Source organism: Elephas maximus, chromosome 4, assembly GCF_024166365.1.
Source record: "Elephas maximus indicus isolate mEleMax1 chromosome 4, mEleMax1 primary haplotype, whole genome shotgun sequence".
In the NCBI taxonomy this organism is placed as follows: domain Eukaryota; kingdom Metazoa; phylum Chordata; class Mammalia; order Proboscidea; family Elephantidae; genus Elephas; species Elephas maximus.
Window position 1 is genome coordinate 81,194,935 of NC_064822.1, and position 144,179 is coordinate 81,339,113.

At 37.8% G+C, this 144,179-nt stretch overlaps 1 protein-coding gene, 1 long non-coding RNA gene and 1 other non-coding gene across 3 annotated transcripts; all 3 read left to right on the plus strand.

Moving 5' to 3' along the window:
• Nucleotides 1–2,526: 2,526 nt before the first annotated feature.
• ETNK1 (ethanolamine kinase 1) lies at nt 2,527–61,306 on the plus strand. Its single transcript, XM_049882628.1, has 8 exons — nt 2,527–2,949; nt 17,524–17,783; nt 30,420–30,560; nt 34,347–34,489; nt 44,319–44,402; nt 45,903–46,063; nt 55,043–55,116; nt 55,425–61,306. The coding sequence occupies exons 1-8, from the start codon at nt 2,794–2,796 to the stop codon at nt 55,495–55,497; spliced, it is 1,092 nt and encodes a 363-aa protein (XP_049738585.1). The 5' UTR covers nt 2,527–2,793; the 3' UTR covers nt 55,498–61,306.
• A 6,365-nt stretch (nt 61,307–67,671) lies between these two features.
• Nucleotides 67,672–87,106, plus strand: LOC126074697 (uncharacterized). The gene is made up of 3 exons (XR_007517019.1): nt 67,672–68,062; nt 83,830–83,867; nt 86,886–87,106. It is a non-coding gene; the product is annotated as an uncharacterized LOC126074697 (long non-coding RNA).
• A 49,438-nt stretch (nt 87,107–136,544) lies between these two features.
• On the plus strand, nt 136,545–136,651 carry LOC126076616 (U6 spliceosomal RNA). The gene has a single exon (XR_007517544.1). It is a non-coding gene; the product is annotated as a U6 spliceosomal RNA (small nuclear RNA).
• Nucleotides 136,652–144,179: the final 7,528 nt, after the last annotated feature.

Below are 144,179 nucleotides of genomic sequence, written 5' to 3' on the forward strand. Positions count from 1 at the left end.
AATATATTGCTGCAGCCGTTTTTGAATGATCTTCAGCAAAATTTTGCTTACAGGTGATATTAATGATATTTTTCTCTAATTTCCACATTTGGTTGGATCACCTTTCTTGGGAAAAGGCATAAATATGGATCTCTTCCAGTCAGTTGGCCAGGACGCTGTCTTCCATATTTCTTGGCACAGATGAGTGAGCACCTCCAGCACTGCATCTGATTGTTGAAGCATCTCAGTTGATATTCCATCAATTCCTGGAGCCTTATTTTTCGCCAATGCGTTCAGAGCAGCTTGGACTCCCTCCTTCAGTACCATCGGTTCCTGATCATATGCCACCTCTTGAAATGGTTGAACATCGGCTAATTCTTTTTGGTATAATAACTCTGTGTATTCCTTCCATCTTCTTTCGATGCTTCCTGCGTTGTTTAATATTTTTCCCATAGAATCCTTCATTATTGCAACTCAAGGCTTGAATTTTTTCTTCAGTTCTTTCAGCTTGAGAAACGCTGAGCGTGTTCTTCCCTTTTGGTTTTCCATCTCCAGCTTTATTAAATATTCATCTTTATTGAATATTGCAAAATTATTATCCAAAATTGTCATTATTTTTTTCTTTACTTTTCCAGTAGTAATGAACACTTGGCTTTATCAGATCTCAAAGTCTTTGCCAATCTGTTTTTGCCGTAGTGACCCTATGTACAACAGAATGAAACATTGCCTGGTCCTGTGCCATCCTCGCAATTGCTGCTATGTTTGAGCCCACTGTTGCAGCCACTCTGTCGAGGGTCTTCCTCTTGTTCGCTGACCTTCTACTTCACTAAGCATGATATCCTTCTCCAGGGACTGGTCCCTCCTGATCACACATCCAAAGTATATGAGGTGAAGTCTCGCCATCCTCACTTCTACGGAGCTTTCTGGGTATACTTCTTCTAAGACAAATTTGTTTGTTCTTCTGGCAGTCCATGGTATATTCAATATTCAATATTCTTCGCCAACACCATAATTCAAAGGCATCATTCTTTAGTCTTCCTTATTCATTAACCAGCTTTCACATGCATATGAGGCAAATGAAAATACCATGGCTTGGGTCAGGTGCACCTTGGTCCTCAATGTGACATCTTTGCTTTTTAACACTTCAAAGAGTTCTTTTATTGTTATTGATGGTGAGCTATTTATTTTGTGATTTACACAGATAAACAGATTCTTCCCAAGCAATCAGAATGTAGACTTATGTTAATGAGGTAATTATAAAAATTTGAATGTTACTTAAGCTGAGTCCAGTTAGTGATTCAGTTTACCACAAACGAATGTATTTACTGTGTACTAAGTGCTGCAGAGGCTACTAACCAAAACGTCAGCATTTCAAATCCACCAGGTGTTCCTTGGAAACTCCATAGGGCAGTTCTACTCTGTCCCATAGAATTCACTATGGGTTGCAGTCGACTCCACGGCAGTAGGTTTGGTTTGGGTTAAGTGCTGCAGAAGAAACCCTGGCGGTGCGGTGGTTAAGCACTTGGCTCCAAACTGAAAGGTCAGCTCTTCAAACCCACCAGCCACTCTGTGTAGAAAGATGTGGCAGTGGGCTTCTGTAAAGATTACAACCTTGGAAATCCTATGGAGCAGTTCTACTCTGTACTATAGGGTCACTATGAGTAGGAATCCACTCACGGCAATGGGTTTGGGGTTTAAGTGCTGCAGGGAAGACAGATTAAGAGGCCAAATCCTAGTCCATTTTCCTCTATCATAAGGAAAACTAAGAGGTCTCAATAATTCACTTGTGGCTTATGCAGCTTCCAGCATTCCCTTAATACGGGAAATAGTTACTATGTGAAATTGAGACTAAAGGTTTTAAGGTAGTAGTCGTGAGCCCCTAGGGCCCAGTAGGGGATACTCTAACACCTCATACATGAACTCTAGTTCTGAGCCTCAAATCTGTTTTCTTTTTCCTCCTTTGTATTTTCACCCCAGACTCTCATCTGTTCCTCTCGGCCTTGCATAGTTCTCAGTATAGTCAAACATCCTACTTTAAAAATAACCGTTTAAGTGTTGTCGTTCTCTTACCCCCAAATCTTAACTTTGTCTCAAATGCCATGATCTCAGTATACTGTTAATGGGTATTTAGTTGCCAACCAAGCTAGTGGTCCACAGTTCATAGCAGATCTGGGATCAAGGCGACCCAGCTAATCCAGCTGAAGTCTCAGGCCAAATTCATGGTGTGATCCCAGGGTTATTTCAGGACGTGCCCCTTACCTCCCAGAAAAACTCAGCCCAAACTCAGGCCCAGAGCCCCACGACCTTCCTAATCAGGGGGCTAACGTTTCAATGTTCTGTGGATCTTGGCACGGATCACTCCTTCTCCAGGAGGATCCCTGCGCTTTTCAGACTAGCAGCGCAAAGGGTAGAGCGCTTGGTAACGGGAGGGTAACCGAGCGAAAAGACTGCAGCCCATTGTGCTGGGGGTTAGAAACTCAGTCTCTTCCCCTGACGCAAGCGGAGGCCCCGCCCCTCGCGTGACGCCAGCGTCAGGCCAGTCCCGGCATGCTGTGCGGTGTCCGGCGGTCAAGCGCAGCCAAAAGGAATTTTCCCCGTGTGCTACCTCGGCTCAGTTCAGTTGCTGTCCAGAGCCGGGTCGGCGAGTGTGTCGGCTCCAGCTGTTCTCTTACAGCTAATCCGCCAGTCTGAGCGCCCCCAGCCCTCCCTCGAGGGCGCCCCGGGACGGAAGGATCCACCAGCCTGTCGGCGCCCGCCGTTCTCGTGGTCGCCGTCGCCGTCGTCGTTGTAGTAGTCTCCGCCGTCGCCTGGGCCATGGCCAATTACATCCACGTCCCACCCGGCTCCCCGGAGGTGCCCAAGCTGAATGTCACGGTTCAGGATCAGGAGGAGCAGCGCTGTCGGGAGGGGGCCTTGAGCCTCCTGGAGCACCTGCGACCGCACTGGGACCCCCAGGAGGTGACCCTGCAGGTAACGCCCACGCATCAGCCCTGGGTTTCTCACCACAATCCCTCCTAATTCCCGATGACCGGGGAATACCTACGGGGACGTCTCATTCCTCAGCCTTTTGGAAAGTGACCCAGTGTTTAATCCGTCACACTTGGGAAGGTCACTCCCCCTTCCTTCACAGTTCTATTGATGTCCTGAGGGCAAATTTTCTCTTTCTAGAAGCGGCTACGTAAGTGACGCAACCATCTCCACACCGGGAAGATTCCTGTTGACCAATCTAACTGCAAAATGAACCCGTTTTTACTCCCCTTGAAGGGGTCTTCGCTAATAGGCCCAAGCAACCTTCTCCCCTCTTTTCACGAATAATGTAGTAATTAATCCCCTGTAATCTTTTCCTTTCCCTCCCCTCCCCCTTTGCTTTGCTCCCATTGATGCCTCACCCTGCATTTTATTTTCTCAAATCCTTCGATTGGCGAGAGTACTGCATTCCAAAGTAATAACCATGGCCATGCATTGCTAGATGGGGTTCTTAGGTAGCACTACACACGCTATGTTATTTAAATCGACATTTCAGAATTTTTTCATTAGTAAAATTAACAATACCTGGTGTTAGAATGAACAGTGGCTTCTGTGAATAGTCCCTTTCTTGAGCCACTGTATTTATTCATAGAGAGTCAAAAAACCGGGAGGGGAAAAAAATCACCAAGAACCTAGGAGTTTTCTAATAAATTTGAGAGTTATGATTTACTATGCATGAAATTTATTTTAAATACCAATTCATTTTTAGCTTTCGAAGTTCAAGAAGTTTTCTCCTTTTCTCTTGCCAACAAACATGGAAAATAATTTTAAAGGCTGAGATATTTGGGGTTTATTTCAAATCTGAACAATAATGTAAGAACATTTACTTAAAGTAGACAAATCATTGGCCCTGTTTTGTTAATTATTCAGTAATGGTTGTTGCCTCAACAGTTAACTTACATTCTTTGCTAAACTAGCCACCTAGGGCCCAGAATAGTTGCTGACACTTGGGGTTTCAGGGTGTTAGTTTCAGTTTTTATTGCCAGGAAGAGTTTTCAACAAATTAAAAGGACTCATGTTTTGGAAAAAAATTTGTTGAGAAAAAATTTCAAAATTTTGAGGGAGTGTTTTTCAACTAAGTACCTATGATAGTAATCCAAAATGTTTCCCACGTGTAATAAAAAGAATTAATATGACATATATCTTTTAATTAAAAGATTGAGACTCAGTATCTCCTTAGTTTATTATTTATTAAATTATTTGATCATTTATTATACTTTTTAAAATTTATTGAAATGATTTATATTCAGTCATACAGATATTATTAAAGGTGGTGTTACTTTCTGGTAAACTTCATTACTGGAAAACCATGTTACTTTTTAAGCAGTCTTTAAAGTGCGACAGCCTTGAAGACTATAATTTTTATTGATGTATTTGCCCGCAGAGCAGTAATAATAGCAATAATACTGTGTGGCAGGCTGTGGGTTAGGTACTCTTTTTTATCATTTAATCCCCCGAACAACCATATTAGGTAGGAATTATCCCCCTTTTAGGTGAAACTCAGGTAGAAAAGGACAAAATGTAGCAATATCAAATTCTTTCTGATTGTTGGGAAGTAACTACTTGTGTTTGAATCTTGGCTTCTGTCTATCTGGCAGTTTTTGACTTTATGACCTTTGAATCATAATTCAAATTTCTGATGTATTTATTTGTAAGTGAAGATAAATACTACCATTTATTTTGCTCTTTGGGGGCAGTTCTTATCTGCCCTGGGGTCACAGCAATGAGCTCAAGGGCAACTGGATTTGTTTTTGTTTTTTTTGGTATTTTGCCCTAAAAGGGGGATTACTAGTTAGAAATGTGTTCTCTTCAAGTGTAAGCAAAGCTTTTGATAGAAGCTGGGACATCTGCTAAACTCAATTGATTTGTCTCTCCATTCAGTAGATCTGACTTCTCACATTCTAAGTCATCACAAACTCTTATGACACTTGAGAATTTACCTAGTAAATCTCAACGGAATTTTTCTTTCTTGTACTTTAGATGAAGGTTTACAGAACAAACTAGTTTCTCTTTAATTTTTCTTTAGAGTCTTTTTATTGAACAAGGTAAAAATCATGCCTCAGATTTCAGAAGGGGAGGTATGTAATGTAGTCAACAGATTATAGCATACATAATTTTAAAATAGTTGGATAACAGTAATATAGCCCATTTTTTCCCTCACAGTTTTTTTTCCCTAAAATATTTGTGATTTAAAATATGTTTAAACATGTCTCAGAAACTTACTATAGTAGTACTTGCTTTACCAGGAGAGAACTCCTGCAAACTGAACTATCTAGAGCATGTCAGAAAATCCAGAAGTGAGCAAAAAAGACTTCTGTGCAGTCAAAATGATGGCATGTCTAATCTTTGCTCAAAACTTAACAGGTACATGGAAGAATATAACTCATTTTACCCAGATTTTTAATAAGTTTAATTTGGTTTTGCTATCCTTACAAGATTAGAAGAGTGACGCATAAAGGAGGTGGTGAGCTTCTTGGAGTTTATCCAGGTCCCCTCGATTCAGCTCTGACTCCTGGTGACCCCATGTGTGTCAGAGTAGACCTGTGCGCCGTAGAATTTTCAGTGGCTGATTTTTCAGAAATAGATCTCTAGATCTTTTTTTCCCAGGCACTCCTGGGTGGACTCAAACCTTTAACCTTTTGATAAGCAGTGTGTTACAGTTTGCATCACCTAGGGACACCAACAGACAGAATTGTAAACTCCTAAAAGTCACTAATTCTGACATGTATTTCTTTGTATTAGGCATGATGCTAATTTTTAACAGCTTCTTTGTAAGGTAACTCTAGCACAAGGACTACATGGAAGAATGTAAGAGGGAAGGCTTCGTACAGGAGGAGCACTGATGTTTGAAGGAAAGATAAATTGGTCAGACAGAAAGGGGGAGATATTTCGGGGAAAAGAAAACTTTCATAAAGGCATAGAAACTAGTCTATGAGTATTTTTGGTGGAAGAAAGTGGGAGTGATTTTGGGGGAGAGGGATTAAATATGAAGATTTTATATATTGTTAAGGAATTGGCATTTTATTATCTAGGGCATAATGGGAAGTCACTGAAGGCTTTTAAGCAGGTGAGTTATATCATGTGTTTTTTAAAGAAGTGACGGGCTGCAATGTGGAGAATGCGTTGGTTGAGGTAAGTGTTTGGAATTTAGGGAATAAGCGATTATTTAGGATAACGGTTTTGAAACTGGTTGTCACCATCTACTGATATGATGCTAAATCAGTATAGTGGGTTGAGACTTAAAAGAAAAACAAAAACAAAAAAAAACAAACCTGTTACTGTTGAGTCGATTCCAACTCATAGCGACCTTATAGGACAGAGTAGAACTGCCCCATTGAGTTTCCAGGGAGTGGGTGGTGAATTCGAACTGCTGATCTTTTGGTTAGTAGCCGAGCTCTCAACCATTGCACCACCAGGGCTTCTGGTTGAGACTAGTATAGTTTTAAAAGATGAGTTAAAATAGGATAGATTAGAGGGCCTTGCAAATAGTAAGGTAAGTATTGTTTTGTGAAGCTTGATTTAGTTTTATATAAACGAAGTAGATACTAAATCGACTGATAAATATATTTCTGTGGATTGCATTAAAGTTTGAGGAAGACTTAACCTAGGAGAGAAGACTATGTTAGTCCAGACAAGAGGTACAGTGGCCTTGGAGGTGGAAATAAGGGATGGATTTGACATTTCAGAAAATAAAGCTGCAGGACTGGTTAATTGCTTGCAGGTGAGGGAAGAGGGAAGCTTTTAAATTTTTTGGTGAGTGACAAAGATAGGGAAGTAATACAGATCTGTCTTTAAGGAACCGGAGGTTGTATTCCTCTTGATTTTGTTTGTCTTATGATGAGTTATTTTACTCTTTGATATATCAGATAGGCTGTAAGTAGATGCATTTTTAGCATCCTTTTAAAAACTGAGATAGAAACACACAGAAAAATGTATAAAAGATGAATTGTTATAAACAAATACCTGTGTAACCCCCACTCAGGTAAAGAGATAAAATATTACCAGCAACCCAGACCATCTCCATTTTCCTTCCTGGTTCTAACCCTCCCCCTAGTGGTAATCACAGTTTTTTTTTTTTTTAAGTTAAAAAACAAAACTTGAAATACTCATTTTTTTGCATAGTAAATTCTCTGAGAAAATAGTACAGGTAGTCTCTGACTTACAGTGGGGCTACATTTTGGTGACTCTGTCATAAGCAAATTCTGACAGGTCGAATACCTTGTTTTTAGTTTTCATTATTATTGCCTTTTATTATCGGTATCTTTGTAAATCCAATCTTTATTTGGGGGGTGGAAACATCACATGAAAACTAAGATATATTTTAACATTGTATGTAGTACATGTTACTAACAATGAGATGTACAAAAAAAAAAGATGGTCATAAGTGTGGTTTGCTGTAACTTGAATACGTCCTAAGTCAAGGAACTGCCTGTAGTGTAAAGAATGAGGCATGGACTTCCGTGTATACTGACATGGAAGGATATCTAAGATATATTAAACAGCTGAATATAGGACAATTTACGTTTGTATACAAAGAAACAGAATCCCTGGGTGGTGCAAAGGATTAACTCAGCTGCTAATCGAAAAGTTGGAAGTTTGAGTCCGTACAGATGTGCTTTGGAAGAAAGATCTGGAGATCTATTTCCAAAAAATCAGCATTGAAAACCCTAAGGAGCACTGTTTTATTCTGACACACGAGTTCACCATGAGTTGGAATCTACTCGACAGCATCTGTTTGTTTTTTTTTTTTTAAATGACTGCAACTATGTCAGTTATGTATGGGAGAAGCAAAAGGTAATAAAAATGAAAAGTTTTTTTTCCTTTTTTTTATTGTGTTTTAAGCAAAAGTTTACAATTCAAGTCAGTTTCTCATACAAAAACTTAAACACACATTGTTCTATGACCCTAGTTGCTCTCCCTGCAGTGTGACAGCACACTGCTCCTCTCCACCTTGTATTCCCCATGTCCATCCAATCCACTCCTTTCCCCCTGTGCGTTCTCATCTTGCCTCCAGACAGGAGCTGCCCACATAGTCTTATGTGTCTGCTTGACCTAAGAAGTACACTCCTCACCAGTAGTATTTTGTCTTATAGTCCAGTCTAATCTTTGTCTGAAGAGAGTTGGCTTTGGGAATGGTTTTAGTTTTGGGCTAACAGAGAGTCCGGGGGCCATGACCTCTTGGGTCCCTCAGTCTCAGTCAGATCATTAAGTCTGGTCTTTTTACGAGAATTTGAGTTCTGCATCCCACTGCTCTCCTGCTCCATCAGGGATTCTCTGTTGTGTTCCCTGTGAGGGCAGTTGGTGGTGGTAGTCAGACACCTTCTAGTTCTTCTGGTCTCAGGCCAGTGGAATCTCTGGCTTACATGGCCCTTTCTTTTTCTTGGGCTAATATTTTCCTTGTATCTTTGGTGTTCTTGATTCTCCTTTGCTCCAGGTGGGTTGAGACCGATTGATGCATCTTAGATGGCTGCTTTCTAGCTTTAAAGACCTCAGATGCCGCTCACCAAAGTGGGATGTGGAACACTTTCTTAATACACTTTGTTATGCTAGTTGACCTAGATGTCCCCCGAAAAATGGTCCCCAGACCCCCGCCCCTGCTGCTGTGTCCCTGGAAGTGTTTGGTTGTATTCAGGAAACTTCTTAGCTTTTGGATTATTCTGGTTGTGCTGACTTCCCCTGTATTGTGTGTTGTCCTTCCCTTCACCTAAAATAATTCTTTTCTACTATCTAATTAATGAATACCCCTCCCCCCTCCCCATCCTCATATCTATCAAAGAATGTTTTCTTCTGTGTTTAAACCTTTTCTTGAGTTCTTAAAATTGTGGTCTGATACAGTGTTTGTCTTTTCACGACTGACAGATTTCACTGAGCATAATGCCTTCCAGATGCTTCCATGTTATGAGATGTTTCACGGATTCATCGTTGTTCTCTATTGTTGTGTAGTATTCCATTGTGTGAATATACCATGATTTGTTAATCCATTCATCCATTGATGGGCACCTTGGTTGTTTCCATCTTTTTGCTGTTGTAAGTAGTGCTGCAGTGAACATAGGTGTGCATATATCTATTTATATGAAGGCTCTTATTTCTCTAGGATGTATTCCAAGGAGTGGGGATTGCTGGCTTGTATGGGAGTTCTATTTCCAGCTTTTTAAGGAAGTGCCAAATCGATTTCCAAAGTGGTTGTACCATTTTACATTCCCACTAGCAGTGTATAAGTGTTCAGCCTCTTCACAACCTCTCCAACATTTATAATTTTGTGTTTTTTGGATTAATGCCAGCCCTGTTGGGGTGAGATGGTATCTCCTTGTAGTTTTGATTTGCATTTCTCTAATGGCTAATGATCGTGAGCATTTCCTCATGTATCTGTTAGCCATCTGAATGTCGTCTTTGGTAAAGTGCCTGTTCGTATCCTTAGCCCATTTTTTAATTGGGTTATTTGTCCTTTTGTTGTTAAGGTTTTGCAGTATCTTCTAGATTTTAGAGATTAGATGCTGATCGGATTTGTCGTAGCCAAAAATTTTTTCCCTGTCAGAAAAGTTGTTTTTCTTTAATGGATAACAGGAAATGGAATTTTCCCAGTTTTAATAATGTGATAAATAATAAAATTAACTTATTTCATGTTCATGTAGTCTTTTGTAAAAGGACCTTAATGCGTTTAACATACAGGGCCCGATTTATGATGTAATTGAGTTACAGTGCACCCAATGAATCGCACTTATGACTGTTTTTTTTTTTTTTTTTTTTGGAGGGGGTAGATCTTATCGTTGGTAAGTAATATGTACTACATACAATGCTACAGCATGTAATTTGCTGATGTTATCATTCTCAGATGTTCACTTGCAGATGTTCAAAGATTGGATTTATAAAGATAGTGGTAATAAATGAAAACTTTAAAAAAGAAAAAAGGTATTCAGCTTACTTCAGAACTGCCTTACGATGGAGTCTTTGGAATGGAACCCTGTCATAAGTAGGGAACTACCTGTATTTCTATTCTGTTCGTTCTGTTTCCATTAATCTAGCTTCCCTGCCTCTCCTTACCTTCTCATCTTTGCTGTAGGGTTGATGTTGTTGACTGTTTGGTCTCACATGGTTGATTATTTAGGGGAGTACAGTACTCACAGGTGATATTGTTTATTTATAAGCCAGCCTGTTATTTGGATGAAAAGTGACCTCTGGGAATGGCTTCAGTCATTTTTTTTTTTTAATAACATTGGAGTTGTTTCTATTTTTTGGCTATGAAAAACAGTGTTGCAGTGATCAGCTTTTGTACATATATTTTGGACAACTTTCTAAGTATATCCAGAGAGTAAATTCCTGTTAGTGGAATTAAAAGGTCAAAAACTGTGTTTGTGCATTTAGTGCTGTTGTTGTTAGTTGCCTTGGCATCAGCCTTGACTCATGGCAACCTTATGTATAACAGAATGAAACATGGCTTAGTCCTGTGCGAGATTCATGGTCTTTGATATGTTTGAGCTCATTTTTGTGGCTGTTGCATATTTAATAGATCTGCTAAATTGTCATGAAAGTTGTACTAATTTCTATTTAAAAAAAAAAGTTGAGTATCTTTTTTTCTTATACCTTGTCCAACTCGATATCACATCTTAAAAATTTTGTTATTTGGGTATATGAAAATAGTACTTTGCTTTTACATTATTTTTAATTTTGTTATTTTATGTTACAGTGATAGCCAGTAGATTCTTCCGTAAAACAGTTAACTGATATGTGTTACATTTCCCATGTCTAGGTCTGATAACCTTCATTTTAATGAATCATTATAACTTGTCTTTGCCATTTTATTATCCTGAGGAAGCTTGTTCACTTGAACTCAGGAGTTCATCAGGGTCATCGTGGACCATAAACGCATGTCAAAAGTGTTTTCTGCCACTTGGTATCTTAATCATTTAAGGACTAAAGTGCTTTTATAGTAGTTAAGTAGCATTTAATATTTTTGTCATTTGTATTTTGGCACCAATTTTTTGTTTTTTCTAGTTGCAGAACAGTGTCACATTGAAAGGACGTATTGGGTTATGTTTCAGGGATCTTAACGTGACTCAAGTTCATTGATATCACTGCAGCTTCTAACATGTCATTGTTACCTCTTTTTGCCCAGGAGATATTCTATATTGCTTCAAATAACAACCTGTGTAGGTTTGGCAATTCTGTAGGTTCTCCTTTGGCATTGTCAATTAATCCTGGCCAAAAGGTGAATTTGCATGTCTTCTTTTTTTTTCAGTACTAACTAGTGGAAGCTTTCTCATCTCATCTCATTAACTGTCTCAATAATACGTTCTGGTGAAGGAGACAATCACCTTACATAACATCTGTTTCAGTCCTTTAATTTGCATCCAAATTTTCCCTATCAACAGTAGATCCCAAACCTCCCAATTTAAATGTTGCTCCTTTTACAGTTTCACATGAATCATAGTGCATTGATTAGGCTATGGTGCCAAGTAGATTCAAAAAGGTTTCTTCTCCAGCTGTACTCCGTTTTACCCACTGTGTTCATATGGCCTTGGTCCCCAGCAACTAGGGGTTGGGCCAATATCCTGGCCTCACAGTCAGTTTTCGTCTGTTGTTTGAGCATCCCACCCCTTTCCCCAATTAGGTGGCAGACTCTTCAATGCCATCTTTGCCTTCTAGCTTTCTATAATTTCGAAGCTCGAGTAAATAAAGCAAATTTATTTGGATTCAAATTGCCAACCTTTCAGTTAGTACTCTAGTGTAGGCCTTTTGCATTAAGTGATAATTCGTGTCTTTTTTTTTTCTTGATAGCTTTTGCCAAGAAGTTACCAGCTTTATTGATTTTTAAAAAGAACGATTTTTGACTGTTGATTTTTTTCTATTTCATTGATATTTGCTCTTTATTACTTCCTTCCTAATCCCTTTTTTCCCTTTAAGATTAATTAATTGGCTGTTCTTTTTGTAGTTTTTTTGAGCTGGAAGCTTAGATCATTAATTTTCTTCCTTTCTTATTTTTAACAAATACATTTAAGGAATTTACATGTTTCTGCAGGCACTGCTATAACTGTCTTCCACAAGTTTTGGTATGCCTTTATTATCATTTAGTTAAAAATGTTTTCTAATTACTGTTGTGGTTTTTCTTCATCCCACAGATTTAGATGGGCATTGCTTCATTTACAGAGAATTGGGGTTTTAAATTTGTATTTGTTGTGTGTATGTTATTGATGTTTAGCTCATATCTCTTGTAGTTTGAGAAAATACTCTGAAGATTTTAATCCTTTGCTATTTATTGAGGCTTGCTTTATAATCAAACCTATAGTCAATTTTGTTATTGTTTCATGTAGACTTGGGATATATATTCTGTTGTTGGATATGGTATGCTGTATATGTCAATTCAGATTTTTAATTCTATTGTTAGATCTTTTGCATACTTAATGATTTTTTCCCTGCTTTTAAAAAATGAGCCCTTGAGAGATGTGTTCACATTTCTCACAATTATTGTCAGATTTGTTTAATTCTGTCAGTTTTTGCTATACATATTTTGAAAGTGTTATTGGATGTGTATAAATTAGGAATTGTTGTATCTTCTTTGTAGATCAGTCCCTTTATCATTATAAAGTGTCCCTGTTTATCTCTAGGGTTATTTCATTAAGGTCTGTTTTGTCTGATGTTGTATAGCTATATCACTCTTCTTTTGTGTCTTTTTTAAGCAGCATATAGTTTTTTTTTTAAATACTATAAGTATTTTGATTTTATTATTTAGTTCATTTACATTTAATGTAATTGCTTGTGTGGTTGTTTTTTATTTCTGCCATATTACTATTTTTTTGTATTTGACCCTAATGTTTTATATTACTGTTTTTCTGCTTTATTTATTGAGCCTTATTTTGATAGTCTCAGGGAAACTCATAGTTTAATATGGAGTGACATATTATTACAAAATGTTACAATGCATTTCAGTAAAGACTATGTATACGGCACTAACGATCCCTGAGAAGTATTTATGCCTTCTCTTAGTCTAAGAAAAAAAAAAAATTTTTTTTTTTCCTTAGTTTAGGGACTGTCTCCTAGAAGACAGATAACCCCTGCATTAGAATTTTAAAGCAAGTTAGAGGTTAGTAAAATGAGGAAAGGAAGAGTTTGTCAGGCAGAGTAAATACTACTAGGAGGTTGGACTTTATCCTCTAAGCAATGTGGAGCCATTGATTTTCAAGCATCATGATCATACTTATGTTTAGATAGAGCCTTCTGTTGGCAGCGTGGAGAGTGAGTTTTTTGGAGGGAGGATTGACTAGACTGGCAATCAGAGAGACCAGTGAGGCTATTAAAAAAAAAATCAAACCAGTTGCCATCTAGTTGACTCCAACTCATGGTGACATCAGTGTGTTGCAGAGCAGGATTGTGCTCCAGATGGTTTTCAAGACTGTTTAGCTGTTTCTCTCCTTTTGGAAGCAGATCACTAGGTCTTTCTTTTGAGGCCCTCTGGTAGGTCTGAACCATTAACTATTTAGTTAGCAGTTGAGTGCTTAACTGTACCACCTGAGGCTACTACAATATAGATAGTCCCGATTTACGGCATATTCCGGTTACTACTAACCACACTTAGTGACCGTCTTCTTTTTGTTGTTGTTGTTGTTATATTTTATCATTAGCTACATGTACTACATGCAGTGTTGCAGCGTGAATTTGCTTTGCTGATGTTATCGTTCTCAGATGTCACTCTCAGATGTGTGTATGTAATGTTTTTAACCCTCAAAGACAAAGATTGAATTTATAGAGATACTGATGATAACCTGTTGCTGTCAAATCGGTTCCGACTCATAGTGACCGTATAGGACAGAGTTGAACTGCCCCATAGGGTTTCCAGGGAGCAGCTGGTGGATTTGAACTGCCAACCTTTTGTTAGCAGCCATAGCTCTTAACCACTGTGCCATCAGGGCTCCACTGAGAATAAAAGGCAATAATAATGAAAACTAAAAAAAAAAAAAAAAAAGTATTCAGCTTATGTTAGAACTGATTTACGATGGAGTAGTCAGAATGGAACCTGTCATAAATTGGGGACTACCAGAACTACAAGTACAGGTATTGACAGGGTCCTGCATTAGAGTGGTGGCAATGAGAATAAAATTTAAGAATTCCTTAAGAAGTAAACTTTTCAGGTGTGTGGATGGATGGAGAAGGAGGAGACAAGGATGACTTTCTGATAATTGACAGTGGATGAGAGAATTGGTACCACTGGATGATTTATCTCTGATTTTGAGCAGTTTCATAATGATGTGCCTTGGTGTAGTTTTCTTTGTTTCTTGTATTTATGTCTTGTTGAGCTTCTTGGATCTGTAGGTTTGTAAATTTTCATCAAATTTAGAAAAATTTTGGCCATCATTTCCTCTTTATCTCCTCCTTAGGGGCCTCTAATAATCTGAATATTATATCATTTGAAAATGTCTCAGCTCACTGATGTTCTTTTCTCTCCTTTTTTTAACTCTTTTTTTCTCTCTGTTTCATTATATAGTTTCTATTGCTGTCTTCAAGTTCACTGATTTTATTTTTATTTTTGGCAATATTTAATCTGCTGTTAATCTAATCTAGATATCTTGAGAAGTTTAATTTGGTCCTTTTAAAAAATATATTCCATATCTCTACTTAACTCTTTGAATATACAGAATATGGTTTTAATGTCTTTGTCTGCTAAGTCTAACATCTGTGCTAGCTCTGTGTTGATCTCAGTTAATTGATTTTTCTCCTTGTTATGGGTTGTATTTTCCTACTTTGTTGCGTGCCTGGTAATTTTTAATAGAATGCCAGACATTGTAAATTTTACCCTGTTAGGCATTGGATTTTTTTTTTTAATTTATTTATTGTGCTTTAAATGAAAGTTTACAAATCAAGTCAGTCTCTCATACGAAAAGTTATATACCCCTTGCTATGTACTTCTAGCTGCTCTCCTCCTAATGAGGCAGCACGTTCCTCCTCTCCACCCTGTATTCAACTAGCTCCTGTCACCCTCTCCTTCTCATCTTGCCTCCAGACAGGAGTTGCCCATGTAGCCTCATGTGTCTACTTGAGCCAGGAAGTTCACTCATCACCAGTATCATTATCTTATAGTCCAGTCCAATTCCTGTCTGCAGAGTTGGCTTCAGGAATGGTTCCAATCTTGGGCTAACAAAGGGTCCAGGTACCATAACCTCCCAGGCCCCTCTAGTCTTCGTCAGACCATTAAGCCAGGCCTTTTTATGAGAATTTAAGATCTGCATCCCACTGTTCTCCTGCTCCATCAGGGATTCTCTGTTGTGTTCTCTGTCAGGGCAGTGTTTGGTGGTAGCTGGGCACTGTCTAGTTCTTCTGGTCTCATGCTGATGGAGCTGTTGCTGAGGTCCCCTTCCTTGGTTGAACCCAACTGGATTCGTCCTGCCCATTAAGACCATCGAGGCAGCCTAGAATCACACAAGCAAATTTATTTTGCTAGCAGCTAGCAAGAGGAGACAGGGCTAGAACCTGCAGAGAGATTGTCTGTCTGATTTGCATAAGAGCCAAGTATTTAAGGGTTTCAACAAGGAGGGGTCCTGATGTTTATTCATGAGGTTCTTGAGGGGGGAAGGGCGGAGATCTCGGAGAAGGGGTTGGCTTATGTAAATACAGGTGTGCGCGCAGGGCTTCTTCAAGATGGACATCCTTTGGTTCCCCTTGATGAAACTTATTATGGGATGTGATGCTGGTGCCCCCGTTCCCTTTGCCACATCATCCCCTTTGGTGGGCATGGGAAGATCAAACAGTGGTCGCTCTTCCTTCTTTTACACACACTCTGCACCTGTGGAGTCCTGCAAGATCTACATTAACAGTTTATTTGCAACATCTTAGAACATTTCAATTTGTTCCACCCCACAGCCAGAACATTTTTCCCCACAGGGCCTGTGTGTGTTCTGTTCTAATCTCTAGGAGGTGGGTTATAGTAGTACCAGTACCAATAGGGCAGGTTGTTTATTCCACTCTCTGTCCTGCTTGACTTTTTCCTGGCCTTTGTGTTTTTGTGCTGGTGAGGTGGAGGAGTGGTGGTGGTAAGGGCCAGCTGGCTCTGCTCTAGTCTAGTCCTGTCTCACTGTCTCAGAGTCTCTGGTGTATGTGGCTTTTTCTGTCTCTTGGGCTCATCTTTACCATATGTCTTTGGTGTTCTTCATTCTCCATTGCTCCAGGTGGGTTGAAACCAATTGATGCATCTTAGATGGCCAGTTGCTAGCGTTTAAAACCCCAGATGCCTCTCACCAAAGTGGGATGTAGAACGTTTTTTTAATATATTTTGTTAAGGCATTGGATATTTTTTTGTAGTCCTGTGAATATTTTTGAGTTTTGTTCTGGAATGCTGTTAGGTACTTGTAAATAGCTTGAATCTTTTGGGCCTTGTGTTTAACATTTGTGAGGCAGGGCCAGTGCAGCATTTATTCTAGGGCTAATTATTATTCATGACTGACGCAAGACCATTCAGAGTACTCTACTGATTAACCCATGAATCATGAAGTTTTCCATCTGGGTGGTAGAACAGTCACCATTCCTAGCCCATCGTGAGTGTCAGGCACTCTTTCCTCTTATGCTTTTGAATGGTCCTTTCATTAGCTTGGGGTAGTTTCCTTATATGATGAGCCAGTCAGTACTCTGCTTATTACCCAGTGGGATTATTACTCAGAACTTCTCTCATTTTCCCTCTACTTCAGTACTCAGTGCTGCAGACTCTAATTGTCTTAGTCTTCTTGGACTGTGTCTCATTTGTTCAACTTGAGGAGCCCACCTGGCTCTGAGTTCTGCTTCTCTCTCTGCACTAGGGTCTAGGAATTCTTGCAGGGTGTTAAGCTGGGACAATTGTAGGGCTCAATTCATTTGTTTCCCATCTCTCTAGGGGTACTGTTTTTTGTCATCTGATTTTCGCTTTCATGAAAATTATTTTTTTTTGTATATTTTGTCTGTTTTTTGTTTTGAGTAGGAGGGTGACTCATGTCCCTTTTACTTCTTGGTCGGTTGTGAAAGTGGCCCATTAGATGATTTAGATCAGTGATTTTCAACATTTTCTCTAAGGTTGGAACCCTTTGCTCAAATAAAATCATGTGCTGAAGTCCAGTATGTAAAATAAATGAGAGCAAGATGCTCTCATTTGTATGTGTATGTGCATACCTTTGCGTATGAGGGATAGCAGAGTGTTGCCCACTTGACTTCCTATTCCCAATCCTTTAGGATTTCATAGAAACCACTAATACAGGAATTGCAAATAAGTATATTAAAAAGTAAGCAAATGAGAAATATTGGAGACAGAGTGAATAGTTAACACATGGATCAATGAAGGCATGATGTTAAAGGAATTGAAGGTGATGTGTTAAACATCAGCATTCTTTTTTGTTTAAATCTAGAATTAAAATTATAGACATGGTAGGCAAAATTGTACACAAAGGTTCTTTTATGATAAAAAGTATGTATCTTTTAATTAGTACTGAACTCATTATTTTTAAGTTATTTTTATTTCATTCCCTAAAATTAGATAATTGCTTTTCTTTCTTTCTTTTTTGGCAGCTCTTCACAGATGGAATCACAAATAAACTTATTGGCTGTTATGTGGGTAACACAATGGAGGATGTAGTCCTGGTGAGAATTTATGGCAATAAGACCGAGTTGTTAGTTGATCGAGATGAGGAGGTGAAGAGTTTTCGAGTGTTGCAGGCACATGGCTGTGCACCACAGCTCTACTGTACCTTCAATAACGGACTGTGCTATGAATTTATACAAGGAGAAGCATTGGATCCAAAGCATGTCTGCAACCCGGCCATTTTTAGGTACTTTTTTTTTCCAATAATTTTTCATTTTGGAAATGTTGCTTGCTCTTAGGAAATACTTTTCATGTGCTGTTAGTGCTAATAGTTATGTTTTTATGCTTTTGCTTATGTAGTGTCATCCTGAGATTTATAAGTATAATTTGTAGCATTCTAAAATTTTTTTTTAAATGGCTATTTTTAAAATTGCTTTTTCTTTCTTTGAACAACTATTTGGTTAACTTATAAACTTTCCTTCCTTCAGGTTTTTGGTTTTGTTTGTTTCAAATAGATCCCTTTTTATCTGAAATTGTCATTGTTGACTCTTTTGCAGAAGAAAGGACCCCAAGAGATTTTTGGATTAACCTGCTGCAGAGGGTTGCAGGGCGTCCCATGTTTTTTAAGTGGTGTTTGAACTGAGTTGTTGCACATTTCTTATTTCCAAGTGTTGTTTCTTAATTGCTCGTATTTCCAGAGTTCCTGTTTACTGAGATTCTTCTATTAATAATGCTAACACATCTTTGCTAGCCTTCAGCTTTTCATTATTAAGTTCAGTATGTTTTCTGTAAGAATAATGTCTTGAATATACTTGATCATTTTACATAGTTGCTGTATTTTAAAATTCTCTGTCTACACTTGAAAACTCTAGCAAATGGGCTTGATTTGAAAACATCAAGTTTATAGGTTAAACCAGCAGTTCTCAAACATTTTGGTCTTAGGACCATTTTACATCTCTTATTGAGGACCCCACGGAGCTTTCACCTTATGTGGAATATATTTATCAATAAAAAAAAAAAAAAACAATACTTACCATAAAACCAAACCAAACCAAACCCAGTGCTGTCGAGTTGATTCCGACTCATAGTGACCCTATAGGGCAGAGTAAAACTGCCCCATAGAGTTTCCAAGGAGCTCCTGGTGGATTCGAACTGCCGACCTTTTGATTAGCAGCTGTAGCACTTAACCACTACGCTACCAGGGTTTCCAATACTTAACCGTATAAGAAATTAAAACAATTTTAAGACAAAAGAAAATAACAAGCATATATTCTATTATCCATCATAGTGATGACATTATGAGATGTCATATAGCCTCTGGAAAGCTACAGTGTATGATCATGAGAGAATGAGAATGAAAAAGGCAAGTAATGTCTTACAAAAACAGTTTTAATCTTGCAAATTTCTTGAAAGGATCTAAGGTCTTCAGGGGTCCATGGATGTTCTTTCAGAATTGTTAACACATTGATTAAAAGCAGAATGAATCAGTATCAGTCATCTACCTATTTTAAACCTGTATCAAATAACATTTTTAAATATTTTGGCTTAGAAATCTAATTTGAACCCTAGTTTTCAACTGTTAGATACAGCTGTTAGAACACTAGTTTTTAGTTGTTAGATAAAGTCAGCTATAGTTTTTAGCTGTATGTATATATACACACACACACAAAACAAATATCTATATAATGGGATTATAAAATGAATAGCTGCATAAATTGGACCAAAGGAAAAGCTGAGATAGGAGTCAGATACAGAAATTCATCCTTTAAGTCTGCTAGAGAAAAAGACCACATGAGCTTTGGTAGTATCTAAAACCTGTTGCCATCAAGTCGAGTCTGACTCATAGCAACCCTGTAGGACAGAGTAGAGTTTCCAAGGCTGTAATCTTTATGAAAGCAGGCTGTCACATTATTGTCCTTTGGAGTGGTTGGGAGGTTCGAACCACCAACCTCTCAGTTAGCAGCTGAGCACTTTAACCACTGTGCCACCAGGGGTCCTCGTAGTAATTAAAATAGTCAGGAAAATATTAGTTTTAAGAGTCAGTGTCCAATAGATTTAAGAAAAAGTTACTTAAGAGAAATGCCATTTTTACTGGTCTAGTAGTCTTAACTGCCTTGTATAGCCCACACTTTCATACACTATACATTGATAATCCTAAACTGCCTTTAATATATTAAGATGCATGTCTTCCTACATCAACTCTAAATTTAGTCTTCACTGACACCAACTGCAAATGCAGTTATTCTTCTGACCCTAAATACCTGGAGTTAGGTCAGATTTCACAGGTTAAAGGGCATAGTCCTACAAATTGCCAAGTCTATGCAAGACTTTAGGTAATCAGCTGTAAGGTTAGGGTCTCTAGGACGCCTTCACTACAAGTTTGTGGGTTTTCACTACTAGCTCTAATTCGATAATTCAAAAGAATGGCTTACAGAACTCAGGAATGTGCCATACTCGGGATTATAATTTTATTATATTAAAAAGGATACTAGTCAGGACCAGCGTAAAGAAGAGACACATAGGTTGAGGTCTGGGAGTCATCCAAATGTGGAGTTTCTGTGGCCACAAGGATTCATAATCCTCCTGGTTTATTGATGTCTAGCACCAATTAGGAAGGTCACCTGAGCTTTAGTGCCCAGAATTTTTTAATTGGGGCTTTATTGAATCATTGCTTACTTGGTTAAATTCAATCCTGATTCCTCCCCCTTCTCTCCCCTGAGGTCGAGGTGACACTACGTTGTGGTTCTTTCTGGCATAGCCAGCCTCCATTCAATAGCCCATTCAACATTCACCTCATTAGCATAAACAAAGATACTCCATTTACTTGGGAAATCTCAAGGATTTGGAGGTTACTTTCCAAAAATCAAGGACAAAGACCAAATTTTTGGGTTAAAGTAATTATTCCGTATACATCAAATTGAAACTTTTGTATATCAGTTTAACTGTTGCCAGTGGATATTACTTACCTATCAAAAGTTCAGATTCAAGAGATTCTTACCTCCTTTTACTGTGTGTTCACATGATGGAAACTGGGTGACTAGAGCAGTTTTTTTTTCCTCTTTTACTGATTGTAGTGGAAAGTTATAGAATCAGAGACTGTGTCAAAATTTTATATTAGGCAGTGTGTTGCTGTGATGCTCAACTGGTCTCAGTGGAGCTTTGAGACTAAGACTGGAAAGGCCTGGTGATCTACTTCTAAAAATGAGCCAGTGAAAACCCTATAGATCATTACGGTCTAACCCACAACCAATCATGGGGATAGTTCAGTGTTTTGTTCCACTAGACATGGGGTCACTATGAGTCTGGGGCCAACTCGATGGCAGCTAACAACCACCACCACAACAGCAGCTCTGTCATTAAGAATAAAACTGTGGGACCAATCTGCCTGAACACTGTGGGCTGTGTGAATCTGATTGTATCACTTAAACTTTCTGTGTCCTAATTTTCTCATGTAAAAATGGGAATAATAAAAGTACCTATCTCTAGGGTTGTTGTAAGGGTTAACTCTGTTACTACATGTAAAAAGCTTAGAACAGTGCCTGAGCTATGTTAGGCACTATATACTGAATTATTAGCTTTTATAATTATTACATTTTTTTCCTTAAGACTTTACACATTTTACCAGGGTTTTACAGAGCTTCCAACAACTTGATTTTAGCTGAAATATGTATCAAAATATTACTCAGGTAGATTATCATGGATATTTCTAATCTATTATGTTTTTAGAAGCATAATCTTTAAATTTTAAAATCCAAACAATTCTTTTAGGAACTATTTATGGCTGTGTATTATAATGATCCTTGAAGTATATGGAAACACCATATGGATATGACATAAACCAAAACCAAACCAAACCCCGTGCCATCGAGTCAATTCCTACTCATAGCGACCCTATAGGACAGAGTAGAACTGCCCCACAGAGTTTCCAAGGAGCACCTGGTGGATTCGAACTGCCAACCCTTTGGTTAGCAGCCGTAGCACTTAACCACTACGCCACCAGGGTTTCCACAGCAAATATTAATTGCTACGTCTCCCCACTCCCCGCTCATGACAGACAGCACTAACCAGTCTTGTAATTCTATCCTCTTAAACCTATATGAGACTGTAGAATCCGTCCTAAGCAATTTTAGGTAATTACTACCCATTTGCTCTTCCTGTTCTAGATTTATTTTACCCTTTTTTGTTTTTATCTTGAAGAGACTATTTTATGTTAAAAATTCAAGATTTTATATTTTTGTTAGTACTGAAAACTATTAGTAAAGGGTATATTACAAGAATATTAAAATTGCCAGGGCTTATATGATAAGGAAAGATTGGGGAAATGACATTTTAAAGTGGTGATAATGGTGGCTAATACTAATACAACTTAATATGAGCCAGGCTCTGTTCTGAATACCTAACATATATTAATAGATTCAACTCACAACAATTATAGGGGTAGGTAATACTATTACCTCATTCCACTGATGAGAAAACTAAGGTGCAAAGATGCTAAGCAATTTGCGTGAAATCACATAGCTTAGTAAAAAACCAAAAATCAAACCTATTGCCGTCAAGCTAATTCCGACTGATAGCAGCCCTATAGGACAGAGCAGAATTGCCCCAAAGAGTTTCCAAGGAGCGCCTGGTGGATTCGAACTGCTGATCTTTTGGTTAGCAGCTGTAGCTCTTAACCACTATGCCACCAGGGTTTCTAAGCTTACATCCGAAAAGAATACTAAGCACGAGTAACTGAACCTTTCTTCTTACTCATTGAGAAAAGAAAATAAAATGCAAAGGAAACTAGTAATACAAACTTTGTTAGACTACTTATGAAAAAAAAACCCTATTTTGAAAATTTATAGGTTTGAAGTTGCAATAAACTTGAAAAAAAAAATGAACACATACTTTTCCCTAATGATTTGTTTTGTATAATTAAATAATGATCATTAGGCCTACTATAAAGTTTCTTTTTTAACAGGAAAGCTTTTCATAATCAAAAAATAGATCTTTTTAAATAACCTCAAGCAAAATATATAGACTAGTTACAGTTTTGATCAAGAACACAGAGGTTTTGTCAAAGTTTACATTGGTACTTGGGAGCATAGGGTCACAAACGTTTGTTAAATATCCCTTTTTCTGTACTTTTAGATCTACTTATTTGTAATACATATGAGTGATACTAATACATGCATATACACACTTCATAACAAGAAAACAGAATGCCAGAAACCATGCATTAATACTGATAGTTGCCTACTTTACGATGTATTCAGGTTGTGGTGAACTGCACTTATGACTGTCCTTTTTAATATTTTTTGTACATCTCATCGTTAGTAATATGTACTACATACAGTGTTGCACTGGGTTTGTTGGGACAGTGTTGCAGCACAATTTGCTAATGTTGTCACTCTCAGATGTTCACTTGCAGATGTTCACTTTTATGATTTACCTTTCAGAGCACTGCCGTGTAGACGTAGTTTTTAAACTAAATCAGGGGCTTCAGTTAATTGAAAACGTGGACCCAAACACTGATCTCTTTGCTGATAAAGTCGATAGGCAGATTTGGGAAGCAATGAGATGTTACTGTGTAATATATGAAGAAAAATGAAAGAAGAGGACCATACAGACAACTCTCACTAATTTTCTGACTAGAAACGCCATCCTCATTCCCAGGGGTAATCCAGATGATCCAGAACCTTCCAAATGTGAAGTTACTACTACAACTGACAAAATGCCAACATTGTTCAACCCCTCCTCATTGTTGGTGTAAATTTTTACATATATATGTATTAAAATATATCTAAGTTTATGTGTAATGTTCTCAACCCGAAAAGACAAATAAAGATCATATTTATAAAGATACTGATAATAAAAGTCAATAATAATGAAAACAAAACAACCAAAAAAAGAGGTATTCAGCTTATGTCAGAACTGATTTATGATGGAGTCGTCAGAATGGAACCCCCGTTGTAAGTCAGGAACTACCTGCACATTCAATTTTATGATAGTTGGCTTGCCATAAGTGATGTATTGAGTTGGTCCACAGTTTTGAAGAAGAGAAGCAGAGTGGAGGCTAAGGAAAGAGGCAGAAGAAGATGACAAAAAAGAGCTCTGTGTGATAGGCTATGGTTAGTTGATGAGTAGTGACATTTGCTATTTAATATTTTTTTAAGATTGTGTTGTGATTCTCTTAGGTCATTTTAATTGTTTGGCGTATTTTGTTAATCACCAGAAGACACAGAAAACAAAAAGAAAAATAAGGTGAAGCAAGTTTGAATTAATAAAATGTTTGAATTATAAATGATTATTAAAAAGGGATATAGCTTTATTTCAAATATGTATATTGAAATACTTTTAAAGTATCTGGTCAGCAGTTGAATAAATGATGGTTCTGCAGCCTGAAGAGATCTGGAGTAGGGATGGAAATTTGGGATGATATGATTATTTAACTCTTCTCGGTAAAAAATGAATCTTGTATATTTATGGTAAAAAAAAATCTTTGAGTTATTAATTAATAGGTTACTATGAGTCAGAATTGACTCGACAGCAACAAGTTCAGTTTGGGTTTTGGTATTAGCAATTTGACTTTAGTTAGATATCGCATTTTGAGCCATTGTATGAACTTTAATGTTTGAATCGTCATGTACTTTCAGTAAACTGTTGATTGTTAGGTCAGGCTAATATGCAGCCAGCAAACTGAACTGATTCATTGCAGCTTTAGTAAATGTTGATTGAGCCTTAGATCAAAGTTCGCAGTACTCCTCTGCTTAGGCTTGTTCAGCCATAGCTGCACGAGGCTATATTATTATGATTGTGATCAAGAGTACCTGCTTTGAATATAAAAGGTATTGATATGTTTGATCTAATCTTGGGGAGGAAAAGAATTCAAACAGTCCCTATTGTCCTAGTAATGTATAGTCCGTAACAGACAATAACCTTGAAAAAAGTGAGCTAAATATTATACAAAGAAGGGCAGAAACGGCTTTCAGAAAAGGTACAGGTAGTTTACTGTGGGTATACTGGGAAATTAGATGGTTTTCCATTGAGATACCATTTGAAGTGGACTTTAAAGGTTGAGGCAAAGATGGAGAAGGCTGAGAGAATGGGAGAAATAAAGGCACAGAGTTCATTTCCACTAAGTTAATGCTTAACTAGTATTTCCACTTACCGGAATTTATCATGATCTGTTTTATTTGAACTTTTCTGCAGCTGCTAAGTATTGTAGACATCTTAGAATTTATTTTTAAAATTCAAAAGCATTTAGAAATTATTTTCTTATGAAGGATTTCTCTAAAACTTGTCTCTTGTTGGGAATCCTGGCTGAAGCTTAATTAGATATCACCCAGCAACAGACCTAATGGAAGAAATTCAGTTTAGAATTAATTATTGCACATTTTTGAAAGAACAGAACTAAAAAATGCTGACTTTCAATGCTGAGGGTTGTTGTTGCTGTTGTTAGTTGCCATTGATGACCCCATGTGTGCAGAGTAGAGCCGTTCTATGGAATTGTCAAGGCTTTGTGACCTTTCAGGAACGGGACTGCCAACCCTGTCTTCTTAGGTGCCTCTGGGTGAGTTTGAACAGCCGACCTTTCGGCTAGTAGTCCAGTGCTCAACTGCTTGAGGAAATGGTAATGTTCCCTATGGGAAACCAGTAGGACAGTATATAGTAACTCACAGAGGAAAATTGATATGTTATAAAATGTTTTGGTTGGAACAATTAGAAATCCATTATATTCAGATGTAGCCAAAATACATCAGCACAAAGGAATATTATACTACTATTGAAATGATAATTTCAGATATTGTCTAAGATACCGTAAAATGGTTGATTCAGTGTTAAGAGTTTGAAAAATTTAGAACATAAATCTTAACTGTGGCTATACTCAAGCAATACTCTGCTTGTGTAAAAACTTAAAGGGAATGTGTAAAAATGAAATTCTGCTGAGGTGATAGGATTATTTATTCTTTTTCATTAAAGCTTCCATGAGGGGGAGCAGTTAGTGAATATTAGTGGATATTTCATGAATAGGGGACTGTTATGGATTGAATTGTGTCCCCTAAAAACGTGTCAACTTGGCTAGGCCATGATTCACAGTATTGTGTGATGGTCCACCATTTTGTGATCTGATGTGATTATCCTCTGTGTTGTAAATCCTAACTTCTTTGATGCTAATGAAGCAGGATTAGAGGCAGTTATGTTAATGAGGTAGGATTCAATCTACAAGATTTAGGCTGTATTTTGAGTCAATCTCTTTTGAGATATAAAAGAGATAAGCAGAGAGACAGGGGGACCTTCTACCACCAAGAATGAAGAATGATGAGGGGACCATGTCCTTTAGACCCAGGGTCCCTTGCACTGAGAAGCTCCTAGACCACGGAAAGATTGATGACAAGGACTTTCCCCCAAAGCCAGCAGAGACAGAAAACCTTCCCCTGGAGCTGGCACCCTGGATTTGGACTCCTGCCTCCTAGACTGTGAGAGAATAAATTTCTGTTTGTTAAAGCCATCCACTTGAGATATTTGTGTTATAGCAGCACTAGGTACCTAAGACAGGGCAACTTGATGATGGCTAATAAAGACAGTGGATATTTGAGGAAATGATCAGAAACCTTAAAATTTTCAAACACATCTTTATTGAGTATAGGAAAAGTAGCATTTGTCTTGATGTTAGTGCAGTAAAGCATCACTTATTGAGGCTAGGAAATTTGCATGAAATGGGAAGTCAGTCTGTATACATGGCCTTTGTGTATGAAAATGGATGTGAAGTACATGTCATTATTGAACTGAAATGTTTGAATAGATTAGATTAAATGCTTATGTAGATAATCATACAAGATCTGAAGGAAAGCTTAAGGATTATTTAATACGCTAATTACTTTCTTTTCCTTGTAAGGAATATGAGACCCAGAGAAATTGTGACTTGCTAATATTCAGACTGCAAATAAAATGGTAAAGCCTCAGAATGAAAACTCAACTAATTCTGTGAAGTGTTATGGGGGTATTTTATGGCTTTTGCATCACATAATCTGTCCAAATTCTGGCTCAGTCCCTTATTTAACCACCTTTCTGCTAGAAAGACAAGGTACAGTCGACCTTTCGTATCCATGGGTTCTGCATCATGGATTCAGCCAACCGTGGATTGAAAATATTTGAGGAGAAAAAAAAAAGTAAGTTCCAAAAAGCAAACCTTGAATTGCCACATGTCGGGCACAATGCTGAATGCAGGCGAGTGACATAATGTATAGGCATCGCCTGCTGTAGCCTCCTGCCACTTCACGGATCCTCAGTCTCTCCCCAGTGCTCCTTGTTTGAGCATGGTTCGCCTCACATCTTGTTCATTTGCTACTTGTGTATACCCTTGGTTTCTGTGAAAAAAGTGGCTCCTAAAAAGCAACAAAGTGGTTAAAGCAATCCCTCAAAGGCTAAGTGTGAGAGGGTCGAGGAGAGCAAGAGGAAGGAGTTTCAGGCTAGTAAGGGACAACTGGCTAGCAGTGTAAAGTGCTGCAGCCTCATGAGCTTCAACGTCACAGGATAATCTGCATCAGCTGATGCCCAGGCAGCATCAGCATTCTCAGGAGAGCTCAAGGAGCTCCGCGAAAAGAAAGGCTACCTTCCAGAATAAGTCTTCAGTTATGATGAAACAGCTATTTACGTGGTGTTTACATTGTATTAGGTATTATAAGTAGGTTATATGCAAATACTATGCCATTTTATATAAAAGGGACTTGGTATTTCTGGGGGAGGGGGGCTGGAACCAATCCCCCATGGGTATCGAGGGTTGACTGTACTTAAAATTAGTAGATGTTCTCTCTTTAGCAGCTGTTCATGTTCACAGATCCCATTAACCTGGAGTTCTGGCCATACTCTTATGAAGTATTTAGCATGCAGATGTCATTCTGTCCACTCCCAGCTCAATCACATAGAAGAACTGGTCAATTCTATAACTACATTTTACGTTTTGCAAATCAGGGTCTCATAGAAACCTGGGGTAAAAACTAAAAAAAGGGATGACATTTTTCATTTATTAAAAAAAAAAAAAAGCAAATGAAATTTATTGGCATTAAACACCTGTTATATGTAACGCTTCTCTTGAATTACCTGTTTTATTTGTTCGGTAAATATTTCTGGGACATAATGTTCTGTTGTAGATTCCTCCATGAGTTTTAAGTAATATACATTGTATCTTCCTTCAAGTCCTCCCCTCTCAAAATTTTAAGACCAGTCCTTACTATTTTGTTTTTATTTGCACTCTCCTTTGTTTTGATTTTATCACCTGGCTTTTTCATGAAGTTACCTGGTGCTCAAAACTGTGTGTTCATTTGTGTTTAGCTTTCTGTGTGTGTATGAGAAACTGGCAGAAAAACAGGTTTCCTTTTTCTGTATTTACTTTTTGTAGGTGTGATCTTGGTGAGGGGCATGGAGCAATAATTATCTACTTCATATAAGTAGATGTTTGCTTATTCATTTCTTTAAGAGGTATGAACCAAACCACCCACATGCAAAAAGATTACAGATTTTAATATTTTGATAATGCAGTAGTCAAGACTCTTGACTGAGGATGATAATTTGAAAATTAGATTTAAGGGAGGAGGAATTTATTGGCACATGAAATTGAGACAACTTGAGTTCAAACATAGATGGATCCAGAGGTTTTAACAATGTCATAGGATTATTTCTATCTCTTCTGTGTTAGCTTTATTTTGGGCAGACTTGCCTTAAGAGTGGCAATTATAGTGATCAGCAGTTTCAGGCTTATTTTACCAGTTTAGCCCTTCTAGTGTGGGCGGGGGGGGCAGTTCTACTCTGTCCTATAGGGTTGCTATGAGTCAGAATTGACTCGACAGCACTGGGTTTTGTTGTTGTAGTGGGGGTGGAGTTTAGGGAGGCGGGGTATGATGGGAGGTAGAGGTGAAGATTGGAAGGAGATAGCTTGGTTCATCCAAAATTAATAGCTTCAACTAATGTCCTGGAATCAAGTCCCATTGGCCTAGTTTGGGTGATATGCCCTGAACCAATCACTGTGTCGTGAAGGATGGAATGTACTGGACAAGCCTGGATCATATGTCTGCTCCTGCATGTAGTGGTAGGTATGGGATAGGGATAGAATTGAAATCAGCTCTGCATGAACCATATGAAGTAGGAGTGAGATGGGATGGAAGCTTCCTTAAAGGAAAATCAGGATCCTTTTGTTACTAGAAACTAGTTAGATGACATAAAGAATATTCAGTGTTAAAAAATGTAATAAGACTGCTATGTAATCACAGGTTGGTGAAGAATCACTACAATGCTAGCGTCTCTTGTGTGCCTTAGTTGAGTGATTCTCAAGTGTTTTTGCATATTAAAATTACCTGGGAAACTTATAAGTATCTCTGATGCCTAGTCTGTACTTTGTACCCCAGACCAATATACCAGAATTTCTGTAGGTGGTACACAGGCCTTTATCTTTTTTGGAATTTCCAAGTTTGATTTCAGCACACAACCAAGCTTATGTCAGTGCTTCTCAAACTTGAGGATGCATAAGAACCACCTGGAGAGCTTGTTAAAATGTAGAGTGCTGGGGTCTACGCTCAAGATTCTGATTGAGTAGATCGGAAGCGGGACCTGAGAATTTCCATTTCTTTTTAAAACATTCTTTGGTAATACTGATAGACGTTGCTGATCCTAGATTATACTTTGAGTAATATTACATTAGATTGTTAAGCATCTGGAAAATATGCCAGTACAGAGAGTCCCCAGTTTCTAATGTATTGGAGTTATGACAAATCACACTTAGGACCATCTTTTTTTTTTTTTTTTTTTTACATCTCATCGTTAGTAATATGTACTGCATACAGTGTTATAGCACATAATTTGTTGATGCTGTCATTCTCAGATGTTCACTCGTGGATGTTCAAAGATTGCATTTATAGAGATCCTGATAATAAAAAGCAATAATAATGAAAACTTAAAAAAAGGTATTCGACTTGTGTCAGAACCGACTTTGGATGGCTGTGTCAGAACAGAACCCTGTTGTAAGTCAGGGACTACAAGTATTGAGCTCTTCAATTTGAGAATTAACTGTTGTCATCCCACCTACTAGTTGTTTTGTAAATTTATTTCTGAACAGTTTCTTCAATAGTTACTAGGTTCTACAGATGGCAAGGACACAAGTATACAGAGTTTCAACTTATTTTTTCTTTGTTGCAAGAAGATTGTGATTCTGGCATTATAAAATCGTAAAATTTGTTCAGAAAATTTGTCTATAACACAGTTACAGAAATTATCTCAGAATCTATTTATCTGCCTACCCAGTTATCTTTTCGCTTTAGTCCCTCATTGTCCTTTTACCTCAGTGGCAACAATTCTGACTCGTGGCAACCCCATGTGTTACAGAGTAGAACTGCTCTATAGAGTTTATTTTATAGAAGCAGATGTCCAGACCTTCCACGGCACTGCTGGGTGGGTTTGAACTGCCAACCTTTAGGTTAGTAGTTGAGTGCAAACCTTTTGTGCTACCCTGGGACCTGTGATTTCAAAGGCCCCACATAATTGGAGTGAATCATTTTATTTTTAATATATTTCTGGTTAATGTCTCATATGTACCTTGAAATCATTTGTAATTGTGTATTCTGATCTCAAATGTTTGTGTAATCAAAATAGACTACCTACTTCTAGGAATGCACACCCTTTTATATAAAATATTTGATTGCCATGTTAATTGTAGGTTTATTTCCACTAATGCTTTAAATATTTGACTCTCCTTGCAAGTGAAAACTAACTTTGCCGACTTATTTTGAATATCTTATATAATAAAAATTAAATCATGCTGTAAAATAAATGCACACTAGACATTTCACTTCATCTGTGTGTAGAGGCGAACTTTACGATGCTTAACTTACACTGTTTTGTTTTTAAACAGGCTAATAGCTCGTCAGCTTGCTAAAATCCATGCTATCCATGCACACAATGGCTGGATTCCCAAGTCTAATCTGTGGCTAAAGATGGGAAAGTATTTCTCTCTCATTCCCACAGGATTTGCAGATGAAGACATTAATAAAAGGTAAACTGATTTTTACATTAGAAATTCTGTATTTTTTTTTACATTACTTTGCTTTATAATAGGGTTTCAAAAACAACTACAAGGTTACTATGTATAAAGCCTGGCTTGATTTCTCTCTTTGCATTGAAGTAAAATAAATATTGAGTTGTTTGACTACAAGATGGCACTATAGAAATAACTGCCTCTTATCCCTACCTCACCCCTTCCCCCCCAAAAAAAACACACATGCACATTACAAAACAGGGAAGAAGGGCAGGAAACAGATGCACCTACTCCACGCTTATCAACTATCTCTTTATCCAACATTTTGCATTTATAACAACAGTAAAAATCTATGTGACTATTTTGCACATTAATGGTGTACATCTGGCAGTAAGGAATGCCGAGGTGCGGGGCCTGTAACAGGTAAGGCTGTGTATTAACTTGGCTAGCCCGTGATTCTCAGCAGTTTGGCAGTTATGTAATGATGTAACTGAGCAGTTGTATAATGATGTAATTTGGCAGTTATATAATAATGTAGTTATTCTCTATTTTGTGATCTGATGTGGTCATCCTCCATTTTTGCATAATGCCGATTTTCACATAACAACCTGGTGTTTGGAACCTAACCATGTCAGTAAGTGAGGAGTGGGTGTATAGAACATTTATTTGGAATTAAATGTTCCATATTTTTATGCAAATAATGCACACAGTATGCCAGAGCTATTTTACTTAATGTCATCATTTCTGTGTGTTGTGTGGGCATGTTATTTACGTGGATATGTTATTTGCATAAGATATGGTAGCATAAATAGCTGTATAAATGAACGCATTTTTGAATAGTATGAGTTGGCTACCCTTTTTTTTTTTCTCCTCTGAAGCTATATGACTAGGTTTTGAGAACAACATTAAGCAAAAAAAAAAAAAAACCCAAGCCTGTTGCCGTTGAGTCGATTCCGACAAATAGCGACCCTATAGGACAATGTAGAACTGCCCCATAGGGTTTCCAAGGAGCACTTGGTGGATTCAAACTGCTAACCTTTTGGTTAGCAGCTGTAGCTCTTCACCACTACACCAGGGTTTCCGAGATCAACATTAGGAGAGTATAATAATACTGGAGTATGAAAAAGTTTGAGTCACAGTTTATTATGACTTTAAATTCTAGATCATGAGGTTGAAAATTTAGTTGCCTAGAGTCTTACCCAGCTTTTGTAAACTGACTCCCCAGGTTCAGACTGATTAAGATATTTCATTATTTTCTATGTAAAAAAAATTTACAGATTAGTATTTAAAATCTAAATTACATGAACATTACATAGTATAATTAGTACTAATACAAAAATTAGAAATCCTGTTTTGTCTTTTATATCTAAAGTATACTTGAAGGCTTTATCCTTCTATTCAGAAAATCATTGTTACAACAACAGATAAAAACAGGACCTATAGATTTATATATATATATTTTTTTCTTTTTCTTGTTTTCTAGTGTAATGCATTAGGGAAAAATACTTGTATTGTTCCTTTGAGTTTGATTATTTCAGAGATTAGTTTGGTTCACTCTGTGTATATGTTTGTATTTAAAGGTTAGTTTGTCAAACTTTGAGCTAGATAGGGTTAATTATAACCCCTCAAACTGGATAGGCCTGCTTCTGGAAGAGTGTCTAGTGTGCTGTATATTCAGGAAGCTACAGTATAAAACTCAAATCTGCCAGGCACTCCTTGGAAACTCTATGGGGCAGTTCCACTCTGTCCTATAGGGCCGCTATGAGTCGGAATTGACTCAGCGGTACTGGGTGGTGGGTACAGTATAAAACTAGAGAATTCGTTTTTGAAATAGATATTTTATTGAAAGATTATGAGGAAAACCACTTCAGAAAAATAATAAAACAAATGTTGATTTTGAATGAAAGATTTTCTTGACTTTTTAAGACCATATGGAGTTGACAGGCAGTATGAGTTGGAATTGGCTTGAAGTCATTGGTTTTTTAAAAATTTTTTATAGTAATATATGGGTTAAGAGCACAAGACTGGAGCCAGATTGCCTGGTATCAAATCTCAATTCTGCCAGTTGCTAGTTTAGCTTTATAACCTTGGCAAGTTACTTATCTTCTGTTATCTCATCTGTAAAATGGAAATATTGAGAAAGTAGTATATTTACCTTATAGGGTTTTTGTAAGGATTAATTGAGTAGGTACATATAAAATGCTTAGAACAGTGTTTGGCCATGTAAGTGCTACATACATGTTAGCTGCTGTCATCACCATCATCATCCAAAAGTTATTTAGGTAGGCTTTGGGTTGCATTTCCTGGACTCTCCAAGTTATGGTTTAAATCCCTGAGGTTGGTGATACTTTGGAAAAGCTGGAGATGCACTGTAGTAAACACCAGGAAGAAAGTACCCCCTCACAGAAAATACACAACTACCCAAAAAAAAAAAAAAACCCAGTGCCGTCGAGTCGATTCTGACTCATAGTGACTAGAAGTATTTATATTTTCTTACTTTCTTGTGCTTGTATATGGTTTGTAATTGTTGTGTTCATAATCCTTTGAATACTGTGATTTCCATTCAACACTACTTTTTTATTGAGAGGTTCTTAAACAGTAATATTATTTTGAAAAGAGCATGTAAGGATTACTCTTGGCAGCTATATGTAGGAAAGATTGTTTTATAGTAGGGAAAATATTGCTGGAAACTACTTAAATAGACAAATTCACTGATGTAAAAAGAACCTAGATTTAAGTATTGTAAAAATGAAAAGGAGTAATTTGAGAAAATCCGTGGAGGAAGACTCAAGAGAACTTGATTTAAAGTATTGAGGGAAGAAGAGAAAGAGTAAATTAACAGTCCATTTTTGTTTCATTTTTATCCAAACAATAGAAATGTAATAATAAATAGGAAGAAGAGTTTAGGATAGAAAGCCATACTCTTTATGCTCCTTCCCACTCTTCCTCCACTCTCCTCACATCACATTACTCCTGAGGCAATTTCTGTAATGGCTGTTTTTGTAGTAACTAGATAACATAAAAGCCAAAAACCAAACTTGTTGCTGTCCAGTTGATTCTGGCTACCTTTATTTCTCGAATTACCAACTATAGACAGTATCTGCTGACTTCGGAATGTGAATTTAGGTAAGAATTTAATGGATTTATAATGCATTCGGAGCCCTGGTGGTACAGTGGTTAAGAGCTTGGCTGCTAACCAGAAGGTTGACAGTTTGAATCCACTGGCTGCTCCTTGGAAACCCTAAGGGGCAGTTCTACTCTATCTTACAGGGTTGCTCTGAGTCAAAATCAACTTGATGGTAGCAGGTTTGGTTTTGGTTATACTGCATTCACCCTTCAAAACTTGAAATAAATATTTTTAGTTCTCTAATTGGCTATCTTTATAATTTTAAATAATATCTTAAATCTTTTTTTAGCTATTCGTGCTTTAGTTTTTTTTTCTCCTCTGTAAAATGGAGATAATAGTGTACCTATCATTGTAATCTAAAACATTGAAAATACTGCTTAGTACAGTTAGTTATTAGCTATGTATGTATTCCTTTTTTTTTTTTTTTGCATTTTTGACCCAATATATTTTATACTTCTCTGGCTGATCCTTAATAGTTGTTCAATTTCTTTTCATTCATGTATAAGTTCAAAAAATGATTTCCTTTATTCCAGCTTTTGGTATAAGTGGCCTATTAATTCATGAGTATGTTTAGTCAAATGGAAAGGGCTTATTCAAAATAGATTTAAACCTTATTCAAACTTTAAAAACATGTCATTAAGATAAACAGGATATAACTCTTCTTTTAAAATGAAAAGGTTCCTAAGTGATATCCCAAGCCCTCAGATTCTTCAAGAAGAGATGACTTGGATGAAGGAGATTCTTTCCAACTTGGGCTCACCAGTTGTGCTTTGCCATAATGATCTATTGTGTAAGAATATAATCTACAATGAGAAAGAAGGTAGGTATTTGACCTTAGCAGTAAGTAAAATTGATTTTTTTAAATATTCTTAATGGTTGTTGTATCAGTGAAAATGAATTTAACTCAAATGCAAAGATTAAAAACATGCATAAAGTCTTTAAAAGATTTTCTTTTAATTTATGTGTGGTAGCCATAATAAATTTAGGAATATATATTCTCTGTATATGTTTATAATGTGTTTTTTTAGAGTTGGTTTATGAGAAACAGTTTGTGGTTCCTGTTACATTCTTAAATATAAAATGATAAAATGACTGTTTATAAATATAACTGTAAAACATATTTTATAATTCGTGTAAGAGTAGAATGTACCTGCTTGTAATGCGGTTATTAAAAAACAAATTGACCCTGCACCTTTATAAATACAAGACTTTTCTCACAGTATTGGGAGGACAATATTAGGAATAAGTATGTCACCAGGTTTCCTATTACCTGTGTAAAATGCTGATTTGTTAGTTATTTTAATACTAAAGAGAGAGCCACATATGAAAGCAATGTTGTTTGTAGTTGTTCAAATTTATATCTGCTAAATAAATATTCAAGAACCTATGATAAATAGTTTTAACATTTTCTGAGGTCGACAGTGATACTGTGATACTTTTTGGTGAAATGTTTTTTGTGATTTTTCATTGCTGTATTCAAATTCTCTTTTTGTATTTAATAAATACTTGGTTGTATTATATCATTGGATAAAGTGGTTTGAGGTTTGGTTGCTAAATTATGCCCTTCAATACTAAATTTATTAAAAACATAATTTTGGTTGAAGGATTAGTATTAATTCAAAAATAGGTTTGAATCAATGAAGGCATTGCTTTATGTAGGAAACCAGTTCTGAAGATAGTCATTGTAGTTGGAAGTTCATATTTTAAATCAGAAGTGTGCTGCTGTGAAGATACTAAAGCCAAAGACTTCAGATTAACATGGTCATAATTATATTCAATTAAAGTACTCTTTATGACCTTTCTTATCAGATTTTAAGTTGGGACTATTCTAATACAAAGGTCGTTGATATTTATAGCTGACTTTAACTTGAAGAAAACCCACCAGATAAACACTGTCAAGGGTGGTAGACTTATGTACATATTTTCAAAAATATATTTGAGTATCTTTGATATTTTAATGTGGATTAGATATTCTGTATTTCAGAAATGTACTGAGCTTACATCTGTATTTTTGAATTGTCTTGGAAGTCTTTCTGGGGAATAATTTTTTTCTGTTTTTAAACTTTAGGTGCACCGTAAAACATTTAAGTACTTGACAGCATCCTTTAATGTATTAATATCCATTTATTTTATATGATTATCGTAGTATATCTGCACTGCACTGTATACGAGTAACCAAATCTCAATGCCATTTGTGAGGTGAAAGCATTAGTTAAAGCAATGTATTGGCGTGTAAAGTTCAGTACAAGACCTAATAACACATTTTATAGAATGGAATTTTGAGTGAGGGACTTCATCTTACATTTGAAGTGGACACTCAGCTTTATTTTTAACTGCAAGTTGATCAAAAAATGTTATTTTCCTTGGAATATAATTTCAATGTTTCATATTTTTATTTTATAAGTTTCTTTTGCATATTCATTTCATAGAACAAACTTATTTATAAAGCTAAAAAATAAGGGACCAAAAAAATCAGATTACTTTGTCTTAGGTGTTAAAAACACATTTTTACTTTTTTATTTAAACAATAACATATCTCTAAACTACTGGTCAGTAATACAAATATTTTCTGTATTTTAAGATAAAATCTTTATGTTTTATTTTGGCTTTAGGAGTTTAAGGTTGTCATTTGTTTCATTTACCGAGAGTTACCTGAGTCACACTTTTGTGTCTGATTTACCTCCCCTCCCACACGTAGAAGAATACATTTTATAGTTTGACAAAACCATATTTTTTAGAGTCTGTTCTTTTTCATTGAAGACTATTTTGTACCATTCATTTCTTGTCCTTGTGGCTATATTTGTGTGTTAGTTGTGGAGATAGATATTCTGTTTTTTTCTTATTGATTTTCTAGTATTGGCCAGGAAGGCTCAATGTGGATTGTGTGGCATCGATTTTTTTAAAACAATCATCAATTCCTATGTAATTAGTTGATAACATAAGCACTAAGAAAATACAGTCTAGTTGAAATGTTGTTCAGGTAAAATCTACAACTCATGAAAGTATGGCAAAAAGCTTATTTTAGTCTTCAGTATTAATGTCTCGAATTAGGAACTATTGGTTTTAAAGTAATATAAGCAGTGAGATATATATGAATCTTTATAAGTAGAAGATGCCATCCTCATACTTAAATGTAAATTTTATAAAATTAGTAAATTTAATAGGCAAAAAAATTGTGTATTTGTGGCTGTAACATTAACAATTCATGGCAGCAATCTTAAAGAGGCTAATTAAAATTAGAGATAATAGGTATTATGAAGTTCTTTACTTTCTTAACTGGTTACCTTGTTATAGCATTCTAAAGCAAAGTCTGAGTCATTTGGGATTAAGATAATTTCCACAGAGGATAAATGATTAAACTGCATATTAGAGTCATAAGCATGTTTGATTTATTATTGCTTTTTCAATCATTTATGTTACCTGAGCTTGAGGCTTCATCAGTTTGTACACACCCGTGAGATATAAATATGTAAAGGTAAGATGAAAGCCAAGGAATTAGCCTTCCCGTCATCAAGCACAGTATATGTTTGCACTATGTTTCAGACCTTTAATTTCTTAGAAGTACGCATTTTAGGTGAACTTTATGAAGTTACATTGGATCATTTTGAAGTCTCTGCATGTAGTTTTAAACCATAACAACTTAGATTTGCATACTATAACTAAATTAAAAATCATTAGCTCTTAAGAGCAGATTTGTGTTAACGCTTAATTATAACTAAGAAGTCAGAAAGATTGCACGCTTTGGAACCAGTCTCACCTGGGTCCAAATCTCTGCTCAGTCACTTAGAGGTAAGTGGTATTAGACAAGCCATTTTATCTGCTTATAAATGTTTTTATTTGATCCTTGACTATCTGCATCAGAATCACCAAGGGTACTTGGCCAATCTGGGCCTTATCCAAGACCAGTAATAAGAATTTCTGTAGGTGGGCTTAGGAACCTGAATGTTTAACAGGTCCCCAGGCAGTTCTTAAACACACCAGCTTTGAGTATGCTTGATAGTTTGGAACTTGAGTTTTCTTTATTTGTAACTTAGAGATAATATCTACTAAAGATACTTGCTGAGAAAATTTAAGATCATGTATATAAAGAAAGTATATAACACTGCGCCAGGTACTTACTTGGTCGTTCTCAATTGCAGCTATAATAATATGACAGGGGTTGGCAGACTTTCTTTAAAGGGATGGATAGTACATATTTTTGGCTTCATGAGCCATATTATATATATTCTCTGTTGCAGCTATTCAACACTTGTAGCACGAAACCTTCCATAGACAATATATAAAGAAAGCTCTCAAGCAGGCATCGACAATACATAATTAAGTGTGGCTGTGATCCAATACAATGTTATTTACAAAAATAGGCTACAGGACTAAATCTGGCCTGTTCAGGCCATAGTTTGCCAAAACACCTTTATTATGACTATAGGGTACATTTGTACAAAACATACCTGATTCTGAAAAAATGAAAAATGATTAACTATATGCCAGAAGGTTAATTGTGTCCCATGACTAGTGGAATTATGGTTCATAGCTATGAGATGACAATTCAGGTTGTCTTTAAATGCAACTTATAGTTTCTATTTTAAGGATAACTTAAGCGATTAGTTTAAAATTAAAAAAAAAAAAAACCTTATATGTATGTATACTTACACATGTATACATATTCACATACCACACACACACAGGGACAGTGAGCACCCTGCAGTTTACTGGCATTTTTATCTGGGAATGCTACTGGAACTGGTAGGCATCACAGGAAGAAATACTGCTTCTATTTGCTCTCATCATGTCAGTTGACAGGACTCATGAATATGGGAGAAGAGTGAGCTTCCTTTCTGAAGTTGGTGGTAGCTGTCAAGATTTTTGAAAAGTTAGTCAGTGCCAGGACTTAGACAGGTGGTTGGTAACCAGCTGCCCATTCCTTGTCTTCAATGAAATGACATCTTAAAAAGGTAAGAAAAGAATATTTAATGTTACGATGTTAGAATTTGATGTCATAATAAGAAAATGAGAAGCAGTGGTTCTTGCTCCAAAACTGTAAGGTGAAGTGTTCCAGTCACCTTTTAAATTCATCAATTATTAATTTAATAAAGAACTTAATACTAAGTAGAACAAATTATAATATTGCTTATTGAATAACCTATTCCAAATGTAATATTTTAATTTGAACTAATCCTTTAACTGCTGACATGTCAGAAGCAATTGCTAAAGCTTTTGAGATTGTTGTTTAATGTCCTAATCCTTTGTCAGAATGTTTATTGGTCTGATTACTTTTTGTGGCTGTTTTGTTTCCCTCCCTTTCCCCATTTCTTCATAAAAAGCTCATATAAAGATCTAATATATAACCTTAAAAATCAGTAATGGAAATCATTGATTATTTTCTCTGTCAGTAAAATACAAGAGGCTGATTTACAGCCCTTTAAGGAATACAGATGTGTAGTAGGAAAGGAAAGCTTTTTCTGGGAATTAATAGAACAAACTAGGCTTTTCTTTAGAGTTTTATACATTAAAAATAGAAAATAAGTGATTCACCATTTTTAGTCCCTTGATTGACTCTAAATCTTACCTACAACTCCTCCTCATTTATTGACTATCTTGTTATCCAACATTTTGCATTTATGACAGTAGTAAAAAAATCTATCAGACTATCTTGAGCATTAACGATGTGTATCTTGTAGTGACGAATGCCAAGGCGCAAGGTGAGAGTAACGCTGGCTGTGATGGGTAAGGTTATATGTCAGCTTGGCTGGGCCATTATTCCTAGCAGTTTGGCAATTATGTAATGATGTAATTTGGCAGTTGTGAATGATGTAGTCATCCTCCATTTTGTGATCTGATATGATCGTGCTCCATTTTCACCTAATGACGATTTTCACATAACAACCTGGTCTTTGGAACCTAACTGTGTCAATAAGTGAGGAGTGCTTTGTACTTTATTATTTCATGAAAAGGCAGCGTGGTTTATTGGTTTTAATGACTGAGAACAGTTTTTTCATTAGTTTTATTTTTAAATTAAAATAAATACAAATTATTTTTATTTGGTAACCTACATTTTCTAGGATGGAGTTTTTATGAAGGGTATTCTTAACCCTGTTTTAACTTGTCTTCCAGATTACAATTTAGCATAAAATATTACCTAAATCAGGTCATAAAAAACCTTAAACAAAACCCGAAACAAACCCATTGCTGATAAATTGATTCCAACTCATAGTGACCCTATAAGACAAGAGTAGAACTGCCCCATAGGCTTTCCAAGGAGTAGCTGGTGGATTTGAACTGCCAACCTTTTGGTTAGTAGCCGAGCTCTTAACCACTGTGCCATCGGGGCTCCTAATGGACTGTAAAAACCTTACCTATCAAGGAAGTTAATGTAATAGCTAATAAGGGAGTTAATAAAATAGTTACTAGCTTATAGAACTAGCTGATTTATTTTTTCTTTGCTCATGCATTCAGGCCCATTAAAATGTTCAATAATATACTTCAATAAGAATGTAAAAAATATACTTTAATATTTCATGTTTATTTTGCTTTTCTGCCTTATATTTAAGCATGTCTGTTATTGTGTCTCAGCATTCTCTGCAAACCTCCATTTATGACACTAGCATTTGAGTACATCCTGTGTGCTAGGGGTTGCACTATGGATTGCTTGATGAAAGATGAAAGGGACCTACTGCCCCTTGAGGAGCCCATATACCATGTAGTGGGGGAGTCAGACCATTAAATATTTACATTTAGAATGATGAGTGCTGTGGTGAAGGTGTATACTGGGTACTGCTGAGTAGCAGAGTGAGGTATGAAGGGAAAGTTTTCCAGAGCAGGATAACTCCCTGTCTTGTTCTGTTTAGGAGTCCCTGGATAGTACAAACAGCTGATGTACGCAGCTGCTAACAGAAAGGTTGGGAGTTTGAGTCCACTCAGAGGTGCTTCAGAAATAAGGCTTGGTGATCTACTTTGGAAAATCAACCATTGAAAACCCTATGGAGCACAGTTCTGCTCTGACATATATGGGGTCGCCATGAGTCAGAATTGACTCAGTGGCAGCTGGTTTTCTATGTAGCAGAAAAAGCATTTTGCTAACATTACTGTAATTATTGTTTCTTTTTTCTCATTCTCTCACCATTCTTCATAACACTGTTGAGCAATTAGAGGGAGATGGGAAGATTTTCAGGTTCTCATGTTATTTTTATTTATGTTTTTTTCTCCTTAATAACAACAAAGTAAAGGAATCCTGACAAATGTAGCATATAAATTATACAACTTTAGTTAATGAACTAATTTTTTCGGGGTTGAAGTACTTTTAGAATTGATAGGCTTGGTTTTGGCTGTATTGAGATTTGAATAACCTTAGCTCAGTGGTGTTGGTTTAATTACTGTGGCAAAGATATGCAGTATATACACTAATAAAAAAAAAAAGCACAATGTAGCTTTTGATAATTTAGATTGTAGTTTAATTCATTAGTTATATGTTGTACCCATTATGTGCTAGCCAGTGGGCTATATAAAGGTAAATGAAGCACAGCCCTAACCCTTAAAACAGTGGTTCTTTACTATTTAGGCGTCAGAGATCCCTTGAGAATCTGGATAATCCCCTTCTCAAAAAAATGCACATACACATGAAATTTTGTATGCAACTTCAGGGAGTAGTCTCATGGTCTTTCCAATTAAACCCCAATTAAAATTTGTATCCTAAAGAATTAGCAAGATAGTAATGCCATATGAACTACTAATTAGTAATAATGATATAGAAGTTCCCCTAAGTAATTGGAAATTGTAGAAATTTCGGAAATATTACCAAAAATAAGTTCAGTATACGTTGTGTTGCTAGGAAAGGATTTTCCAGTATGGTAATTTGATTTTTCTGGCACCCAAAATAAGGGAAGTAGGCCTTTTTAATTTTACTTTGTTGCAGAAGATTAAATTTAAGGTTGAGTTCCACTTTGCTTGCAATAGTCTGAAAAAGAATAGCTAATGCAGTTTTTTTTTTTTTTAATTTTTTTTCCTTTTAAGCTTTGTGTCTTGTAAAATGTGAGTTTGCCAAATTTTCTTCATCTGCTACAGATTAGGTATGCCATTGTTGCTGCCATGTGGCGGCGCACCCCGTGCTTCTTAAACGCACTGACTGGAGGTTTATCGCATCACTTGTTCACATGCACGGAGCCTGGTAACAGCCTCATCTGTATTTGTTAGCTTCATTTTCTTATTTTTTTAATTTCATTATTTATAAACTCGACATAGCATTTAAAAATAAAGGCTAGCTTTAATGAATTAATGCTACTACAAAGTCATTGCTAAAATTTTCATACTGAAACATGTTTAAACTCTTGTTAAAATGATCTATGCTTTAATTAAAGTGTATTTATAAGCAGGCATATTTTACCTGCCATTTTAACTATATTTGCCAAATTCTAAATATAATTTAGAAAATAGAAATCAAAGCTTTTATTTAGGTGGCAAAAGTAAGCTTCAGGACTGGGCTGTGTATTTTTATTGGCATGAAAGAGTTAATATGAGCTCTACAAGAATTTGTATTTAAAGAGCTAAAATAATCAACAGCTGCAATAAAAAAATTACGTATTAAAACTCTTCCATTTACTTAATTGTGCAACTAGCTAAATCTTGTAATTCAGATTTATTGACAGTTGTATTGAAAGGGATCTCCTGAATCATTGTGTTTAGTCTGTTGACAGTTTTGTGTAAAGAACCAGCTCATTCTTCTTAAAGTAACATTTTTTCCTCCTAAAAATAAAATTGTAAAGGATCTGGAAAAAAATGTAAGGAAAAATACCCATGAGAGCCTCTTATAACTTGTAATAAAACCATTTGAAACATTTTGATTTCTAGCCATCTTTTTTTTTCCTTCTTACGCATTGTTTTTATTCTCTTTAGGCATAATATTTTAATAATTTGAATCACAGTGTATTTATTATTTTACATCTTTTTTTATATATATTTTTTATATAACACTTCGTAATTCCCCTAGTGATTAAATAATTTTTGAAAATAAGATCTTTTTATGACTGCAACGTATTTTATCATGACGGTGATCTTCACCATTTTATTCCTAAAAAAAAATTTTGTAAATGTTCCAATTGCCTATTCTGCAGTTCCGTAAAGTGATTTGGTTAACTCTGAGACTTTCTATGGATAGTTTCCTGTGAATTCAAAGATAGGATACTTCTGGTGGTAGAGCTGTATTGATTTACTGAGGATACTCTTTTAAAATCTTAAGATTATGTAATATGCATATAAATCTTGATAACTAAGATTTGATACTTTGATGGTTCCTAAACTCGTCTGACTCTAGACTTGACTATTATTTATACAAGTTTAACATGATATATTAAATGCAATTAAATTTTTTTGTTTTAATGATTGCCTTGTAATTTTTTGTGATAGAATTATTTTTCTCTGTGTTTGAATGTGATTAAGATACTTATCCAAATTAAACATACAAGTCTTTTTCAAGACATTATAGTTCAAAAGCTGTTTTATTTAGGAAATGCCAGTGTGTATAGACGAAGAGTTTGTTTTATTTCAGCTTGATATTTAAAAGGCAGTAACTAGGTAGATGTTAAGCATTTTCTCAATATGAGCGGCTGTTCTTATAAGCCATCTCTGTTCATATATCCATTTAAACTACAAGCCCCTGTAAGTTTTCTGATTACCAGTGTAGACAGTGATCCACCTTCGTTTTTAACATCTGTAATCCCCCCTCATTTTCTTTTGCCTCTTTAAAAAAAAAAAAACAGGGCCTGTATTTTTGTCAAGCAAATTCCTCTATAATCAGTAACTTAAAATTAAAAGTTCCTAAGTAGGAGTATGTTCCTTGGGCAGGAGGAATAGGGCTGTCTTTGAAGAATTATAATGAATTATGCATGTATATGTAACAGTAACTTAGAATAGGAATCTATTTAGTTTATGGAAAAATTTCCCAAATTAAAAAACATTAGAAAGAAACTATACCTTTGCTTTTTTAAAAGATAAAGCTGAAACAGCTACCTTAATGCTGTTCAAGTATGCTATTGGAAATCTTAATTACATAGCATTCCAGGAAAATGTAAGAGTATGTTTGCAGCTAACATTTTAAAATAGAGGTACTGTTAGAAGCTGGTCAACAAGTCTTATTATTGTAGCGTAACTGCAAGTTTCACAGAATTGAAGTCTTTCACATAATTTGAGTTTTAAATATAGATATTTTAAGCCTTTAAAGTTTAGATTTGATTCCTATATGTAGATAAGCTTGCTAGTTCACTGTTGGGGTATCATAGGTTAATTCTTTGTTTCAACTGCAGAATTTACTAACAGTTTCTAAACATTAAGAGTTTTCATTTGTAATTCAACTTGAATTTTTAAGTAACTGATGCCCCCATGTGGTGAAAACTTGAACTTGGAGAATGTATTTTGATTTTTCTTTGATATAGCGAACATTAATGTTCATAAAGAAGCTGTTGACCAGTATATGTAATTTAAATTTTGTAAAGCTCATTGCCATAAAATTCACAGCCTTACCCTGTTATTGTCTCAGAAGTGCATGTAACCAAGCACGTACAATGAGACAGAGTTTTGGAAGCTATTTAATTACAAGTAGCGTAGGGATATTCGGATTTTATGTTTGATTTCTTATGTCTTTATTTTTGTGTCTCACATAGGTGATGTACAGTTCATTGATTATGAGTATTCTGGATACAACTACCTGGCATATGATATCGGAAATCATTTCAATGAATTTGCAGGTAAAATCCAGGGCTTAACCAGTGGAGTAGCTTATTTAACTTTGAAATGATACTTTTAGAATATTTTTTCTTTAAAGATGATAAGCTGGGGACAGAAGCAACATTTTCCTACTGTTGCTTTTTTTTCTTTATTTGTTTTGGTTTATCAGTGGAGGAAAGGGGAAATGACTGAAATTTCTTCCTTAATTGCTGTAAATACAATGGATCAGAGAATAATAGTAATTGAGATGTCTTCCAATGAGACCTAACATAATGCCAGGTGCTCTGTAAAATGTCATTTCATTTATTCTCCACAACAATCCTGTGAGTTAGGTAATATTCCTAGTTGACACACGAGGAAAGTAATTTACCAAGGTCACAGTAAAATGTTTCCCTGTTTCCATTGTGAACCTGGGCTTTTGGAATGTCGGTTAACTAAAAAAGCACAAGATTTTTTTATTTTGGTTTTGACTACGAATAACTGAAAAGTTGTTGGAAATTAATCTATAATGACTGTCAAGTCTAAAAGTTTTAGGTTTTTTATGTAAGTGGAATTAAAAATTCATTTTATGGCTCTATATTTAGAAACATGAAATGCTCTAAAATTAAAGTTTAGAAATTGCTCTAAATGGTTTATACCAAATGGGAAGTTTTCATTGCTGAGTTTGTATATATTCATGTATCCAGGTTACCGGAGGGGAAACAAGTTGGTAAAGGTTTTTTATTTACAAATTTCCACTTGGTTCCTCTAGTAAGTTTATCATGTACATGATATATTTTCACATATTTGCTGCACATATTGTTTACATATCTTACCTGGAGAAGAGGAATCAAGCTGCGCATATAATATCACAACCACTGCTTGTGGGTATGAAAGAGGAAACTCCAGTTATCTTAGTGCTGTTTTGTGGAGAAAAAAAAAATGGAACTAAAACTTGAAAGTTAATGAAGAACCTTCAATGCTAGCAAAATAGTATGAACTTTATCTTGTAGTTAGTATTTTTCAAACTGCGAGTCATGAAATCAAAGTCAAGTTTGTGGAGTAAAGACTGTCTTAAAATTTAAAGGAAGCAAAAGAATAGTGACAGAAAATATCAGCAATGTAAGGTGTAGTAAGGGTAAGTTTTGTTTCGTGAAGCTTAGTGTCACGTGTGTGTAAGGTCTCAGTACAAAATGTGTTTCTTACCCTGAATCCCAATCAAAGTTTTAGAGCCACAGTTCTAGGTAGTTCTCCAGATACTAGTGTGCTTAAGAATCTTTTGGGAGTACTTATTAAAATGCAGACTTTGGGCTTCTGATGCTGGTGGTTCATGCTTCGAAGAAAAATTGCAGCAGAGTTTAAGCCGGAATATAGAATTAATGTTTGATTTATTATTTTAATAAATGCTGCTTAGTTAATACCTAGTATTCCAGTGAAAAATGGAAATATTTTATAATTAAATAAAAAGTAGATGACATAGATTATTAAGATGTAGAAGAGAATGCTTTTAAACTCTTCAATGTATTTTTTTTCCACTTTAGGTGTGAGTGAAGTAGATTATAGTCTCTATCCAGATAGAAAACTGCAGGGACAGTGGCTGCGTTCTTACCTTGAAGCCTACAAAGAATATAAGGGCTTTGGGACTGAAGTAACTGAAAAGGAAGTAGAAATACTCTACATTCAAGTCAATCAGTTTGCCTTGGTAAGTTTAAATGTAAGCAATTGATAAAAGATTCTTAGTATAATTTAAAAGTTTCATCATCTTATAGAGTAGTAATTTCCCATTTTAAGTTTTGTGAATTTGTGTCAAAATAATGATTGAAAAAATAGTGATTTGAAAAAACATGATTGTTTACAATTCAAAATACTTGAGGACCAAGATTTTGTTTTGTTCTCTACTGTATCCCCTAGAACAGTGCCTGGCCTAATAGGGGCTCAGTAATTATTTGTTTAATGAATGGATCTTGTTAAGGTTAAGGTTAATGTATGAAACAGTTTTTTATGTTATATCTATTCTCATTTTTTACTCTGTAAAGTATGTAACTAAGGTTAGGTTTAAGAGAAAGGAGGCTTTCCACAGTGCATGTAATCATCACACCTTAATGTTATCACGATAAAAGTAGTTTAGAAGAACCAGTGGAATTATGTTTTCATGACTTAGGCAGCGTTTTGTCTTCTTGATCTTTTTTTTCTATAAGGAGTTGATATTTTAATACCTTGTTATTTTCAGGACCCATTCTCCTTACATGCATGCTTTTTTTTTTTTTTTCGTGTGTTTACATTATCTTTTGAGAATGATATGATGTATTAGGAAGAGATTTTAGCTAAGGTTTTAGACAAATTGAATACTAGGGTGAATTTATTCTAGGGTTTGTTTTTTTTTTAATCTACTTTTTTGTGTTAATATAATTATGTACAGTTGACACGGGAGATTCTTGCTGTGTTGTCTTTACAAATCCTACTCGTGAGTATACTGTTTCCATAGTCTTAAAAGCAGCATTTCCCCTGAGCCATTCAAAATGTATCTCAAGTTAGAGGATGTACTGAAAAGTGGGTTTTACTTGCTGTTCTGACATCTATTTTTAGTAAAATTGTTGGCTACATTAACGGCACATTCTCCAGTAGGTCCTAGGATGCCTGCTGTTTCTATTTATTTAAACTTGATCTTAAAATGGAGAATGTAGGGTTTTTTCCTCCTCACTGGGCCATTTAAACTTCAGAATCAACTTAAAACTTCTTTTTAAGCCTATTTCTGTCTTAGTTTAAGGAATATCACTATTGTTACGATTTGTATTTTTCCCATCTACCCATTTAATTTCTAATGTTCCTAAGGCATTGAATTTCTGTTGATTTTCATATTAACTCCACTTAGCTTAGAAATTGTTAGTCAATAATATTGTTTACTATTAGAAAACTAACTTGGGTTTCTTTGTAAACTTTTGATGATGTTTAACATCTTTTTTGGATATTGTGGTTGTAGCTATATATTTTGTCATTGTTAGGTGTTATGTACAAAGAATGAAACACTGCCTGGTCCTGCACCATCCTCACAGTTGTTATGCTTGAGCCCATTGTTGCAGCTCCTGTGTCAGTCTGTCTTGTTGGGGGTCTTGCTCGTTTTCACTGACCTGCAACCTTACCAAGCATGATATCCTTCTCCAGGGACTGATGCCTCCTGATAACATGTCCAAAGTATCTCAGTGAGACGTAGTCTTGCCATCCTTGCTTCTAAGGAGCATTCTGGTTGTACTTCTTCCAAGACAGATTTGTTTGTTCTTTTGGTAGTCCGTGGTATAGTCAGTATTCTTTGCCAGCAACACAATTCAAAGGCATCAGTTCTTCTTCTGTCTTCCTTATTGATTGTCCAGCTTTCACATGCATATGAAGCGATTGGAAACACCACAGCTTGGGTCAGGCACACCTTAGACTTCAAGATGACATGTTTGCTTTTTAATGTTAAAGGAGTCTTTTTCAGAGATTTGCCCAATGCAGTGCATCTTTTGTTTTCTGTATATGGTATTGAAAAATACAATTGCTAATGGTTTGATCACCAAGTTTTTTGTTAATATTCAGTAATCAGATATCAGGAGCCCTGGTGATGTAGTGGTTAAGAGCTCAGCTGTTAACCAAAAGGTTGGCAGTTCGAATCCACCAGCTACTCCTTGGAAACACTGTGGGCAGTTCTGCCGTGTTCTGTAGGGTCACTGTGAGTCGGAATCGACTTGATAGCAATGGGTTTGGTTTATGGGTTAATCTAAAAAAAAAAAAACTAGGTCACTTAAATTGAAGGCTTGAAAAAGGAGTAAAACATGGTGCATTCTCTCAAGCTGCTATAATTTAAAAGGTCAGATAAGATGTAGAAAATAACATTTTTTTCTGATAAAATTCAATACCCGTTTATACTTAAAATACTTACCAGATTTTTAGAATTGGAAAGGAACTTCTTTAAACTGAGTTTTTTGTTTTTAAGTATTTCCATCAAATGTACAGCAAATTTCATACTCAGTGAAATGTTAAACATACAGTAGAAAGTCTGATGGAAAAATGATAAAAGATAGATAAAATTTTAGTACAGTTTTAGTAGTATTTATTCCGCATTTGAGGAGCCCTACAACTCAACTTGCTAACTTGTTTTAGGATGTCCTCTGGATTTACATATGCATAATTTTTGCAAAAAGTGTATATAGTAAATTTATTGTATTCTGAGGTTCTGATACCAATTCCCAGTTTTTGCTTATTGAGAAACCAATAAAAGCTCTTCATTTATTAAGCCAGTTTTTGTCTGAATTACTCTTCCTGCTTCAACTAAATTCTGATGATTCTCTGTCGTGAGCTTCTCTTGCCTTCTCACCTTTTTCTTCTGGGATAGGTTACTTTCTTGTGTCAGAATAGAAAGAATATAGCAGAAACTAGCAAACACTCACACAGGGCCTCACTGGCCTGTCTCACTGAGATTACCAACTCTCCTTTTGAAACCCTGTCTTTCTTTTTCAAGACTGTATTTATAGCTTCTTTAGTTTACCTTCTGTATCAGCTTTTAATCTCATCTCATTGATCATTGAGTAAATGCCTGTCACACTCACAGGGTTTGAATAAATAAAATTAGGAAAGCAGAGTAAAATAAAAGCAAACCCTCAGTCTTTCTCCTTTATTATCTTTCATGCACTCTTCAGACGACTGCTGTCTGCCTTCTTTGTCACAACTTAAAAAAATTTTAGGTAAGGGTTAACAGGAATGACATAATGGCTAAGTCCAACTGAAACTTTTCAGTCTTAATTGATGTGTCCGTAGCATTTGAAATTATTAACTATCGATTCTTAAAATTTCCTCTTCCCTTAACTTTTGTGATACCATTCTTCCTTGGTTCTTTTCCTACTTTTTTGTCCTTTCCTGTTTAGTCTCTTTACGTGGCTGCTCCTTTTTCTCCTGTTCCGCCAGTCACCTTACATGTTGATGTCTCCTAGTGTTCTGATTTTGGGCTCCCTTTTCAGTTTACATACTTTTGTTGAGTGATCTGGTCCCATGGCCCTTCTGTTAATGATACCAATTTGTATCTCTGTCCACTGTTGAACTCTAGATCAGTACTGACTCTGCTCTCTAACTGGAGTTCATTAGTATCTGCCCCCAGTATATCTAAACCTAAATTGGTTTTTCATAGCCTTATCCTCTACCCCATTCTTTAGTCTTTATTTCACTATCTTAGTTTAATTAAAATATCATCCATTCAGTTGCTGTATTCTGAAACTAGGAAATTATCTTTCATGTCTTCCTTTTCCTCATTCTTAACATTTCTTCTGTTTCCAAGTTCTGTTATTGTTGGTTCCTAAAATTTTCTCAGTTCCAGCCCTTTCTCCTTAATTCTGTGACCTCCAATTAAGCCATAATCTCCTATCTACATTAGCAATTGCTACTGCTGGTCCATTTGACTTCAGTTTCTCTCTGTCTCTCTGTCTTTAATTCAACCAGCATTAAAAAAGTGATCTTTCTAAATAATTAGAATCCAATTGTGTCATTTCCTATGTTATGGCTCCTTAATGACTTACAGATTGAATTCTAAATGATAGCAACTGCAAATTCTGTGTTATTCTCATTATTTTCCACCTCACACTTCTACTTCAGCAGTCATCCTTTTTGTCTTCTGACTATTCAATGATGTTTCATGCCTATGTAGTTTGCATAGGTTGTTTATTTTCCCTAGAGTACCCTTTTCTTCGTATCTCCAACAAATTCCTTTTGTTCCTTATGGATGTGCTTTAAATACTATTTCTTCCTCTGTGAAAGTAAAATGACGGACAAAACTAGATATTTGCGTTATAAAACTAACCAGCATATTTACCAGTTTTTTAAACTTTGAGGAGTTTTTAGACACGTTCGCAGACTTGGAAAGGATTCTTTCTAAATAAAATATTAGGATTAAGTAGGAGTTTTTCAGAAAACAGGTTGGGGATTTATTTTAGTTATTTTCTTTGCAACAGGTGTGGGTAGCTTGGAAATTAAAATTACCTTTAACGAAGAGACTTACATACTCATAAATTCTAAATCTGAGAGAAATAGTGTAAGTAAGTCATAGAATCACAGACTATGTTATTTTATTTGGAATTAAGTATTCTTCTCTTTGGCCTTTCTGAGAACGGACTATTTCCTGCCTTGCAAGAAAGGCATTTTCTTTACATCCATTTCTGTGTTGTATACAAATTTTTCGTTTTTCATGCTGTCAAAAAGTGTTGTCTTCCAAAATGAGATTTTTATGAGGATTTATGTATAATGGTTCTTCAATATGGAATCATTTAGTTATTTATAGTACTTTATAAATAAAAATGTATCGAGAAATACAGTTACTAACTCTGTTTGAAAAATAGTGGGTAGAGCTGGTTTACAGTTATTACTAGGTCCCAAAAGTTCCCCGATTTCTCAATCTTTTCTACTACAGAACCGATTTAATAGGAAGAAGAGATTAGGGTACTATCCACAAATGGTTTTATATTACTTAAAATATGCCAAGATGATTTAGCTTAGCGATTCTCAAGCTTTTTGATCTTAGGACCCCCATGTACTCTTAAAATTTTCATAAGACCTCTAGGAGTTTTTGTTTACGTGGATTATATCTATCAATATTTACCATGTTTGAAATTAAAACAAAATAAAAAGAAATACAAAATATAGATTAAAAAATTTTTATTAGTAAGCTCATTACATGTTAACATAAAAACCATTTTTAAAATTAAAAAATAACTATTTTCCAAAACACAAAAACATTTAATGAGAAGAATGGTGTTATTTTACACTTTTATACATCTCTTTAGTATCTGGCATAATAGAATATAGCTGGATGGTAGAATCTGCTTCTGTATTCCCTCTGCCGCAAGATTATTGTTTTGGTTGAACTAGATGAAGAAAATCCAGTTTCACACATAATATGTTGTTGCAAAAGACCGGAGTATTTTCTTTTTTCGATAACTGTATACTATTTTTTGATACTATACCAAAACTCAACAAGTGGTAGTTTCTTAAAAGGTTAGTTGTAATGTTCAATCTGAACATACTGATTAACTTTTTGGAATCTCTAATACATTAAAAACTGTTGGTTTATTTTGCACTTTGAATGACTCTTTTTACTTGTACATGTAATTGTTACATCATATATTAAATTTGGAAAATTTTGATTCATTCAGTTGTGCAAATTTTCCAAATGTTGACGCACTTTATTCCATAATATCAAAAAAATCACATTCACTGATACCACTACCAGTATCATCAGCTAAGTTTTATGTACTTTATTGAGAAGCTTTTAAGCTCATGGGATCAAATACGGATTTTCCGAAATTCAAATTTTTGGTTGAAAGCTCAGATTTTATCATTGGCAACAAATTCTGTCAGTTATTTTTCTTGAAGTGACAGGGTCTTCTTTTTATATTGAGAAAATGTCTGCCAAATACTCAAGTCTGATAACTTTAGTTCATGTATCAGTAGTTCTTTTAAGTAAAAATAGTGTTCCATTAAATATGTGTGAGTCAGCTCACAACTCAGTCACACAAGTGCTTTTCCTTGAGACAGACTTTGGGTATGCCGCAGATGTGCTTTATGTGTTCTTCCTATTTCATCATACAGAATGTTAAAACAAGGGCCAAGAGTTAATAAAATTCATAGGTGTAATGCCTTAATAAAGGACACTTTTTTTTTTCACATTTTGATCAGTTTTTTTTTTAATTTTATTGTGCTTTAAGTGAAAGTTTATACAAATCAAGTCAGTCTCTCACACAAAAACCCATATACACCTTGCTACACACTCCCAATTACTCTCCCCTTTTTTTAATGAGACAGCCTGCTGTCTCCCTCCACTCTCTCTTTTCGTGTCCTTTTCGCCAGCTTCTAATCCCCTCCACCCTCTCATCTCCCCTCCAGGCAGGAGATGCCAACATAGTCTCAAGCGTCCACCTGATCCAAGAAGCTCACTCCTCACTAGCATCCCTCTCCAACCCACTGTCCAGTCCAATCCGTGTCTGACGAGTTGGCTTCGGGAATGGTTCCTGTCCTGGGGCAACAGAAGGTCTGGGGGCCATGACCACCGGGGTCCTTCTAGTCTCAGTCAGACCATTAAGTCTGGTCTTATGAGAATTTGGGGTCTGCATCCCACTGCTCTCCTGCTCCCTCAGAGGTTCTCTGTTGTGTTCCCTGTCAGGGCAGTCATTGGTTGTAGCCGGGCACCATCTAGTTCTTCTGGTCTCAGGCTGATGTAGTCTCTGGTTTATGTGGCCATTTCTGTCTCTTGGGCTCATAATCACCTTGTGTTCTTGGTGTTCTTCATTCTCCTTTGATCTAGGTGGGTTGAGACCAATTGATGCATCTTAGATGGCTGCTTGCTAACGTTTAAGACCCCAGACGCCACTCTTCAAAGTGGGATGCAGAATGTTTTGTTAATAGATTTTATTATGCCAATTGACTTAGATGTCCCCTGAAACCATGGTCCCCAGACCCCTGTCCCTGCTATGCTGGCCTTCAAAGCATTCAGTTTATTCAGGAAACTTCTTTGCTTTTGGTTTAGTCCAATTGTGCTGACCTCCCCTGTATTGTGTGCTGTCTTTCCAATAAAGGACAGTCTTTAGTGAGACTTGCTTTTTACTGTGAGTGTGTGGTGATGAAGAATAAGGTTGCTGCACTATAGTAAAACTCATGAGAGCCAGGAACTCGATGTGACTGCCTTGTTTTTCCGGGTCTTGCGAATTTTCTGCCTTTGACAGGGTGCAGTCTACCACTTCTCTGTCGCTTGTTTTAGTGGAAAATATTTGAGTTTTCCTTCTCTGACAGGTTTCCACCTTACACAGGTTCTGGCTTTCACAGGTTTTATTTTAGTGGTGTGGTGTCATTGTCTTGACTTAGGTTAGGATGCCAGCAGTTTTACCCACCACTGCTTTTGTGCCATCAGTTCAAATGTCATCATAAGTGAAAAAGGCAAATAACTTATTAGTATTTTTATGAAAATAGTTTTGGGCCTCAGAACCTCCCAGAGGTATACATGGACCACAGTTTGAGAACCATTATCTAGACTTTCAAATGGAAGTCATCTCATCTCAAAATTCACTTTCAATACCTTAGGTACTTCCTTAGGTAGAAAGAAGACCATTTTGGAAAATCTTTATCATTTTTATCATTCTAATTTCATATAGTAACAATAGCTAACATTTTATTGGATATTTGCTGTATGCTAGGCATTAGTTAGGCATTAGTAGTGTTATTACTTACATTTTACAGATGAGGAAATTAAGGCACAGAGAGGTTAATTAAATTGTTCAAAGCCATACAGCTAGTAAATTTTATAATCTGACTCAGAGCCCATCTATTTTTTAAAACCATGATGCTTCATATGTATGAATCTGTATCTCTTTACTACATGTTTTGTTCTTTTTTTATGCATGTATTTGATTTGATAGCAAGTTATATTCGATGGCACTAGTTTTTTTTTTAATCTATATATATAAATAAATAAATCCTGTTAGTGATTTTTTTTAGAAAGATTAAAACCAAGTGCAGTAGTAATCCCAGCAACATACATTTTAAGTAGAGCTCTTTAGTGGGTAAAAATTTTTTTTAACATATGTTATTTCCATTAACCTTTAAAGCAGAATGGCTAATGTTACTCCGATGTTTTAAGTTATGAATCTGTGACTTAAAATTTGTGACTATTAGAGATTGCAAAGTGAGTTAGTGACAGAGACTGGGCTTGAACCCACATGCTCTTTAATGCAAAATAAAAATTCTTTCTGATACACTTTGCAGGTTCAGCTACCAAATTCATTTTTTTCCCAAATTTTATTTTTAATACCGAGATCATATATGTTGAGTAATTTTTTATTAGAGATCTTTTGTTGTTACTATAGTAGTGCAGTGAATTTCACTGAAACAAAAACCTTGGCTTGAAGATCTTTTTTTCTAATTAGAGCAGTTACAGTATTTCTTAGAAAGTGAAATTTTATTAGTGTTCTCAGAATGTAAACGTATCATCATATTTAACTGTAAATAGATTGTAACGCGTACACACACAGTTATTTTTTAGTTCCTAAACACTTACACATTCTTCTGTTTTTTCTTTTAAATCCTAGAATCTATTTTTCTCTGGCTTAAATGAAGCTGTGTTACTTCCTTTATGTTGTGGTCGGTTATGCTGAATAGAGTCAATAAAATTGTTTTTCAGCTATTTATCATCTCTAGACTATTCTTTGTTTGGAGACTATTCTTTGCATTTAAATATTTATTGTTTCTGGAATTTATATTTTCCTTTTTGTGTATTTTTGGCAAAAAAAAGATACCTTTGATAATAACATAGGAAAGCCTTTTAGCAGTTATTACCATTAAAAACACAATTAACGTCTATCAATATTGATGCTGAGCCGTGCTTTGTACAAAGCAGGTTACAGAAATTGGGCTGTTTTTTAAGTGATTATAATTTCTCTCTCTGGTGTGGGCAAAAATGATCTCTAGCCATCCAGGTAACTGTATACACTTCAGTATTACCTGTATTTTAAATATTTTATATAATAAAAGCAGTGAGAAAGAAAATATGCGTGGAGTTGATGAAAAAATTGGATTGTTTTTCACAATTTGATTAACAGTTAACTTGTTTGTTTACTTGTTTTGCAAAGAAATGCATTATCATAATTCTTGAATTTTTTCTCCCTCCTTTTAGGCTTCTCATTTCTTTTGGGGATTGTGGGCTTTGATTCAAGCCAAATATTCCACTATTGAATTTGATTTTCTTGGGTAAGTTTTAATTTTACTCTATGCATTACGTTTGTCTCTACTCTTATTTTGGATTAACATTGAGAACTCATATGAAGCATTGCACTTAATTTTGTCAGTCAAGTATAAAGGCTGCAAATATTTGGGCTGTGAGGAAATGTAAGTGTTCTCTGTATTAGAAAAAGTGTCCAGTAGGTGGTGCAATAAACTAAAAATATGTCTTTTGAAATCTTAAAACTTAAAAAAACCAGTTTAGGTGAGTGAGTGGAAATACAGAAGTGATTAAGTTTTCAGCTTTAACTAATCTTGTTATTCACTTTTCTCACTAGGTATGCAATTGTGCGTTTTAACCAATACTTCAAAATGAAGCCTGAAGTTACTGCGTTAAAAGTGCCTGAGTAGAGAGGAGATTTAATTATTCTCAAGTATTTGAGCATTCCTTGTGAATCTTTCCTTAAAGAAATTCTGAAAAGCCAATATTTGTTAAAATTCTGTTAATTTGGTTATCTTGCTTTACAAATTGGGCCTCTCAACAACCAATCTATATTTTAAATAGACAGAATGATGTCAAGAAATATACCTACTGCTGTCAGTATGTAGTGGATTAGAAATTTGTTAAATCTACAAAAAGCTATAAAGACGTCAGTTTAATCCTTGCTTTGATATCCTAATCTGTGTTGTATGTGAATTATTTATTATAAAGTTAGCATTCTGTGGCTGCTTTCATCTGTTTGTTGAGTGTAAGCAATGTAAATGTTCTGGAGTAGTTTTCCTTTAATATGATTAATTTCAGTAAACATTCTAGGTATTCAGTGTCAACATTAAAATTGATGCACTGTAAGTGAAATGAATCATTTACTCTTGAAACACCAGTCACTGGTGTAGATAACTTGGGCTGTTCATATAAAAATGTCTGTTTAGGAGGATGAAATATGTTCACCTGTGTTGATGGTACATCTTTTTAATTTGAATATTGGAAAGCATTTCTTTTTTCGGTTATATATCTTAGAACGAAATTATCTTTTCCCTGCATAGTCTGGCAGTAAGAATATTGATGTGTACCATATAATCCTGGAATAGATACAATGATTTAATGTTACTACAATCTGTATTAAGTAATTTTTTATATACTAAATATGGTCATCTAAGTACGAGTTTCAGTTTTTAAAATTTTATTTTATCAAATTGTTTTTAACCAAAATTTTGTTTTACTTACTGAGATCTTCTATATTTTTGTTTGTTTTTGTATAACAGCTAGTATAATAGTTGCAGTTTTTGAAGCAAATATTGAAAGCTTATCATACTTGGGAACAAGAAAACATCATATAGATTCTTTTTTACCTCTCCAATTTCATTCCTCATATTTTTATTTCATGTTTATTTCGGCCCCGTATCTTTAGACTGATAGTAAATGACTACTTGATGCATGTGATATGTTGAAGTTGTTAAAAGGATTAAACAAGGAGCATTTAGGACATTGATCTTGTACACTTAAAATTGGATATACCAAAATGTGAACTAAGCAGAAATACGATGAGAGAGCTTTTTTTTTTTCTTTTTTTAATGTTTTGTTTCGTCTTGCTTTTATTTAACTATATGTTTTTTTATTTTGTTTGGATTTAGGCAGTTATATGGAAGGAAGTTAGATATTTGGGATAGATAAGTAGGCTTCAAGTTTTGTGATTGCTGTGTGGGGTTGAACAGTCATAATAATTTTACTTTGAAAATTAGTCTGACAAGCTTTGCACTTTGGTCACATAAGTGCCCATGTACAAAGTTGGCTTAATAGATCTGCATATTCAGAATATGCGGCCACCAATTTCACCTCTGAAAAACCTTACGGGGAGTTTGCTGTATTATTCCAGATGACTGAGTATACGCTCAGACAAGTGCTTTAAACACACTTGGATTATTTCAAGATGTTTAAAGCTAATAAGTAGAAACACTTAAAGGCCATTTTGAAATGGTAAATTCTGGTTACAGAAATAGAAACGTAAAGTCTGTTTGTAGCTATAACAGTGTTAGACCAAGATTTGTTTTCTACCTCCCCAATGTTATAAATGTTCACCTTTGTTTTTATAAACACATTTACTATAGGATCAGTAGAATTTTGTCCAGTCGATTAAGTGAATGGAACCAATTAAACAATAGCTTTCTTAATGTTAGGGTGAACTTTAAAAAGTTGTTTTTGATGTGATTTTCATCTGTGGTTGCAACATTTTCTTAAAATGATGAAGAATATGTAATACTCTTGATTTTTTTTTTTTTGCTTTCTGACTTCTTAAAGTTCAACAGTGTATATATTGGAGTACTATGGGAGGAAAGAAGGCAATTTATCTACCTTACTCCATAATCTGACTTCAGACCATTTGGAATAGACATTTCACTGAGCCAATGCTGGTAGACTGTGCATAGCCGCTAGCTGTGACTCTATTGTAAGCATTTCTGAGAGATTTGTATAGAAGTGAATATAATGGGGAGTAGGGACTCTCTAGCCCGAGGAGTATGCAATGGATCTCCAATATGAAGTGAGGTATTTAGTATTTTGTCCCACTCTTTGGAGAGATTTTAGGTGTTGTAATGCTCTGATACTTCCTGTACAGGCATTTGGAATGATGGTGCAGGCTTAAAAATAGGGCTCAAAATTGCTTCCCTTTATATTTACCATTTGAGGGGTTCTAAAGGAAGGTAAATCTCAACCACAATCTAAAAGCATCTCTCTAAAATTTGTTTTGTGGCTTTCTGAGATGTCTGTTGCCTTTTTATGTTAAGCTAAGGAACTTGAATGCCTTACCTAATAACTCATCTGGTAGTAAGCCCATTTTGTAAATACGAGAATGGTTGTTACAAGTGGCATCCATGTATATTCAATGTTAGTAGACCATAGTGGCCTGGATGCTTTTAACAAGCAAAATTCAACGATCCACCTCCCTCTTTTTTCCTTACACATTTGTATGACCTTACCTGACTAGTAATACTTGATTTTTTCCTCTCCTAACGCCATGCTACTACCACTTTCTGGGAATCGAGATGTGGTAGTAAATTATACTATTCACATGGTCACCCGAGATCAGTATGAGCACAAAACTCATCAGCTAGGTCTGCCTGGAATGTATATACAGCAATGTAAATAAAAATTTGTAAATTAGTGTGAATTGTATCTTGCATATGAGATTGTATATGTTTTTGCATTCTCTCTTTTTTTTGGTAGAAATTGTTCTGTAAGAAAATGATCCAGCTTTTTGGTTTTGGACTGGAAATAGACAACAATTCTGGCTGCACAGTGGGATAACAGAGGAACTGGGAAATAGGGTTTATCAATTTTTATGTTAATGTCAGCACCTATTTAGCCTCTCAGTGCCTAATGTGACTTTTCTTCACTTCTTTAGTTGACATTAGTTTTTGTGAGATTAGATTCCTGGAAGTAGTGAGTTTATACACTGTTATATTAATAGAGCTCCATTCTTTGAGTCATGGTTCTAAGCTAAAGCAAATTAAAAATGTAACTTAATGATTGAAAACTGAACCATTATTACCTTTTCCTATTTTCAGGGTTGTTAACCTTTTTCTAAAAAACAAAACAAAACAAAAACCAAACCTTAAATTTTATATGTCCAGACCCCATGTATACAAGAAATAGGATAAATAGCAGCTTAACATATAAATAATAGTTCATCTTAAGTATATCTTAGTTGGCTTCTCTAAATAAAGTTGTTCATGATGGACTTTTAAAAGACAGAAAAGTTATAAGTCAACTATTTTCCATTTAGTCTAAAAATACTTACTTTCAACTTTATTTTGACTTCATAATTATGTTAACAAACTTTTCAGATTTAAGAAAAAAAATTTTCCCCAAACACTCTCAATTAGAAGTTAGAAACCTACCCCACTTTAAAAATTATAACGTTTCTTTTTTAGATTACAAACGTTCTGTAACGTTTTGTGAATTCCTTACTTTTTAATATAAATTATAGTATTATCTAGTAGTTTGATTTTCTGCTTTAAATTGCTTTTAATAACCATTTTGTACTGCATCTCAAAGTGATATAGATTTAAACTTTTAATATTCCTCAGTCATTCAGTTGATAGACAAACAACAGTGCTTTATGCTAGGAGGAGGTTTTGTTATTGGCAGCAATTTGTAGTATTTTACGGAAAAGAAGGCAAGTGCTTGTAATTATAACGGACAAAGGAGGAAGAATTATATGTGGTAAAGTAGCTTTATCTTTATTTTGAAATTGATTAGCTCTGATTTTTTTGTTTTCTACAGTAGATTATAAAATATCCTTTGGGAACTTAGTTACATATTAACTAATTTACTTGTTTTGTTTCTTTTTAAAGAAGATATTTCTTATACTGAACCACTTTTTCATCCCTGTTACATACCATTTGTGTGATGATAGTGTTATGTCTTGGGACTTGATGTCTTTGGACAGGAAAGTATATCAGCTATTTTAAATGAATTTTTCCCATCTCTGAAGCTGACTCTGTAAATGTTTTGCTGTAAAAGAAAAGCCTTTGATTTGCATTGCAAGTAGATTATTGGGGCATCTTTTTTTCCAAAGTGAATGATACATTGACAAATGAAATCTGGCAACATTTTTGTTTCTAATACCTAATACTTGAAAACTGAAATTAATGAGAACATTATAGGATGAATTAGGTTTTTCTGAACAGATTTTTCTCCCCCAGATTTTATTTTTGGATCATAATTTTCCAAAGATATGGACTGTTTAAATGGAAAAAATAACATTGCTTGTAGAAAATACCCTTTTGTGTTTGAGAGATCCGAAATTCAAGTTGTTAGTAGGTTTCTGTCTGAAATGTGCTTTCTCTTCTTTCCTATACTTGGTGTACCAACTGTACTACTCATGCTGTAAACCAGTGGGATTAAGATATCATTGTATCCGTGTACAGTCTGAATCCTGTAGCTTTTTCTAGTTATGAAAATACAACTCTCTAAAATCCCATTTTAATCTCTAAATGTAGACATTTTTGTTGTTTACATCTTACCCATTAATGGTATTATGACTACCATTAATCATTTTAATAAAACACTGATAAAATGTTTATAAAAACTGAAAGCAAAGCATATTGTTATTTGAACTAGTTAATGAAGAGTAAGGTAAAGTTGACTGATTTGAATTGTAGGTGTTCCATTAGCTAAATTTTAAAACTTTTAATAAAGGAACTTTCAAAGATAAGTTGACGCTATGGTATCCATATAAATTAGCTTCTGTGACCTGGAAAAGACCCCCATAAAGCTGTGGAGGAGATGGCAGTGTATACGTGCCATGGCTGTTGTCGTGTGCTGCTACTGCTTAGATGTAAGTAGTGACACACTGAAATCCTTGTTGCCTGGTAATCTTTAAGTAATTTCCTCTACTTATCTATAGTAAAAAACTATAAATCGATGGGATCTGCAAACAGGAAACTTTTTGACTGCATTGTAATTTAGGAGCCTTTGTACAGCCAGGTCAGTTTCCATGATACGAAGTATTTGACTTTTAAAATATACTCTTATAAGGAAGAATACGTGGTATTACTCCATGTGCTTAAATGATAATTTCCTTATTCAGTTTCAGAAGAAAAAATGCCAAGTAGTAATTACCATTGCATTAACTGTATACTGAATTGGGAAATTGTGGCATAAAACTTAAATCTGTGTTTATCAAATGTGAACCATAGTAGTATAATGCTGCTTTGTATATACTGTAAGTGCTACAAATAGTCTGAGCACTGAAAATGTATTGATACCTCTCAAATAAATGCAACTTTTGATGTAGGTGTTTTGATACGCTCAGAAAGTATCTGAGTGTCTGCGAACTTGTTAATCTGTTTGGTAATGAAGATACTTCCTTTTTTTTGTTGCATATTTACATGTTCAAAATGCAGTTTTTACATTTTTTACTACTGTTAATTTAAGTAAAATTTGTTTTGTGGATAAAATGGGGTTGCCAGTGAAAAAAAATTTAAAACCTCATTCATCTCACTGCTTAAGTAAAAATACATTTTTTGCTATATGTTCATAAGCTTTTAATGACACTGTATTTCTGTTCAAATATAAGTGATGTTTTGGCTTTATTTCTGTCCAGTAAGGCCTTTTGTCATTGATTAAATAAAGGAATGTATCTTTTTGAAGAGATTTATATTCTGTAAATAAAAATAAAAATTGGCTATAACAATAAAGTTGGGTTCTAACTTCATTGTATCCATAATTTTATTGTCACTTTATTTTTTAGGTTTTCTTTTTGTAGGATATCTGGAAAAACAAGGCTTTTAAAACAGTTTTGAGAAAAGTTCAGAAAATGTGTTGAGGTGATAGTGTGGAATATCATGTAACTTAGGAACAAGTTCTGTTTACCTAATTTAAAAATTCATTATTCTTTTAACCACTGTGCTTAATTTGTGTCTTCTCTGCTTGGGGCTGGAGGTGGGAAACGTAGATGAATAAAAACATTGTCTGGGACCTAGCATCTGCAACGTTTATTAAGCTCTTGACAAATGTCAGATACTGTGATAGATGGTGGACATACAAGGATAAATAAGACGTGATCAGTGCCTTCAGGTGATGTCTGTTTACCATGAAGATCAGTTCTCCATAATAAAAATAATGCGTATGTGTGTGTGTTTTATCAAATGTTTTTAAATTTGGGTTTTCTAACAATTAGATTGAGGTTGTGTATACTGAAATACTCCAAAAGTGATATCCGCTTCATAGGGTATCACAACTGAAGGAACTCACTGGGTGATGTTAATTTTGATCACCTGGTAAAAGTTTTGTTCTTGTGTCTTCACTGTATAGTTTTTATTTTTCCCTTTGCAACTAATAAGCAATCGGTGGGGAGATGCTTTAAGTTCCTGTATTTTGCACTTTATTAAATATCCTCTGCCTTTGCCTTTTGATTTAGTAACACTTGATAAGTCTTTCCTGAATTGGATCTTTATTATGATGACTGCAAAATGGTAATTTTTTCTGTTCCACTATGTGTTCCACGTATATTAGCATTTTACTGTAAGGAATTGCCCTCATGTATCTATCCATCTATCTGTCATCTACCATCTATGTCGCTAATTGTTTAAGTATAGACTTGTAGATTCCTATTTTATTCAGTGGTTTATAATCTGCTTATGTATGGTTTATACTACACTTGCTTATATTGATGTTAAATGGTTTATACTATACTTATTTATATTGATGTTAAAATTGTCTGAGCTTTGACTTGAGGGAGCCCCGTCAAAGGTCATTTCTGTGTCCTCTTGATAACGCCTTCAGCGGTTTTTTTTTTTTTTGTGCATGCGTGTGCACTTCCTTAATTTCTAGCAAAATAAGACATTGTAGATTCATCTTGTACCTTCCCTGCCCCAAAGTGCAATCAGTCATTTCTCCAAAGAGCCTGGTTCCTTTTAGGGGGAAATGATACTTGGAAACCAAGATCTAGGCACTAGGTATGTTCATTGCTTCTGTGATATCACTGACCCTATGCCCCTTTGGTTGGCAGAACAAGGAAATACACACACAGACATACATTAGGAATTGTGAGTCTGTTCTGATACCTCTAATTTCTAATCTGTCTTCACAGATTTCTTCCTTGTCTTTGTGTATTTCATATTTGTTTCTCTTTTCCAGAGTGAGAATCCTGGCTCCTGACAATATGAACACATTTTTTTGTTCAATCCAGCAGTGCACATAAAATGATCTGAGAATTGCTACACCTGTAACATTATGAGAAACAAACCTATTAACAGTCCAAGATTTGTTTTCAGTTTTGAGTTCATTACTTGCATTAAAAAAAAAAAAAAATCAGTGTGGTTATGTTATTTATTTGAAGTATACTTGGTTTTCAGTTCCTAGCTGGTACAACAGTTAACACACTCAGCTGCTAACTGAAAGATTAGCAGTTGAGTTCAACCAGGGACTCCTTGGAAGAAAACCCTGGCAATCTACTTCTGAAACACGTCGTTGAAAAGCCTATATAGTACTTCTCTTGACACTCATGAGGTTGCCATGAGCCGGAATTAACTCAATGGCAACCACCACCAACGTACACCGGTTTGTGTGTATTTTAACATGCTTCCAAAAGTCAAACTATAAAAAAATTACACTCAGAAAGTACCACTGTCTTTCCTATCCCACGGCCACCTTATCTCCCTCCACCCTTGTAGGTAACCAATTTCATTTTGTAGTTTATTCATCTTATTTTTCTTTTTTACAAAAACAGAGAGGTATATGTGTGTTTTCTTTTTCCTTTACACACACAGAGTTTTTCACTTACTATATGTCCTGGAAAGCACCCCATATCAGTTTTCAGAGAGCTTCTTCATTTTTCATATAGCTGCCTAGTACCACATACTTCATGTGTATCATGTTTATTTGACCAATAGTGTTCGGGCACTTTAGGTAGTTACTGATATTTTGCAATTACAAATAATACTACAGGGAATAATCGTATGCATTTGTATTTTTGTTGAAGATGTATCTTCAAGGCACATTCCTAGAAGTGTGAATGATAAAGGGTGAATAATACGCCGTTTTAAAGATACTGCCAAGTTTTTCTCCGTAGATGTGGTACCATTTTGCTTTCCTAGTAGGAATGTGTAAGTGTGTCCATTACCCCAAAGTCTCACTAATAGAGTGTACAGTCAAACTCTTGCATTTTTGCCAATATGGTGGGTGAGAAATGGTATTCCAGTATAAATTTATTTTGCAAGATTAAGGTTTTTGGTCTCTTTTTGACCTTAATTTTATAACTTTTAGACTTTAGAAACTTTCCTTACATATTAAGGGTAGACCCTGTGGTAAATGTTGCAAATGTCTTTACAACTTGCCACATTTCTTGACTTTGCTTAAGGTGTTTTTTTTTGGGAGGGGAGGTCATACAAATACTCTTTAATTTAGCCAAATTTATCAGATTTTATTGCATTTGGATTGTGAGACAGAAAGCCTTTCCCTGTACCCAGTTTAAAGAGAGATTCACCCATTTAGATATCTAATCTCTTTGGAGTTTATTCTTGTGTATGATTTTGGGAATGGATTTAGTTTTGTCTTTTTCCAAATGGCTATTTCATGGTCCCAACACCATCTCAGAAGTCCATCTTTGTCCTAGGTACTTGATATACCACCTTTATTTTGCTCTGGGTGTATATGTAGTAGGCTCTATTTCTGGACTCTCCATCCCTTTGAAGTAGGTTTGTCATATGTTTGAATATCTGATTAGAGCAAGTCCTCGCTTATAACTCTTTACAGTGTTTTCCTTGTATATACTTGTGTTCCCATATGAACTTTATTATCAACTAGTCTAACTTAAGAAGAAATTCTTTTTGATACTTTTAATTGGATCACGTTAATTTTGTAAATTAATGTATGGATAATTTACATCTTGATGTTGAGAACAAAGTGTGTCCTTTTCATTATTTCATTTCTGCTTTTGTGTCTTTCAGGATTATTTTACAACTTTTTCATCCAGATTTTAAACATTTCTTTGTAAGTTTATCCCTAAATAGTATCTTTATTGTCGTTATTCTAAATGGAGATTTCCCATTCTCTTTTTTTTTTAATTGTAATTTAGATGAAGTCTTATAGAACAGAAAAAAAAAAATTTTTTTTTTCTTATAGAACAAACTAGCTTCTTTGTAGGCAGTTCACATATTGTTTTATGAACTTGACTAACAACTCCGTGACATGTCAACACCCTCCCTTCTCGACCTTGGGTTCCCTATTACCAGCTTTCCTGTCTCCTTCTGCCTTCTAGTGCTTGCCCCTGGGCTGGCGTGCCCATTAGTCTTGTTTTGTTTTATGGTTCTGTCTAATCTTTGGCTAAAGGATGAACCTCAGGAGTGAATTCATTACTGAGCTAAAAGGCCATCCAGGGGCCATACTCTTGGGGTTTCTGTAGTCTCTGTCGGGCCAGTAAGTCTGGTCTTTTTTTGTGAGTTAAAGTTTTGTCCTACATTCTTCTCCAGCTCTGACCGGGATTCTCCTCCATTATGATCCCTGTCAGAGCAGTCAGTGATCGTAGCGGGGTACCATCCAGTTGTACTGGACTCAAGTCTGGTGGAGACTGTGGTAGTTGTGGTCCATTAGTCCTTTGGACTAGTCTTTCCCATGTATCTTTAGTTTTCTTCATTTTCCCTTGCTCCCAAAGGAGTGAGACCAGTAGAGTATCTTAGATGGCTGCTCACAGGCTTTTAAAACCCCAGATATTACTCACCAAGGTAATGTAGAACATTTTTTTAATCAACTATGTTATGCTAATTTAGCTAGATGTTCCCCTAGACCATGATGCCCACAACCCTCAGCCAGCAATTTTGTCCTCCAGGGAGCTTGGATGTGTCCATGGAGCCCCCATGACTTTGTTTTATACAAGCTGTGCTGGCTTCCCCAGTACTGTGTGCTGTCTTACCTTCACCAAAGTTACCACTTATTGTCTATTTAGTGTTTTTCCATCCCCACCTCTACCCTCCCTTGTAACCATCAAAGATTGTTTCTTCTCATGTGTAAACCTTTTCATGAGTTTTTACAGTAGTGGTCTTATACAATGCTTTTCCTTTTGTGATTGACTTATTTCACTCAGCATAATACCCTCCAGGTTCATCCATGTTGTGAGATGCTTCGCAGATTCATCATTGTTCTTTATCGTTGCATAGTTCTTCATTGTGTGTATGTACTGTAATTTGTTTATTCATTCATGTTTGTTGGGCATCTAGGTTTTTTTCTTCTTTTTGGTGTGGTGAACAATGCTGCAATGAACATGGGTGTGCATGTCTATTCATATGACGGCTCTTATTTCTCTAGGATATATTCCTAGGAGTGGGATCATTCTCTCTGTTGTTTTGTTGTCTCTGTTAATTTCACAAATTTTCTAGAGTTTTCTAGGTATGCTGTCATGTCATTTGCAAATTTTACTTCTTTTCTAAATCTTCTGCTTCTATTCTCTTGTCTCATTATTGGCCAGTGCCTCCAGTGTGATTTTGATAATAGTGAAGATACAGTGGCCAACATTGCCTTATTCCTAACCTTATTGGGAATGTCTTTATTATTTCTCCAATAAGTATGGTGCTGGCTTTAAGAGGTATATACAGTAAAACCTGCAAAACCTGGAACCTGTATAATGCGGAAATACGTCAGACAAAAAACTCAAATATTTTCTCTTAAAACAAGCAGTAGAAAAGTGGCAAGACTGCACTCTGTCAAAGGTGGAAAACTTGCAAAACCTGGAACAACAAGACAGTCCTGTTCAGCTCTGGCTTTCACAGTTTTCACTGTATATCATATTAAGGAAGTATCCTTTTATTCCTGTTTTTAACATGGTTTTACCAGGAATGAGTGTTGAATTTTATTGAGGCTTTGACATTTCTTACAGTGTAGGTCTGCTCTGGATGAATTCCTTCAGTTTTTGTGATCTGAAAAAGCCATTTTTTCATTTTTGAAAAGTTTTTGCTGAAAAAAGAATTCTAGGTTGACTTTTTCCTTCAGTGTTTTAAAGATGTTGCTTCACTGTCATGTAGCTTGTATGGTTTCAGCAAGAAATCTGTCTTTCTTATCTTTGATCTTCTATAACAGTGTGTCATTTTAATTACTTATTTTTACTTCTGTCTCCTACGATTTTCTGTTTACCAGTGGTTTTAACCAATATGGTTGTGATATACCTTGGTGTATATTAGACTGCTTTAAGCCTTAATTATTGTTATTTTTCTTTTTAGTTTTTTTCCTCCTGTGTTTCATTTGGATGCGTTCTATAGCTTTGCCCTCAAGTTCACGAATCTTTTTTTTTTTTTTCCTGTTATGTTTGATTTGCTTTTACTCCTATCAAGTGTATTTTTCACCTCTAGAAGTTCAATTTGGGTCTCTTTTTGAAATATCTTCCATGTTTCTACTTAACATATTGGGTTCAATCATTCCTCTAACTTGAACTTACAGGATACAGCTAAAACTTTTAATGTGTTATTCTACTAATTCTATTATCTATGCTTTTTTTCTGCATGAGTTTCTGTTGATTAACTTTTCTCATCGTTATGGGTCCTAATTTAGTGCTTTCTTTGTAAATTTTGATTGTACGCAGATATTGTGGTTTTTAACCATGTTGGATGCTGGATATTTTTATGTAGTATTAATATTCCTGAACATACGTTAAACTATTTGAAATTGTCTCACAGGTTGTTAATGCTCTTTTCATTCCTTCAATATATATGTATTTTCTCTCTTTTTCAGACTGGAGAATTTATATAGTTTTGTCTTCAAGTTCACTGACTTTGCTTTCCAAACTGCTCTTAAGTCCATCCAGTGAATTTTTAAATTTTGGGTATTATATCTTTCAATTTTAGAATTTCCACTTGATTCTTTTTTTAGAGTTTCTATTTCTCTTTTGAGATTTTCTATTTTTTCTTTATGAATATAGTTTTCTTTACCTCTTTGAGGATAGCTATAATAGCTGCTTAAATAAATCTTTATTTGCTAATTTCTAAAACTGGACTCTCAGGGACTATCTCCATTGATTGTGTTTCTTTTGAGAATGGTTCACATTTTTCCTGTTTATTTATATGTCTAGTAGTTTTGCCTTTTATCCTGGACATTGTGATAGATATGTTGTAGAGACTTGATTCTGTTATATTCCTCTGAAAAGCTTTGATTTTATTTGTTTTAGCAGTCAGATAACTTGGCTGTATTTGTACTCCAAACTTGGGCTCCTCTTTGGTGTGTAGCAGCCAAAATTTCTGACCAAAATTACCCTTAGTTGGGCTGCTTGGCGTATGCCTCACATGTGTAGTTCAAAGGTCAGCCAGAGATTTGAATAGAGTATATATATGCAGAGTTTGGTGCCCTCTTTCTCTGCCTCTTTATTTCTTGGAATTTCTTCTCTTTTCAGATCTTGGGTTGCCCTGAACTCTCATATGGCTCTCCAAATAAGACTGCAGATTTTATATCAGGTTTAGCTGCCCCACTACCTGACTTCGGGCCTGCCCTCAGGTAAAATGTTAATAAAATAGGAAACTCGCCCAATGCCATTCCCTTTTTCTAAGTGTAGATTTTGTTCCAGTTTCTTTGCTACTGATCTGTCTGTAGTGCTTTGTTTTATATATTATATCCCCAATTTATAGTTATCTATGGGAACATTGGTCCAATAGGAGCTACTACTCCATCACTGGATGTTATCAGTTACCAGTTATGAGCTGCTATTGAGTTGGTCCCAATTCGTGGTAAATCCATGTTATGTGTTTCAGAGTACTGTGTTCCACAGAGTTTTCAATAGCTAGTTTTTCAGAAGCAGATCACGAGACCTTTCTTTTGAAGCACCTTTGGGCGGACTTGAACCTCCAGCATTTTGATTAGGAGCCAAGCATGTTAACCATTTGCACTATTTTGAGGCTTTCGCTGATTTTTTAAATTGGTATAATTGTTAAAGGCTATTGATTTTTCTGTGATCACTGCTTAAAATTAATACCGTAGGTTCTAACGTGGTGTTTCTATTATTTTCCAGAAGCTCTGTAATTTTTACTTTCTTTTATCCAAGAGTTACTTATAGAATTTTAGTTTCCAGGTGGAGGAGGCTTTTTTGATTTTTATTTTGTTTTTAGTATCTAGATTTATTCCATTATGATCAAAGAGTGTTGTTTGTAATATTTCCACTTTATTCAAACTACTGATGTTTTGTTCTGACCTATATGTGATCCATTTTGGGGAATGTTCCATGTGTTCTTGAGAAGAAGATATATTTTCTACTACCAGGATGTGGTGTTTTAAGCACACACACACACTTATGTATTTACATATATATACACATTTATATAAATACATGTGATATACCTACACATACACACATGTGTATATATGTATATATATATTTACATGTAAAAACCACATCCTAATTTATATGTGTTTTGTATACGTATTCAATAAGACCTACTTTATTGATGAAGTTGTTTAGATCTTTCATACCATTTTTTTTCTTTGTCCCCATGATCTATCTTGCACTGATAATGATATGTTAAAGTTCCCAATCATTAATATGTGTTTCTGTCAATTTCTCCTTGTATCTCTTGTAGTTTCTACTTCATACAGGTGGTTGTTGTGTTATTTAGTGCATAACTATACACACTGCTATATCTTCATTGTGAATGTGGCTTTTACAATTATAAAGTTTCACTCTTTGTCTTATGTTTTTTGGTACAAATTTGATTTTGATATCAGGAACATAATCTCTGCTTTCTTATTGTTTCTGATTGCCTGGTTTAACTTTGTTTCTTCCTTTAGGTTTTCCGAGTCACTGTGTTTTAGATGCGTCCCTTATATACAACATATAATTGAATTTTGCTTTATGAGTCAATTTGAAGATCTTTATTTTAATATGTGAATTAAGATCATATTTTTTGATATCACTGATATGTTTGGACTGAACTTTGGTCATATTTTGTGTTAAAATTACTGTTTACATTATGTTATATTTTACTGTTTTTAGTCTTTTATTTTATTCTGTTTACTCTATGTCTCTCTGCTGTTCTATTTTGCTATTCTTTGTGTTCAGAAAGGTTTGTGTTTTTGTTCTAGTAGTTTTCTTTGTGTTTGTACCTTTTATAGCCTTAGTGGCACAGTGATTAAGAGCTATGGCTGCTACCCAAAAGATCAGCAGTTCAAATCCACCAGCCACTCCTTGGAAACCCTATGGGGTAGTTTTACTCTATTTTGTAGGGTCTCTGTGAGTCAGAATTGACTTGATGGGAATGAGTTTTTTTTTGTTTGTTTGTTTCTACTATTCTGTCAGTTTTAAATTTTATCCCTTGACTTCAGCTTGTTATTGATGAAAACAGCAAGTGATGATGTACTTTTCCTTTTCTCTCTTCCTTCTTTCATTTTATTTAATTGCATTTATTGCATGTCAGAACATAAAACATTTGCATACTATTCTTGTACTCATGTTCCCACCCTTGTTTTATTCTTAACTCTACAATTAACTATTTCAAATGAATTAGTCCTTTTGCCAAAGTCCCCCAGTTATCTCTTGGATGAAGCTTACCTTTTAGTGCAAGGATTGACAAAATACAGCCCGTGGACCAAATCTAGCTCTGTAGATAAGAATGTGATACATTTTCAAAGTGTTTGGAAACAAACAAACCCAAGAATATGCAACAGATATTGTAGTGGCCTGAAAGTATAAAACATTTATTACTTCACCTTTTACAGAAAAGGGTTTCTAACTCTTGCTTTAATAGATTCTTCCAGAAGGGTGTTTACTTACTTTATTCTCTGAGTTCTCGCACAATTAAAATTGTATTTCTAATTTCAAAGCTTGGCTAGATTTGAAATTCCTGGCTTGCAGCTTCTTTCCTTGAGTATCTTAAAAATATTACTCAGTTACTGCCTTGAATTGGAAATTCTATGCTAATCTAATTTTCTTACGATTATAAAAATTTCAATTTTGGTTATTATTTTTTGCCTGTAGCCCTTTATGATTTTTTCTTTGTCCTCACAATTTAACATTTTTACTCAGAATGTCTTGGAGTTGATTGCTTCTGATTAATTTCTAAGGTTCATGTGGTTCCTTACAATGTGGAGATTTAAATTTTCCATTATTTCTGGAAGGTTTTCTTGGATTATAATTATGATTATTCATTCTTCTTCATTATTTTGGCTTCCTTATTCAGAAGTTCCAATTTTATATATAAATACAGTTTTGGACCTTTACCAGTCTTCTGTTTTCACTACTTTGGTCTCTTTTACTTCTTTTTTTATCCGATTTTTATTCTTTTGGTTATTTTCCTGTCTTCCTTAAGTATCTTCAAATCTATTCTCCTTGGGTATCCTGTAATTTATTCATTTCTGAGATTTTTTTTTCTTCTTTTCTTCAGTTTCTATCAGCCTCATTACATTTTCTTCTTGCTTTGTTGCCCATATCTGTTCTTATTTTCTGAATTTCTGATTGATAGTTTTTTTTTTTTTAAACCCCAAATTATTTTTTGAGGACATTCTGCTTTGTGTGTGTGTGTGTGTGTGTGTGTGTGTGTTTTGGGTAGGATTAATCAGTTAAAATATTGATTCACATTTTCTCTTATTTTTTTATAATAGCTTTGTATTAAGTAGGTTAATTTTTTTCTATTTGGCAATTTATGGACAAGTTTCCTAGTTTAAGTGTGTTCTTTTTCAGTATAATAATGTGTAGTTTCTTTAATGAATGATGATGGTGGTAACCATGGGGGGAGGGGTTGCATTTCTTGCTTCTCTTTCATTTCTATAGGATTCTCAATTTTCCCCTCTTCTTTCTCTTTACTGCCATATCTCCAAAGGGCACCACCCTTCCAGTTTATCTGATTTTCCTCCAGAGCAGTTTTTCTCTGAGGATCCTACCTCCAGTCCCTCAAATTTTTGTAGAGTTATGCTCTGTTCAATAATTTGGCCCCAGTGTTGACTTTCTCTTTATAAGGATGATTTTTTGTTTTGTTTTTGTTAGGTAATACTCTGTTCCCCTCCTCTCTTTTTTTTTTTTTTTTTTAAATAAATTCTCCCAACCCTTTCTCTCCACTTTTGACATCCCCAGACTTGCAGTGGTTTCAGGAGCTCTGTTGGAATTGAATGTTTATATCTCTATCCAGTTAACCATTTGCCATCAAGTTGATTCTGATTCATGGCAACACCATGTGATTCAGAGTAAACTGTGCTCCATAGGGTTTTTAGTGGCTGATTTTTGGGGATGTAGATTTCCAGGCCTTTCTTCTGAGGCACCTCTGGGTAGACTTGAACCTCTAACCTTTTGGTTAGCAGTCTAGCTCATTGACCATTAACCATTTGCACAACTCAGGTATGTATACCTACATACAGGTAATTAAAACTTGTATTAGCATTCCTAGAAATGCTGGAAGTGTGGATTATGTGTGGTTTTATTTATACTCCTTGTTGAATTTATCTTTTGGTTTTTTTTTGGAAGATGTGTGGTATAGTCTTAATACTATCACCACATGATAAGTCGCCCATGTTAGAAACATAGGAACCACCTGACTTCCCCTGTCTTACCTGAGTAATAAAATACTAATTCCTACTAGTTTTATATTTTAAATATTTCTTAAGTCCAATCCCTCCTATTTCACCCTACTATGAGTACCTTTGTTCAGGCCTTTATACGCCTGAGTTACTATAATATTTCCCTTATTAGTCTTCTTGCTGTTGGCTTTGTCCCCTCAAATCCATTTTCCATAAGGCCTCCAGAGTGATCTACCTAAAAAAAAAACAAAAAACAGAAAACTTTTCCTGTTTAAAACTTTTGAAAGTCTTTGTGTGTGTGTATGTGTGGTAGATATATAGGTAACAAAACATTTGCCATTTCTATAATCTTCACATGTACAGTTCAGGGACATTATCCTGCTCAGCCATCATCATTAACCATTCCTGAATTTTTCCATCACCTTTAATCAAACCTCAGTGTCCTGTAAACATTTTGTCTTCCTTTCCCCCTTCCTCCTGCCCACCCGTTAACCACTTATAAACTTTGATCTCTATACACTTGCTTGTTCTAGGTGTTTCATTTAAGTGAGGTCATACAGTATTTATCCTTCTAAGAATGACATTTCACCCAGCATAATGTTTTCAAGTTTCATTCATGTTGTGGCATGTATCAAGACTTCATTTCTCTTTATGGCTATACAATACTGCATGTGTGTCTGTACCATATTTTGTTTATCCATTCATCTGTTGGTCTTAATATGACCAGGAGTATAGACCAAGATCATATAAAATTTTGTGTGATTTGGTCTCTGCCCTTCCCTTTAGCTTTAACTCTTTTCCCTCCCTGCCTTGTACTTTTAAGATACAGCAACACCCATCTGCTTATAGTTCTGTCACATATCAATCTTGTTAGAATCACTGGACTTTTGCTCACGCTCTCTATTTATTCTCTTGACCAGGGTAATTCCTACTCTGTTAAAACTTACAAAGCTTTGTAAAACTCTTTAAACTACTTTGGAAGCATCACTTCCAAAAAGCCATCTGTCTGCTTGGTCAATTGCCCCTTCTGCCTCCTCTCCCCTACCTCACTATAGTGCTCCAGGGACACCTCTTTTCAATGAACTTATCACATCATATAAATTGTTTATGAGTTCATTTCCCTGGTAGACTATGCTACTTAAAGACATGAGTCTTGGTTGTCTTTATAGTCTCAGAACCTTACACAGTGCTGGGTATATAGTGAGATCTCAGTGTATGTGTGTTGAAAGAATGAATAAATGAATAGTTAGGAAAGATTTTCAATTAAGCAAAAAATAAAAGACAATGTTTGATTTGGGGAGAGTTAAACCCTAGAAATGGCTATTAGAATAACTTTCTGAGTTAATATGATATCTGCAAAGCTATACTTCACTGAGGAAGCTTTACTTCACTGCTTTGGAAGTTAGAAATCCATTTTACTTTTTACCATATAATCCTACATGGTTTGGTTTTAAGTTATTTGTTTAACTTATTTATTTACTGAGCCCCAATTGAGGCAACTATGTAGACACTTTCTTAACTAACAGTGATTTCTCAGAAGTGGCCAGAATTCATGTTCTTAGAATTTAGCAGCCCAGTGACTTTTCAAGTCCCAGTGTTTTTTTTTAAAAAAAAACAAGTGTCCTATGACATAATATTGAAGCAAGCAATAAAAGGTATTACGTTCTCTCTAGAGGAGTTCCAGCCAAAATCTGTAATTCCTTTTTTCTTAGTTTTGAGTAAATGTTAATAAAACCCAGTCCAAACATTATTGACCTCTGCCTGAACTTTATTTTTTAAAGTGACCATCATTAATAATTTGCTATGCAGGTAACAATCTGTACTTTTTTTTCTAAATGAAAGATTTGCCAGATGCACTGAGTTATTTCCTTCACCCCCTTCACCCAACCAGAAAAACTGAGAAAAGGGGAATCAGTCTAAAACGCTGATGTTTCAGGTATTTTTTTACTGTATTATTTGAATTTAACACAGTAATGAATCAGACATCTTAGTTTTTACTGTGGTTTCTCCAGTTGGCTTACATTGGTTTTCTCAACTGTTGTGAATCTTAATAGTTCAAAATTGTTTAGACTCTTTAAAGGCACTATATATTTAGTAGTTAGTTGATAAAAGATTGCCATTTTAATCATTTCACCACATTTTAAGAGTCTACTCAAACTGTTCTCTTTTTTTCTCAGTTTTGTAACACTTGAAATGAATATAAAATTTTATTGTGCTTCTTGCAGTTTTTCCTTTTTTTTTTTCTCGCATAGAAACAGAAGGCTGTGTAGGTGCCTTGTAAAAGGCTGTCTTGGTGACATCCCTAACAAGAACTTAAAGCAATTCTGCTAAAAAAGATTTCTGAGTACCAGCTTTGAAATATTCTAAAACAGAAAAATTATCAACAAGAAAGAAAATATAACTATTTGACCACCGTTTGCTAGTGAGTTTCCTTCGTTGGTTAGAACTGAGTTCTTTGTTTTGTGTTATCTGATACTGTGTTGACATTATCATCCCATTTACTTTTGCCATAAAATGAAAGCTTTTTTTTTAAGGGGAGTAGATAATAGCACCAATCTTTGTGAAGTTTGAATGGAGTTTAGTTTCTGCTCTTCTTTTTTTTTTTTTTTGGTCAACCCAGTATATCCAGAAACTTGAGGTGAAGTGTTGCTTGGTGGAAAGGCCCTGTCCACGTGGTGAGAACTGCCAGCAATGACCACTGGGCTCTCTGGGCTTCATTTTCTCTTTTGTATAAAGAGCAGACTAAGATTACCTCTAGAATCTCTTCCAGTTCTAAAGTGCTAAGATAGAGTAAGAAAAATGCTTTTGAAAAGATTTAATATCAGAATTGGGACGCTTTATGATTCTATTGCTTGGCATATCATTTCTTTCCCTTTGTTTTGCTCCAACTTAAAATTCCAGCTTACTCAGAAGATGCGTAGTTGACTTTCCTTATTGCTCAGCTATATCTGAACACTTCGTCTACTATAGGAGCTACCTTGTCTTTGCAGGTTTTAAGCTTTGAGTTTTACTTCCTGCAGTCTTTTATCTCTGAAATGTTTTGTAGGCTGTTCCTGAGTAGGGGCCTTTCTCAGCTACCTTCTGTATGGTAAGAACATGGGTGGTCTTATGACTTCTGTTTTATGTATACAAGGGAAGTGTTTATGTGTGTTGGGGTGGAGACTAAGGGAAGGAAATACACAAATATTAACCATTTTACAAATACTTTCCTTCCTTCCTTGCCTTAACTGAGAACAGCTTTTCTCCTGAGGATACCACTTAGCAGCAGTCTCCAGAGCAAATGCTGCTCTTTCTCTCAATATGCAGGCTCAGCAGCCTGTTGATATTTTCTTAAACACCCCATTGCTACTTCCCTCTAACAAACACTTGACCTGTGTGAGGGTCATGAAATTTAACTATGCCACACCCAGCTTATCCTTCTTACTGTCATTTCCTATTCAGGCCACCCTCCTTACTCATGAAGGATTCCAATTTCTGAGTCACAGTCTTCTCTTCTATCCCACTGCTTCTGTCATCACAGGTAATTTAGCTATACCTAAGAATGTCCCTTCCAGCAGCTAAGGCTTAAAGTTTCTTGGCCTCTTCAAATTTAAGTCACCTTCATTTCAATTTCATATTAGCAACCCATCTGTATGGTCCTCGTCTGTGCCAAATTCATCATCTGAAAGTGAAATGTAAAAAATTGATTATTCCAATCTTTGGCTGCTTTCCTATTCATCTAGCTTTTTCCATTTTCTTCCCCTTTACCTTTTCTTTTACCTAAGACCTCCAGTGCTTCAACTTCTTTCCTTTCTTCTTGTCCAAACATCCCTCTTTTGACCTCACTATCATTGTTATCCAGCCCAAACCCACTGGTGTATCACTTCAGGCCCTCAACTCTTTACCACCCCCATTTTTTTCCTGACAACTGTTCAGGTCTGGTCTTGGACATATTCGTCTATGTGCCTTACCTGCCCCTGCCTTTGGGGCTGGCCCTGTTGGTTGGCACAGTTTTGCTGGTTGTTTCTCCTCTAATTCCCAAAGTCTCCAATGTGGTCTGTACCCTTAAGAGCAGTTGGATTCAGGAGCAGATGGCTGAGTGAATTAAAGTTCTCTGTTAAAGCCCTATTATCGTTGTTATTGCAAGGCTCCTGTAGTTAGTTTTCTCATTCATTCATTTCCTGTTTATCCACTTCCTCCACTCCCATTCCCCTACTCCCTATTAGAAACCATTTGATTGTTTATCTTTTTATTTGAGTGTAGTTATACAATAAATTTATAGTTTAGTGGGCATTTATTTTTAAATTAATAATTAAATAATAACACTGAGGTTGCCTACAACTTTGTGACACTACCAACAATGATACAGTAGTGAATATCCTATCTCCCTCTGTCTCTCTATATATATTTGTTAATGGGCATGAATAATAATTTTAACACACATGGAGTTGCCATGAGTTGAAATCAACTCAATGGCAACTGGTGAGCTATAGGCTACGTATATATTTATTTTGTCAAAATGATGCCAGGGTGGCCTCTCAATTGATCTAATGTTTGAGCCTACCCAGAGGTTCCTTGGAAGAAAGGCCTGGAGATCTACTGAAAGATCACAGCCTTTGAAGACCCTATGGAGCACAGCTCTATTCTGAAACATACGGAGTCACCATGAGTTGGAATTGACAGCAACTTTTTTTTTTTCCAGTTTTATGGTGTTGTAGATGTCAATGGTGGAAAAGGAAACAATGTGAAGTTTCTTCCAGTGAGAGAATCACAAAACAGACCCCTTGAGGTTTTGAATGAAAGTAGTGCCATCTGCAGCAGAGAATCAACTGCTTTTTGAAAAATAGCTGCTGGCCCCAGTAGAGATGGAACACTTGAACATGGGACACCAGTGATCATGCATCTTGAACGGACTCTCATGATCTGTATGTTATTGGCCCTACAACGTTATAAAATCAGGTGGCCCAGTGGCAATCCATTGTAAATTGGAAATAGTATATCTGGAAGCAAGCATTAGCAACACTAGAAATACAAGCAAGCTGCATGAGCAGATAACTCACACCTATGTCATCCATTGTATTTGTACCATTGCCACTTCCACAGCTCACACCTGTGGTGTACAGACTGACCCTGCCATTAAGTGGCAGTCTGATAACACTTTCACTGATGGTGAATTGGGATGGTATGCTGGTGGAAAGAAATACATTAGTCAGTGTGATTCTTTGGGAATTCGAAATGAACAGGGGGAATGATAAATATGAAGATAATGGAATTGTATTGTGGCAGTGGGGTCCTGTATGACTAGCTGAAGGAAGAAGAAAAAGCTCAAGCTTGGTTTACAGATAGGTCAACTTGTTATGTAGGTGTAAGGCAAATATGGGCAGCAGCTCATTACTGGTCCACTCAGGGTGACTGTGAAAGACAGCGGTAAAGGAAAATATTCTCAGTGGACAGAACTTGGGGTGGCACATCTGGCTATCCACTTCATATGGAGGGAGGTTAGACTATATAAAGATTCATGGGCAGTGACAAGCTGGTCAGAGATGGAAAGAAAAAGATTGGAAGATTGATGATAAGGAGGGAGGTCTGAAACAGACACAGATGGACATATGGGAGTGGGCGCAAAGTGTAAAGATCTTTCTATCCCACGTTAACATGCCCCATATAGAATCCACCATGGAAGAGGCACTAAACAACTAAGTAGTCAGGATGACTGGCTATTTGATGTTTAACCAGCCCTTACCAGTGGCCACCCAGGGCTGGCATGCTGGGTACATGAATGCAGTGGCCACATTAGTACCAACAGAGGCTATGTGCTGGCTTAATAGCATGAATTCCTACTTAGCAAGTCTGATCTACTGCTGCCTCTGAATGTCCAACTTTCCAACAATATAGACCAACACCAAGTCCCTGGTGCAGCATAATTCCTCTTTCACAGGTGTTACTTCCCAGTGCACCTCTGTACTTCCAACTGTATCTCAGTGTCTACTTTCCAGAAAACACCATCTGTGACAATGTATCTTTCTCAGACATCTGTTGTGGCTCTTCCAAAAATATGTCATGCTCCCAAAGCCAGTATCCCACCTCTGAATCCCTTTATCAATTGATCGTGCCTCTCATTTCACAAAGAATCAAGTGAAAAGTTCCCACCACATGCCATCATCAAAACTACATATATGTACATAGGCATCCTCATCATCTAGTTTTCTGCAACTTGCGAAGTAGAGATGCTTTTTCACGTTCAGTGCCAGTGCCTCCCTCTGTGTCTTCTACTCTATGTTCTGTATTTCCCTTTTAATAGTTCTTTCCTCATACGTTGTAAGAATGCTAAAGTCTTTTAACCTTAAAACAAAGAAACAAAATAACAAGTAAATATATCCCTTTAATTGCATCCATCTTTAGCTATTTCTTCTCTTCTCAACTTCATAGCCAAAGTTTTTGAGGAATTTGTCCCCTCTTGATATCTCCTTTTCTGCATCTTTCTCTTTCATCTATTACAATTTTAGTGTTTTTTCTTCAATTTTTCAAAACAAATACTTGACATTTATTCTGAGACCAGAGATTAAAAATTTTCTTGTAAACCAATCAGTGTAAAACCTTTCAAGCAACCTAAACTTAAATAAATTTTTAAGCATTTGGAAAGAACCTGTCCATGAGCTCTGGTTAGGAGAGGGAAGCTCAGGTTTAGTGATGTAGATCCACATAGAATGGGCAGACATATTGCATAGCCTTCTTGTCAACCATGAATAAAGGAAGTCTGTAGTATTCAGTACGTGCCTGTAGTAAGGATGGAGACATAGTAGTGGTGGTATTGGGGGCAACAAAGGAAAGAAGAGTTATGTGAATAGTCTGACCCATAATATTGATGGATATCACCTCTTTCTCCCAGCTCCCCCCTCTTCAAATCATTTCCGTTCACTGACACTGACCTCAAGTACATATTGATCTGAGTACTTGACACTAAGGCATATATGACCAATTGGCTTAACCTTCTGTAAACCACCATAGGTCTTTCTGTTATTAAGATTCAGATGCTGCTTTAGATTCAGGCCAGCTTCCTACATTCTCCTTTCTTGATGGCCTCGGGGACTCAACCTTCTTTCTCTTTTCTTAAAAAAACAACAAAAAAAACCAACTATTTTTTTCTCTTATTATATAAAGGCAATAACTATTCTTCAGAGAAAAATAAGAAAATACAAAGAAGTCAAATTAAAGTATTTACAACCCCATTTTCATTGGGTATATAGCTTACACAGGAGAAGCAGGGATGGAGAGGAAGGTGAATTTAAAAGATAACTGGTAATAGTAACAGCATTTGAGGGTAGATGGACTGTTGAGTATGAGACAGATGGAGTGTTTGGCTTGGGTCATCTGGCTAAATAATGGGGGTATTTTAGCCATAGATTCTTTTCAGTTTCCCATTCTCATTCCTTTCTGTGTCATATGGTATCATATGGTGCCGTCCGATATTTTACGCATACATTATAGAGCTGGCGAAAGTAAGAGAGAGGTGAATAGAATGCTCAAGGATATATAAAACCAAAAAACCCAAACCCATTACTGCCGAGTCATTTCCGACTCATAATGACCCTATAGGACAGAGTAGAACTGCCCCATAGGTTTTCCAAGGAGCGGCTGGTGGATTTGAACTGTTGACCTTTTGGTTAAAAGCCAAGCTCTGAACCACTGCACCACCAGTGCTCCCAAGGAAATAAAGGAGTTAGAAATAAGGATCAGTCAGACAGGAGATAAAATGGTGAAATGATAATAGGATAAAATAAAAGACAACAACAAATCATTCAGAGCTTGGACAATGTGAACAAGAGTTTATTTGTAAAATCTTAAAATACTAAATTAGTAGCTAACCCTGAATATGTAAAAATGGGGAATTTAGGGCAATAAATCTTAATAAATTTAGGAACCTTGTGACAAGTAGAAAAGGTCCCTGGGTGGCACAAATAGTTTGCACTTAACCACTAACCTACAGGCTGCTTTTCGAACCCACCTACTGGCGCCACAGAAGACAGCCCTGGTGATCTGCCTCAGTAAAGATACAGCCCAGAAAACCTCAGGGAGCAGTTCTGCCCTGTAACACGTGGAGTCGCCGTGAGGCAGAATTGACTCAATGGCATGGATTTTGTTTTGTTTATTTTTGGTGACAAGTGGAGGTACAGTTTGAAAATATTAAAAGGCTGAAGAATTTTTAAGTCACAAATAAGAAACCTTCAGAACTGAAGCTTAGGTGTGGCCTTTAACTCAGTTACATGTGGTGGAGGTATAGGCGCGCTATCCCCACAAATGCCTACAGGTGTGAAAAAACATCATGGTTTAAGTATTTAGGGGCAATATCCTAAAAGACCACAAGGTGGTAATGTCATTTCACAAGTTTTTGAGTCTGTGTTGCCTCTTCTTCTGTATTTTTGCCTTTCACAGGAGAAAGATGTAGCAGCCTACTCCAGTAAAGATTACAGCCTTAGAAATCCTATGGGGCAGTTCTACTGTGTCCTAAAGGGTCATTATGAGCCAGAATCGACTTGATGGCAGTGGTTTTTTTTTTTTTAATTTATGCCTCGATCTTTCTGTGTTTCAGTTTTTTAATTTTTCTGCTTTGGTTTACGTGTCCTTTTCAATTTTTCTCTTCCACTTTTTAATCTCATCTCTTTAATTGGTCATCATTAGAACAGTCACAGTTTTTAAAATTATTAAGTGAAAAGAATTTTCTTGTCACTAAATTGAAAAAATCTTTTTGGAGAAATTGAAACATATATAAAAGTAGATAGACTAGTATAATAAACTGCTATGTGCCCACCATCCAACTATGAAAGTTATTAATTCGTAGCCAAATCTTATTTCATTTATACCCTTGCTTACTTCCTGCTTTACACATTTAAAAATTTTTTCTTTATCTTTTTATTATGAAAAATTCAGTCATATGTAAAAACAAAGATTAGTAAAATGAAAATCCATATTCCCATCACCTACATTTAACAGTTAACATTTGCTACATCTATTTTTAAAGATTACTTGCTGATTCCCATATTATTTTGAAGTAAGTCCCAAACTACCATTTCATCTGTAAATGTGTCCATATATATACATATCTTATACATGGGAACTCTTAAAACAACCATGATGCCACTAGAAATACTAATAGTTCCCTAATACGGCAAAATCTAGCTAAGGCTTAAATTTCTAATTGCCTCTTAGTGTCAGTTTTTTAAAATTGTTTTACAATTTGTATGATTAGTATCCAAATAAAGTCCATGCATTGTGACTGGTTGATTTATCTCTTAGTGTCTTCCACTTTCTTTCTCGCTCTTTATAGGTTCACTTTCTTTCTTGCTCTTTTTTATTTTGACTTGCAATTTATTTGTTAATGGAACTAAGCTATTTTTGCTGTAGTTTCCCACAATCTGGATTTTTCTGATTGCTATCAATTTTAAAACAGGGTAGTGAAGCATTTTTCATTTTTCTAAAAACAAAACAAAACAAGCAAAAAAAAATAACATTAAGGTGAATCTAACCACTGCTTTCTTTGCTCCTGTTGCTAAGTTTATGAACACTGATGGAAAAAAATTATCTGCCTGAACAGTTTGTGGCACAAATATCCAACCTCAGGTGAATTGTCAATATAGATCAGATCATTATTTTTCTTGCCTCTAATAGAGTCGATTTCCTTTGTTTCAAACCTTTACCGTGTTCCTTCAACTCTATACCCTACCTCTGCCCATTTTATTCAACCCACAATTAGACTCCTACTTCACACAGAAAGAAGATGGGAAATTTCTTCTTGTTTTCTCTCTTCCACCTCCAAATCTAATGACAGATACCCATTCTTAGCTCCTATCCCGGAAGAAGGCATGTTGTTTCTGTCTCTTTCTGGACCTTACTCCATTTGCTATCTCTTCTCCATTTTCTTAGATTGACTTCTCCATTGGTCCTTGCCTTTTGGTGTCACTAAAAACCCGGTTGCTGTTGAGTCGGTCCTGACTCACGGTGACCCCATATGTGTTGGAGGAGAACTGTGCTCCGTAGGATTCTCAAGGACTGGTTTTTCAGAAATAGATCAGCAGGTCTTCTTCTGAGGTGCCTTTGTGCGGACACAAACCTCAAACCTTTTGGTTAGCAGCTGAGTGTGTTAACAGTTTGCATCACCCAGGGACTCCTGTGGTTTTACTATCCTAAAATAATTTCCTGCCTAATTCCTAGCAAAGGCCACTGCAGAATGTCAGGCAGATTGTGCCCTGCACAGAGGCCCTCAGCTCAAGGGGAGGGGGCGCTCTGCCTGCCAGACTGTGTCCCCTGGTGCAGGGTTACCTCTGCTCAGAGAAGGGGCCTTTCTGTAACTCGCATATAGGATCAGGGAGCTATTGGTAGCTCTGTTCCTAACTCCTAAGTTACTTCCCCATCTCATCACGCCCAGATCTCTAAGTTTCAGGAATTTACATTCAGTTCGCATGCCCATACCCCCAAAGTATCCTAAAAATTCCAGTCACCATCTAAATTGTCAAATACAAATGGCCGATTTCCTACCTTCATTTTATTTTACCTGTGTATAGCTTTTTTTTTTTTTATAGCTAATGGCACAGCTGATCATCCCCAAAGGTGCTGGGCTCTGCTTCTCAGGACTCTTCTCTCTGGTGTTTTCAGAAACACCCTTCTTTCGCTTTTCTCCTCTTGGCTCTCTCACTGTTTCATCTTTGTTTCTTTTGCTCACTTGTCTATCTCTTAAATATTGGGGTTGCTCATGGTTGTTCTGTTCTTCTCCTTTCTCTTCCCCTCATAGGTTCTGCCTACTTTATCCATTTCCACAGCTTCAGCACCATCTCAAACTCTGTGCTGATGACTTCAAAATCTCTAAAACCAGTCTCAACTTTCCTCCTATGCTCCAGTCCCAGACTTCAAACAGCCTTCAACATGTATCATCCTGGATTCCTATCAGGAGTCAAAGCTGTTCTATTTTTTGTGTTTGTCACCTGTCACTACCTGTATTTGATTCCAAGCGCTGCTGTAAGAAAGTACTACAAACTGTATGGCTTTAAACCACAGAAATTTATTCCTTTGCAGTCCCGGAGAATTACAAGTTCAAAAATCAAAAAGAATTGGTTCCTTCTGAGGTCTCTGAAGGGAAATCTACTCCATGCCTCTCTCCTAGCTTCTGGCGTTGGCTGACAATCCTTGGCATTCCTTGACTTGTAGATGCTTCACTTGCAACTCTGTTTCCATCTTCAAATGGCACTCCTCTGGGATAGCTTTCTTCTAGCCTCTTGACTGAGTTAGCTATTCCACCCTCCATGCCATACTTCTATTCTGTTCTTAGATCTATAACAGCTTTTAACACATTTTTCTTGGAATTTAAGCCCTGGGATAAGGGAGAGAGTGGGGACAGAAATATTGTCTTACTCATCCATGTGACTCTAGGACCGACTGTAGTGCTTCACTGATGGTGAAGGAAGAGGCAACCGTTAGTGAGTATAGGCCCTGGGACCACACAGACCCGGTCTGACTCCTGACCTTGCTATTCACTAGCTGTTTGACTTTGGGCAAGTTACTTAAATCCTTTGTGTCTCCATCTCCTTGTGTTTACATGGAGATTGATAATTGAACATATCTGACTGAACTGTTGTAAAGATTTGCAGAGATCATGCATGTAAGTTGTTTCATACAGTGCATGCTAACCATATTGTTGTTGTTAGGTGCCATAGAGTCGATTTCAACTCATAATGACTCCATGTGATGAAGTAGAACTGCCCGATAAGGTTTTTTTTTTTTTTTAATCCTTATAGGTGCAGATTGCCAGGTCTTTCTCCCAGAGAGCCACTGGGTGAGTTTGAAACACCAACCTTTTGGTTAGCAGCCGAGTGCTTAAACACTGTGCCAGTGCTAAACATGAATACTGAAAAATGCTAGTTTATACCAGATAGTGGATGGAATTAGTATGACCTGTATTGTTATGATCCCAAGTTTAATGATTATACTGTAAATTAGTAGCCCTCAAGGGAAAAAGAAAAGATTGCTCACCACCAGTTTAGAGAATTCAAGGCAACAATTCCATAAAGTATAATTAAGGTAATCTGCAAATTCTTCGATAGGGCATATACAGTTTTATACCTCCATCTGGGTCTAACCTGTACCCTTTTGTAGGAAGCAGAGTCTCAGTGGCACTTTATTTAGGGCATCATCAGACCTGCTATGAACTGAGGCAAAGCGTTTGTTTTAGTAGTATAATGTAGGTAGAATATCTGAGGGGACCATTAACTAGCCCAGCTGCCATTTCAGATGCAAGAAGGAGTAGGTTCACAGCATGTGCCTGTCAGGGAGGGAAGAGAAAATGTCAAGGATTGTACTGGGAAGGTGTCAGAACATTTTGTGTGAATGTGGATACTTGGAAGAAATGCCTCTAAGGCCCCGAGATAGCACCACCAGCTGAAAACAGACAAGACAGGAAGAAGACAGAGAGCAGTGTGCTTCTTTAGAATGAGTATATAAACCATGTGCAACTTGGGCAGTGCAAAGGCCACTGGAATTAAAAGGTTAGCCAAAGTCTCAGAAAAGCTATGGCTAATTCCCCCTGGAATTAAGGTTCATTCTGCTGCTGCTAATGATACTTCTAGGGTGACTGAAAAAAAAAAAAAAAAAGAGGCCGAGTTACTAAGTTCTGTTTTACAACATTGAGGAAGTCTGAGATACTTGTACAAACCTCTGGTTCTAGTACAAAACAGAATTCCTATGGACATTCTAAATATTCATTGGAAATGTTTCATTAGTATGGGGAGTACCTGGGTATGTTGTTTTCTTAGGTTGATTAGCAGATGACTTATGCCATCGTGTGGGGAAAATGTCTGTCAGCAACTCCCCTAGAACCTGAAAAACCCGTTGCCATAGAGCTGATTCTGACTCACCTGGTGGATTTGAACTGCCAACCTTTTGGGTTAGCAGACTTAGCTCTTAATCACTACGCCACCAGGGTGTCCAGCAGCTCCCCTAGACCTTTGATACTGCCTATTAATCACTTGCACCAATGACCACTGGTTTTCAGCCTGTAAGGATCTGCAAAATATTAATCTTTCATAGCTTCTTGGAGGGCAGCACTCTGAAAACCTTGTTTTAATTTTCATAAATGAATTTAGAATGTAGTTAACACCTGATAATGGTCAAGATTTACAAGTTAGTCAAGTGATGAAGTTAGCAATTTAATATACATATGGGGTGCTCCAATCATGAAATAACCCTTAAACCCTTTGACAAACCACAGAAGCAATCAGAATGTTGTATTAGAGATAAATTTATTACGAGGATTCCCCCTTCCTCTCTGCAGAGCCATATCCTGTCTTTCCTTCACTAAACCAAAAAACCCAGTGCCGTCGAGTCAATTCCGACTCATAGCGACCTTATAGGATAGAGTAGAACTGCCCCATAGAGTTTCCAGGGAGCACCTGGCGGATTTGAACTGCCGACCCTTTGGTTCGCAGCTGTAGCACTTAACCACTATGCCACGAGGGCTTCCTTCCTTCACTAAAACCACTGCCTAGGAGGCCTTCATTGGCAAACCAACTGCACACTGGTTGCTCCTTTATTTTGACCTCTCTCCTTACTTAGTGTACTATTTAAATGAATGCGGAGGATCATGGGAAAAGTTTTGCTCAATCTCATCATCAGGAATGTTTGTTCTTCTCCCGAACAATTCAGCCTACGGACACAGTAAGTTTTTTAACTAACCAAATTTCTGTGTCCTTTTGACTTCACGAAAATTTGAGAATGAAATTTTCAAGCAACTGGCATAAGGATATGGTACGGATTTCAGAATGTTAAATCTTTCCCCTTAAATTATATTCTCTTTTGCATTTTGAATTTGTTTTCTCTCAACTATTTTAACAAAAAAAGTGTGTGTATGTTTGTGGTAGGCCAGAGGAGGAAGGCTATGTAACTTTATTTATTTCTGGTTATAAGCTTTGTTTCTGGGCATAGCATACAAGCTTTGTTTCTGGGCATAGCATAGAAGCTCAAACTAAAGAATTTCTGAGAGCATGCCATAGTATATCAGGGTATGTTCTAGAATTATTTTTGCCATTGTGTACCCCTTTCATCCCAAAAATAGTTGATCAAGTGAATTGCCCTCTTTCTCTAGATCTTCCTTACTGCACTCTAGAGTCATTTTTCTAAAATGCAGATCTGACCATTTGATTCCAACTCTTTCCTTCTTAAAAACCTTCAATCCTTAAATGATTTCTAACTGTTGCTAGGATAAAGGACACCAAATTTCATATATGGACTACAAAGCCCTATGTTACTTGGCCTTTATTTCACTTGTTTCTCATACTCAGTGTCACCTGTCACTCTATGCTTCAGATACTTTAAATAATTTGTGGTTACCTTAATATTGCATTTCAGTCTCTCATCTGAGCCTATACAGCTGCTGTTCTCTCTGCCTGGAATTCTCTTCTCCTCCTACTCCTTCTCCCCGTCCAAAGTTTGCCCCCTTTCCCCCACTGTCTGTTTCTTTTTCCATTCAGAGCTCAGGTGTTACCTCCTTCTATAAGTCTTGCTCCTCTCATTCCTCTCACAAAATTCTAAAATGGCTCTCCAGATTCCCTCCCCCTGTCATACATGCCCTGTATAATTTCTTTTGTGAGAGTATAAGCAAGACTTGTGAATATGACACAATGTCATTTCCATGATTATGTTACGTTGTATAGCAGAAGGGATTTTACAGATAATGAAGGCTCCTAGGCAGTTGACTTCGTGTTAATCAAAGGAAGATTCTCCTAGGTAGGTCTGACCAAACCAGGTGAACCCTTAAAAGAAGCCAGAGAAGAGTTAAGCATGAGAGATTCTCTTGCAGGTTTTGAAGAAGTTGCAGGTTGTGAAAAGGCATGTGGCTAGGACCTGCGTAAGGACAGCCTTTAGGAGCTGAGAGTGACCTCTAACCAACAGCTAGCAAGAAACTGGCATCTCAGTCCTACAGCTGCAAGGAACTGGATTCTGCCAACAACCTGAATGAGACTGGAAGAGGACCCATAGTCACAGATGAGATTGCAGCCTGGCCAACACCTTGATTTCAGCCTGGTGAGACTCTGAGCAATGGACCCAGTTAGTCTGTACCTGGATCTCTGATCCAAGGAAACTGAGAATTAATAAGGTTTTGTTGTTTTAAGCTGTAGTAATTTGTTATGCAGCAGTGTTGTTGTTAGGTGCCATTGAGTTGGTTCCGACTCAGCCACCCTATGCACAACAGAATGAAACACTGCCCTGTCCTGCGCCATCTTCACAATTGTTGTTATGCTTGAGCCCATTGTTGCAGCCATGTGTCAATCCATTCTCCCCTCTACTTTACCAACCATGATGTTCTTCTCCAGGGACTGATCTCTCCTGACAACATGTCCGAGGTATGTGAGATGCAGTCTCGCCATCCTTGCTTCTAAGGAGCACTCTGGATGTACTTCTTCCAAGACAGATTTGTGGAAAGGAGGTGTTTCCTTTTGTGAATGCATGTAGAGGTTCCTCTTGAGCACAATTAAGTGTTCCAGAATTCCCAATCTTTGCAATGTTATCAATAATTTGTTATGATCCACACAGTCGAATGCCTTTGCGTAATCAATAAAACACAGGTAAACATCTTTCTGGTATTCTCTGCTTTCAGCCAGGATCCATCTGACATCAGCAATGATATCCCTGGTTCCACAACCTCTCCTGAATCTGGCCTGAATTTCTTGCAGTCCCCTGTCGATATACTGCTGCAGTCGCTTTTGATTGATCTTCAGCAAAATTTTGCTTGTGTGTGCTATTAATGATATTGCTCAATAATTTCCACATTCGGTTGGATCACCTTTCTTGGGAATAGGCCTAAATATGGATCTCTTCCAGTCAGTTGGCCAGGTAGCTGTCTTCTAAATTTCTTGGCATAGACGAGTGAGTACTTCCAGTGCTGCATCTGTTTGTTGGAACATCTCAATTGCTATTCCATCAATTCCTGGAGCCTTGTTTTTTGCTAATACCTTTAGTGCAGCTTTGACTTCTTTAGTACCATTGGTTCCTGATCATATGTTACCTCCTGAAATGGTTGTATGTCGACTGATTCTTTTTGATATAGTGACTCTGTGTATTCCTTCCATCTTTTTTTGATGCTTCCTGTGTCGTTTAATATTTTTCCCATAGAATCCTTTAATATTGCAACTAAAGGCTTGAATTTTTTCTTCAGTTCTTTCAGCTTGAGAAATGCTGAGTGTGTTCTTCCCGTTTGGTTTTCTATCTCCAGGTCTTTGCACATGTCCTCATAATACTTTATTTTGTCTTCTTGAGCCATCCTTTGAAATCTTCTGTTCAGCTCTTTTACTTCATCATTTGTTCCTTTTGCTTTAGCTACTCGATGTTCAAGAGCAGGTTTCTGAGTCTCTTCTGACATCCATTTAGGTCTTTTCTTTCTTTCCTGCCTTTTTAATGATCTCTTGCTTTCTTCATGCCTGATGTCCTTGATGTCTTTCCACAACTTGTCTGGCCTTCGGTCATTAGTGTTATACGCGTCAAATCTATTCTTGAGATGGTCTCTAAATTCAGGTGGGATATACTCAAGGTTGTACTTTGGCTCATGTGGACTTGTTTTAATTTTCTTCAGTTTTAACTTGAACTTGCATATGAGTAATAGATGGTCTGATCCGCAGTTAGCCCCTGGCCTTGTTCTGACTGATGATATTGAGCTTTTCCATTGTCTCTTTCCACAGATGCACTCGACTTGATTCCTGTGTATTCCATCTGGCCAGGTCCATGTGTTTAGTCACTGTTTATGATATTGAAAAAAGATATTTGCAATAAAGAAGTCGTTGGTCTTAGAAAATTCAATCATGTGATCTCTGGCATTGTTTCTATCACCAAGGCCATATTTTCCAACTCCTGATCCTTCTTCTTTGTTTCCAATTTTTGCATTCCAACCACCAGTAATATCAGTGCATCCTGATTGCATGTTTGATCATTTTCAGACTTCAGAAGTTGGTAAAAATCTTCAATTTCTTCATCTTTGGCCTTAATGGTTGGTGTGTAAATTTGCAAGTATGGTAGGTGTATGGATATTATACTATCACTGACAGCATTGTACTTCAGGATAGATTTGAAATGTTCTTTTTGATAATGAATGCAATGTCATTCCTCTTCAAGTTATCATTTTCAGCATAGTAGACCATATATGATTGTCTGATTCAAAATGACCAATGCCAGTCCATTTCAGCTTACTAATGCCTAAGATATTGATCTTTATGCGTTTTCTTTCATTTTTGAAGATTTCCAATTTTCCTAGATTCATATTTCTTACATTCCAGGTTCTCATTATTAATGGATGTTTGCAGCTGTTTCTTCTCATTTTGAGTCATGCCACATCAGCAAATGAAACTCTTGAAGGCTTGACTCCATCCACGTCATTAAAGTCAACTCTACTTTGAGGAGGCAGCTACTCCCCGGTTGTATTTTGAGTGCCATCCAAACTGAGGGACTCATCTTCTGACACTATATCAGACAATGTTCTGTTGCTATTCATAAATGGGTTTTCACTGGCTAATTCTTTTCAGAAGTATACTGCTGGGTCCTTCGTCCTAGTCTGTCTTAGTCTGGAAGCTCAGCTGAAACCTGTCCATCATGGGCGACCCTGCTGATTTTTGAATACCAGCTTCCAGCATCACAGCAACACACAAGCCCCCACAGTAAGACAAACTGACAGCCCCATGGGGGCATACAGCAGTAGCAAGCCTATTCAAAGGGAGAGAGAAGTGAGGAGAGAAGGAAAATGAAAGGGAATAACGAAGTGAAAAAGAAAGGAAGGCAGGAGGACAAAAAGGGAGAAAGGAAGAAAGGAGAAAAAGTAAGAAGGGAAGGAGAGAGGGAGAAAAGGAGGGAGGGGGGAATAGGGAAAAGGAGGAAGGATATTCAGTCATAATTTTCACTTCCTTGCTCTCTTTCTTAGGGCAAAAACACATACTTAGTCATAATCCATAAGTTTTTGGGAGAGAAATAATTCTTCATGTAGTTCCACATGTTTTTAATTTTCTTTGTTATACTTTGTGCAAGTTTTGGCAAATTTATTAAAGTACAGTATAAACCAGTGTCACCTTTATACTGAGTTAGTGTATGGCTTACTTCTTTTAAATTTGAGGGGCCCTAAAATCTTCAGATTTTTAAGGAGGGATTGCTCATCTCATTCCACTTTGATGTTTTTTTAAAATGTTTACTTCTCTATAGCAAGTAGGCTTTTCAGCATCCTTATAGGCTTGACCTAAGATTTTTGTTTCAATTTTGTAAAATTTTTTTATTGTGTTTTAGGTGAGTGTTTACAGGCCAAATTAGGTCCCTATTTGATGGTTTGTACATAAAGTGTTCCATGGCATCAGTTGCATTCCCCACAACGTGTCAGCACTTCGCCCATTTCCTCCCTGGGTTCCCATTTCTTTGTGTCAGAATTTTCTACCCTTTCTGCCTTCTCATCTTTGCTTTCGGGCAAATGTTATCCTTTCAATCTCATATAATTGATTTTTCTAAGGAATATGTGGTGACCCTGGTGGCATAGTGGTTAAGAGCTACAGCTGCTAACCAAATGTCAGCAGTCTGAATCCACCAGGTGCTCCTTGGAAAGTTCTACTTTGTCCTATATGGTCACTATGAGTAAGAATCAACTCTATGGCAATGGGTTTGTTAGTTTTTTTTTTTTTTTTTTGGTTTTAAGGAACACGTTCCTCTTGGTGTTATTGTTTACTTTATGGGCCTGTCTACTGTTTGGCTGAAAGGTGGTCTCTGGGAATGGCTTCAGTTCTAAGTCAGAAGTGCCATACTCTTGGTGGTTCCTCCAGTCTTTTTCAGACCAGTAAGTCTGGTCTTTTTGTGAATTTGATTTTTCATTCTGCATTTTACTTAGTCACATAGCTCTGCTATAGGCTTGCTAACCCATGGAGAGAGAGAGTCTTCCCTGGACTTGACACCCTGAATTTGTACTTTTAGCCTACTTTACTGTGAGGAAATAATGTCTTTGTTAAAGCCATCCGCTTGTGGTATTTCTGTTATAGCAGCACTAGATGACTAAGACAGAATTTGGTACCAGGAATGGAGTGCTGCTCTAACAGATACTTAAAATGTGGAAGCAGTTTTGAAACCGTGAATGGATAGAGGAGTGGCAGCGGCAGAGGACCAACAGCAGCAGAGAAGTGGCAGCGGCAGAGAACTGATAGCAGCAGCACCAGGAGACCAGAGCAAGACGGTGCTGGAGCTGACCAACGGAGGGAGAAAGCTGAGTGCCTGTGTGCAGGAGGCTTCCTGGAGGAATGGGGTGCTTCCAGGCACTTATCAGTGAAAATACAGAGTTTTGGAACACTTGCCTCAGCAGGGCAGATGCTGGCATAGGCTTGAGAGCCAAGAGGCCAAGAAATCAGGAAGTGGAAGCTGAAGAGACAAAGAGCAGAAGAAGCCAAGATACCTCAGTCTCAAAGGTATGACCATAACCTCATGACCTCAGGGGCTTCAAAGGGTGGAGCCATGGCCTCTGGTATTTCTAAGGGTGGAGTTGCCACTCAGATGAACTAGGAGAATGGTGCACCTAAAGCCGAGTGAGCAGAGTTGCTGTCCCAGTGGGCCTGGAATGCAGAGCTAAAGTCCAGGGCTGACGGGCCTCCACTCAGAATTTGGTGAGTGTGGCCAATACCTAGAGCCTGGAGGGCAGGGCCATTGTGTAAACTGTTTCAGAGAACAGAGGATTATTTTTCAAAGCCTTGAAGGCTAATGTGATGTGTTCTGCTGACTTGCTTGGTGCCTGTTTTTCTTTCTTTTCCTCCAGCTTTTCGCATTTGTATTGGAAATGTCTAGCTCGTGCCTGTTTTTTCATCGTACCTTTGGAAGCAGGTAACTTGTATTCAATGTTTCACAGATGAAGAGAATTTTTGGATTTTGGACTTTGAGTTAAGACTTTTGCTATGATATGATGTGGTGAATGTATTTTGCATGTTGCAAAAACTGTGATTTTTGGAGGCCAAAAGCTCAAATGTCATGGATTGAATTGTATCCCCCCAAAATATGTGTCAACTTGGTTAGTCCACGGTTGTCCTCCATGTTGTGATTGTAATTTTATGTTAAAGAGGATTGGGCGGGATTATAACAATCTTACCTAGGTCACATCCCTGCTCCAATATAAATGGAGTTCCCCTGGGTTGTGGCCTGCACCTTTTTTTTTTTTTTAATTTATTTATTGTGCTTTAGGTGGAAGTTTACAAATCAAGTCACTCATATAAAAAGCCATACACACCCTGCTGTGCACTCCCAGCTGCTCTCCCCTTAATGAGACAGCACATTCCTCCTCTCCACCCTGTATTCCCTATGTCCATTCTACCAGCTCCTGTCCCCCTCTTGCTTCTCATCCTGTCACCAGACAGGAGTCGCCCACAGAGTCTCATGTATCTACTTGAGCCCCGAAGTTCACTCCTCACCAGCATCATTGTCTATCTTACAGTCCAGGCCAATCCCTGTTTGTAGAATTGGTTTAGGGAATGGTTCTAATCTTGGGCTGCCAAAGGGTCCAGGGACCATGACTGTCAGGGTCCCTCTGGTCTCAGCCAGACCATTAAGCCTGGTCTTTTTACGAGAATTTAAGATCTGCATCCCACTGTTCTCCTGCTCCATCAGAGATTCTCTGTTGTGTTCCCTTTCAGGGCAGGGATCGGTGGTACACCCAGCACCATTTACTTCTTTGGGTCTAAGGCTGATGGAGTCTCTGGGCTCATATTTACATTGTGTCTTTAGTGTTCTTCATTCTCCTTTGTTCCAGGTGTGTTGAGACCAATTTATGCATCTTAGATGGCCTCTTCCTAGAGTTTAAGACCCCAGACACCTCTTACCAAAGTGGAATGCAGACTGTTTTCTTAATACATTTTGTTATTCTAGTTGACTTAGATGTCCCCTGAAACCATGGTACCCAGACTCCTGTCCCTTCTACTGTGGCCTTCAAAGCTTTTGGTTGTATTCAGGAAACTTCTTTGCTTTTGGTTTAGTCCAGTTATGCTGACTATCCCTGTGTTATGTGTTCTGCATCACCTTTTAACTCTGAAGATATAAAAAGGAATGGGAAGCAAACAGAGAGACAGGAGGACCTCATACCACCATGAAAGCCATGCCAGGACCAGAACGTATCCTTTGGAGAAGCTCCTAGTTCGGGGGAAGGTTGGCGAGAAGGCTGACAGAGAGAAAACGCCTTCCCCTAAAGCTGATGCCCTGAATTTGTACTTTAAGCCTACTTTACTGTCAAGAAATAAATTTCTCTTTGTTAAAGCCATCCACTTGTGATGTTTCTGTTACAGTAGCACTAGATGACTAAGACAACATTTTTCTCCCACTCTGTCTGGGACCCTCTGTTGTGATCCCAGTCAGAGTGGTCAGCAGTGGTAACCAGGCATCATCTAGTTCTTTTGGTCTCAGGGTCATTTAGGCTGTGATTTATGTGGTCCATTAGTCCTTTGGACTAATTGCTCCCTTGGTCTTTGTTTTTCTTCACTCTCCTTTTCTCTGGGTGAGAAGAGACCAATAATTGCATCTTAGATGGCTGCTTGCAAGCTTTTAAGACCCTAGATGCTACTCACCAAAGTAGGGCATAGAACATTGTCTTTATGAACTGTGTTGTGCCAATTGACATAGATGTCCCCTGAGTCTATGGTCATTCTCATTTGAGTCTAGGAACTTCATCCCATGAGGTGTTTGATCTGAAGTTTCCATGACTGTAGCTCTTGTGTGCTCTACTACCTATATTAATATTTACAATTATGTATGGAAAAATATGCACAAGCAAACCTGTATCTGCAGGTGGGTGTGCTCCCTTATACTGTCCAACACCTCTTTAGTATATCTATCTACCTATGTCAGTTTGCCATACTGTGGTAGCTTGTGTGTTGCTGTGATGCTGGACGATACACCACTGGTATTTCAAATACCAGCAGGGCCACCCATGGTGGACAGATTTCAGCTGAGCTTCCAGACTAAGACAGACTAGGAAGAAGGACCTGGTGGACTACTTCTGAAAAAATTAGCCTGTGAAAACCTTGTAAATAGCAGTGGAACATTATCTGATATGGTGCCAAAAGAAAGCCCCTCAAGTTGGAAGGCACTCCAAATGTGACTGAGGAAGAGCTGTCTCCTCAAAATAGAGCTGACCTTAATGGTGTGGATGAATGGACTCAAGTTTTCGGGACCTTCATTTGCTGATGTGGCATGACTCAAAATGAGAAGAAACAGCTGCAAACATCCATTAATAATAGGAACGTGGAATGTATGAAGTAGGAATCTGGGGAATTTGAAAGTCTTCAAAGATGAAATAGAATGCATAGACATTGATATCCTGGGCATTAGTGAGCTGAAATGGACTGGTATTGGCCATTTTGAATTGGACGATCATATGGCATACCATGTCAGGAATGACAACTTGAAGAGGAATGACGTGTTCATCATCAAAAAGGATATTGCAAGATCTATCCTGAAGTATAACGTTGTCAGTGATAGGATAATATCCATATGCGTACCAGCAAGACCAGTTAACACAGCTATTATTCAAATTTACCCACCAACCACTAATGCCAAAGATGAGGAAATTGAAGATTTTTACCAACTTCTGAAGTCTGAAATTGATCAAACAAGCAATCAGGAAGCATTGATAGTTACTGGTGATTGGAATGCGAAAGCTGGAAACAAAGAAGGAACGGTTGTTGGAAAATATGGTCTTGGTGATAGAAATGATGCCAGAGATTGCATGATAAAAATTTGTAAGGCCAACGACTTCTTCACTGCAAATACCTTTTTTCACCAACATAAACGGTGACCATACACGTGGACATTGCCAGATAGAACACACAGGAATCAAATTTACTACATCTGTGGAAAAAGAAGATGGAATAGCTCAATATCGTCAGTCATATGCAAGTCCAAGTTGAAGCTGAAGAAAATTAGAACAAGACCGTAAGAGCCAAAGTATGACCTTGAATGTATTCCACCTGAATTTGGAGACTATCTCAAGAATAGATCTGACTCATTGAACATTATGACCAAAGACCAGACAAATTGTGGAATGAATTCTAGGACATCATACATGAAGAAAGCAAAAGGCTATTAAAAAGACAGGAAAGAAAAATGAAAATGGATGTCAGAAGAAACTCTAAAACTTGCTCTTGAACATAGAGAAGCTAAAGCAAAAGGAAGAAATGAAATAAAAGCTGAATAGAAGATTTCAGAGGGCAGCTCCAGAAGACAAAGTATTATAATGAACTGTGCAAAGACTTAGTGCTAGAAAACCAAAAAGGAAGATCACACTTGGCATTTCTCAAGTGGAAAGAACTGAAGAGAAAATTCAAACCTCAAGTTGCAATGTTGAAGGATCCTAGGGGAAAATATTAAATGACTCAGGAAACATCAAATGAAGATGGAAGGAATACACAGTCACTGTACCAAAAAGAATTGGTTGATGTTCAACCATTTCAGGAGGTAGCATATGATCAAGAACCGATGGTACTGAAAGAAGAAGTCCAGGTTTCACTGAAGGCATTGGAAAAAAGCAAGACTCCAGGAACTGATGCAATACGAATTGAGATGTTTCAACGAAAAGATGCAGTGCTGGAGGTGCTAACTTGTCTATGTTAAGAAATTTTTAAGAACAGCTGTCTGGCCAACTGACTGGGAGAAATTCGTATTTGTGCCCATTCCAAAAAAAGGTGATCCAACAGAATGTGGAAATTATCGAACTATATCATTAATATCACACACAAAATTTTGCTGAAGATCATTCAATAGCGGTTGTAGCAGCACTTCGACAGGGAACAGTCAAAAAATCAAGCCAGATTCAGAAGAGGATGTGGAAAGAGGGATTGTCATTGAAAAGGTGAGATGAATCCTGGCTGAAAGCAGAGAATACCAGAAAGATGTTTACTTGTGTTTTATTGACTGAGTGGATCATAACAAATTATGGATAATATTGCAAAGAATGGAAATTCCAGAACACTTAATTGTCCTCATGAGGCATCTATACATAGATCAAGAGGCTGTCGTTTGAACAGAACAAGGGGATACTGAGTGGTTTAAAGTCGGGAAAGGTGTGCGTCAGTGTTGTATCCTTTCACCATAACTACTGAATCTGTATGCTGAGCAAATAATCCAAGAAGCTGGACTATATGAAGAAGAATGTGGCATCAGGATTGAGGAAGACTCATTAATAACTGGCATCATGCAGATGACACAACCTTGCTTGCTGAAAGTGAAGAGGACTTGAAGCATTCACTGATGAAGATCAAAGACCACAACCTTCAGTATGGATTACACCTCAACATAAAGAAAACAAAAATCCTCACAACTGAACCGATAAACATCATTTTAAATGGAGAGAATATTGAAATTGTCAAGGATTTCGTCTTACCTGGATCCACAATCAACGCCCATGGAAGCGACTGTCAAGAAATCAAATGATGCATCGCGTTGGGTAGATCTGTTGCAAGAGGCCTCTTTAAAGTGTTCAAAAGCAAAGATGTCACTTTAATGACTAAGGCACGCCTGACCCAAGCCGGGGTGTTTTCAATTGCCTCATATGCATGCGAAAGCTGGGCAATGAATAAAGATGATCGAAGAATTGATGCCTTGGAATTGTGGTGTTGACAAAGAATATTGAATATACCATGGACTTCCCTGTCGACTATCAGAGAATGTTTTTGGTTTTTTTCTGTGTGTAAAGCTTTTCTTGTTTTTTTTTTTTAATAGCAGAGGTCTCATACTATATTTATTATTTTGTGATTAACTTTTTTCACTCACTATTATGTCCTCCATATTAAACCATGTTATGTTTCGAGAACTCATCATTATTCTTTATAGCTTTGTTGTATTCCGTTGTATGTATATACCACAATTTGTTTATTCACGCATCCATTGATGGGCACTGAGATTGTTTCCATTTTTTTCTATTGTGAATAATGTCATTTCATGGCTCTTATTTCTTCAGGATATATACGTAGGAGTGGTACTTTCAGGGTATATATCTAGGAGTGGAGTATATGGTATTTCTATTTCTAGCTTTTTAAGGAAGCCCTTTACCATTTTCCGTAGTGGTTGTGCCATTTTAAATTCCCATCAACAGTGTAAAAGAATTCCAACTTCCTTACAACCTCACCAATATTTGTTGTTTTCTATATTTTCCATCAGTGCCATTATTGCTGGGGTGAGATGGTATCTCATTGTAGTTTTGATTTGTATCGCACTGGTTAAGAGCTATGGCTGTTAATCAAAAAGTTCCACCAGGGGCTCCTTGGAAACCCTGTGGAGTGGTTCTACTCTGTCCTATAGGGTCACTATGAGTCAGAAGCGACATGACAGCAACAGGTTTATTTTTCATTTTGGGAATGGTTGATGATTGTGAGTATTTCTACATGTGTTTGTTAGCCACCTGAATGTCTTCTTGGATGAAGTGTCTGTTCATGTCCTTTGCCCATAATTTTAATTGGACAGTTTGCTTTTTATTGTTGAGGTATGAAGTTTTCTATAAATTTTAGAAATTAAACCTTTGTTGGATATGTCATAGCCAAAATTTTTTTCTCAGTCTCTAGTTTCTCTTTTGGTGAAGTCTTTTGATGAGCATTAGCGTTTAATTTTTATTTTCTGAAATAATTTTATTCATTGAACTTTAGATGAAGTTTTACAGAACAAACTAGTTTCTCATCAAACAGTTAGTACACACATTGTTCTATGACGTTGGTTAACAACCCCATGACATGTCAACACTCTCCCTTCTCAACCTTGGGTTCCCTATTACCAGCTTTCTTGTTCTCTCCTGCCTTCCAGTCCCTGCCCCAGGGCTGGTGCATGCCATTAGTCTTATTTTGTTCTGTGGGCCTGTTCAATCTTTGGCTGAAGGGTGAACCTCAGGAGTGGCCTCATTACTGAACTGAAAGGGTGTCTGGGGGCCATACTCTCAGGGTTTCTCTAGTCTCTGTCAGGCCAGGAAGTCTGGTCTTTCTTTTTGAGTTAGAATTTTGTTCTACATTTTTCTCCAGCTCTGTCCAGGACCCTCTATTGTGATCCCTGTCAGAGCAGTCAGTAGTGGTAGCCAGGCAGCATCTAGTTGTACTGGACTCAGTCTGGTGGAGGCCATGATAGGTGTGGTCCATTAGTCCTTTGGACTAATCTTTCCCTTTTGTCTTTAATTTTCTTCATTCTTCCTTGCTCCCGAAAGGGTGAGACCCATGCCGTACCCTAGATGACCACTCACAGGGTTTTAAGACCCCAGATACTACTCACCCAAGAAAATGTAGGACATTTTCTTTATAAAATCTGTTATGCCAATTGAGCTAGATGTCCCCTGAAACCATGGTCCCCCGCAGCCCTCAGCCCAGGAATTCGGTCCCTCAGGGAGTTTGGATGTGACTATGGAGCTACTGTGGACTTGCCTTGCACAGGTTGTGCTGGCTTCCCCAGTATTGTGTACTGTCTTACCCTTCACCAAAATTACCGTTTATGTTTTGTCTGTTAAGAGTTTTTCTATTCCCACCCTTCCCCTCTCTTGTAACCATCAAATATTGTTTCTTTTTGTATGTAAACATTTTCATGAATTTTTACAGTAGTGGTGTCATACAATATTTCTCCTTTTGTGATTGACTTATTTCACTTAGAATAATGTCCTCCAGATGCATCCATGTTATGAGATGCTTCACAGATTCATCGTTCTTTATCGTTGAGTTGGTTGCTGTCATTTTGTAGTGCTTTTTTTTTTTTTTGTGATACTAATATTTTCTTTGTTCCTTTACTCTCCTGTGCTGAATTCCTTTTGTTTGTAGATTTCTTTTGTTTTTATAGATTTTGTTTTTATTGAGACTTTCTGTTCTTCTTTATTTTGATGAGTAGGTTTGTTAACTTTCTTTGTGGTTACTTTGAAATTTACCCTTATTTTCCTAGGTTTGAACCAGTCTATTTTTACTTGGTATCGCCTTGCTTTCCTTTCCATTAGAAAGTTCTATACCTATACTGTTTATTCCTTCCTTTTTTTTCTGGCGTTGTTGTCATTTACAGATTAACTTCTCTGGTCCCCTGTTGCAATTCTTTTGGTTTTGGATAGTCCTTGAGAGTTCATTTCCTAGGTTGATATCTGGCTGGTACAATCTTGCATTCTAGATTCAGGCTGTGGTCTGATGTTTGTTCTCAGATGGAAGGGCTCCCTTTAATAATTCTTGTAAGTTTGGTTTTGTTTTTACATATTTCCTTAATTTTTGTTTATCTGGAAATGCCCTAATTTCACCATTATATTTGAGCAAAAGTTTTGCAAGATATGTTATTCTTGGTTGGCAATTTTTTTCTTTCAAGGTTTTATATATGTCATCCCATTGCCTTCTTGCCTGCATGGTTTCTGCCAAATAATCAGTTTTGTCTTATTGTTTCTCCTCTGTATGTGATGTTTTGTTTTTCTCGTGCTGCTCCTGGGATTTTTTCTTTGTCTTTGGTTTTAGTGAGTGTGATTATGATATGCCTTGGTGTTTTTCTTTTGGTGTCTATCCTATATGGGGTTCGTTGAGCTTCTTGGATGGTCAGCTTTCCATCATTCATGATATTAGGGAAGTTTTCTGTCAGCAATTCTTCAATGTTCCTCTCTGTGTTTTCCGTTTTCTCCTCCTGCTGTGGAACTCTGGTCACTTGTAAATTTTTGTTTTTGATTGTATCCTACATAATTCTCAGGGTTTCTTCTTTTTTCTGATTTTTCCTCAAACAGTGTTGTATCCATGTGTTTGTCTTCAATTTCACTGATTCTGTCTTTTATCATTTCAAACCTGCTCCTCAGCCCTTCTATGACTGTCCACTTCTGAAATTTTGTTGTTTATCTTTTGGATTTCTAATTGTTGTTTTGTATGATTTCTAGTTGGCATTTATTTTGGCATTTTGTTCCTGTATTGCTTTCCTGAATTGTTGCATTTTTTGTCTGTCTTTTCCATGAAATTGTCTGCCTTTTCCAAAAATTTGTCTTTTTTTTTTTTCCTCATTTTTTGTCTGCCTTTTGCTTCAAGTCTTGGATTGCTCTGAATATTAGGGACTTGAATTCCCTGTCAGGTATTTCTAGTGTGTTTTCTTCTACTGGAAAGTCATTTGGTGTTTTATTTTGGATGCCTACTGGAGTCATTCTCTCTTGTTTGTTTGTTTTTTAAAATATATTTTGATATTGTCTGCTGTCTTTGGGACATTCAGTAGTTATTTTCTTCATTTCTGGATTGTAGGTTTGTTTGTTTCATTCTGTTTTTTTTGTTTTATTTGGTTATGCCTGAGCAGGCGGCCTGTGCGTCCTTTGTTGTTTGCTTGTCTGTAGTCACAATACTTTTCACCTCCTTGTCCAATGGGTGGGCCAGTCACTTGGCTATGGTGCAGCAGGGCAGGTCCAACCAAAAGGGAGGTGCTGGTATGGGTTGTTTGTGGCACGTACTAGGGCTGACAGGGCAGACCAGGAGTCAGGCAGGTTCTGGTAGGCTGTGCCTGTGCTGCTCATAAGTGTGATGTTCAGTGCACGCTGCAGGTGGGCAGAAAAAAGGGGGGGAGGTTGTGATGTGTGGAGCTAATAGGGGTACGAGAAAGAGGAGAAAGCGGAGAGAAATACAGGAGCTGAAAACAAACAAGCAAACAAAGAGAGAAGAGAGAAAAAAGAAGAGTGCTAAGGGAGTTTGCTGTTGGATTGGAGAGATGCGAAACCGAGAAAAGGAGAAAAGCAAAAGTGAAAAAAAAAAAGATAAAAGGAAGAAGAAGAAAAATAGACAAAAATTTGGAAAAGAAAAAAACAAAGCCCCCAGAAGTCCCAGAGTCCCACTGGTGGGGCTGCTCAGACTGGGGAAATGGCTCCTAGGCTGTGCAGTATAGCCTGGCTAGAGGGGGTACAGATGTCACACAGGTATTCAGGACACAGGAAAAGAAGATAAGTGTAGAGAGATGAGAACTGAGAAATGAAGACAGACATAAAGGGAAAAAAAAGAGAGAAAAGAAAAAAAAAGTAATACCCCCAGGGATCCCACGTATGCAGCTGCACAGACTGGGGGAGTGTCTCCTAAGCTGTGCAGTGCAGTCTGGCTAGAAGGGACTCCCAAGCTGCGAAAAGAAAAAGAAAACAAACAAAACAGAAGAAAGCAAAACAAGGAAAAAAAAAAAAAAAGCCCCAGAGATCCCACCGGTGTGGTGTAGCAGGCTGGGGGAGTGGCTCCCTAGTTGGGCGTGGCTTCACAGCCTTTCTAGAAGAAGCAAAGATGGCACACAGAGCCAGGCGTTTCAGAGAAAGGAGGGGGAGGTGGTGGGAGGCACAGAAGAAACCAAAAGAGATGGAAAGAAGCAAAACCAGCTCAGGGGTCTGGCCAGTGTGGGCAGGGTGAATCCAAGCAGCCTGAGGCCAAAGCAGTTGCCTCCTGGCCAAGAAACTGCAACTGGTGGGAAGCAGAGGGGGCCAAAGCGGGGAGGAAGAAGGGCGGGGTGAGGAAAGCGTATATGGGTTGTTACCAGGTGGTGTTTTGTCTGCTGGAAACTTCGTGAAGCTGCTTTCCCGTACTCCCTGTCCGCTGATCTCCCGTGTGGGTGAGGTGAACCCAAGCAGCATGGATGCTGAACTTTCTGGCCGGCTGAACCACCGCAGCCAGCCAGGGAGCTCAGAGGTGGAGCAGTGGGGAGAGAATGGAGGGTGGGAAAGTGTGTATCGCTGGTTACTGGGTGCTCTGTCTCCTGCTGGGAGTTCCACGAAGCTGCTTTCCCGTGCTCCCTGCCTGCTGATCCCGAATGGAGTTTAAGATGGCAGATCTGTGTGGCGTTAGCTGACGGGGCCCTCTGTATATATCTTTCCTGGCTCTCCACCGTCTGTCAGTTTCTTATTCCATTCGATGCTTGTCTGAGTTCTCTACCTCTTCATTTGGCACTTCAGGTTCCAGGAATGACATTCGTCTGTGTTTTACTTAGTTTTTTGGGTCTTTGCTGTGGAGGGACAGTGGGTGCTTCTGTCTATGGCACTATGTTGGCCAGAGGTCTAGTGTTTAATTTTAATTTTTTTTTTTCCTATTTATCTAGCTAATCTGCTGTTTGTGCATTTTTAGTTATGTTTGGTATTCTATTTATGTCATGTATTAGGGCCCCCAGCACTGTCTTTATTTTTATTCCTATGATCTTTATAGTTTTAGGTTTTATATTTAGATATTTGATCTATTTTGAGTTAGTTTTTGTGTATGGTATGAGATATGGGCCCTGTTCATTTTTCTACAGATAGACATCCAGTTTTGCCAGCACCATTCGTTAAAGAAACTGTCCCTTCCGCATAATGGACTTTGGCCCTTTGTCGAAGATCAGCCGTCCGTAGGTGGACAGATTTACATTTGGGTTCTCAATTCTGTTCCATTGGTCTACATGTCTGTCGTTTTTACCAGTACCAAGCTGTTTTGACTATCATGGCTGTATAGTAGGTTCTGAGATCAGGTAGTGTGAGGCCTCCTACTTTTTTTTCAGTAATGCTTTGGTTATCTGGGGCCTCTTTCCTTTGCATATAAAGTGATTAGTGTTTCACTTAATTAAAGAATGCTGTTGGAGTTTGGATCAGGATTGCATTATACATACAGATTGCTTTGGGTACTGTCTTAGTTATCTAGTGCTGCTATAATAGAAATACCACAAGTGGATGGCTTTAACAAAGAGAAATTTATTCTCTCACAGCCTAGGAAGCTAGAAGTCCAAATGCAGGGTCCCAGCTCCAGGGGAATACTTTCTTTGTAGGCTATGGGGGAAAGTCCTTATCAACCTTACTCTGGTCTAGGGGCTTCTGAGCACAGGGACCTCAGGAACAAAGGACATGCTCCATTTCTGAGTCTTCATTCTTGGTGGCATGAGGCCCCCCTGTCTCTCTGCTCCCTTCTTTCTTTTATATCTCAAAAGAGATTGACTCAAGATACAACCTAATCTTGTAGATTGAGTCCTGCCTCATTAACTTAACTGCCTCTAATCCTGCCTCATTAACATCATAGAGGTAGGATTTACAACACATAGGAAAATCACATCAGATGACAAAATGGTGGGCAATCACACAATTCTGGGAATCATGGCCTAGCCAAGTTGATACACATTTTTGGGGGACACAACTCAATCCATAACAGGCAGTACTGACATTTTCACAATGTTAAGTCTTTCTGTCTATGAGCATGGTATGTTTTACCATTTATGTAGGTCTCTTTTGGGATCTTGCAGTAGTGTTTTGTAGTTTTCTTTGTATAGGTCTTTTGGTATGTTTTGGGATGTTGTATTTTCATTTAAGTTTGATTGTAGGAATTTTTAAATTTCATGTTTGATTTCTTTTATTACCTAGTGGTTTTTAAGCAAGGTGTTATTCAGTTTCCATATATTTTTTTTCCCTTACTCTTCCTGTTATTTATTTCTACCTTTATAGCTTTGTGATCAGAAAAAATGATTTGTATTATTTCGATGATCTGGATTTTATTGAGACTTGCTTTGTGATCTAAAATCTGATCTATTCTGGGGAATGATGCATTGGAAAAGAATATACTTTGCTGCTGTTGGGTGGAGTGTTCATATACGTCTGTGAGGTTGAATTGGTTGATTGTGGCATTTAGATCTTCTGTATCTTTGTAGATATCCTGTCCTTTACTGAGAGTGTTATGTTGAAGTCTCCTACTATTATTGTGAAACTCTCTATTTTTCTTTTCAATGCTGATAGAGTTTGTTTTATGTGTTTTGGAGCCCTGTTATTGGGTGTGTATATATTTATTATGGTTATGTCCTCTTGGTGAATTGACCCTTTAATCATTACATAATGTCCTCCCTTATCTTTTATGGTACATTTTATCTTAAAGTCTATTTTTTCAGAGATTAAAATTGCCACTCCTGTTTTTTTTCAGTTATTGTTTGCTTGATACATTTTTTCCATCTATTGAGCTTTAGTTTGTTTATGTCTTTGTGTCTAAGGTGTGTCTCTTGTAGATGGCATATTGATGGGCTGTGTTTCTTTAATCCATTCTGCCACTCTCCATCTTTTTACAGGTGCATCTAAGCCATTTACATTCAGTGCGATTATCCATAGGTATGAGTTTACTGCTGTCATTTGTTGTGCCTTTTTTGTGGTGTTGATAGTTTCTTTGTTCTGCTTAATTTTCTATGTTGAGTTCTTTTTGTTTGTGGATTTTCTTTTCATGTCTCTTTTGTTGTTGATTTTGTGTTTACTGAGTCTTTACATTTTTCTTCATTTTTATTTTATTAACTTTCTTTGTGGGTATCTTGAAATTTACCTTTATCTTCCTACATTTAAAGCAGTCTTTTATTTCTTGATATCTCCTTGACTTCCTCTCCATATTAAAGTTCTATAACTACAACATTTATTCCCCTCCCCCCTTTTTTTTACGTTGTTGTCATTTAGGGATTGGTCTCTCTTGTTCCCTGGTTTCAGCCTTTAGCTTTGTTTTATTTTTGAGTATTCTTTATGTGGATTGGCATCTGGTTGATGCTGCTCTGTGTCCTAATCTCGCGTTTTTGTCCGATGATTTTGGTTCTCTGCCTGAAGGACTCCCTTTAATATTTTTGGTAAAGGTGGTTTGGTTTTTACAAATTCCCTTAATTTCTGTTTATCTGGAACTGTCTTAATTTCACCATTGTATTTGAGAGACAATTTTGCTTGATACATAATCCTTGGTTGGTAGTTTTTTTCTTTCAGAGTTTTTTTTTTTTTTTTTTCATATGTCATCCCATTGCCTTCTTGCCTGCATGGTTTCTGCCAAATAATCAGAGCTTAGTTTTTTTCGTTCCTCTTTGTAGGTGACTTTTCATTTTTTCCGAGCTGCTCTCAGGATTACTTTCTTTGCCTTTGTTTTTGGAAAAGTTGATTATGATTTCTTGGTGACTTTCTCTTAGGATCTATCCTGTATGGGATTTGTTCAGCTTCTTGCATGGGTATTTTCTTACCTTTCATGATATTAGTGAAGTTTTCTGCCAGCAAATGTTCAGCAATTCTCTGTTTTTTTTTTTTCTTCCTCCACCTTTTCTGAAATTCCAATCATGAATAAATTATTCTCTTGATAGTGTTTCACATAATTCTTGGGCTTTCTTCATTTTTATTCCTTCCTTTTTCTGATTTTGCCTCAAACAAAATGATATAAAAGTTTGTCTATTTTGCCGATCCTGCCTTCCACTGATTCAGTTCTGTTCCTATGTCCTTCTACTGAGTTTTCTATTTCTGAAATTTTATTGCTAAACTTTTGGATTTCTAGTTGCTGGTTTTTTTTTTTTTGTGGTTTCTAATTGTTTATTTATTTTGTCTTTGAATTGTTTCCTTGAATTCTTCTATTTCTTTGTCTGTGTTTTCCTTGGTTTTAACTGTGTTTTCCTTGTTCTCTTTCTTGAACCCTATACATTAGTCTTTTGAATTTCTTACCAGGTAGTTCCATTATCATTTCTTCCTCTGGAAGGTTTTCTTGCTTTTTATTTTGGTGACTTGCTGGAGCCGTCTTGTTCTGCTTCTTTATGTGACTTGATATTTTCTGTTGTCTCTGAGGCATTAAGGTATTATTATATTTATTTATCATATTTTCTCTTTTTTTTGTACTGTGTCATGATTTTTTGTTTTATTTATTTTTTTGATACATCCAAGTAGGGGGATCATGTGTGCTACTCTGGTCTCTAGTCTGGCCTCACTGAAGCTCTCACCACTTGTTTCTAGGGGGGTGGGGCCATGGCTGTGTGTGTGAGTGTGGGTCTCTGTTCACTGGTCTTGCAAGGCAGTTGAAGATGTCGCTGGCATTGCTGATGAGGTGATGTGTCTGTCCAGCTGGTTACCTGGGAGTAGATGCAGGAAGTGTTCCCACTGGTCACTGGGTTGGGTGTTGTACGTGCACACTGTTCATTGCCAGGTGGTTGGGGCAAGGGTGCCCAGGATGTCGGTCACTGGGTAGGTGGTACAGAAACTCTCACTGACAGTCCTGGATGGGCAGAGCTGTGTGGGGTGGTCAGAGCACTGACAAGCCTCTGGGTACTGGGGGATCAGTGCAGGGGAGAGGCAGTCCATAAGAAGGTATGCCCCTGTCTGCTAGAGTATGATGTGGGGGTGGCATGCCACTGGTCCTTGTGCCCCTGGTGCAGGTGGCTAGGCATAGGAGCAGGTGATTTGTGGGCCTTGGTATGGGTTGCTTGGCATAGAAGTGGGTGCGTCCACTTTGTAAGCTCCCAGAACCAGTAGCTGGGCAGAGCAGCGAGTGTCACTGGTCCATGGGCCCCAGTGTGGGTGGCTGGATGTCAGAGCTGGTGCTGTAGGTCCTTGGGCCCCTGGCATAGTTGGTTGGGTGGGAGAGGGGTGCCTCCGGTCCCAGGGACCCCAGCGCTGGCAGCCAGGTGGAAAAGTAGATGCTGCCAATATGTGGGCCCAAGCTTAGGAGCAGGTGGGCTTAGGAACAGGTACTGCCAGTCCACGGGCCTCTACTATGGGTGGGCAGAGGAGAGGACACCACTGGATCATGAATTCCTGGTATGACTGGGTGAGTGGAAGAGTGGAGGTCACCTGTCCACAGGCCCCCAATGTGGGTGGCTAGGCAAAGAAGTGGGCACCATCATTCTGCTGGCCCCTGACACTGGTGGCCAGGCAGAGAGGTGGGCACCACTGGTCCGCAGGTCCCCAGCATGAGTGGCTGAGCAAAGGAATGGGTGCTGACAGTCTGTGGGACCCCAGCTTAGGGGGTGGGGTGGTGCTGGGTACTGCAGGACCGTGATCACATGTGGGGGGGGGAGGGATGGAACTGGTGGGAGAGGGCACTGCAGGTCTGCAGGCCTCTGGCACGGGGGATTGGAGGGCATGGTGGTTGAGGTGAGTGCACTTAACTTCTGCAAATATGGGGAGCACTCCTGCCTGGCTCTGGATGTGGGTGCAGAGTCTCTCCTGCTTGGCTGTACCAGGTCTTGTGGGCTTCAGCTGAGAACACTGCTTGCTTTGTCTCAGTATGGCTGCACTGTACAAGTTCTGCTAGCAGGGCGATGGAGATCTGTAATTCTTCGTGTCCACTGTTTTTGTACTGTCCCTCCACTTGGCACTAGATCTGATTCTTCAGCCTTGCCTTTGATACTCAGAGTTCCAAAGTTGTTGTCTTTATCTCATTTACTTGTTTTCTTGGGTTTTTGTTGTAAGAGGAACATTAGGAGGCATCTGACTATGCCATCGTCTTGGTCTGTTTCCCAATTTTTGTTTTAATTTGTAAATTATATATAAACTAGTATATATGTAATTGATTTAAAAAATAATAAAATAAAATTTTATATACATACCACCCAGTTTAAGAAATAGATCGTTAACATGACTTTTGAAACTTCCTGTGTGCTCATCCAAAATTTTATTCTCATCCCTCTGACTCATACTTTTTATGTTAATATTTTCATTTTTTAGTTTCTGCGTGTCCTTAATAATATGTTATTTAATCTTGTCTCTTTATGAGGGTTTTTGTAAATTATACATTCTTTCTATAACTTAATTTTGACTCAACATTGTATTTTTGAGATATGTGTAGTCATATTTCATTCATTTTCGCAGCTATATAATGTTCAATTGTATAAATATACCACTATTTATTCTTTTTTTTTATTCTACTCTAATAGACATTTAGGTTGTTTTTAATTATTTCAGAAAATGCCACTGTGAAATTCATGTACATATGTGTGAGCGAGAGATTATCTAGTATGTATACTTTTTCTTTTTTTATACTTAGGAATGAATTTACTAGATCACAGAGCAGATACGTGATTCATCTTATTAGGTAATTCCATATTGTTTTCCGTGGCAACTGCACTAATTTATACTTCAGTAATCAGTGGAAGAGCATTCTTGATGCTTCCCATTCTCATCAATGTGTGATCTTGTCAGACGTTTTCCAACCTGGTCTGGAGGAAATGAAATATCATTGTGGTTTTAATTTCTATTTCCCCTGTAACTAATGATTTAACATCTTTTAGTGTATTTATGGGCTGTTTTTACTTCATCTTCTGTGAGATGTCTGCTCATGTCTTTTCCCTTTTTCTATAATGTTGTTGGTCTGTTTCTCAAGAATTCATAAGACTTCTTTTAAAATATGGATATTAATCTTTTCTCACTTATATGAGTTGAAAATAACTTCTTCTAGACTGTGGCATGCTTTTCATTCTCTTAATGCCATCTCTGGTTAAAAAGCAGTTGAATACGTAATAGAATAACCTTTTTCTTTATGGATTTTTTTTGTCTTATTTTTTTAAATCTTCACTTTTCAAGACCATAAAAATCTTCTTGTACTATTTTTCTAAAAGTTCTTAAGTTTTGTCTTTAACATTTTAATTATTTTCTATACAGATAACCAACTTTTTCTAGCACTTTTTTTTGGAATGGGTCGTCCTTTCCCTAGTGATCTGTAATGTCAAAGCTGACATAAATCATGTTTTCATAAATGCCTGGGTCTGAGTGTGTGCTTTCTATTATATCGCATTGATTTATTTGTCTATTCCTAAACCAGTAACACACCCTGCCTTGATTATTTTAACCTTTATTCAAAGTTTTTCTACCTAGTGAAGCAGGTATTTCTATAGGTAAATGAGTTATTCTTCTTCAGGACTATCTGGGCTAGTCTTAGCCCTTGAGCTTTCCATATGATTTTTCTCCAGCATTTTATTATGAAAAGTTTCAAAAATAAAGTTAAAAGAATTTTACAGTAAATGAACACCCATATACCCACTACCTAGATTCTATAATTAACTGTTTACCCTATTGCTTTATCACCCATCCCTCCATCCAGCCATTAATCTACATATGATTTAAACATTAGCTTTTAAAATACCATAAAAACCTTATTGGGCTGTGGTTGGAATTAAATTGAATATATAGAGCAAGTTTGGAATAATTGACACTGTTGAATATTGAGTCTCTTATCCATGAACATTGTGTATTCCTCATTTGTTTAGGTCATCTTTCCTGCCTCCTAGTAAAGTGTTATATTTTTATTTCATAGAAATCTTAGGAATCTTTTTTTTAGATTTATTCACAGTTAACATTTTTTATTCTTGCTTTTGTGAATGGTATTTTTTTAAAAAATGTATTCTAAATAGAATATACAAAAGTGTTCCTGATATATAAAAGTGCAATTAGATTTTTTGTGTTGATCTTAAAACTAATAATCTTATATCCAGCTATCTTGTTAAACTCTTTTAATAATTCTAACACTTAATCTCATCATTCTTTTGAGTTTTCTCTGTGCACAATCATATAATCTGTGAGTAATAATGGTTGTTGTTTCTTCCCTTCTAATCCTCATGCTTTTGACTTTTTTTTCTTCCCAATCTATTTTATTCTTGTTCATCCTGAAGCTAATCTGTTGCTTGATCAAGCTGAAGGTATCCATTTGTTTGTCTTTACATCTTGGACAGAGAAAACACCCAAAAAGGGGAATAGGGATAAAATTTTTAGCCTTTTTAGTAATTCAGAATGTCTATGTATTCCTTTTAGAACTCTTTCCCAAATAAAATCCTGAACTTCTAGCAGTGATCACACGTTAGAGGCAAGGCACCTAAATTAAGACTAATGGGTAGCATGGAGAACACTGAAAACATGGCCATTTGAATTTTAGTTCAGGTCTGAGGAGGAGATTTCTTTCCTCTTTGTCTAGACCTCTGTATTAGTCAACTATTGCCACAATGCCACATAACAAACTACCCAGAATTCAGTAGCTTATCAGAAGTATTTATTATTCTAACTCATGGATCTGCAAGTTTGCTGGGGGCATATGTGCTTCAGGGTGCTCACTGAGGTTGGCTTCAGGCAGGGTTCAGGTCTGCTCCATATATTTCTTCATTTTCTTTGGGCAAGAAGCAATCACAAGAATGCAAGATGGCAAACCAAATCACACAAACATTTTACTACTCCATTCACGTTATATTTGCTAACTTTTCTACATTGACCAAAGCAAGTCTCATGGTCAAACCCAACATCAGTGGGGTAGAAAAATATACTCGGACCACTACAGTGCACTATAAGGTTACATAGCAGAGAGAGCAAGTGAATAGAAGACCTGAAAACAATAATCTTATTTACCACAGCCTCTAATAGGTGATGATTAGATGAAATAATATATATAATGTACGTAAAAGATAGTAAATGTTCAAGGGGGCTGCTTATTACTTTTGTTTTTATTTTATGTAAATTTAAGAAATTAAACTAGCTTTTTTAGTTTTCTTTCCAGTTTACCTTGTAAGATTCCTTGTCTTCTTTCCCCTCTGTGCACCTCTATTCTTTTTCTATTATAATATGAAAATAATACCTTTATATTTCCAGATCTTGGCTTTTATTAATACAGCTCTTTGCTATCCTTATGATTATAGTCTTGTAATCTTTAATATCCTCAGAGTCTTTAATTGCTATGAAATTCAAGGCTGTGCCTGGTTGAAGAAACATTGGTTGTTTATTTACACCTCTGTGTCCACACTGGCTGAATATTATCTTGCGCAGATAACAGCTTTTGACTCAAAGAAGCAACATGGTTTCAGACCTAATTACTACAGAAGTAATTGCTCCTTGGCAGATGAGACTTCTAGTCTGCCCAGACTTCAATGTCAAGGAGCCAAGTGAATGCAGGGCATATTCAGATCCTCTAATGTAAATCCATTGCCCTTCTCAGTTTGGCAGTCTAAAGGACTAGGATTTTAACCACCCAATTATAAAATGGGACTCTTTAAATCTCTGCTTCATCTGAACCCTCAAGACAAATAGGTGCACCACATGCTAGGGGTGGAGTGGGTGGTAGTATGTTAGATCATTTAAACATGCTTTGAGAAGATGGGAACGATGAACTGACTGGGGAGATAGGGAAGAGTTAGTTGGATATTAAAGAAAAATTATGCTTCCTCCTCTCATGGGGGTGGGGTGCCAAGGGGCTTCCTACTTACCTCAAGTCGAGCAAAAAGGGCTTCAAAGAGACAAACTGGAGACTCTGATATTGTCCATAACTGTTTGAGGGACATAGTTGCCTGATGCCTGACACATGTTTGAAGCACCTAAGAGACTATGACTAGAGCTTTCTGCTTTGTTGGTGCAATGGGGAGTGACACATGTGTCTTTTCCATGGATCAAGAGAACTCTGGCTTTGAACTGCCTGAGGTCTTTCCAAGTACCTGGGAGGGGGACAAGAAGAGCTCATCAGGGAAAGCCTGCAGGTGTATGGTGGAGGTCAGGAGCTGAGGGAGGAGCTGTTAGAGCCCAGGCAGAGGAAAGAGTTCACTTGATTCTGCAGGAGAAAGTCCCTAGTGATGGCAGGAGATTCATCAAAGAACCCACACAGCACCTCATGAGCAAAGGAGTCAGCTTTAAACATCAGCCAGCCAGAGGGAACAAGTGTCAGATTATATCAGTGCTGGTCAGGTAAGACCTCCCTCGCCCACTCTGGCCCTCAGTTCAACCTTTAGCCTTGGATAGGGGAGAGGAAGGATAGGGAATGAAGTGGCACAGGGGGAGAAACAAGAGGAGAAATTGAGAGGAGGCTGATTGTGCTGGCCCAAATTTACAGCAGGTCTAAATGGGGAGAAGAGGGAAGATTTAACTTTAAACTCTGTAGTTTTGACTTAATTTTTAATTATAAAAATGAGGCTTTTTCAGACAAACTGACTTTATTATCTAAGAATACCTGGAAAACCCAGATTTATCTTTCCAGCATTTCTTCCAGGAGCAGAGAAAGAACAAGCCCCGTAGAATGAACCAGGGTGGAGGGGTTGAGTGGTGAAGAAGACAATTGTTTTATAATTGCACCCTACTAGTTTTTTGTTTTTTCCTCCAGAAAGTTTCCTGACTCTTTATTCTAAAGAGCATTGGTTCTCGGGGGTAGTACTCACTCTGGGTACTTTTTTAATCTATATCCCAATCCACTAGGGGTCATGGAAGAAACTTGGGAATAGAAGCTTTAAAAAGTTACCCAACTGGGTACTTCCCTGTCAGTACTCTCATTTGAAAACTCTTCTGACAGGTAGACCTCAGATTCTTCTAAATGGTTCTCCAATATGACTATTATTAGAATCATTGGGAAAGATTTTTTTTTAGTTACAAATTCCTATGACCCACTGACCCAACCTCTGGGAGGATTAGGAACAATTTTACAATCTTTTAGGTGATTGAAGTCCACTGGGCTAGTTTGACATTTTGAGGTATGAGGGGGTTACCTTGAGGATGGTGGTACTTGGGATAAAGTTATTGTTCTAAAAAGACAGGTATGTGAATGAAAGGAGTGAGGCTTGATGAGTTTCTGCTATGTATTTTTTCTTCATCCTTAGAACATTTAGATTGCTATTTCAAGCCACTGGGTAGATGTTAGAGTGTTTACTGGTTTGGTCTTTTTCCACTTCATTGGAACATTACTTTTATTCTAGTGGCTTCTTAGCCATCTGGTAATTCTGTTGATGGGAGCAAAAATGGAAAACAGAGGGCACTATCAGCCCACAACTCCAAAACACAACAGTTGTCTGACTTTTCCACCAATCCTGCCAAAACTAGGCCAATGACAATATTGTTTGTAACACACATACCGCTCGCAGGCCAATTTGGAAACCATCCCTTGTAGCAGAACAAGTCTGTCCCTGATGGAAAAGCATCAATAGGTTAAAAAATAAAGATTAGATCCAGGACTTTTGCCAGCAACAAAAAATGGAGATCATTAATAGGGCTAGGTAATTCTAATTGTCTTTGTTTCTTGCTTTGGAACTATCTGCAATTGTTAAAGAAGGACCAAATGAAATGAAATGCACTGCTTTATTAGTGTTCTCTTAGCCACTATGCTAATTATTTTTCCTGACAAATGTCTGTGAGGAGGGTGTTACAGTAGCCTGATTTATGGCTACTTCACTTTGCAAGTCATATGCTCTTGTTAGGATATCACAAAGAGAAGAATTCTTCAACTGCCAGAAATACGAAATGTTAAACTTTATTTCTGAGTGATTTTATTTTTGTTCTTGATTTAGAAGCACTAATATGTTTTCTTGACAACTGGACAGTGAGGGATATGTTTTGACTGGTGAAAATACCTACAGGCTGAAGAGAAATGCAATGATTACTTACTGAGTTTTGAGTAGGTGGCTGAGATGAGAAATTTTAGATAAGGCACCCTCTTTACCTAATTAAACACTAGGAGTATAGCAGGACTGGGGTACCACATTTTATTGTGCCTGGGTTAAAGAGATGAAGATTGGTTTGTTTAAGTAGTGAGGAAAGAATATGATAATTATTCTCAAATGACTAGAGAGTTGCCATAGGGACGAATTTTGTGATGCTCCAGGGGACAGAACTGGATCTCATCTCTTGCTCCCCACATTGAATTGGTCACGAAGTTTTATTTCCTTACCTCTCCAATCTGTTGATTCTTCTATACGCTCACTTCTACAACTTTGATTTAGAAACTTATTTTCTGTTGTAGGAGGACAGAAAAGAGAGAGGGTAGGAAAAGGGTGGGAAAGAAACACAGAATGTTTATAGGTCTCCTCTCTGTTCTTTCTTCTTAGGATATTTCCCTTCTCTGAGTCATTCTGCGTACTTCTCTGAGCAATCTGAGAATAAAGTCCAAACTCCTTTTCATGATGTACAAATCTCTTCCTAATCTGCCTCCTGCAAACTTTTGCCTGTCTGGTCTTCTTACATGTCCTCTTATTCTGGACATACCAAGCTACTTGAGGACTCCCAAATACGCCATGCTTTTTTATGTTTCCATGCTAGTATGCATATTCTTCTTGTACCTGGAATGTTCTTTCCCTTTTGACTTCTATTCATCTTTGAGGAATCTCTCAAAAACATGTCCTCTCTGATGCCTTCTCTACTTCCTCCAGTTTTTTAAAGCATTTTGTACATCTCTAGACCTGATGATCTGCTTCCATAAAGATTACAGCCAAGAAAACCGTATGAGGGCAGTTCTACTTTGTCACACGGGGTCACTGTGAGTCGAAATAGACTCAGCAGCATCAACAACAACAACATATTGGTGTTTAGCAATTCCATTGCCAGGCTACCTGCCTCTAATCCCATGACACTGTGAACTCCCTGACGATAGTTGTGTCTGTATCCCCAGACATGGTGCGTTTCTGCAGTGGAGCTCTGTTGAAGTCATTTACAGGAGGATTTCTTTTCAATATGAGTAAGAACTTTTAAACAATTACAGCTGTTCAAAAATTGAAGCAGCTGCCTGATACAGAGTAGGTGCTTAACAAATAAGCAGGATATTGAATGAGTTGTGAACACTTGAATCTCTGAGCCACTGAGGAGTGCTCAAGTCAAGTCTGGCAAGCTCATTCAAGCATCGTCAAAAGTGCTTCATGATGAGCCGCTGAAAAATTTTCAAGAGTCATTGGACTGTACTTTTAAGATATTTTGGGACATACACATGCACACACACATTATTATTATAAAATAATAAAACTTCTTCCAGGTTATAATTCATTCTCTTTTCTTCCTGTTTGAAGACTTGATTAGAACAACCAACTGCGAATATTTTTTAAAACATTATTTCTTTTACTTTCAGCAACTAGGGCTGTTAATACCTTTTCAATTCCTCTGAACAATTCTTCAGGGAAATTCTTGCTGCTATTGACAACTAAAGTACCTTTATGATGGGGATGGATTTGAAAAAGTAAATAGTTTTTAGGGAAAAAATTCTCGTTTCCCCTTCAAAGTTAGAGAAAAGAAAAAGAATTATACAAAAAGGGAAAACAGTAGAAAATACATATTTTGTATTTTAATTTTTAAGACTGACATGTTTGTGATAATTTATAAAATTAGATCACTTTGAACAGAAATATTATGTAACTATCCAATTTTTCAAAATATTAAAATTTAAATAGAGAAGATACCACCTATTATTATGATGTACAACTCAGTATAAGAAAACATAACCCTTGACACGAGGTGACAATTTTGGTACTATCTTTGAGGTAAACAGTATATCCTAAAAGAGAATCTTCCTTGACACAAGGGCTACATAGCATCACACAGAAGCACAATGGAGGTATAGTTAGAGATAGGTTAAACTGGTGTTACGAAGAGACAAAAATACCAAGGATCAAACAAGAGAAGTTTATTTATCTGACGTGTAACAGGATGGAGGTAGACAGATAACCCTGGGAGCATGGGCAACTCTGCTTCATGAGGATTTCCACCCACTTGGGTTCTACCTCAACTGCTTTTCCATTGCGTAAGACAGTGGTTCTCAAAAGTTAGCATACATTAGAATCACCTGGAAGGCCTGTTGAAACTCAGATTGCAGGGTCCTAACTCCAGAATTTCTTATTCAGTAGGTGTGGGGTGGAACCTGAGAATTTGCATTTCTAACAATTTCCTAGGTGATGCTGATGCTGCTGGTCAGGGACCACTTTTGGAGAAGCATTGCTCTAGAGAGCTGTCATCATCATCTTCACCAGCTTGTGGGAAAGGAAAAACAGGAAGTGAAAGGCCAGCAGTTTCCTTTAAAAAGATATGGTCCAGAGGTTACACACATTTCTTTTGCTCAGGTTCTTTTAGGCAGAACATAGTCAAATGGCCATACCGACTTAAAGAGAATCTAAAATGCAGCAGCGTCTATTAAAAGGTGGAAGAAATTGTAACAGTATTTAGTCTTCCCACCCATGAACAAGGTGTATTTCTCTAGTTATTTAGATCTTAGGTAATTCTCTCAACGATATTTTTATAGTTTTCAGTGTATGGGTCTTTCACATCTTTTACCAGATTTATTGTTAAGCATTTCATGTTTTTGATGCTATTATTTTGTTGTTAGGTGCCATCAGGTTGTTTTCGACTGATAGTTACCCTATATATAACAGAACGAAACACTACCCAGTCCTCCCACGCCATCCTCACAATCATTGCTATCCCTAAGCCCATTGTCGCAGCCACTGTGCCAATCCATCTTGTTGAGGGTCTTCTTCTTTTTTGCTGACTCACTACCAAGCATGGTGTCTTTCTCCTTCTCCTGATAACATGTCCAAAGTATGTGAGACATAGTCTTGGCATCCTTGCTTCTAATGAGCACTCTGGCTGCACTTCTTCCAAGATGTATTTGTTCGTTCTTCTGGCAGTCCGTGGTATATTCAATATTCTTCTCCAATACCATAATTCAGATGCATTAATTCTTCTTTGGTTTTCCTTATTCATTGACCAGGTTTCACATGCTATTATAAGTGGTTTATTTAAAATTTATTTTATTAATATTATTTTTGATCAATGAAATAATAATAAACCCCGAAAGAGACCCACACACATACGAATAACAGATATTTGACAAAGATGCAGTGGAGAAATGATAGTTGTTCCAACAAATAGTGCTGGAACAATTGGATATCTACTAAAAAAAAAAAAAAAAAAAGAACTTTGATTCAAACCTTGCACCATATACAAAAAATTAACTTCAAAATGGATAATAGACATAAATATAAAACCTAAAACTATAAAACTTCTAGAAGTGAAAATCTTTGTGACCTTGGGTTAGGCAAATACTTCTTAGATATGACACCAAAAACTTGCTCTGTAAAATAAAATGTTGATAGGTTAGACTTCAACAAAATTAAAAACTTCTCTTCAAAAGATACTGTTAAGAGAATTAAAAAACAAACCACAGACTAGGAGAAAATATTTACAATGCATATGTTCTGCTAAAAAGAATATGTCTACAATATATAAAGAACTCTCAAAACTGACTAATATGAAAACAACCCAATAAAAAATGAGCAACGGTTTTAACAACTTCACCAAAGAAGATATGTGAATGACAAATAAGCACATGAAAAGATGTTCAACATCATTATTGATTAGGGAAATGTAAACTGAGACCATGATGAAATACTATTTCACACCTATTAAGGATGCCTAAAATTAAAACGACTGACCATACCAAGTTTTGGTGAGGATGTAGAGGAAGGAACTAGAACTCTCATACTATGCTGATGGATATGTAAAATGGTATGGCCACTTTGGAAAGTTTAGCAATTTCTTAAAAAAGTTAAACATATACTTACTGTATAAGCCAGCCATTTCAGTCTGAGGTAATAACTCAACAGAAGACAAATCATATATCCACACAAAGGCTTTTATATGAATGTTCGTAGCAGCCTTTTAATTTTTAATTTTTTTTTATTCTTTAGATGAAGGTTTACAGAACTAGTTTCTCATTAAACAGTTAGTACACACATTGTTCTATGACATTGGTTAACAACCCCACGACATGTCAACACTCTCCCTTCTCAACCCTGGGTTCCCTATTACCAGCTTTCCTGTTCCCTCTTACGCCCTTTAGTCTCGTTTTTTTTTTCATGGGCCTGTTCAGTGTTTGGCTAAAGGGTGAACCTCAGGAGTGACCTCATTACTGAAGCCGAAAGTGTGTCTGGGGGCCATACTCTCAGGGTTCCTCCAGTGTCTGTCAGGCCAGCAAGCCTGGTCTTTCTTTTTGAGTTAGAATTTTGTTCTACATTTTTCTCCAGGTCTGTCTGGGACCCTCTATTGTGATCCCTGTCAGAGCAGTCAGTGGTAGCCGGGCAGCATTTCGTTGTACTGGACTCAGTCTGGTGGAGGCCGTGGTAGATGTGGTCCATTAGTTCTTTGGACTAATCTTTCCCTTCTGTCTTTAGTTTTTTTCATTCTTCCTTGCTCCTGGAGGAGTGAAACCCATGGCATATCCTAAATGGCTGCTCACAGGCTTTTAAGACCCCAGGCGCTACTCACCAAAGTAGATTGTAGAACACATTCTTTACAAACTATGTTATGCCAGTTGAGCTAGATATTCCCTGGGATCATGGTCCCTGCAGCCCTCAGCCCAGCAGTTCAGTCCCTTAGGGAGTTTGGGTATGTCTGTGGAGCTACCATGTCCTTGCCTTGCACAGATTGTGCTGGCTTCCCCAGGATTGTGTACGGTCTCACCTTTCACCAGAGTTTCCACTTACGCATTGTCTATTAAGTGTTTTTTCATCCCTACCCCTCCTCTCCTTCGTAACCATCAAAGATTGTTTCTTTTTGTATGTAAATCTTTTCATGAGTATTTACAGTAGTTGTCTCATACAATATTTGTCCTTTAGTGATTGACTTATTTCACTCAGCATAATGCCCTCCAGATTCATCCATGTTATGAGATGCTTCACAGATTCATCGTTGTTCTTTGTCGGTAGTTATTTGCTTGATATATTTTTTCCATCCTTTGATCTTTAATCAATTTGAGTCTTTGTTTCTAAGGTGTATCTCTTGTAGATAGCATATTGATAGACCTTTTTTTTTTTTTTATCCATTCTTTCACTGTGTCTCTTTATGGATGCATTTAGGCCATTTACATTCAGTGTAATTATTGATAGGTGTAAGCTTATTGCTATCATTTTGTCATTTTGTAGTGCTTTTTTTTTTTGTGGTGCTAACGTTTTCTTTGTTCCTCTTACTCTCTTGTGCTGAATTCCTTTTATTTGTGGGTTTATTTCTTTTGTTTTTGTTGAAACTTTCTTTTTTTCTTCTTTATTTTGAAGAGTAGGTTTGTTAACTGTTTTTGTGGTTACACTGAAATTTACCCTCCTCTTCCTAGGTTTGAACCAGTCTATTATTACTTGGTATCGCCTTGCCTTCCTCTCCATTAGAAAGTTCTGTACCTACACTGTTTATTCTCTCTTTTATTGTTCTAACATTGTTGTCATTTACAGATTAACCTCTCTGGTTCCCTTTTGGTTTTGGGTAGTCCTTGAGAGCTCATTTCCTACATTGGTATCAGGCTGGTACAATCTTGCATCCTAGATTCAGGCTGTGGTCTGATGTTGTCCACAATTCTTCAGTAATCCCCTCTGTGTTTTCTGTTTTCTTCCCCTGTTCCGGAATTACAATCACTTGCAGATTTTTGCTTCTGATTGTATCCCACATAATTCTCAGGGTTTCTTCATTCTTTTTTCTTCGAACAGAGCTGTATCCAAGTGTTTATCTTCAGTTTCACTGATCCTGTCTTCTATCATTTCAAACCTGCTCCTCAGTCCTTCTATGACATTGTCCATTTCTGAAAACTTGTTGTTTATCTTTTGGATTCCTAATTGTTGTTTTTGTGTGATTTCTAGTTATGAATTTATTTTGGCATTTCCTTCCTGTATTATTTTCCTGAATTGTTCCATTTTTTGTCTGCATTTTCCATGAATTTGTCTGCCTTTTCCATATATTTGTCTATTTTTCCCTCATTTTTGTCAATGTTTTGCCTCAACTCTTGGACAGCTCTGGGTATTAGAGATTTGAATTCTCTGTCAGGTATTTCTAGTGTGTTTTCTTCTACTGGAAAGTCATCTGGTGTTTTATTTTGGATGCCTACTGGAGCCATCCTCTCTCTCTCTTTTTTTTTTTTTTTTTATATGTTTTGATATTGTCTGCTGTCTTTGGGACATTCAGCAGTTATTTTCTTCATCTCTGGATTGTAGGTTTGTTTGTTTCATCCTCGTTTTTTGTTTTATTTGGTTATGTCTGAGCAGGCGGCCTGTGCATTATTTGTTGTTTGCTTGTCAGTAGTCACAGTACTTTTCACCTCCTTGTCCAATGACTGGGGCTACTCACTCTGCATTGGTACAGCAGGGCAGGTCCAACCAAAAGGGAGGTGCTGGGATGGGGGGGTTGTTTGTGGCACATACTAGGGCCGACAGGGTGGACCAGGAGTCAGTGCTGGGCAGGTTCCGGTAGGCCGTGCCTGTGCTGCTCAGAAGTGTGATGTTCAGCACATGGTGTAGGTGGGCAGGAAAGAGGGGGAAGGTTGTGATGTATGGAGCTAATACGGGTATGGGAAAGAAGAGGGAGAAACAGGAGCCAAAAACAAACAAAGGAAACCCCCCCCGCAAAAAAAAGTACAAAGGGAGCTTGCCCCTGGAGTGGAGAGATGAGAACCCGAGAAATGGAGAAAAGCAAAAAGGAAGAAAAGAAAAGAAAAAGGGAAAAAGGAAACAAAAACTAGATAAAAATCTGGGGGAAGAGAGTAGAAAAGAAAAGCCCCCAGGGGTCCCACCAGTGTGGCTGCAAAGACAGGGGAAGTCTCTGAGGTCATGCAGTATAGCCTGGCTAGAAGGAGTATAGATGTCACATAGCACTAGGTTTTCAGAAGACCGGAAAAGAAGGTAAGTATAGACAGATGAAAACTGAGAAGTGAAGAAAGTCAGAAAGCAAAAAAGAGAGAAAGAGAAAAGAAAAAGAAGGAAAGAAGAAAAGAAATGGCCCCAGGGATCCTGCCTATGTGGCTGCGCAGTCTGGAGACATAGCTCCTAGGCCATGCAGTGCAGCCTGGCTAGAAGCCCGGGCTCCCAAGTGCAAAAAGAGGAAGAAAACAAACAAACAAAATGAAACCTAACAAGGCAAAACAAAACAAGCAAAAAAAAAAACCCAGGGATCCCACCAGCATGGTGTCTCGGGCTGGGGGAGTGGATCCCTAGTTGAGCAGGGTTTCACGGCCTTTCAGGAAGAGGCAAAGATGGCACACAGAGCCAACTGATCAGAAGAAAGGAGGGGGAGGCGGTGGGACTCATGGAAGAAACCAAAAAAGATGGAAAGAAGCTATACCAGCTCAGGGACCCAGCCAGTGTGGACAGGGTGAATCCAAGTGGCCCGAGGTTGAAACAGTTGCCTTCTGGCCAAGAGACTGTGGCTGGTGGGAAACAGAGGAGGCTGAAGGGGGAGGGGAAGAAGAGTGGAGTTAGGAAAGTGTATATCGCTAGTTACCTGGTGCTCTGTCTCCTGCTGGAAACTTCGTGAAGCTGCTTTCTTGTACTCCCTGTCCACCAATCTGTGATGTGGGTGGGGCGAATCCAGGCGGCACAGACACTGCACTTTCTGGCTGGCCGAGCCACCACAGCTAGCCAGGAAGCTTGGAGGTAGAGCAGCAGGAAGAGGAGGGGGGTGGGAAAGCATGTATCCCTGGTTACTGGGTTTTCTGTCTCCTGCTGGGAGCTCCATGAAGCTGTTTTCCCGTCCTCCCTGTCAGCTGATCTCTGACAGGAGTCCAAGATGATGAATCCGAGCTGCCTTAGCTGATAAGGAACCTCGGCAAGCATCTCTCCTCACCCTCAGTCCACTCTCAGTTTCTTATTCCATTCGGTGTTTGGCTCAGTTCTTTGTCTCTTCGTTTGACACTTTGGGTTCCAGGAATGATGTTTGTTTCTGTTTTACTTAGTTTTTTGGGGTCTTTGCTGTGGAGGGACTGTGTGGTGCTTCTGTCTATGGCGCCATGTTGGCCAGAAGTCCATAGCAGCCTTTTTAATAATAGCCCCAAACTGGAAAAAAGCCAAATGTCCATCAATAGGTGAATAGATAAGCAAATTGTAGTATATTCATGTAATGGAATACTACTAAGCAATACAATGGAAGAAACTATCAATACATACAACAACATGGCTATATCTCAAAATTATTATGCCAAGTGAAAGAGGTTGGTCACAAAAAGTATATATTTTCAGAGTCCCTTTTTATAAAACTTTGAAAGTGCACACTAATCTGTATTGACACAAAGGAGATCAGTGGTTGCCCGGAGTGGGAGTGGGTAAGAAAGGGTAATGGGCCAGATTGCAAAGGAGCAGGAGGAAATTTGGGGGTTGATATATATGTTCACCATCTTGAACATGGTGACAGTTTCACAGGTTTATACATATGCCAAAAATCATCACATTGTATACTTACTGTTTATTATATGTCAATTATACCTCAATAAAACTAAGAAGGAAAAAATGTAAAAACACACAAGGAGCAAATAGCATATGGAGTTGCTGAGCTTATATTGATTAAAAAAATGCTAGAATTCAGTTGATCCAAGCAGATGTTTGACTATTTTCCAACCAGGTTCATGTGCATAAAAGCATAAGCACAGATGTGGTTGAGGGGATGCTTTATGTTGTCCTCATATAACCAAGTGGGAAAGTCTTACCTAGGGTAAGAGTGATTGAGAATAAGATCTTGGGAGATCAAGATTTTAGTTTTGACTTTTTTGAATGTCCTGGAATTAGCTTATTTATGTGACTAGTCAAATTTTTTCACTCGCGGAATGGCTGAAGTAATGCTTAACTAAGAGGTAGAGAAGGTAGACAGAATATCTAGTAAGAGTGCTGTCACATTGTTTGAAGTAGGAATTATTACTATCCATTTCCTTCAGCCTTCTCCTTCAGTTTTACCACTCCCTGGAAATCTCTTTTGCCATTCAGCATCAGTTGGCATCTTTCCTACTTAGAGCAAAATGTGTTGATTCGGCAGATTTGACTGACTTTTGAAGTCTCTAATGACTTGAAGCTGACAAAACTCTTCACTCTTTCTTGGCCCAGAAGCTGAAGCTCAGGGATTTGTGAGCTTCAAACTGCTTTTGAAGCGACTGTGGATTTTCCCCAAGGTTGGTCTTGCTGGGGCAGTGAATTGATTGAAGAATAAGTTGGTATAGCTGCTGTAAGAGGATTAGGGAAGGGCTGACATGTACTCCTTGACAATTGGGGGTGCTAGGATTTCCTAGAGGTGTTTCCTACTCACAGTGTGCTATTTTTAGTCATCTACATCAGTGCCCAGAGCCCTGGTGGTGCAATGGTTAAGTATTTGGCTGCTAGCCAGAGGTTGGCACTTTGAGTCCACCAGCCAGTCCTTGGAAACCCTATGGGGCAGTTCTACTCTGTCCTATAGGGTCGCTATGTGTTGTAATTTTGACTCAATGGCAATGGGTTTGGTTTTTTTGGTTGTGTATCAGTGCCTAGCGTAGGGGCTGCCTGCCCAGGAGACACTGGTATGGGTGCTTCAGACAAACAGCATCAGGGTGTCCACAAGTCACAAAATCAGCATTATTACTAGGCATTAAGGTTATAAGGAGCAGCCTGGGGGGCCAGACAGGACATGGGGATGACAGTAGTTTCTAAAATGTCTCCCCGATAACAACCTCTCCCTTTCGTACAGATAGAGAAGGGGAGAGCTTCAACCAGTAGTGGACTAGTAAATGTCTAACAGCCAGCTTGGGGGCAGGGGCTTATTTGTAGTGTTTGCCAATTTCCATGGTTTAAGTATTCCCACCATAATCAGTTTCAAGTTACCAACATGTTGTCAACCAGCTCACAAAGTTACGGAGAGTTTTGATTTGTTCTCAAAAGCCAGTATGAGTTGGCTCCTGCACACCCCTGGCTCTCACAAACCCCAGGCCCAACCGTGAAGTAACAGGTTTCTTAATATATTCCTCCCTGACTCTACACAAATATTTGCTAATTTAGTCTCCACAGTCACAGGGTGATGGAGACAGGTGGCTATCAGTATCTTACCCTGCTTATAATGAAATGTCAGGGGCAAATCAGAGGTACTCAGTGACTCCCTCTAGGTCACTAGCAGGGCATGGAGAAATGTCTGTGACATTTCATGAATTGCCTAAGGTCAAGCAAACACTCAGAGATAAAGACTTTTTCTAAAACTGAAGAACGGACAGGATACTGTTTTTTTCCTCTTTGTTACCTGTCCACCAGGTCTCACTCGGCACGACACTGAGACATGAGTTGGGTGAAAGCAAAAGAAGACTTTATTTGGTTGGCCAAGCAAAAGAGCACACTGGGACCTGTGTTGCCAAGATGGCTTCCTGATTGGCAGGCACAGGGGTTTATATGGGGAGGAACAGTGTAGGGGTGGGCTCTTTTTCAGGGTGTGTTCAGAGCATGGTCCATCAGAATCAGTGGACAGCTCATGTGTTGATACCAATGTCATCAGGTCAGTGCAGTTGCACTGGGGCTGCAGTTGCTTTGGGGAAAACGGCAACTTAGCTCCTCCCAGTTGCCGTCCAGTGGCTGCCTATCTCACTGCCCCCTTTTCTTTTCAGGATTTGGATCCCATAAAAGGTCCAAATCCTGGGCCAGATGGGGACATTGGCCAGAGGTCATTCTTCTGTAACTACTTCCTGCTGACTAGGGGCTCTGGCATAGAACTGGACTCTGACTGTAACAGTATGGGGAGATGGGGCAATATCCCTGTTGTAACGTCACCTGCAGATGGAACTTCTGGAGCCTGGAAGACATAAACTTTACTAAAAGGTTAAACAAAAAAGGCCCAAATACAAGCAGCAGGCTGACTGCAATCAAGTGTCCTAGAAGGGGGAGAAACCATGTTAAGGTTGGGTTTGCAACCTTTACTGCATTCCAGATATCCTGTGACGTTGGGACTTGGTTGTGCTTGTGTGGCCATTTAGCTTTTTTGTAAATATTTTTCACATTTATTTCCACTTCTCCTGAGGTGTTGACATAAGTGCAGCAAGAGGTATTGGCTACCGCACAAACACCTCCTTGTTTAGCTAGCAGATAGTCCAGAGTGATATGATGGTCTAAGATCACCCTTGCCAGGGACTCAAGGCTCTTTTGTTGACCTTTGAAGGCTTGAGCAGTGGACTGTGCAATATTTTCTGTGGACAGGGTCAGATTATGGAGGGTGGATTCATGATAGGCAGGAGGGGCCAGGAGCTGTATTACTGCACCTGTCCCAGCCACAATTAAACCTAGCGCTCTCTTTTGTCTATAACTTGAGGTTTGATTGGAGGCCTGGTATATTCGGACACTGGTGCCTGAGGGGGACAAAAATCCTATGGAGCATTGACCAGTAGTAGTGACAGGGTCGATACAAGGAGCTGCCCATTCATAGAGATAAACTGTGCTGCATCTATTTGAGTATGAACCAGATCCACATATCCATACATATCCACTGGGGGCACATAAAGACCCAGTGATGGTGCAGTTATTGAGGGTGGTGTTAGATTTCATGAGCCAAGTATTGCTTTGCATGTTCGGGGCTAGGGGACCATAAAGTTTAGGTCAGTATACTCGGCATGCAGGGCTTTGGTATTCTCTCTTGTGGCATTGTAAATATGCTTCAAAGGTGATGAACTTTGCCTGGGGGTGTAGGCTCCATGTGACAAGGCAAGCAATAGTTAGAGAGCAAATAAAAAAGTTCTTGTGAAATTCCTGGATATATTCCCTCTGTAGGTGCCCCGTGCAGCAGATTTGGTTGGTCAGATTCGTTTGGATACAAGTTGTCTCATTTCAATTGTCTGGGGTTTTTGCAATGGAGTCAGTGAGACTCCAGATAATCTGTTGGACAGAGTCCTTATTGTAATTAGATGAATTAAACTCTTGGTCAATGAATTGTCAACAGACAGAGTAGGTTTGGTTCTCAACCCAGAAAATGTTAATCCCATATATGGGAGTGAATGAAAGATGGGCCTAGACAGAGACCCATTGCGTGGGGAATCTAGTGGTATTTTTAGTAGTTGGGGGTATTTGGGTGTAATTGATGACTGAGACTGCTTCTACATTGTCTTCAGTTCTGGGGAAGGGGATTAAAGCAGACCCAACAGTTGAGGTACTTATGAGATAGTTATCTTGCCATTCTGGGAGCCATGCCTCTCCCCAAGAGAGACACAGGAGATAAACAAACAGAATGTAAGGCCACATGTGGGTGGCAGCATGTATAGCCCAAAGCGTGAACAGAGTTATGAACAGAGCTAGTTCACAGTTAGTCATTAAGCCCAGCAAGAAACAAGCCCCAGGTCATACAAAACTCAAAAATAACTACCAATAAGGCTAAAACAACACACACAGCCACCAGGGGATGACAATCAAATGGCACAATTACCTACGTGGCCAGTTTCCTCTTAAAAAACCACTTTAAACCATTTAAAGGCTGAGTCTCTCAATTATCACTGCCTTGCCAATTCTTACTCTTTTGCAGGGTTTCTTGGTTGACGTTGGGAATGGGAGCTAGTTTGAAGTGAGAGTGGAGGATCCACACTCCTCTTCCAGCGACCTTGACTGCAGTGGGGGTTGACATCAACACCTCAAAAAGTCCCTTCCATTTTTCTGCCAGGTCTGCAGCGTTCCAGGTCTTGACATGTATTCAGCTACCAGTCTTCAAAATGTGAAGATGGACTTCAAGTTGTGGAAGAATCCGCCATGTTGCGTACCTGTGAAGAGAGTCAAGCATCTCCACCACAGAATACAAATGTTGTTTAATAATGAGCTGGCCTTGCATATGCATGTTTTCTGCCTGCGGAGTGTTTCCAGGATCCAAAGTACTTAAGCTCCGCCAAAAGTTACAGAGGATGGGACACCCGTACATAAGCTAGAAGGGGCTTACCTTAAGTTTGTTTTGAGGTGTCACTGTAATCCTAAACACAGCCAAGGCAAGGGTCTTAACTCAAGTGAATTTGGTCTCCTGGCAAAGTTTGGCCAAATGAGTTTTAATAGTCTCGTTCATTCTTTCTACTTTTCCACTGGATTAGTGTCTCAATGCACTGTGAAGATGCCACTTAATCCCCAGCTGTCGGACTACAAGTTGTGTGACCTGAGTAGTAAAGTGTGTTCTGTTGTTTCCGATGGTTTGGGGGAGGCCAAACCTGGGGATGATGTCTTCCAGCAGTCTTTTGGCAACTTCTACAGCATTTTCAGTCTTGCAGGGGAATGCTTCAACCCAATTGGAAAAGGTATCTATAAACACTGGCAGGTGCCTGTAATTACCTGAAGCCTGGGGGATCTCAGTGAAGTCTATCTGCCAATCTTGTCCCAGAACATATCCTTGGTACTGGTCCCCTCTGGTGTGGCCGAGAAGGTCTTGGGGTTGTTTTTCTGACAGGTAACACATTGTCTAGTAATGTCTCTGATAATAACCTTCAAGTTCTGGCCAACAAAGTGTCTCTTTACCCAATGGTATATTGCTTCCTGCCTGTAATGGGTGGTCTCATGTAGGTGCTTTAGGATGGTGGGGATCCTGTGTTGTGGAATGAATAGCCTCCCATACCTTGTGCAGAACCACTTATCGTTTTTCTGGAGCTGCCACTGCTTGGACACATAAAGGTCTTTTTTCACTGGATCTTCTGTGGCTTGTGGCAAGCTAGGGTGTGGAAAGAGGGCGGTGACTACCACTGGGGTCTTCCTGCCCACATGGCCTCTAAGTTGGCCATTTGGTTGCCCTGGGCCACTGTTGCACCTCCCTGCTGATGTCCCTTGCAGTGTACCATGGCCAAAGAGGTAGGAAGTAATACCGCCTCAAGGAATTGTAAAATCTGTTGGCCATGTTTGATTTCTTTACCGGCCAAATTCAAAAGCCCCCTCTGCTTCCACAAAGCCCTGTGCACATGTAAAACTGAAATATGTATTTTGAGTCTGTGTAAATGGTCACTTGCTTGGACTTGGCTAGCCACAAAGCCTGGATTGTAGCAACCAGCTCAACCTTTTGGGCTGAGGTTGCACTGGGGAGAGTGTTCCCTTTGAGGACCTCTGTGTGGCTGACAATTGTGTAGCCCACCCTCCGTTGGCCACCATCTACGAAGCTACTCCCAACTGTGAATATCACTAAGTCAGTGTCCTCTAGAGGCTGATCTTGTAAGTCTGGGTGGCTGGCATAGACCAGGTTCATAGTCTGAATACAGCCATGGTGGACGGTGTCTCCTAGAGGCAGAGTGGGGAAGAGGGTGACTGGGTTTAGAGTGATAGCAGATGGACCAACACGTTGGAATTATCAACCAGAGAGGCCTGGTATTGAGTTATTCGACTCTGGGACAGCCAATCACTCCCTGTCTGTTCCAGTATGCTGAGTACTGAATGAGGGAGATGAACTCTAATAGTTTGGCCCAAGGTTAGCTTTTTGGCTGCCTTCAGGATCTGTACAGTGGCTGCTACTGCTTTAAGGCACACTGGTCACCCATGGGTGACTGGGTCCATAGTCTTGCAGAAGTAAGCTACTGGGTGCCTCCAGACGCCAGATTTTGGGCTATTCCCTGTTACTCATGCACAAAAAGATCAAAAGGTTTATGCAAGTCCAGAAGCCCTAATGCTGGGGCCTCTAGTTGTTGTTATTGTTGTTAGATGCCATTGAGTCAGTTCCTACTCATAACGACACTATGTACAACAGAACGAAACACTGCCTGGTCCTGCACCATCCTTACAATCGTTGTTACGCTTGAGCCCATTGTTGCAGCCACTGTGTCACTTTGAGGGGCTTTCTCTTTTCCACTGACCCCGTACTTTACCAAGTATGATGTTCTTCTCCAGGTACTGATCCCTCCTGACAACATGTCCAAAGTATGTGGATGCAGTCTCGCCATGCTTGCTTCTAAGGAGCATTCTGGTTGTACTTCTTCCAAGACAGATTTGTTCGTTCTTTTGGCAGTCCGTGGTATATTCAATATTCTTCACCAACACCACAATTCAAAGGCGTCAATTCCTCTTTGGTCTTCCTTATTCATTGTCCAGCTTTCACATGCATGTGATGCAAATGAAAATACCATGGCTTGGGTCAAGCCCACCTTAGTCTTCAAGGTGACATCGTTGATTTTCAACACTTTAAAGAGGTCCTTTGCAGCAGATTTGCCCAATGCAACGTGTCTTTTGATTTCTTGACTGCTGCTTCCATGGCTGTTGATTGTGGATCCAAGTAAAATGAAATCTTTGACAACTTCAATCTTTTACCTGCTCATCATGATGTTGCTTATTGGTCCAGTTGTGAGGATTTTTGTTTTCTTTATGTTGAGGTGTAATCCATACTGAAGGCTGTGGTCTTCGAACTTCATTAGTAAGTACTTCAAGTCCTCTTCATCTGCATACTGCAGGTTGTTAATGAGTCTCCCTCCAATCCTGATGCCCTGTTCTTCTTCGTATAGTCCAGCTTCTCGGATTATTGCTCAGCATACAGATTGATAGGTATGGTGAAAGGATACAACCCTGATGCACAGCTTTCCTGACTTTAAACCACTCAGTATCCCCCTGTTTTGTCCAACTGCCTCTTGATCTATGTACAGGTTCCTCATAAGCACAATTAAGTGTTCTGGAATTCCCATTCTTCACAATGTTATCCATAATTTGTTATGATCCACACAGTCGATTGCCTTTGCATAGTCAATGAAACACAAGTAAACATGTTTCTGGTATTCTCTGCTTTCAGCCAGGATCTATCTGAAATCAGGAATGAAATCCCTGGTTCCACGTCCTCTTCTGAATCTGGCCTGAATTTCTGGCAGTTCCCTGTTGATATACTGCTGCAGCCACTTTTGAATGATCTTCAGCAAAATTTTGCTTACGTGTAATATTAATAATATTGTTAGATAATTTCTGCTTTCTGTTGGATCACCTTTCTTGGGAATAGGCATAAATATGGATCTTTTCCAGTTGGTTGGCCAGGAAGCTGTCTTTCTTATTTCTTCGCATAGATGAGTAAGCACTTCCAGTGCTGCTTCCATTTGTTGAAACATCTCAATTGATATCGCATCAATTCCCGGAGCCTTGTTTTTCGCCAATGCCTTCAGAGCAGCTTGGACTTCTTGGACTTCTTCCTTTAGTACCATGATATGGTACCTCTTGAAATGGTTGAACGTCAAGTAATTCTTTTTGGTATAAGGCCTCTATGTGTTCCTTCCATCTTCTTTTGATGCTCCCTGAGTCGTTTAATATTTTCCCCACAGAATCCTTCACTATTGCAACTTGAGGCTTGAATTTTTTCTTCAGTTCTTTCAGCTTGAGAAATGCCAAGCTTGTTCTTGCCTTTTTGTTTTCTATTTCCAGGTCTTTGCACATGTCATTGTAACACTTTATTTTGTCTTCTTGAGCTGCCCTTTGAAATCTCCTGTTCAGTTCTTTTACTTCATCATTTGTTCCTTCTACTTTAGCTGCTTGATGTTCGGAGCAAATTTCAGAGTCTCTTCTGACATCCATCTTGTTCTTTTCTTTCTTTCCTGTCTTTTCAATGACTTCTTGCTTTCTTCACATATGATGTCCTTCCCCAACTCATCTGGTCTTCGGTCATTAGTGTTCAATGTGTCAAATCTATTCTTGAGATGGTCTCTAAATTCAGGTGGGATATACTCAAGGTCGTGTTTTGGCTCTTGTAAACTTGCTCTGATTTTCTTCAGTTTCAGCTTGAACTTGCATATGAGCAATTGATGGCTTTTCCACAGTTGGCCCCTGGCCTTGTTCGGACTGATGATATTGAGCTTTTCCATCTTCTTTTTCCACAGATGTAGTCGATTTGATTTCTGTGTGTTCCATCTGGCGAGGTCCATGTGTATAGTAGCCATTTATGTTGGTGAAAAAAGGTATTTGCTGTGAAGAAGTCTTTGGTCTTGCAAAATTCTATTATTCTATCTCCGGCATTTTTCCTATCACCAAGGCCATATTTTCCAACTACCAATCGTTCTTCTTTATTTCCAACTTTCACATTCCAATCACCAGTAATTATCAATGCATCCTGATTGTATGTTCAATCAATTTCAGACAGCAGAAGCTGATAAAAATCTCCAGTTTCATCTTCGGCCTTAGTGGTTGGTGTGTACATTTGAATAATAGTCATATTAACTGGTCTTCCTTGTGGGCATGTGGATATTACCCTGTCACTGACAGCGTTGTACTTCAGGATGGATCTTGAAATGTTCTTTTTGATAAGGAATGCAATACCACTCCTTTCCAAGTTGCCATTCCTGGCATAGAAGACTATATGGTTGTCTGATTCAAAATGACCAGTATCAGTCCATTTCAACTCACTAATGCCTAGGATATCGATGTTTATGCATTCCATTTCATTTTTTGACAATTTCCAGTTTTCCTAGATTCATACTTTGTCCATTCCAGTTTCTGATTATTAATGGATATTTGCAACTGTTTTTTCTCATTTTGAGTCCTGCCACATCAGCAAATGATGGTCCCGAAAACTTTAGTCCACCCAAATCATTAAGGTCAACTCTACTTTGAGGAGGCAGCTCTTTCCCAGTTGTCTTTTGAGTGCCTTCCAACCTGGGGGGTTTATCTTCCGGCACTATATCAGACAATGTTCTTCTGCTATTCATAAGGTTTTCACTGGCTAATTCTTTTTAGAAGTAGTCTGTCTTAGTTTGGAAGCTCAGCTAAAACCTGTCTTCCATGGGTGACTCTGCTGGTATCTGAACACTGGTGGCATAGCTTTCAGCATCACATCAACACTCAAGCCCCCACAGTACAGTAAACTGACAGACATGTTGGCGGGGAGGGGAGGGGAGGGGGGCTCTAGTAGGGCCTTTGTAACCCATTTCAATGCTATTTGTTCTTGTTTAGTCCAAAGAAACAGATCTGTTTCTTTGCCTTCTAGGAGGGCATAGAGGAGCTTGGTAAGTAGCCCAAAATTAACAATCCATATCCTGCAGAAGCCTGCCATCCCCAGGACCCTCAGAGCTGTTTCTGATTCTCTGGGGGAGGGGGGGCGCTAGTCTACATATAGCTTCCTTCTTGTCTGAATGGAGCTCCTGCTTTCCCTCACTGATGATAAATCCCAAAGAAGTGACCTTTTGCCTGGCCATTTGGGCCTTTTCTTTTGACACCGTATATCTGGCCTCTGCCAACAAATTTAACACAGTGGCACTGTTCTCTGCACAGCTGAACTTGTCAGAGCTGGCAATCAGTAAGTCTTCCACTGCCTTAGTCATCTAGTGCTTCTATAACAGAAATACTGCAAGTGGATGGCTTTAACAAACAGAATTTTATTCTCTCACAGTCTAGTAGCCCAGAAGTCCGAATTCAGGGCGCCGGCTCCAGGAGAAGTCTTTCTCTTTCTGTTGGCTCTGGAGGAAGTTCCTTGTGATGCATCAGTCTTTCCTTGGTCTGGGAGCATCTCAGGACAGGAACCTCAGGTCCAAAGGATGCAATCTGCTCCTGGTACTGCTTTTCTGGTGGCACGAGGTCCTCATGTCTCTCTACTTCTCTCTTTTATATCTCAAAAGAGACTGGCTTAAGACACTATCTAATCTTGTAGATCTCATCAATATAACTGCCACTAACCCATCTCATTACATCATAGTGATAGGATTTACAACACATAGGAGAATCATAACAGATAACAAATGTTATATAGTCATACAATATTGGGAATCATGACCTAGCCAAGTTGACAGATATTTTGAGGGGACATAATTCAATCCATGACATCCACATACTGCAACAGGGTGCCATTGGTCAGTGACAGCATTTGGAACTCTTGGGCCAGGGTGTTTCTAAACTGAGTAGGGCTGTTTTGAAAGCCCTGAGGCAGAACCTGCCAGCAATATTGTTGTTTTTGTCTAGTGTACGGGTGTTCCCATGCAAAGGCAAAAATCACTTCACTTCTGGAATCTAAAGGGACACAGAAGAAAAGCATCCTTCAAGTCTAAGACTGAGAAAGTTTTCTAAGCAGGTAATAGTGTCAACAGCAAGGTATAAGGACTAGCCATGGTGAGGTGTACTGTTACCATTACCTGGGTGATGGCCTGCAGGTCTTGGATGAATCGATAGGGGCCGTGTTTGCTCTTCACAGGCAGAATGGGAGTGTTAAAGGCAGATGTGCAGGGCCTTAGCAGTCCAAATTCTAACTATCTCTGTATTAAAGGCCAAACCACCAACTGAGCCTTTTAACCTATTGGGTATTGTTTTAGCCTAGGTGGGGTTATTCCTAGGAGTAAAAAAAAAAAAATAGGAGTAGCTCAACCTTTACTGGACAGCACTATGTGCCCTGCCTTGGAGTGGCCCTCACTACCGGGTTAATCTTTGCCACCATGCCTTGACAAGGAAAACAGATTTTTTCTTTTCCCTGATTTTGTGGAGTAGAGACCCTGTTCTACTGGAACGTGAATATGCATCTGTCCCTGGCTGAAGTGTATTTCAGCCTGCAGTTTATTTAATAAATCTCAGCCCAACAATGGGACAGGGCAATCAGGCATATACTGAGTTCTCACTTTGCCAGGGAGGGAGCAGGTAAGGGGCTGAAGAAATTGGTGGGGTGGGGGTGGGGGGGCGGGTGTCCTGCTTACCCGCTACACCAACTACTGGGATCTTATGTCCGGACAGAGATCTGACTGGTTTGGTGAAGACCGAATGTGTAGCTCTAGTATCAACTGAAAATTGAGTAGGTTTTCCCTCCATATTCATTATAAGCAGAGGTTCAGGTGGAGGTCCTTCCCCTGGTCTGCCCTAGTCAGAGTCTTCCTCCAGAGTGAGGGCTGGTATTTGAGTTACTCATTGTCTGCTCTTTTTCTTGGGATACTCTTTTCCAGTGGCCCTCGTCCTTACAATATGTACACTGGTTCCTTCCCAGTGGGAGCTGGGGTCAGGCCCTGCTAGTGCAGCCCATGGATCTCCACCTTTTAGGGTTTTTTTTTTTTTTTTTACCCTGTACTGCTGCTGCTACTGGGGCAACCTGGTGCTTTCTCTCTTGTCTTCCCTATTGTTATAGGCCTTGACTATCATTTCGACCAGGTATCCAATACTCATAGTTACTGCCCCATCTATCTTATGAAGTTTTTTTCCCAGTGTCTGGGGCTCACTGTCCTATAAAAATACTATTGACCATCTGAATGTTTCCTGGTCCTCAGGATCCTGATTGGTGTATTGTCTAAAGGCTCCATAAATCCTTTTGAGGATAGTTGAAGGCTCCTCATTTTTATGCTGTTTAATCTCACACACCTTATCCCAATTTAAGAGCTTAGGTACTCCATTTTTTAAGACCCACTCAGAGACAATCCTGATAATGGGTGAGAATACCATACTCTGCTGTGCGATTGTGATCCCAGCGGGGGTCTTGAAGGGAGAAGATGTCATCAACTGTGTCTCTGGGCTTCTTCTTGGGCCCTGTCTAGGACCATCTGCCTCTCTTTTGGGGAGAAGAGGGTGCTTAAGAGATTTTGACAGTCTGCCCATGTGGGATCAAAAGAGTTAAAGATGGGAGTAAACAGTTCACACATTTTCATCCGGTCCTCATGATATCCTGGGGTATAATTCTTCCAGTTAATAAGGTCCGCTGTACTAAAGGGAACATGAACTCGAACCAGGTCCCTGTCTGCTGCTGGGGTTTGGCAGACGGAATAGTGGCTGGAGGCTGGCCCTCCCTGTTGGTTCTGTCCTGGCTTCACAGCATCCTGGGCTGTATTTGTCCCTTGATAGGGTATCTCCCCCCCCCGCCACCCATTATGTGGTGGCAACAAGGGAAGATCCCTAGGACATTCAGATGACCTTGCTTTCCTGTTTGGCTCTCCACCCTTCCCCCCCTCCCCTGGGCTCTGGGAGAGGAGAGTTGCTGAGAAGGGGAGCAGGAGCATGCTCCTCACCCTTTCCTGTCAGCCTGCCTTTCCCTCCCATGGCCGCCCTTCCCCCATCCAGCGCAGGTTCTGGGGGGAGAGTCGTGCACACTGCTGGAGGACACCACAGCAGCTGAGGCAGGAGTTGGAAAAGCAGGTTAAGATGGAGGAGGCTGTGGCGGCCCCAGGGGGTCAAAAGGATCATCTGCCACTAGCACTGGTGGTGGCATGGTGGGCTTTTCCTTTTTTACTCAGATTTTACAAGCCTTCTGAGTTTCCTTGTCTTTGTACAATTATATGAAGGCTTCCACATAATGTTTTTCATCCTGCTTACCATTTCTTGTGCAATATAAAATAGCTGAAGGATGGTGTTGTGGTCCAGTGCTCCCTCCATGGACCACTTTTCTTGGTCCCCTAAACAATAGTGGGACCAAGCAGTATAACATAAGACAATTAATTTCTTCTTCTCATAAGATCATAGTCTAATTTATCCCAGTTCTTTAAAATATACCATAAGGGTGAACACTTAAGAATGCTTTTAGTATTACCCATGTTCTTACTGCTACACACTCAAGCAAAGACAAACACACACAGAGACAAAGAACACTGGTTCCAGATGCACTCAGACAGAAGGATGCCCCCTCAACCCAGAAGAGTGGTCCCCAGATGGCAAGGGTCTAGTCCTATCTAGTATGGACCACATTATGGGCCTGCAAGGATTCGAATCTACCAGAAATAGCCCTTACCTGATTATTGCAGGTTTCTTCCCTTATTTTCCAGAGTTGCCGTTGGGTTCAAAGTAGTCTGCCCAGAGTCTGAAAAAGGGCCCAGGCAGAACAAGCAGTTCCAATGCTGGCTGCTGAGGTCCTCATCAGGTTGGGACTGGTGCACCCCGGACACTGAGTGGTGGTCTCTTGGCTGGCTTGCCAAAATATGTTACTGGTCCTCCAGGTCTCACTCAATGCAACGCTGAGACACGAGTTGAGTGAAAGCGAAAGAAGAAAACTATTTGGTTGGCCAAACAAAGGAGCACACTGGGACTTATGTCACCAAGATGGCTCCCCAATCAGCAGGCACAGGGATTTTTATGGGTAGGAAACAGAGTAGGGGTGGGCTCTTCTTCAGGGCATGTTCAGGAGCATGGCCCATCAGGATCGGTGGACAGCTCCTGTGATGATGCTGACATCATCAGTTTGGCGCAGTCACACTGGGGACTTGATGGAGGGAAATGGTGGCTTAGCTATTCCCAGCTGCCAGACAGCAGCTGCCCGTCTCATTCTCATATTTTCTGATTGGCCATCAGTATGTCTTTTCCAGTTTGAGTCACACCTGTGAAGATTCCTCAATTATTAGTATCAAAGTTCCTTTTAAGGAAGCGGATTTTTAAATTTCTGGGCTGACGGCGCTCCTTGGAAACTATATGGGGCAGTTCTACTCTGTCCTATAGGGTCGCTATGAGTCTGAATCGACTCAGCGGCAGTGGGTTTTGGGCTGACATGGTCTTCACGGCTGCTGGAATGTTCCCAAGCACAGTGATTCTCCCTGGGGTTGATAGCTGATGCAGCTAGGAGCTGCTTAGCCATTATCAAATAAAAACCCTAAGTGATAGCACTGGTGTGGCTCAATTAGCAGCTGCTCAGACTGAGGGGACCTGTCCTCTCCCATCCATTGTCCTCAAAGCACTGAGTGTGGCTCAAGCCAGTCAAACTCAGTTTACTAGCCTGCATGCCAAAGAAATAAAGGCAATTTTTCTTACCACACCTATGTGCCATGATAACCTATGTAGTCCATAATGTGTGTATGTACTTCCTTATGAGAAAGAAAAAAAAACTCCTTGCCGTCGAGTTGATTCTGACTCATAGTGACCCTATAGGACAGAGAAGAACTGCCCCGTAGAGTTGCCAAGGAGCGCCTGGTAGATTTGAACTGCTGACCTTTAGGTTAGCAGCCATAGCTCTTAACCTCTACGCCACTAGGGTTTCCTTCCTTATGAGAGATGGTATAAAAGGTTCTGCCTCCCTTTGTTCAGGGAGCCTGATGTGAGGTATACACCTCCTTGTTCCTTGCCTGCACACTTGCAATAAATGTTCTTCCTCCCTCTGCACCTCGGTGTGTCTTTATTGACGAGAAGCTGCACTGAGCAGGACCTGCTTTGGGTGACAGCATCAGAAGGATACCATCCCCTGGGAAATATTTTAGGAATTTACTGGAAAGATTTTTTGACTGTCACAATGACTTGGGAGTCTCCATGGCATACAGGGAGACAGGGACGCAGAATATTTTGTATTGAACAGTACATTTTCACACAAAGAACTGTCCTCTATTTGTTACGATTCCAAATGTTCCCACCAACCATTCATGTAGGTGAGAAAGCTGTTTACAATTTGCAAAGCCTATAACATAACTCCATTTTACCTAGAAACATGAGATAAACTTGTGCTGTTCAAAAATATACCAAATTTGTGCTTGCTTCGGCAGCACATATACTAAAATTGGAATGATACAGAGAAGATTAGCATGGTCCCTGCGCAAGGATGACATGCAAATTCGTGAAGCGTTCCATATGTTTTTAGATAAGAACTACTTTAGGTGAAGGGAAAGACAACACGCCGTACAGGGGAGGTCAGCACAATTGGACTAAACCAAAAGCAAAGAAGTTTCCTGAATAAACTGTACACTTTGGAGGCCAGCGTAGCAGGGGCAGGGGTCTGGGGACCATGGTTTCAGGGGATATCTAAGTCAATTGGCGTGATAAAATCTATTAAGAAAACATCCTGCATCCCACTTTGGAAGTGGCATCTGGGGTCTTAAATGCTAGCAAGCAGCCCTCTAAGATGCATCAATGGTCTCAACACACCTGGACCAAAGGAGAATGAAGAACACCAAGAACACAAGGTAATTATGAGCCCAAGAGACAGAAAGAGCCACAAAAGCCAGAGACTACATCAGCCTGAGACCAAAAGAACTAGACGGTGCCTGGCTACAACTGATGCTGCCCTGACAGGGAACACAACAGAGAACCCCCGATAGACCAGGAGAGCAGTGGGATGCAGATCCTAAATTCTCATAAAAAGACCAGACTTAATGGTCTGACTGAGACTAGAAGGACCCTGGTGGTCATGGCCTCCAGACCTTCTGTTGGCCCGGGGCAGGAACCATTCCCAAAGCCAACTCTTCAGACAGGGATTGGACTGGACAATGGGATGGAGAGGGATGCTGGCAAGGAGTGAGCTTCTTGGATCAGGTGGACACTTGAGACTATGTTGGCATCTCCTGTCTAGAGGGGAGATGAGAGGATAGAGGGGGTTAGAAGCTGGTGGAAAGGACACAAAAAGAGAGAGTAGAGGGAGGAAATGGGCTGTCTTATTAGGGGGAGAGCAATTGGGAATATGTAGCAAGGCCTATATAAGTTTTTGTGTGAGAGACTGACTTGATTTGTAAACTTTCACTTAAAGTGCAATGACAATTAAAAAAAAAATACCGAATTTTCTAAGAATGCAGCTACTATACATGGCGATTAAAGAAAGATTATATTATGTTTTGTTCAGAACATTATCAAGCATCAAATAACATCACTGAGAGTTATCCCCCAGTTTGGAAAAGCATATCATTGCCAATGTCTTATCTGACCTAGCATTGGTAGCTGTTAAACATTCAAGGCTATTTTAAGTATATAAAAATACATTTTTACCCTTTATTTCAAAATGTCAAATGTAATCAGAAAGTCTCTATTAAATCTAAACATTTATTGTAAATAAATTCAAGCATGTGACTGCTTCAGTATGTCTTCTGGCTGTAATTGTTTTTGAGAATTCTCATATGGAAATAAATATCATTTTATGATGTTTAAAATATCCACTATCCACTTAGTCACCCAAGCCAGGAAACTAAGAATAATTCTCAACTCCTCTTTCTTTACGATTCCTTAAAACCAGTTGCCACCAAGTCAGTTCCAACTCATTACGACCCCATGTGTGTCAGAGTAGAACAGTTCTCCATAGAGTTTTTTTTTTTTAATAATTTTGTTATTGTTGAGAATATATACCAGCTTTTTATATATATATAAAAAAATTTTTTTATATACACCAATATACTGCAGAACATAAATTAATTTAACAATTTCTACATGTACAATTCAGTGACATTGATTACATTTTTCAAGTTGTGCAGTTATTCTCACCCTCCTTTTTCAAATTGTTCCTCCCATATTAACATAAACTCACTGCCTCCTAAATTTCATATCCAATCCTTCATGTTGCTATTGTCAGTTTGATCCCAAATAGATAGTTCTTAAAAGAGCCCAATATCCAAGACAGACATTCTTTACTAGTTAAGCTATTACTTGGTTTTAAGAAGACTTTCGGGATATTTTTGGTTTACATAGGATTTTCAATGGCTGATTTTTTGGAGTGGATTGCCAGGCATTTCTTCTGAGGTGCCTCTGGGTGGACTTGAACTAAAAGCCTTTCAGTTAGCAGCTGAACACTTTAACCGTTTGCAGCACTCAGGGACTCCTGCTGACTCCTTACATTCATATATTAAGTCCAGTTAATTCCACCTCCTAGATGTCTCCTCCTCCCATTTACACCAGTACTGCCTTAGTTCAGGCTCACACCATCTCTTGCTTAGATTATTCCAAGTCTACTAATTAATCTGTCATTGTCTCATCTTTTCCCACTCCAACCCATTCTCTACACAAATGCAAAATAGATCTTTAAAAAACACAAATCTGGGAATATTCTTTGCTGATAACTTCATGGGGTTCTAGATGAATAAAGGGTAAAGAGTAGACTTTTCAGGAACACCCCCAAGACCATCACTGCCTTTTTCCGTCTTCTCTTAAACCGGGTTTCAGTGGCAGTTACCAGAACCATCTACACCATTTCATTTCTTTGAGATTTGTACATGCTACTGTCTTCATTAGAGAGTCTTTCTCCCACCCCTCAGAGCCTAAATAATTTTTATTTATCCTTTAGAAGCAAGCCCAAGTTCCTGTCCAAACCTCCCTGAGCAGAATTACTTGAAGTGATCCTAGTACTCATCTTTATTAAGATGTTTAGCATATCCTATTAGAACTGTCCTATAAAAAAAAAAAAAAAATTTTTTTTATTATCACCAGGTACCATTCCAGACTATTCCTCCACTTCCTTGTCTATTTGAGAAGACTGGCTGAGCAGGGGAGAATGTCACCATGATCCTTAGCCTTGAAGGGAAGGGCCTCCCTTCCCAGCTTCTACTTCACCAAAACACCAAAGCCAAATGAGGGTTCCAAGAGGACTGCTTGGTTTGTTAAGCACTGTTGCTGTCATAGAAGAGTGTGTGAGAGAGTTCTTGTCAGAAGACAGTACTAAATACCATTTATTAAGAACTTAATGATGTACCAGGCCCTGAATATACATTGTTTATGACTCTCAAGAAAATCTTATATGATAGGTATTATGTTCTCTTTTTCAGAGATGAGGAAGTCGATGTTTTGAGAAGCTAAATTACAAACCTGTAATAAATTCCTACATTTATTCTGTCCTAGGGTGATCTGATATGAAGCTGATTCTCTTCCGTTATGCCAGCCATAATGCAGTGGAGAGTAGAAAGGGTAGGAGGCAAGACTTGGTCACTTCTAAAGGTAATCCAGTTATATCAAAAGGGATAAGCATAAAAAATGAGGCTAAACAGGCAACCCAGAATTATTACACTTTACAATTTTTTAAAGCCATTCTATAGCAGGTGCTGCAATATTTTCGTTTCTGTTTTTAGAAAGGACGTTGTCTTAGTTATCTAGTGCTGCTATAACAGAAATACCACAAGTGGATGGCTTTAACAAACAGAAATCTGTTTTCTCAAAGTTTAGGGGGCTAGAGGTCTGAGTTCTAGGGGAAGGCTTTCTCTCTCTTTGGCTCTAGAGGAAGTGTCTTGTCTCTTCTGCTTCTGTTTCCTGGTTCCTTGGAGATCTCCATGCATCTTGGCATCTATCTTATCCCATCTCTGCTTCTTTTGCTTGCTTGTTTAATCTCCTTTATATCTTAAAAGAGATTGATTCAAGACACACTATACTAATCCTGTCTCATTAACATAACAAAGACAACCCATTCCCAAATGGTATTATAACCACAGGCATAGAGGTTAGGATTTACAACACATATTTTTTGAGAACACAATTCAACCCATAACAGACAGTAACTTTAAATAATGTGTTTCTAATGTCGATATTTTAGCTTGTTTTAAACACTTGATTTCTTTCTGGTATGTTGTAAGAACTTTTAGTTTCTTCACTGCTTTTAGAAAACAGCACTTCATGTTTTTTAACTGTTGTATTACTTTACTTTTTTTGGTAGATTTTGAAGTACATTCAAAAGTATTTGCTAATTTCATCCCCACTATCACACTGTGATGGAGACAGGTGGCTATTAGTTTCTTATCTTGCAAATAATGAACTGTCAGGGGAAATAAGACATACTCCAGGGCTCCCTCCAGGTCACACAGCTTCCTGAAACAGAATTGCAACTCAATCTTACATCTTCCTTCTTCAAACCTTCCCTGTGGTGCTTCACCATCAACATCTTTCTTTTAGTTGGGGAAGAAATGTGTTTCATGCAGCTATTTATCAGAGTTTAAAAGCTGCAAACTGAGGATGTGTACAAGTTATTTCTGAAATTCTCCAGATAAAATAATCTTTAATATAAACCACAGTTTCATTGCATGGTTGCCATAGCTAAGAGGTATGAGGTTTTCTTATGTTTAAGTTTTTGAATAATTAAATGAACAGCAGCACGTACAATGTAAATTTCTTAAATCTAATTAAATGATAAAAAAAAAAAAACCTCTCTGTAAAGCACTATTGTGAAATGTATGTGTAATGATTAAAGGGTTTAGTACATATAGAGTAATTTTCCCTAGTGCTTAAAAGGTCACCACAAAGAAAAAAGTGACAAATATGCTGTTTTAAGCTCTTTTTTTTTGCCACTTTAAAAATGTCACAGTGAGTGAAAGGAAAAAGCTGCCCGCTAGCAGATGAATGGGTATTGACAGCTGCACCAGTGTTAAATGCTGCATGGCAGAAAAATCTAGTGAAGAAAAAACAAACTGTATTCATGTTTCCATATTGCTTTTTTTTTTATTTATTAAATTTAAGTAAAGAGGCTTAACTTTGATTTCTATCTGAATCTGATAACGAAAGCAATTTGTTAATAAATCCATGTAGATGCAGAAAAGATAAGTGTATAATATCGAACATTTTAATCATGCACTAAATATAAAATTATCCTGACAACACATGTGATATTTTATGGTGTCCATATGGTATTGCATATGCAGCTATATAATATACAACTGGTATCTGGATAACATATGATATAGATATAAAGCACACTCTACAAGCTTAGAATTCTGTGGTTACACAGACACACAGACACACACACACACACACGCATACACACAGTGATACGATATTCATGGTTTCTCTACGCTGAATATAAATTTAACCCCTGTGCCAGTGTAGTTGTATTATAAGGGCTCAAATTACTTTCTGGGGGCGTGTTAGATTTCTTTTGGTTTGAATAACTCTTTCCCCAGAAGCCTGGAAAATTCATCATGTTGGATAGCCAGGTGTTCTCCATTTGCAAATATTATTACCTTTGGGATTAGAAAAGGGTTTAATTATGGGAAAGGAAAAATAAATAATGCAGTAGGCAGAAAAGTCCCACTGTCTCCCATAGCCAGCAAACGTCCTACAGAGAGCATTACCTGTGGACACTCAATGTAGGGGGTACGCACAGGGTCTCTGTCAAGCGCTGCCCTCAGACGTTCTGCTTTTTGACATTCTTTAACTTGGCGATCTTCCTGCAGAGCAGGTCTGACTGATGTTTTTCCTGAATAACCATCATCCCCAGAAAAGCTCATCTTCCGCTCAATCTTAATCACCACAAGCAAGTCCTTTGCCTGTTTTGTCTCCCTCCCCAGACACAGCATCCCCAGTGTCTAGCATGCTATGTGGCATCTAGTAGGCACTCAATAAATACTGAATGAATGAATGCAGTGCTAGCTCTGCCTAAAGTGGAATACTTTTTGGAGTTCTCAGTACTGGGGGTAACTGTTGTACTTTTGGTGCTGGGAATCACAAATTAAAGAAGCCTGTCTTAAATTTTTCCGAATTTTCTCACATTCAGGGCCCTCCTTCTGAAGTAAGTCATTTCCACTTCTGCTGCCACAGTTTAGTCTGGTAGCAATAAGCCTGGAGTTATATCAAAGACGATATTTCTCCCTGTCCTCGGGGTTTCTGCTTATGAATATTAAGGAACTTGAGAACTAGCAAACATCATCCTGGGTTACATGAGTATAATTAGTAAGGAAATAGTGCTAATGGAAAATACTGGGACTTTGGAGTTTTAATTTTTTCAACTTTGCAAACACCTTTAGAGAATGTAGATCTAATACCAAAAAAATTAAAAAAACAAAATTACTTTGTTGTATAATTAGAATATTCTAACAGTGTATATAAATTTTGGAAATGAATGCTGCCATTTTTCATTTTTAAAAATATATCTGGTGACGGATGAGTAACAATCACACCTGCAACAAGTTTTATAAATAAAAAAATTGAATTGCATGAAATTATATTCAAAGGTGCTAATGAGTGTCAGTATTGCTTAAAAAGAAAAAAGATGGTTTTTTAGACCCTCAATATGTGCTTACGTGTTAACTAGATGGATTTATTTTTCACAGTCAGCTATGTTGTAGTTTAAATGCTTAGGAATGGCATTGATGCTTTCTGAGCTATGTTCCTGTTTCTGGTTTTCCCTGATAACAATCACTTCAACTTTCATTAGCAAAGAAATCTTTCCCTCTAGGGAAAACAGCATACAATAAACTAAAAACGCTGTTAACCAATTTGTCTATGTGATGTCAAGCCACAGCTTCAAATCATTTTTTTCTCCCACTGAATGGACTGATTTTTCCAGCAAAATCAAACAAATATCCAATTATTTATTTCTCTGTTGACACAATGGTAAGAACTGATGATGACATGACAAATCATCCAGTCCAGTTTCTCATCCCAAATCATACTGCAGGCTTGGGGGCCTGGACACCCTTCTATGTTACCTGCCTGGTTGCTTTTGCCACTTTGGCTGCACTCCTATAAAGCGTCTTCCCTAGATATTCTTAGAGAAAAAGTAATGAACGTATTTATCAATTGGCTAAAATAATGGAATTGTTTGATGTTTTCCAACATCCATTCCTGAACCAGTAAGGCTAATGTTTACTTCCAAGGGGAATAACAGTAAGACTGCAGTATTTATTTTCTCTTCCTTCAACAGGAGTTGAAGCTCAGCAACTTTGCCCCTCACACTTCACCTTTTCTCTATAGGGTAGTCTAAAGAGAAATTAGATAGTTCTATAGAAACACCTGTCGATATCCTGTTCAGTCCTGCACATGGAATGATCAAAGGTACATTTCCTGCTAAAAAAGGATTAAAATATGTACATTTATATTGTTGAGCGTATGATGTGGGAAAAGGCTTATGTGCACCAATTAAGGCTTTTGTGTTATTGAGTCGGGCCAGAGAGAGTTTACTGAGTCTCCTGAGAGAGACTTGTAGTTGGGAAGAGCACATTAGAAGTCTGGGGTAGTTGTCCTCTGGGAACATGTCACTTAATCTGAGGGAATATGGGGGAGGGTGAACTATAATTTTGTCTATTCGAATTTGGCTGGAACACCAGGATTGATACCGCTCTTTTTGATACAATTACCAAGGGACTGTTAATAATCCCAGGAAGTCTGACCCAGAGCCAGACTTACAGAGCATTTATTACTTACTAAAACTCCAGCTACATAAAACCAGTAAGTGAACCATCCTTTATTTAATTGGCTTTGCTTGACAATCATAATGGCCATTTGGATTGACTGCACAGCCAATGGAAACTATCTTTAATATGTTTGAATATATCAGATTGACCTTTTCCACTCTGTTGTCTTTAAGCATATGGACACAATGGCATCAGAGTGAATTCCACTTGTTTAGCTGGATTTTCCAGGTGGTCTAATAACTTCTGTGAATAAGTTGAGTCCTTTTGAGAGCCACATGAACTCTTAAGTATTCAGA

Excerpts from the sequence above, each read along its gene's own strand:
- ETNK1 (XM_049882628.1), top strand. The coding sequence starts at position 2,794 with ATGGCCAATTACATCCACGTCCCACCCGGCTCCCCGGAGGTGCCCAAG. Across the intron at positions 30,561-34,346 it reads GATGAAGACATTAATAAAAG|GTTCCTAAGTGATATCCCAA; the intron begins GTAAACTGATTT and ends TAAAATGAAAAG. Across the intron at positions 46,064-55,042 it reads AAGTCAATCAGTTTGCCTTG|GCTTCTCATTTCTTTTGGGG; the intron begins GTAAGTTTAAAT and ends CCCTCCTTTTAG.